Source organism: Dasypus novemcinctus, chromosome 18 (genome assembly GCF_030445035.2).
Source record: "Dasypus novemcinctus isolate mDasNov1 chromosome 18, mDasNov1.1.hap2, whole genome shotgun sequence".
In the NCBI taxonomy this organism is placed as follows: domain Eukaryota; kingdom Metazoa; phylum Chordata; class Mammalia; order Cingulata; family Dasypodidae; genus Dasypus; species Dasypus novemcinctus.
This window is the reverse complement of record NC_080690.1, coordinates 15,809,216-15,935,928: the sequence shown is the minus strand read 5'-3', so window position 1 is coordinate 15,935,928 and position 126,713 is coordinate 15,809,216. Positions and strand designations below refer to the sequence as shown.

Genomic DNA, 126,713 nt, shown 5'->3' with positions numbered 1-126,713 from the left:
ATCAGAGGCAGAAGAGAGCCACATGACAGAGAACCAACTCCCTTCTTACCTGCTCGCGTAGGAGAATGTGGTCATCTAGGACTCTGCTGGTGACATTTGGGAGGACAGTCCTCTAGGGCTTGGCTGGCGGCGTTATTGGGCTCCAGGGCCCAGAGCAGCTGCTTTGGGGCTGGGGCAGTGGACGCCAGGTGGGAGAAACTGTGGCTTCCCCTGGCCCACGATCTAGGCTTCCCGTCTAATGGGAAGGGCGGGGAAAGCAGGCGACTGCAGCTCCGCTTCAGGAACTGGAGCCAGCAAGGGCGGGGAGGGCCACGTGGCCTGCCTGGGAGTGCGGGAGTTGGAGTCCAAGCATGCGACAAAGCCAGAGAATCAGCCTGAGGAAGTGCTCTGACAGAAGGCGTCCAGGAAGTTAATGGCAGGAGTCCACAGAATCCAAGTCCTGGCTCCCAGGAAGGCTGAATTTTTTCAGACACTCCCCAGCTCCTCTCCAAAACACATTTATCCTGACAAAAATTTCATCTTACAAAACTTAGTAAAACTGGGTGATGGGGGGTAGGGCCGGAGTGGCGTGCACCGAGGGGGAAGAGATCAGATTGCCTTTCTGCAAGGAGACAGTATCACTATATGACACAGATTAATTGGCCATCTACATGAGCTAGGTAGCCAATTTGCACAGCTGCTAATTGAGCTCTGAAACCCAAGGTTTACCATCAGACTCTACCCATTTCCACATATTGACAATCAACCTAATTAAGACAGGTTCAACATGTATTCAGCAGTCAGCTCCCCATTCTCAACCCACATTCTGTCTCTGATTAATTTACACTCTCTAGTCTAACTCCGTAAGTTTAGTTATTGTATTTAGTTCATGCCAGGTGAGACCATGCAACATTTGTCCTTTTGTGTCTGGCTTATTTCAGTCAACGTAAAATGTGATGGTAGGTAACATATTATAACTAACACTGCTGATTTATAAATGTGATTGTGGCTGAAAGGGGTCTCTAGGAAGGTAATGTTAAATGAAAGAGGCTAATCTGAGGACCGTAAAATGTTGTGAATTTGGTGGTGGGTGAGGAACTGTGGTTAATACAAGAAGGGTCCTCTATTATAAGGTGTACAATTTATGGTGATTCATGGGAAAAAATATCAACAGTAATATTGTATTTTTGTAGCAAAGGCAAAGAAGCTACTCTATCAATGCTAAAGGGTCAAAAAATAAAAGAATATGGGATTTAGTTTTGAAATGTGAATATGATAAAGGTTTTTTTTTTTTCCTTCCTTAACAGAGACCTTCGTCATGCCATTAAACTAATCTGTGCCTATTTTTCTTTTTAAAGATTTATTTTTCCCCCTTTCCCTCCTCCCACCCTGCTCTTTTTACTGTCCTATGTTGTCTCCTCATTTTCTCTCCTCTAGGATTCACTGGGATTTGGGATTCAATCCTGGAGACCCTGACGTGGAGAGAGGTTCCCTGTCAATTGTGCCTCCTCAGTTCCTGGTCTCTGCTGTGCTTCACCTTGACTCTCCCCTTGTCTTTTTTTTTTTTTTTTTTTTTTTAAAGATTTATTTATTTATTTAATTTCCCCCCCTCCCCTGGTTGTCTGTTCTTGGTGTCTATTTGCTGCGTCTTGTTTCTTTGTCCGCTTCTGTTGTCGTCAGCGGCACGGGAAGTGTGGGCGGCGCCATTCCTGGGCAGGCTGCTCTTTCATTTCACGCTGGGCGGCTTTTTTTTCCTCTGGGGCGCACTCCTTGCGCGTGGGGCTCCCCCACGCGGGGGACACCCTTGCGTGGCACTGCACTCCTTGCGTGCATCAGCACTGCACATGGCCAGTTCCACACGGGTCAAGGAGGCCCGGGGTTTGAACCACGGACCTCCCATATGGTAGACGGACGCCCTAACCACTGGGCCAAAGTCCGTTTCCCTCCCCTTGTCTTTTGTTGCGTCATCTTCTTGCTGCTTGACTCACTTGCGCAGGTACTGGCTCACAGTTCAGGCACTCGCTTTCCCTACTTTTCCACCATAAGGTACAACAGAAGCTCTATCACTTGAGCCATATCCACTTCCCATAATCTGTGCCTATTTATTCATCTTTCAGAACACAAGAGAAACAATTGAGTTTGATTTTTAGGATTAAGTAAGATAAATGTGCCTGGACAGGCTTTTTTAAAGTAATGCCTCCATAATTTGTTAAACTGCCTTTTATCTGTTATTTTTTAAATTGAAATCATTTATGACAATTAAAAAACAAAGCACCGAAAAGTCTGGGTTTTTCCCACTTGAATGAGAGGCTGGACTTGGTGTGATGGGTGACCTCAGGCATGGCATTTGTGGGAGTTCCTGGGGAAAGCTGGAGACCATTTGTCTTCAACCCTTTCTCCAAAGACAAGGGCAGGGGGGTGGCGGGTATATGAGGACCTCATATTTTTTGACAAAATATAAAGACAGGAAAAAAAAAAAAAAAAAAGACAAGGGCACCCTGGTTTTGCTAGGTCAGGGCTTTGTGGGCACTTGCAGGGACGCCACTATAATCTCTACCAAGAAGGAAGTTGACTTTTTATAGCAAACTCTGCTTTACTTAAATTATATTTCTATTTGCAATAACTGGGGTAGGATCCTTCAGGTCCTCCACAGGGACATTACAAGGTGGGGAGGCAAGAGAAGGGTTTTTTTAAAGCACTGCAATATCCAAAAGGACAGTTGGCAATTCCCTTAAATATAAGCAGAGTTCTTTATGAAGGGGTCTCTTATTAGCATTTAGGATTCCACAGCATCTAGATTGGGAAATACTGGCCTAGTGATACCATGTTTTTATTCTGAATTTCAATGCCTGGCACAAGTAGTTATTCAAGAAATGCTCTTGAACAAATGAATTGACAAACTGGATTCCTGGTTCGGCCCTAAACATCCAAACAGGACAATGATGCCCACGCTGGAATGCTCCCTGCTAACTCCCCCACCCCGTGACCCAAGGCAGTGGCTACGCAGGCCATGCCCTCTGCAAGGCCCTGCTGCAGAGCTTTGCCAAAGAGTTGATTCTCAACAGTCACCCAGCTGGTGGGAAGACAGAGGATGAGGGACTTGGGGGTGGACGCGATGGGAGGGCAGTTTCAGGATCTCCCTGGGGCCTCACAGAAGTCTGAACAAAACCCTGTTTTTTCAGCTTGGAACCAACACCCCTTCTTTCAGCGCATGGCGTACAGGGCAGCAGTTCAGGATGGAGGTACTTCCACATCTCCCAGAGTTCCTGGACCAGAGACCCAGCTCAGTGGCCACACCTCTTCAGATCCCTAAGCCACCAGGTATACTCTATACAGTCAACCATGACCCCAGGAGGTCTCCCCATTTTATACCAGAAAACCAAGACTGCTCAGAGGTTGATGAAGTCAGGTTATGACTCAAGGTCCGATGTTCTTTTCCTGGACCTCACTGATGTTACTTGGTACTTGGCAAACAGCATATTGTTTCTGATGGCTTTATGTGGCTAGCTACAGCATGTCCCTTAAAGGCAAAACAGCCTCTAGCGGCCCTTCCTAACTTACCTACAGTATTAATACTTCTCTTGAATATCACAGGCCACTCACTTTCATACCACATGTACTAATGACCTAAAATAGTGACTTGGGAAAACTCTCCCAAAAGACCATATCAAAAATAACTCTCAAGGAGTGGATGTGGCTCAAGCAGTTAAGAGCGTGCTTTCCCACATGGGAGGTCCCGGTGCCCCCTAAAAGCAAAAACAAAAAAACCCCCAAGCAAATAAGAAACAAAACAAACTACCAATCCCCAAGGGAGCTGAGCACAGTGGTTGACAGCCAGCTTCCCACATTTGGGGCCCCCAGTACTTAAAAAAAAAGAAAAAGAGTAACTTTCTGCATTCCCTAAGATTTTGTTTGCAGTCAGAGAGATCAGGTTCTGCTATGGGGCCTGTGGACCAGGGTTCTGGGAGAAAGAGAAAGACAGCTGCTGGGATTACAAAAAACCTCAATGTGGTATCCAGAGCTGCTAAATTTGGGGGGTGGTGATGAACAGGGATCTTCAGCTACTTCTACAATTGAGCTACTCAGCTGTTCTCTCAGCCTCTTGATCAAAAACCATTATTTCCAAACTTGGTATCTTTCATGAAAATTTTAATTTTGAACAAGTAGCAATATTCTTGAATGATTCTCATTCCCCACATCTAGTGATTTCCAGGCTGATCATTATTACCAGATTGTGAAATATGCAGATGTCCAGACACCACCTGATTTCTGCCCCAGATTAAGACCAGGAACCTATACTTTAACAAACCCAGGCAATCCTTGATGTCCAGCCAGGTTATAAGAATTTACACAGCGGCAGATTTCTTACCGTTTCCTGACCTAAACCCCCTGGCTGACCAGCCAGCCTCTATACTTGCTCATTTTTCAGACTTGGGACCTTCTGATTTTTCTTAAAAGTTCCCAAGGCTAGGCCTGTTTCCTCTGAGGAAACCATAAACATAGGCTTCAGGCTCTTCTGAAACTGGTTGCCAGGTTCTCTGGCAGCCTCACCTCACAGCAAGCCTCAGAGGAACAGAAACTGCTAAGTTATTAAAAACTGTCCTCCAACTTCTGGATGTACAGCAGAGCTGGGAAAAGGTGGCACATACTAGGTGCTCAATAAATACTTGTGGACTAAATGAACTCAGCAATCTCTTCGTGTGGGTTAGGTACGTCTCCTGATGTTGGCTTTATAAAACTTCTAGAGAACAGCTCTTGGCTGCACCGATACAGACTGCTCTGTAGTCTGTTATCTGCCGATTTAGCGTTCACCCAAGCTTCATAGGAGCCCTGCAGGTTGGGCCATCAGATCCACAAATGTAAACCAACCACTGACCAAATAGGTGTTTAAGGAGCCTCTACCATATTTTCCAGAGTGAGCCATCTGTCCCCACCACTGTTATTTTTTTTGGACAAGGTTTGATTTCAGCAGCATATTGATTCTTCTCAGCTCTAGATAGAGCCCCTGGAAATTTTAAGGTGCAATAAACTTAAAATATTCACATACAATATTCCATATATACATGACCAAGTAGATGAATCATGCAAACACATAGCATTTCTAATTTTAAATAGAAACAGAACTTAAAAATCATAAAAATTTGAAAGCCAGGTTGATCCCATCTAAAGAATGTCTTCCAACATTTTCCCCTTCCCTCAACATGAGCTCAAGAAAGACTGCGAAGTCATGGGGGGCAGCAAGCATTCTGAAGAACAGCTTTCTCCCTGAAAGATGAGTCAACTCCTACTCCTAAGAGCCTTCCCAGCTCTGGCAGCTGTCTTGCTAGCAATACCTTTATATAAACCAAGAAAAGCAACATTCCATCCAGTCCATTTAGGACCACCCCCCACCCCCACCCCAAGAATGCTTTTCTTGGCAAGAAAATCTTCCAAAGGAAACAACATCTGCAGAACCTCTACCCATGAGGTCAGGGAAAAGCTGAGGCAGCTGAAAACTTTTCAGTACTTTCTTAAGAACCAAATTGCAGGGACTTACCAGGAAGATGGGAACAAATCTAATAGCTGAGGGCAAATGCCTCACAGCGACTTGACATTATCCCTTCCTCTGATTTTGCAAGGTTGGAAAAAGCTCCCTATATACCTGGTTGCTCAACCAAACCAATGAAATTGATGAGGTTCCTTAACACTTACAATGATGGGATTATTTGTAAACTATCTCCATTCAATCACTATTTTTTTAAAAGATTTTTAAAAATTTATTTCTCTCCCCTTCCCCTCCCCCCCCTTGTCTGCTCTGTGTCTGTTTGCTGTTGCAATCTTCTGTGATCACTTCTATCCTTATCAGTGGCACCGGGAATCTGTGTTTCTTTTGTTGCGTCATCTTGTGTCAGCTCTCCGTGTGTGCAATGCCATTCTTGGGCAGGCTGCACTTTCTTTCGTGCTGGGCAGCTCTCCTTACAGGGCACACCCCCTTGTGCGTGGGGCTCCCCTATGCAGGGGACACCCCTGCGTGGCACGGCACTCCTTGTGCACATTAGCGCTGTGCGTGGGCCAGCTCCACATGGGTCAAGGAGGCCCAGGGTTTTAACCGCGGACCTCCCATGTGGTAGGCGGACGCCCTATCCATTGGGCCTAGTCCACTTCCCCACTAAGTATTTATTGAGACCTGGGTCAACAGCTATGAACAAGACAAAATTCCTGTTTCCAAAAAATTCAAGCCTAATTCCTTTTACCTGGACTCTGGAAATACCATTTTCCAGAGCTTTTCCTCCTGCAGAGAACAAGCAAACATGCAGAGGAAATTCAGTGGTGGTATTTCCCTGACTCCATACAGAGATAAAGTTTTTCTTTCCTACTTAACCCCCCACAACTGTAAGAAGAAGGAGATTAATATTTTAAGTCAAGAAAGAGACTAAGAACAAGGAGCCACTGAACAATACCTTATGTCAAGTGTCTCAGGCTACTGCTTATCAAAATCATACAATCTCACAGATTAAACCGAATGGGTTTAGGCCCATAGCACAAATGGGCCCTGGAATTAGGCATTTCAAATGCAATGTAGCAGTACTATCTACCATGAGAAGCCACAAGCTAAATGAGGAAAAGCACTACTGAGAAATCCTTCTTGATAAAACCTGGGTCTCTCTATTCAATGATGTAAAGTCCAAGTCATGATTCAAGAAATATACTTAGTCTCAGGAGTAACAACGGGTCCTCTCTCTACTGGGCCGTGAAGTCTTCAGGATGAAAGATTCGATCTAATCATCTCCATCCCAAATTCTAACGCTGTGCCAGCCACACAGAATCTGCTCCAAACAAAGTGTCTGAGCACATAGGAATAGAACTTTTCACTTTACGAAGTACTGAAAAGAACAGCAAGGTCAGGTTTTCTCCAGGTTTACCAAATCAAAGGACTGCCTCCTTACACTGGAGTTCTTTTAGGGCTTCCCACACAAGTTGGCAGGAAGGAAGCCACATTTTCAAATGTAGGCAGGCACATTTCTGAGACCAGGCAACTTGCAGCTGATTGGTTCCTGGTGCACCCTCCTAATTCATACCCCAAAGGCCCTTGTGAACCCTGCCCAAGATGTCTGCTACATAGAAGTTAGGGTCCCCTTTAAATAAGACTCACATAGGGCAAAAAGTCTCTGTGTTTTTCTGTACTTACTGACCCTTCCTAGTAGACAGATGGCAAAAAAGTCATTTCAGGATCTGAAGAAAAGAGAGCATCTATTGAAATAGAGACCACCAAGGTAGATATTCATGCCAACCCCTAATTCCAAGATCTAAAAGTAGATGAGAACTAAAATGGGAAGAAATATTAGCCAGTCTTTGATATCCAAAGGAAAGTAGTATGTGTCACCACATGGTTATTATTATGCCCAATTTCAGCTACATGACACAAAAGCCCAAGCAGGGATTATATTCAGTTCTTCCTGATCTGACTCAGATTTAAATCTCTCAAACTAAACTCTCATTCCCAAAAAGACACGTGGACACCAGCCACTTTAAAAACTAGGTTTGTATTTCTGTTTAGGTTCCAGAGTGGCAGAACTCAGGAGTTACACTAATTCAACCTAGTCCCCACTTCAGGTTGCCCCCTTCCCTCCCACAAAGGTAACACTGTACAAATCTATATTTACAGGAAAACCAGTTAAAAATTAAGGGTGCATACAAAAGTAGACAAAAGCAAAGAATTACCAATGCAGAGAAAAGCCTAGGGAAAAAGGGGCAGCCTATTCCATATTAGAACCCAGGGCAATGTATTGTGTACCAGGCAGGAAGAAGTGTAAATGTACCAACTTTAGGGGGAACCAGTCATTCCAAAGGAAGAGTTGATGGGAATATTGCAAAGTCTTAATTATCCCGCCACCCTTCTGCCGTATGGGTCCAGAGCCAGGTGGTGGTAGTGGGGGAAATAAAACACAGAGTCTCGGGCAAGGCCCACAGGTAAATGAAGAGGTCAGAAGGCATAACGGGTCCGGATATCCTCAAGCTTCTTGGACACCTCAGGTGGAGTCCGGTCTAGTTCTTCAGAGACATTCTTTTGTTTGTTTGGCTCCATGGAGTTGAACTGCTCACAGAGGTCTCCATCAATCACATTCTAAGACATGGAAAAGTGACAAAGGAAGAAAAAGGTTAGATACTCAAAGAAAATGGCACATGTCAAAGTAGCAGTTGCAGCTAAAGCCTTCTTTTCTCTCTCAGATACCTAAACTCCATTTGTAGAGCCAGGAACACTATTCTAAGTTGACTTTTGATAGCCTTGAGTTTAGATTAGCAGACTCGGGTGAAATCTCTTCTCTGGATGTGGGAGAGAGGACTCTTGAGTATCACTAAACATTACCCTCCCCCCATCACTGTCTCCATTAATCCATTGCCTTGCTGTTCCTTTCAGAATTGTTCAGATTTTTAATACAGCAAGCCCCCCACCCCCAAAAAAACTGATTGAATGGGCCAAGGATAATATTACTCAACCCAGATTTCTCAAAGGAAAACCTACCTTAACAGGGAAGTAATAGGAACGGAAACTGAGATGGTCCCGCCCACAAAGAGGGGGATGCTCGGACCGTAGATGCATTTCCACATGTTGAAAGAAGTCATGGTCCTGGAGGAATAAACAGAGAATGTCACTAAGTCAAACAGTAATTTCAACTACTTCTCTATGATTTCCAGAAGCACAGCAAACAGACAAGCCATCGATTTTTTTTTTCCCCCACTGGACAAGAAATGGTAAATAATTAACCACTCCTCTAATGACTGCAGGTTTTCCTACTAAGATAGGATAGCTAAAAACCAAATGGGACCTCACTGCAATTATAGTACAAGAGAGAATACCATTAGAAACGAGTGGTGTGTGAGGTCAGACTCCTGATCCCAGCTTCTGGGGTGGAATAACACAAAGCAACCTTAGCCAAACCTAGAGTTGACTCTATGAAGCAATCAGTGTCCGGTAAACACCATCCCATTATTTCTAGTCTGTGGGGTTTGGTTCTGGGGCTCTGGTCTTACACTAACCCTGTAACCATATCAGGAATGAACCAAACCCTTGTATAGTAAAACACTGGTTTCCCTAAGGACAAAAATCAGGATTCCCACCTGCCCAGGCACTTCTGACTGTTGTCTTACAAAATTTTCAGAACAATATTAGCTACAGACGGGGACAAATTTGCCCTTTTATGCAGATTCAGCAGTAAGAAACAACTTTGGGAAGGTAAAGGCCAGAGTGGTACGGAACTCTCACCTCATGGGAAGTGAAAGGGACAAGGATACCAATCCCTCCTGACAAGGTAGTATAGACGAGTGATTCAGAGCCACCAGGTATCAGCGTGGTCTTCTGTAATGACAGCACTGTCTCCCCCACGTGGTAGTTCATGATCACCTCTGCCTGCAAGTTAAAAACAGACTAGTAACTGAATGTACCCCCAGGAGCCTCTTCTGAAGTCCCAGGCATAGAGCCACCAAAAGGCAGATTTCACCATCTTTTAATATTCAAACAACATTATAAGAATTTTTAAATTTTTAAAAATGTTTTTATTTACTTAAAAGCTTAGTAGCTCACAAACATATTGAGAAGTTGGATAATTTCTGATATGCAATTATCTAAAAACTGCTTTGTTAAATTACAAAGTTTACAATAAAGAAACCTGGAAACTATAGAGATTATAAAAACAGCAATTACTAAACTTAAACTTTAAAATGGATCTATTATTTTATATAATCCAGAGAGAGTCTATTAAAGAAATGTTAAAGAAATTAATGTCTTTAGGAGAAGCATAAACCTAAGACAAACCTTAGAAAAGAACTAGTTAACTACTAGAAATGAACTGTACAATCACTACTCTCCAGAGACTATGCTGGTTGCTAAGATGTCTCCAACATGTTTCCACTTTACATATGAAAAATGAGGGATAAAAATGTGATAGTGATAGTCTCCTATGTTAAACCCAACATCCATCATCCATTGCGGGCTGTATATTACCTGCTCAGGAATTTCCAAGATGGAAGGACCATGAAAGGGAGAGCACTGAGTATAATCAGCACACTGTGCCTAATTCACCACAAAATGTTTCCTTTGATAGGGATAATGGGGAACATACTATGCAAGCTAGTAGCTCTCCTTTGGGTTCCCCTTCTGGAATCTTACCTTCTGTGAGGCACCATTGAGCAAGCCCCGGTCCCAGAGGGCTTTGTTTCCTGTGGGATCCTCATCCACTTCGTCGTTGGTATTAGGTGGGAGCCTCACCTACAAGGAAATGGCACAACTCACATGGTTTGCTCTGGGAACTTGCAAGCAAGCCTAGAGCACCAAGTCTCCTGCACCTGTCCTGGTGGGCAGGAGCTGTATCTGAGGAGCAAGAAACCCAAGAGAGAATGAACCTGTGAACATGGTTCTAGCATAGATAAGGGCAAAAACAAAGTTCACCCAATATAAACAAGAGGGGTCAGGCTAGGCTTTTAAAAAGACAGGTCAAAATTTGAGGAAGAGTAAAAATAAACACTTGTCTTTAGCTGAAACTGAACCTATCATTATTAAATCACTTTCCACAGGGGCAAGGGTGAACTGGGGAGTGGGGAGAGCCCAAAGGCTGGTAGGAAGGCTTGAAGAACACTCAAAGATTTCTTTGTAGTTAGCCATTTTACTTTACATTTATATCAAGGATGATACTCCTAGGCCTTTGGCTTTACTCGTAACAAACTGAGCCAGCTTTTCCTACACACCACTGTAACTCAAGTAAACAACATCAACTCACCACACAAATGTTGCCAAACTTGTCTGCCCCAGCCACAGTGTCATAGTCGAGGAGGCTAGCTGTAGTAACCCATCGGGGGTAGGTATCATCGGCAAAGATGATGAGTTGGTTCTCGTTACGCTTGTAGCGGACCCAGATGAAACTTTCTTGGACATCAGACACAATTACCCTGTGCCCAATAGTCTGGATCCCAGAAATGTAATTGGCAATGTGCTGCGAAACAACAAAGACAGCAATGGGTATAACCCTAGAGTTGAGAACCCACAAAAAGCCCAATTTTCCTTGACTGCAAAATTTATCTGTAAGAATAGCAAACATTGAACAGATTTCTAGAAAGAAGAGAATAGTGCAAAGTAGTTTTTTAACACAGTAGAAATATAAGCCTAACTCAGATTGAAATTCCTTCTAAAAGCAAACAGGTTAGAAATTTAGTTCTTGGTTTGAAGAAGGCTGTCCTACTCCTGCCCTTCTGAACTCTCCAGAGCTAATTCTGAGCCTGGAATTAGGGGAATACAACACAGTTTTAACAAAGTCCCATGATTCTTAACAGTTAATGTCAATGTCTCTAGTCTCATTAGCTAGATCCTAGCCCTTCTACCAGCATATTTACCTTATTTTCACACTTTCGGAGTAACTTCTTCTTCCCCAGGTCATAGACTCGCAGAAGTTTCCCCACACCAATCAACACCCTCCCCTGGAATGGGGCAATGGCAGCAGGGACCTCTTCCACTGGAGTCTATGAGAGAAAAACAGGTTAATACAACTATTAGAAGGACATACAGGCATTAGCCCTAGCCCTGTCCCAGAAATGAATCCATTCCAGACATCTGGCAGTAAGACAGCTAAAGATAATCTTTCTCATCAGAGAAATAAACCATGCATACAGCACACGATGAAACAGGGTGTTTGGGCAAGAGGTCCTACACACTGCATTTTGCCCAGCAAGTGGATCAGTGTCACAAGTGAAAAGAAGTCCTGAAGCCTAGGGAATGCTGCCTCAGAGCCCATGCTTGGTTTAACTGGCTCCATTAAACAGAAGTAGAACCTTGATATCTAAGACGTCACTGCTGTTTATGGAGGGATGGGAAATGAATGCTACTGAAAAGTGACTAAGGGGTTATAGAGTTCAAAACGATGAGACATTAATTTCCTATATCTTCTGTAGCTCAGAAATCAGCCCTTTCCACCTGCTAACATATTAAATCACTTGAAATTTATATTTAAAAGGAAATACTGCCTAATCCTTACATCTGTAGGCATAATATAGATCTATCTTAGTTTTAAGAGTGAGACAATTTTAACACAAAAAAGGGCCTGTGACTTAAAATTTCCTAGGATGCTCCATTTAAGATAGGGCTGAAGGAATCATATTTATGTATTGTCAGTGTGGAACAGAATATTAATTCTTTACAACTGCTGAATTTGCCACAAACTGCTGCCTGCTTAGTAAGCCTAGTAAACAAGGGGCCAATTCAGTATGTATCTTTGTGGTGAGTGGACAGCACATATGTTTCTTGTGGGACTTATGGACAGGCATCAGGGTATCACTAGAGCCTTCAGCCCCACTATTTTCTGAATGCTCCCAGGATATGGACAGAATCAGTAAGTTGACTCCCAAAGTAATCAACAGAAGACGTGATCCACAAATGAAGCAAAAATTCAGAGTTCAGTGGGACCAAAGATCTAGAAAAACCACAGGCTGGTTCCTACCTTGTGCAAAAACTCCAGTTTCTCCCCATTGTTTACAAGCTTGTAGGTATAGACAAACCCCCCTGCCACAGATCGGGGGTTCAGTATCAGGTCCTTGGCCACACCCACCAGCACATACCAATCCTCACCAGTGTTGGAAAACCTGCATACGGCCACACTGTATAAAGAGAAAGAACCACTCAGTCAGGTGTTAGTCACAATCCAGAAAATCCCTGTTCCAGTTCATAAAACCCTGAAGGCCCTGGGCTTCTTACCTAAAAGCTGCCTCATTCTGCTCCAGCTGGACAAGGTCCAGTGTGTTCCCTTGAATAGGATTCATCACCCGGATGACAGAGGCCCACTGCCCATTGCCAGCCTTGGGAGCTCCGAAAATGGACTCAGGGAGGTTTTCATTAAGGAATGCTGCTGCCATCTCTGCAGCCAGCTCCCGCTCATCCTCCCCTGCTGCTTCCACCATTTCCTAAGTCCAGAAAGCAAGGAGTCGTCAGTGTATTTAAAAATGGGTTATGCATAAGAAATGGGTTAAGTAGGAAGACGATCTCTGGGGGAGAGCTCATAATATATTTTTCTACCTAACTAGTCTAACTTCCCTTGGCATAGTATCTTGTCTCCTCTCTTCTAGGCAGGGCATGGTTCTACAAGGTTGTGACTCGTGGTTTTTTTTTTTTTTTTTAGATTTCTGGGAAGTGTTGGTGGTGTGGGGAAAAAGAAAGCTGTCTTCTTTGGGCCCAAATCCAGGAAACATATAACAGAGCCTGTTCTGGAAGTTCAAGGGCTGAAAGAACTCTGTCCCAGAAAGGGAGCTGAATAATGAACAAACCCAAGTCAGCATAATAGTCCTCGGTCACGAGAAAACCTCTAAGACCAAGCATTCAGCAAAGAACCCCAAAGGACCTGAAAAGAGCCTAGATCTTTAACAAAGAATAAAATCAACAGTTTCAGGGGTTTAAACTTTAAACTTTTCAACATAATTTCATGCAAACATCTTTTAATTTAACTCTTGAAAGTCTCATCACCTCTGCCATCTGCTGCTTCCTCTGAGCTTTTGTGGCTTCAGTGTAGGCATTGTGATCAGTCTCAATGATGATAAGATTGTTACTCTCAGGATGGATGACAAATTTCCTGGGTGTGTACTGCAGTGGAAAGGCTACTTGATTGAAGACTGCACCTAGCTTCTCCAATGCCAAAATCCTAGTTCACAAGGCAAGGCAGTTAGTTATTGGGTTACTCAGGACTTAAAAACTGCTATTAAAAATGATACAGCCACATAACAGAACACTCATGGTTATGAAACAGACCGTGAAGGCCATGCAGTAATGATACTGAATAATTCCCATGACATACTGTTAAGGGAGAAAAATATTCTGTGAAAACAGTGTACATCATATGTTCTCTCTGTAAAAAGGAAAATGAATATATGCATATATTTACTATCAATAATGGTTACATAGGGAAACGGACTTTGGCCCAGTGGTTAGGGCGTCCGTCTACCATATGGGAGGTCCGCGGTTCAAGCCCCGGGCCTCCTTGACCCGTGTGGAGCTGGCCGTGCGCAGTGCTGATGCGCGCAAGGAGTGCCGTGCCGCGCAGGGGTGTCCCCCGCGTGGGGGAGCCCCACGCACAAGGAGTGCGCCCGTGAGGAAAAGCCGCCCAGCGTGAAAAGAAAGAGCAGCCTGCCCAGGAATGGCGCCGCCCACACTTCCCGTGCCGCTGACGACAACAGAAGCGGACAAAGAAACAAGACGCAGCAAATAGACACCAAGAACAGACAACCAGGGGAGGGGGGGGAATTAAATAAATAAATAAATCTTAAAAAAAAAAAAAAATAATGGTTACATAAAGCACATCAATAAAGACAAAAGAAACTAACACAGACTGCCTGAATGGGGGGAAAGTGAGTAGCTGAAGGACATGCTTGGAAAGAAGACATCCACTTAAAAACTTAAGCCAAGTGATCATATCATTCTATAATTTGTCAATGGCTCTCTTACATTAAAGAAAAGAGGACATTCAGGTTTACCTAAAAATTCACCTTGAATCTCTTTTCCTTTCCATTTCCCAATTACATCCCTCCATGAGGACTAAATAAATATAGTGGCATTACTATTCGTTTGTTTAAGATAGTCCAAGAAGGAAAAAAAATAGTCCAACAAAGTAGAATTGCTAAGCCAAAGGGCTTTTGATAGGACTGAGAATACATACTTTAAAAAAAAAAAGATTTTCTTTGTTCTCTCCCCCCACCCCCCACCGTTGTCTGCTCTCTTGTGTTCATTCACTATGTGTTCTTCTGTGTCTGCTTCTTGGCAGCACCGGGAATCTGTTATTTCTTTTTGTTGTATCATCTTGCTGTGTCAGCTCTCCCTGTGTGTGGCACCACACCTGGGCAGGCTGCGCTTTTTTTTTTAATTGCACAGGGTGGCTCTCCTTGTGTGCGTAGGGCTCCCCTATGTGCGGACATCCCTGCGTAGCACAGCACTTCTTGCGTGCGGCAGCACTGTGCATGGGCCAGCTCACCACAAGGGCCAGAAGGTCCTGGGTTTGAACCCTGGACCTCCCATGTGGTAGGCGGACGCCCTATCCATTGGGCCGAGTCTGCTTCCCTATATACTCTTTACAACTGAAATTTCTGAAACTCGACTATCTGTTCGACTAAAACACGGATCCTCCCCAGTCTCCTCCCTCCTCTAAATATACAATGACACTTATTCTGAGCTAGGCCTTGGATGCTCTGGTGAGACTTGCCCCCAAAACTCACATCCTTGTGATTCAAAAGTAATTGCTCCAGGGAGGTGTGGGGAGTGGGGTATATTTTTTAATGTAACATTTTATGTAATCTAAGTATTATTAAAAAAAAAAAAGTAGGGAAGCGGTTGTGGCTCAACTTATAGAGCACCCATCTACCATATGGAAGGTCCAGGGTTCTACACCCAGGGCCTCCTGACCCATGTGGTGAGCTGGCCCACGCGCAGTGCTGCCAAGCGCAAGGAGTGCCGTGCCACGTAGAGGCGTCCCCCGCGTAGGAGAGCCCCACACACAAGAAGGGCACCCCACAAGGAGAGTCACCCCGCGCAAAAAAGCGCAGCCTGCCCAGGTGTGGTGCCGCACACCCAGAGAGCTGATGCAGCAAGATGACATAACAAAAAAGCAGCAGTTTCCTGGTCCCACATGACAAGAATACAAGTGGACACAGAAGAACACACACAGCAAATAGACACAAAAAGGAGACAACGGGGGGGGGGGGGGGGGGGGGGGAGAAATAAATAAAATCTTAAAAAAAAAGAAAGAAAAAATAACATGGAAAAAAAAAAAGGTAATTTTGCTCCATATCTCTTAAAATCAAATGGCATTTGGTTCTTCAATAAATCATTAAGAGGGAAAAGAACCAGTTTAAGTGCAACATGGAATCAAGTAAACTGGTCATGTATCTGAATATATAGCAGAAGAGATAAAATATGAAAGGAAAAAAGAAGATTAAAGGCATGGAAAGCCAGAATGAGAAGATTTAACATGCATCTAGTCAGAATCCTAAAAAAAGTGAGAATAGTCAAAGGTTTTATTGAAATAAGGAACAAAGAAAAATGAACCAACAGATAAAGGAGCACAATATATATCAAGCAAGATAGAGAAATCCTTATTTTCACAGATCTGTAGAAACACAAAAAAGAAAAGGAAAAAAAAAAATTACCTATAGGGCGGTAGACTTGGCCCAGTGGTTAGGGCGTCTGCCTACCACATGGGAGGTCCACGGTTCAAACCCTGGGCCTCCTTGACCCGTGTGGAGCTGGCCCATGCGCAGTGCTGATGCACGCAAGGAGTGCCCTGCCAAGCAGGGGTGTCCACCCCATAGGGGAGCCCCACGTGCAAGGAGTGCGCCCCGTAAGGAGAGCCGCCCAGCGCGGAAGAAAGTGCAGCCTGCCCAGGAATGGGGACACATGCATGGAGTGCTGACACAACAAGATGACGCAACAAAAAGACACAGAGAACAGACAACCGGAGTGGGGAGGGGAAGGGGAGAAAAATAAATAAATCTTTTTTAAAAAATTACCTATAAACAATCTGACAGAAGACCAATAAAAGAGCAAAAATATGAGACTGTGAACCACCACTTTCAAAGTGCTGAAAGAAAACAGCCAACCCAGAATATTTTTTTAAGAGTACAAAATAAAAAACATTTTCTGATACTATGATGGATGACATTCATATTCCCATATCTAATTTCTCTGAAGAAAGATTAAGCCTATTCTTTATTTGGAGAGAGACATTAATTCAAGTATAAGCATACAACTAATTACCCATTTAAGTATCAAAAATTATCTATAATTTAAAAAAAACACAAAACCACCAAATACGGCTTAAAGAAAAAAAGTAAATCACTCCCAATCACTGATCCTATGGTTCTGATTTCTCCAGTTCAATCTTCACACTAACCTCTTTTCTAAAGGCACACTACCATGCCCATAAGGCACAGACTCTAGGCAGAGAGAGCAGCTGACCTGATGCAGAGTCAAAATGAGAACACAGGAGCTGCCACATTGCATTCTTCCTTAAGAATATGAGATTATACAATATTTTCCTAAGTGGGGGCAAATGCCACTGGTGATGTTCAAGAAGACTTCAGGTGGTTCCAAATAGACTAAAAAATACTATTATTAAAAAAAAAACAAAACACAAAACCAGCCTTTCAAAACATTGTTAAGTTTTATAGCATTTTATATGTGCAATTCTATTCTACATGTTACATCGGATAAAAATCCAAATTCCTTTCCATGGCATTCAATGTCTGTCACAATCTAATATTAGCCAACCTCTCTAGCTTTTTACCTTGCCACCCTGCCAGTGACCCCATCCCCATCCAATTACTATGCTAAACCACTCTTTAACAGTTCTTTTCATGTCAAAGGGCTCTACATAATACTGCCCTCTGAACAGCATGCCCTGCCTCCATGTTCCATCTGCTTAATACCTATTTGACTTCCAGGACTCACAACAAATATCTCTTCAGGAAAGCTTTTATTCACTGCCCAGAATGAGTTAGGAATCTTTCTTTTGTACTTATTTATCAACTATATACATACCTCCATAATGGGACTTCTCATAGCATATTTAAAAATAAAAACAGAGTGGATGTGGCTCAACTCATAGAGCATCTGCCTATCAAACAGGAGGTCCAGGGTTCAAACCCAGGGCCTCCTGGCCCATGTGGTGAGCTGGCCCACACGTAGTGCTGCCATGCCACGCAGGGGTGTCCCCTGCGCAAGGAGTGCACCCCGCTAGGAGAGCTGCCCCATGCAAAAAGCACAGCCTGCCCAGGAATGGCACCACACACACAGGGAGCTGATTCAGCAAGATGATGCAACAAAAAGAGACACAGATTCCCATGCCACCTGGCAAGGATGTAAGCAGACACAGAAGAACACACAGCAAATGGACACAAGAGAGCAGACAATGGGGGTGAGAGGGGGGAAGGAGAGAGAAATAAATAAAAAATAAATCTTAAAAAAAAAAAAAATTAATAAAAACACTGCCTTTGGGAAGTGGATGTGGCTCAAGAGACTGAGCCCCCGCCTAGCTTATGGGAGGTCCTAGGTTCAGTTCCTGCTGCCTCCTAAAGAAGACAAGCAAGACAGTGAGCTGGTGTGATAGGCTGGTGCAGTGAGCTGATGCAACAGGGAGACATAAGAAGGAAAACACAATGAGATACAGCAAAGCAGGGAGCAGAGTGGCTCAAGAGATTAGGTGCCTCCCTCCCACATAGGAGGTCCGGGTGCCTCCAAAAAGAAGGTGAGCACACAACAGACACAGCAATGCAAGCAATTGGGGGGGGGTAAGGGGGGAAGGATAATTTTTTTTTAAGTTGGGTTGTCTTTTTGATTGTTGACTTGTAAGAATTTCTCTTCGTATAGATTTAAAAAAAGTTTTTAAAGATACATAGATCATACCAAATGTTACATTAAAAAATATAAGAAGATTCCATAAAGGCCCCCCTTCAACATTACCAAATTCTTTCACCAGTGTGGCACATTCATTGCATTTGATGAATACATTTTGGAGCACTGCTACACACAGTAAAAAAAAATCACTAAAAACCAAAACAAAACGAAAACATCATGGCCTTTTGTGCTAAAGACCATCCACAAATGGGAAAAAATATTTACAATTCATATCTGACAAGGAACTTACATCTAAAAAATAAAAAGAACTATTCCAACTCAATAAAGATAACTCAATTAAAAAATGGGCAATAGATTTGAATCAACATTTCTCCAAAAATATGCAAATGGCCAACAAGCACATGAAAACATGCAACACCATCAGTCTTCAAGGAAATCAAATCAAAACCACAATAATATACCACTTCACATCCATTAGGATGCTGCAATCAAAAAGGCAGATAACAGTGTTGTGGAGAATATGGAAAAATCTAAATTTCCATACATGTAACATAAAATGTTGAGCCACTTTGGAAAACAGTTTGATAGTTCCCCAAATAATTAAACATAAGAATTATGTTTATTACCTATCCAGTCATGACTTTACATAGCTCATTCCCATCCAAAGAAAATTATTTCTATTTTTTTTTTTAGAGAAGTTATGGGCTGACAAAACAATCACGCATAAAATACAGGATTCCCATGCACCACCATAACACAGTAAGTGTGGTACACAATACAATGATGAAAGGACATTACTATAATTGTACTATTAACTATATCTACATTCCATGGTTTAACTTAGGGTTTACTGTATTGTGCAGTTCCATGGATTTAAAAAAAATATATTTTTATACTAGTTAACATACAACCTAAAATTTCCCCTTTAAATAATAACATGTAATTCCGTGCTGTTAATTAATTATATATACAATGTTGTGCTATCGTCATCACCAACACCAAAATTTCTCTATTGTCTCAAATAGAAACCTTGTATACCTTTTATGCCTTCAACTCCCTTATTTCCTACTCCCATCCTGTCCCTGGATCCTATAATTCTAGATTCTCACACTATGAGTTTGATTACCTTAATTATTTCATATCAAAATTCTACACTTGGGAAGCGGATCTGGCTCAACGGATAGTGTTCACCTACCACATGGGAGGTGCAGGGTTCAAACCCAGGGCCTCCTGACCTGTGCAATAAGCTGGCCCATGCACAGTGCCGTGCGACACAGGGGAGCCCCATGTGCAAGGAGTGTGCCCCGTAAGGAGAGCCACCCAGTGCGAAAAAAATGCAGCTTGCCCAGGAATGGCGCTGGGCACAGAGAACTGACGCAGCAAGATGACACAACAAAAATAGATTCCTGGTGCCGTTGACAAGAATACAAGTGGACAGAGAAGAACACACAGCAAATGGACACAGAGAGAGGACAGGGAAGGGAAGGGAGGAGAAATAAATAAAAAATAAATCTTAAACAAAAAAAAAATTCTACACTTAACTGAGGAAACAGCAAACTGTTTCCCACAGCAGGTGCACCATTTTACATTCCCAACAAGAATGAGTTCTTATTTCACCACATTCTCTCCAGCACTTACAATTTTCCTTTTTTAATAGTAGCTATTCTAAGTGCATGTGAAATAGTAGCTCACTGTGGTTTTGATTTGTATTTCCTAATGGTTAATGATGTTACACACCCTTTCATGTGGTTTTTGGTCACATGTATACCTTCTTTGGAGAAATGCCTATTCAAGAAACTTGCCCATTAGTTAATTGGGCTATTTGTCTTTTTGTTGAGTTGAAGGATTTTTTTATGTATTTAGGATATTAAGCTCTTATCAGAAATGTGGCTTCCAAATATTTTCTTCCATTGTGTAGGTTGCCATTTAGCACTCAAGAGAAAGTCCTATGATGCCCAAAGGTTTTTAATTTTCATGAGGTCCACTTTATCTACTTTGTGTTTTGTTGTTTATTCTTTGGGTGTAAAGTATAATAAACTATTGCCTAACTCAAGGGCAAATTCTAAGAGTTTGACAGTTCTGACTTACATTTAGGTCTTTGATAAATTTTTTATTTTTGTATATGGTAAGAGGTAGGTGTCCACTTTCATTTTTTTTTGCAAACGGAGACCCAGTTTTCTCAACACTAATCATGGAAGAGACTATTCTTTCCCACTGAGTGGTCTTTCCCTTTGTCAAAAATTAGTTCACTATAAAAGAGAGGATTGATTTCTGAACACATCACGTTACATTTCTCTTGCAGCTTTCAGAGCTCTCCTTATTCTTTGCATTAGACAGTTTGATCAGTATGTGATACAGCATATTTTTCTTCAAGTTGTTCTGTTTGGTGTTCTCTGATCTTCCTGGATGTGCATATTCACCTATTTGCTAGGTTCGGTAAATTTTCTGTCATTATTTCTTTGAATATTCCCTCTGGCCCCTTTTCTTCTTCTGGGACTCCCATTATGCATATATTAGTACACTTGATAGTGTCCCGAGGTCTCTCAGAATATTTTCAATTTTCATAATTCTTTTCTCTTCTCAGCCGGACCCATTTCAATTGTCTTGCCTTTAGTTTTCAGATACCTTCTTCTGTCAGCTTCAATCTTTGGAAATTTTTCATTTCAGTTGTTGTGATCTTCAACTCCAGTAGTTCTGCTTGGTTCCTTTTTAAAATATCTCTTTATTGAAATTCTCGTATTGTTCATTCACTGTTTTTCTTATGCCCTTTAGTCCTTTCTCTGTATTTTCCTCCATCTCCTTGAGTATACTGAAGATCATTTTTTAAAAAAGTCTTTGTTCATTATGTTCAGAGTCTGGTCTTCTTTCTTTGTTCATGTTTTCAGGGTAAAAGTCTCTTCCTCTGAATGGACAATCATTTCTTTTTTCTCTATCTTGTAATCTTTTGTTGCACACTGTACATTTTAATATTTTAAATTGTTAACTCTGGGATTTATTCCCTGAGATGACTGTTTCTTGAGTTTGTAGCCGGCTGATGATATGCCAGATTTTGAGTGTCAGGAACTAACAAAACCAAGCAAATCAAAACAAAAAACCAAAAAACCAACAAAAACACACCTTTTACCATCTTTGCAAAGTGATTCTGCATTGGCTGATGCTTTCCTATCAGACAGGTCGAAGGCAAACGCAAAACACAGGGCACACGGTCCTCTCTCTCATTTCTGGGCTTGTGCTTACTAGTGGCCATAGGAGTTCCCATGTTTACAGGAGTCTGAATGCCCCCTTACCTCCCAGGAAACAGATCTCCCTGTCCAGGGTCTTCCACTGCAGTACTTAAAGCGGGTAAGCCTTTGCCAAAGGCTGCCTACAACTGTTTCTTATACTACTTGAGTTGTATCAAGCTGCTTTTGCCTGTAGAACAAATTCTGGAAGGGAGAACACTTCAGAGAAGTGTTTCCCTAGTCAGTCTCTCCCAGTTGGAACAAGGTCAGGGACCCAGAAAGGGAGGCCCACTGGCTCCGTATTGCCCTGTGATGTTTCCTTCCTCCTGAATAACCTTTAAGTATAACAACCACGTGTACTAGAGAGCAAATTTAAGACTAAAACACAAACACAAATCCATTATTTAGACCCTCACAAATCTAATCCCACAACTTCCATCAATTTTCTTAAATTCCACGTGATATTAGAGATAACTTGTCCAAGTCTCATGGTGATCATTTTTATGCCATAGAAAGGGCTAAGATAGAAATTATTCTGCCCCTCATAAAATTTTAGAACTACTAGACAAACTATTCTATATGTTGACTGAAAATGACCATAAAAGATACTTTATAAAATTTTATGATTAGTTTAAATACCACTATTTTTGATATTTAAACTATGCCCCAAAGAGCTGTGCTTTTATCTTTTTCGTGCAGTGCCCTCCCTGAAAGATTTTGTTTTATGGAGAAAAAAAGTTCTGCTGCTAGAAAACAGTCTAAATCTATAAAAATTTAGAGGAGTTTAAGAGCCAAATTATATAAACAATGAGAGAGTCCATGGAAGAAGCTACACTGAGACTAGGCCTCGAAAGACAGGTAGGACCTTGACAGGTACAACTGTATATGGGGAAGCATTCCAGGTGAAGAAATAGAGATAAAAGCAACAGTAACTAATTCATCAAGAGGCCATAAACCAGTATGAGGAGCCAATAGTTATAACCAGGACATGAACACCTCTAAACAATTTATATTGAGATTGAACTTTTAAAGATGTAATACTGGAAATGACAAGATTAAGTGAGAAAAGTGTACTACTGATTCAGTGTCTGCTCTAAAACTACTCCAACGGCATTGTTTTTCCACTGGAAAACACCTTAGATCTCAAGAAGACTGCACTGCTAAGTATTACAACTCAGCCCTGGACATCTAAACAGAAGCTATGACTCCAAACACCAAAACCTGGCTACCAGGTTCTTGAATCCCTGAACAGGAGCCAAAAGAAGGTTTCAATTTCAACACACTAGTTCCATAGTGAAGAGCTGGCTCTCTGCTCTCTCTTCACAGCCTCCTTCAATACTCAGACAGAAGCACAGTAGAAGCCCTTGTGAGAAAGGCTTCCTGCTGGCTTCAGCCCTGGGACTTACCTCAGGGTGTTGGTGGAGATGGCCACAATGCCCTCAGGACATTGTTCAGAGGCAAAACCAGATGCAAATTCCAGGGTCTCATAAGACAGTGGGGTGAGATGGAAGCGAGACTGGTAAGAATAGCTCAACCATGAGCGACTTGACATGGCCAATACCTGAGTAAAAAAAAAACATCTTCAATGAGCTTAGGAAAAAATCAGAAACATGGTATACCAACAAAAAACCCTATCCTCAAATTTCAGTCAGCATTTCCAAAAGAATTTTAGAAAATTAAAAGGCAATCTTAAGGAAAAAAAGATAGAAAAGAGGCCGTATGACTGGGCCTAATATTTGCTGAAAACACCTGACCTAGGCTAATCACTTAATCTCTTCGAGTCTCAGTTTCCACACGTATAAAATGGGAGTACTACCACAAAGCTACCACTAGGTCAGAGTATTGCATCACTAATACTCTTTGCTACAAAAGACATAATGTTTCCCAGCCATTCACATCACAGAGTAAACCATGATATTAATCCAACAGACTCAGGTAAACTGACAAGATTGCTCATGGCCAATGGTGACCTCGACTGGAGGTTTCTAGGCACCTGCAGCCCATCTGCCTATCATTTTTTTTTTTTTAAAGATTTATTTATTTTATTTAATTCCCCCCCCTCCCCCGGTTGTCTGTTCTCTGTGTCTACTTGTTGCGTCTTGTTTCTTTGTCCGCTTCTGTTGTCGCCAGCGGCATGGGAAGTGTGGGCGGCGCCATTCCTGGGCAGGCTGCACTTTTCTTTCGCGCTGGGCAGCTCTCCTTATGGGTGCACTCCTTGTGCGTGGGGCTCCTCTATGCAGGGGACACCCCTGCGTGGCGCGGCACTCCTTGCGCACATCAGCACTGCGCATGGGCCAGCTCCACACGGGTCAAGGAAGCCCTGGGTTTGAACTGCAGACCTCCTGTGTGGTAGATGGACGCCCTAACCACTGGGCCAAGTCCGTTTCCCCCATCTGCCTATCTTGACATCTGAAGGTCTAGCAATATCCCAGCTAATCTATAACTAAAGAGTGCTATGGAACCACAGTTAGGAAACTCTGCATTAAGGGACACAAGAGATCCTACAACAAAAGAAAAAAAAGAGATCCTACAGGATGGAAACTAATGGAGATGGAGCTAATGTAAAACCAACTGTATACTGATGGATTAATAAGGGTTAATAAGGAGATTTTTCTCAGCTAGCACTAACATAAGAACAGGCTGCCGGCCCTTTTACTTACTGCCTCTTGCCCTTGCATCCGGACACGGAAGAGTTTCACAGGACGGGACCCCAGGTACCTAGTGCGGGTGTCAGAGAGATCACCAGTAACAGGGTCCAGGACAGTTCTCAGCAGCACACCATTCTGATGAAAAGAAGAGAGATGCATAAAGCCTAAACATGGAAGCTCATCACTAAAGTGAGGGAACCTCCCCCTGGAAAACATGCATAAGTTCAGAGCAGATGGAAGGAAATGGCTTAGGGATTTGAGGAAGATCCTAATAATCAGACAGCCATTCATTTATTCTATCACTAAATCACTCACTCATTCATTCATATAGTTACTGGTTACTGAGCATCTAAGTAAAATAAAATTTAACATATATTTTTAAATTAAGGCTATATACATACACTTTTTTTTTACCCATCTACGTTAAACTCTGCCTAAAACTTTAAAAATTTTTAAAAAATATCTGTAGTTAAAAATAACTGGGCCTCTTCAGATTAAAATGTATCTAAAGCAAACTACAGACTGTAGTGAATAGTAATGTATTAATATTTTTTCCATCAATTGTGGAAAAAGAGAGTATTATTTTGACAGAAACCAGACACAGAGTACTGCATATTGTTTAACTCCATTTATATAAAATGCAAATATAAATAAAGTTATAGAGATGGAATTAGATTAGTGGTTATGTATGGCAGGAGATGGATAGCAGAATTGAAAGTTAATTGGCTAAGGGAGGGGCTGTTCTCTTTCGGAGTAATAAAAATGTTCTAATACTGGCTGTGGTGATGAATACACAACTCTGCAACTATACCAAAACTTACTGAATGTACACTTCAGAAGGATTGTATGATACTGAATGTATCTCAATAAAATTGCTAAAAACAAAATAAAACAAAACAAAACTGGTTCTCCTAACTGTGGTCTCTAAACACTATTATCACTGTAAGGAAGAAGTCCTCTAACAGAAATGGTTAACACAGACCTGGGGAAGGAATGTTTCAGATAAGCATGGGATAACCTTGTGCCAGAAGGCAAGGAAGCCAAAGATACTGGGGTCATGTGAAAAGGACAAAGTATGATGGTAGCATAACACTGAAGGTATGATTAATACCACTGAATTAAATACTTAAAAATGATTAATAAGGCAATTGTTATATGTTACCACATTAAAAAAAAAGAAAAGAACATGGGAAGTAGATGTAGCTCAACTTGTTGAGCCATTTGCTTCCCACCTACAAGGTCCTGGGTTTGATCCCCAGTATCTCCTGAAAACAAAACAAACGAATGAAAAACAAAAACAAAAACAAAAACAACCAACTCTCACTGGAGAGTGGATGTAGCTCAACCAGAGTGGCTGGTTCCCATGCCCGAATTCTTGGGTTCAATCCCTGGCACCTCCTAAAAAAAGGACAAAGGAGACAATTTAAAAGAGGAGCTCCTACTCGTCTAATAAGATGAGGCATTTGGGCATCCTTAAAAAAGAGGCTGTGAAAGTCTGAAGCGCAAATATATGAAAATCCACAAGTTAACAGTACTAAAAAAAAAAAACAAAAAAAAACTTTACCAGTCACCACTGGAGATTGTCATGGCACCAAGTCCTTACTTTGAAAACAGGGAAACAAAGGAAAAAAAGTAACCTTTTTTCAGGGTAAGCAAAGAGGGGGTGAAATAAATTTTGTCTTTAGAGAATTCCAGCTATCAAGGAGACCAAATTATCATTTTTCCAACCCCTAGTGAAATAACTAATCTAGGCACTGTTATCAATGGCTGCATTAGGTAAAAGGTTGATAGGGAGCCATAAAACAGATGAATTTAAATAGACGTAAATATTCAGACATCACTAAAAATAATACAAACAGGCATTTTATACCCCTGATGTGATACAATAGGAAGAAAATAGCAACACCTATAAAATATTGTTGCTTCAACTCACACACGTAAAAATTAAATCTGAATCTAATCAACCTCTAGCATCTGAATGTCTGATACCAACCAGTACATATGGCTAGTCAGAATTGAGAGTACAGTGTAAGATATAAATTGCATTTCAAAGACAAAAACAAGTGTATCACTATTTTTATATAATGGGTAAGATAAAACTTATTAAAATTAACCACACCTGTATCTTTTTGTGGCTATTAGAAAATTTTACACATGTGCCTCATATTATATTTCTACTAGGCAGCACTGGTCTAGATCTATTATTTTATAGGAAATACAGGGGTAGAGGAATATTGACCACACCATAAGCAATGAATCTGACAAATCTAGAAAGTGGAAAATTTGCCTCAGAACAAATAATCTGGTTTCTTAGAATCAGTTAATTTTAAAAGTAAATTAAAATAAAATTTAAAAAAAAGGTGAATGCAGTCATGAGACATAAAAGATAAATAAAGCAAATGCAAAGTATGGATGGCTTTGTTAGGATCTCAGGTAGAAGGAACTATAAAGACATTCTGAACACAATGAAACAGGCAAAACTGAAAACTACAAAGTATCCAGATGATATTAAGGAATTACTATTAAATTTTGTTGGGTGAGTAATGGTATTAAGGTCTAAAAACAACCACAAAATAAAAAAATAAAAAAACTACATCAATAAAAGCGACATTCTCAAAAACTTTTGGATGAAATGATATGACATCTAGAATTTGCTTTAAAGTACTCTGATCTAAAATAGACCGGGGGGGGAGGGGGGGGGGGACAGGACGACGACGACACAGCCAGGGGAATAAATCAATCTTAAAATTATATGAATAAATAAAGATAAATACATTTTAGTTGTTTGTCAGTAATTTTGGAGGCAAACTTGAATTCTTTAAGCTGGAATCTGTTATATTTCAATTCTTTCTAAAATTAATGTATCCACCCAATGTCGACAACTGCTTTAAAAAAATTCTTTAAAAAAAGGAGCAGGAATGCTAGGACAAGTGGCACCCAGAGCAAAGCAGCACTGCTTACTTTTCATAAAGTGGTTATTTGAAACCCTGGGCTCAGAAAACACCTGGATTTGAACAAAGGAATGCATGAAACCTAAAGAAGGTCATACAATACCACCAATGTCAATCTCTGGATCCCTTACCTGTAGCCCAATGTTCAGGTAAAGGAAGCCAATTGAGCCCCTCTCACCCAGCTCATCCTGCTTCTCAGTCCCACCCATTTCCACAATACACAATGATTCAGGCTGGGCTGGGAGAGCCTGCATGCTCAGAGGTTGCAAACAGTCCTAAGGGGAAAAGAAAGAAAATGGTAAAAACATGGAAATGACTAATTTTGGAAAAAACAAATCCAGAGAAATCTACAAGTGAAGAACTTTCTTGTGGATATGGAAAACCTGAGGAATGAGTTCTAAGAAAGTTGTGGGATAAACTGAATCTAATTAAACTATCTCAGATAAGGTAAGAATAGGATCATGCTTTACAATTTTGTCAAAATGGAAAACTGTTAAAAGTAAATTAATGGTGGGAAGTGGACTTGGCCCAATGGATAGGGTGTCTGCCTACCACATAGGAGGTCCACAGTTCAAACCCCGGGCCCTCCTTGACCTGTGTGGAGTTGACCCATGTGCAAGTACTGATGAGCGCAAGGAGTGCCCTGCCACACAGGGGTGTCCCCCGCGTAGGGGAGCCCCACATGCAATGAATGCGCCCCATAAGGAGAGCCGCCCAGCATGAAAGAGAGTACAGCCTGCCCAAGAATGGTGCCGCACACACAGAGAGCTGACACAGCAAGATGATGCAACAAAAAGAAACACAGATTCCCGGTGCCGCTGATAAGGATAGAAGTGGTCACAGAAGAACACACAGCGAATGGACAGAGAGCAGACAACTGGGGGATAGGGAAGAAGGGGAGAGAAATACATTTTTAAAAATCTTAAAAAAAAAAAGTAAATTAACGAGGGAAGCGATTGTGGGTCAAATGACAGAGCGTTTGCCTACCATATGGAGGGTCCAGGGTTCTATATCCAGGGCATCATGACCCATGTGGTGAGCTGGCCCACACGCAGTGCTGCTGCACGCAAGGAGCGCTGTGCCATGCAGTAGTGTCCCGTGTAGGGGTTCTCCATGCGAAAGGAGTGTACCCCACAAGGAGAGCTGCCCCGTGCAATAGAAGTGCAGCCCGCCCAGGAATGGCACCGCACAGGGGGCTGAGGCAGGAAGATGACGCAAAAAAAAAAGCGCAGTTTCCCAGTGCCGCATGACAAGACTGCAAGCAGACACAGAACACACAGCGAATGGACACAGAGAGCAGACAATAGGGGGAAGGGGAGAGAAATAAATAAAATAAATCTTAAAAAAAAAAAAAAAGTAAATTAACGGGAGCAAATATAGCTCAAGCAGTGGTTTGCCTGCTTCCTACATGTGAGGTCATGGGTTAGGTTCCTGGTGCCTCTTAAATACAAAAAAAACCACAAACAACAAGCAAACAAACCAAAAAACCAACTCAGGGGAGCTGACGTAGCTCAGTGGTTGAGTGCTGGCTTCCCACTTGTGAGGTCCTAGGTTCAATATCTGTCCCCAGTTCCCCACCAACCTTCTCCCACACCCCCCAAAGAGTAAATTAACAAAGGATACCACCCCTAAAAGTCACCTAAGGACCTGGAGTGAGCTCAATTGCTTTCAAGCCAACTTTTTTTTTAACCATAAAAGGGAAGTTAAGGCTTAGCCAAAATAGCAGTTAGTGCCCTCAGACAGTGTTCTTAAACTACTGTAGGAAGACTCATGAGGTGTGCTGCTATAATACATCAGGGGAGGCAACAGGTGCGGATAGATTTCAGGGTCCAGTCCAGCTGATCTCAGACGGAGACGTAAGAAGTGGGCCAGGTGCTCAGGTTCCAAATGAAAGACCCCTGAAGTTGAGGGTGACACTCACTGAAGGGTCCAGAGAGATGATTCTGACAGTGTTGTCTACCAGTCCCACAGCCAGGAAGCGAGACCGCTGCTCTCCAGGGGGCACATTGGCCAGGCTCATGCACACTACATCTGCTGACATCTCTTTCCGTTCTGTGTACTCATTCAGCTGTCCTGACTACAGAAGTGAGGACAGAAAGAGATCACCAATCACATGGGGATAGGTGAAGACACTCAAATTTACCTCCAAACTCTGACACCAGGGAAGGGTTTTTAGATTCTTTTCTCCTTTTCTCTCTCTCCTCTTACTAGAGTCACCAACCAAAAATTTTCTCTATTTGCGGTCCCAAGGCTGAATTTAGGCTAATGGTATGCAAAACAGGTCTCATACTAATGAGAATGAGAATCAAGAGATCTTTGACAAGTTCATTGCTCCATCAGTTTTTTAGGTTGTATACGTCATTAGAATTAACTTAAAAACAAAAACAAAAAACCCACAAACAAATCTCAACCAAAGTTACACTTAGACTATTAGGCATTCTAGTTGTTCTACAAGTTAGGCACATCCAGAGAATACACAGAGCAAGATAATTAACTGTACCCAGTTATCTTTTCATATAGAAAGACAAAAAACATTTTTCACAAATGTATTCAAATTGCAGAAATTAAATTTTGCACCAAGTATTTGGTAGAAGATTAGAATGTGAAGGGAAGGAGGAACAAGTGTTTCACTGCTAAGGTGGGATTTCATAACTACAGTCAGAATTAGACATCAATTTCACTTTTCTCTCCCCTGTAATGATTAGCTTGTGGACACTTTCACTCCCCAATTCTCTCTCTGAGTGAGTACAATCTAGATGCCTGGACTACAACTCTCATCCTTATTTCTGGACTCTATATAAACCCCACACTGAGAGTTAAAATAACATACAGGATCCATCTCGAAATAGACCAGCTCTCCTCCTGTCAGGGCAATCACCACCTGCCTCTGGTTCACTGCACACTTCACTATTGTTTTCTTTCCTGGGGTCTTCCATTCATTAACTCTCTTGTCAGCTCGTATGTGCCGGATGCCATCTGGATATACCTAAAGTCACAAACATAAAAAAACTCGACTGTAGCCAACTGATTGATCACTCAGAATGATCCTCATCTCCATCACATCTGTTACCATATCCCTATCAGATCAGGAATTACTGTATTTAAGGCACCAGATGGGTCAATGACAAAAAGTAGGGTTAAAAGATCCTAGGAAAAGCACCTTAAAAAAGTTCATGTTTCACAGTGTCCAAAGAAGTTCAGAGCTCATTAAAAAAATAACTATGGATACCTTTAATATGGAGATGAAAGCAGTAGTGATATGTCTCTGTTAACAAACGAGGAAATGGCAACACTGACAGGTATGTTATGTGCCAAAATTCTCCAAGTGAACAGCAAAGTTATTCAAAATCTGAAAGACCTATTTTTCAATGCAATTCTTTAGACTGACAACACAATATGTTCCCAACCTAAGGCTTTCTGGCAGGTATATGGGTGGGAAAACCATGAACACAGTAGTCCATACCACAATGAGTACAAAAAGAGGATAAAGCAAGTTGAGTATTAGATAAGTATAGATAATCCTCACCTGCACTAAGGCATCATCTCCTAACAAGGAACAGGACAAGGTTGGGGTGGTACCCAGGAACCCAGAGTCAGTCACTTCTTCCACAGTCTCTCCAATGGACAACACAAGGGTGGCGTTCACAAAAGACACAATGATGTAGGCATCAAACTCATCTGAAAAAGGAAAGACGAGTTGGTTAGCTAAGAACTCATTAGTTACAAAGCCAAATGAGACACACAAAGTTTTCTCTCAGAAACCTTCCAAGTCACTTCTTCCATGCGTAGTGATCATACACACAGTCATATGGCCAAGAGGACAAAATGATCCAAAAGATAATCAAGGGTCATAACAGCCTACAGATATATTTTGCCTCTTTAAATACCCATATACACAGAGTACTTTATGTCCACCTCTAAAACCTCGCGTTTTCTTGAGACATTAACTAGAGAAATGAGAAGACAAAGCAAGGAAATCAGAGACATAAGGAAATTTAAAAGAAAGTTTACATATATTGAAACTAGAATTCTTTTATTTGTGCCAGTTGCCAATCACAACTCATTCTTAAGAAGAGATACTCCTTATAACCAGGAAAAGATCCCTAGCTTCTGCCAAAGCAGTTTATGTGGGAATACAGGCTCTAATGAATAAATAGAGATACACCAGCCTCCATGAAACGAAGTCATTCTAGGGTTGGAAACAGAATCCTAGCATGTCCCAAGAGAAATGATATAAGAACATTAGACAACCAAGAAGTGGGGGCAGGAGGGAGAAGGGAACAAGTTGTTTATATTGTTAGCCCTTGACCTCTATGGTTTTTCATTACTTAAAAATACAACTACCCAGTAATCATGAGCAATACCGTTTGGATTTGCTTTTCATTTCACAAAATGTATTTGGATAAACAAACGCTAATGAGTATCTCAAGGAGGTCAGAGGACCTGAGGCATAAAGGCAACGCTAAAAATTTCTTAAAAATCCCAGTTAAAAGCCAAACTACTTCCCATATAACCCACTCTACAACATCAAACAGTCCCTGTGTGCCTCGTGTCCTCTGCCCCCAGTACAATGTCTGGCCATAAAGCTTGGTAAAAATTGAATAAAGCCACATTTAATTTTTAAAGAAGAGATGAGATTTTCCTACTTCATGTGAATTTTCGGCAGCAATTCCACCCATACCCTAAAATTAGGTAAAGGGATAGACTCACTCCCAGCAGGAGCTATAGAGCCCTGTATTTGCACGAGCCTTTGTCACAGCTCAATGCCACAGGGTTGGTTCCATGTCACCAACATCAAGAACAAAGTTTTAGTTTCAAAAAATGTGGTTCAGCTGAAATAAGGTTACTAGATCAGTTCAAAATAATCATCATTCTTTACCAGAAAGAAGGGCTAAGTGAAGATACATCATTTGTGGAGACTATAGTAGCGTTCTAACCTATTAGAAGGATATAAAATCAATGTGATAGGTAGCAATCAGAATTCTTAAATATAAATATATGGAAATAAATAGAATACAGGAGACTGCTTCTTAAATAGCAACGGTAAGTTGTGAAACTTTTATTTCAGTTAATACACATTATACTGGGTAGCTGACAGGCAAGGCTTTCCCAATGGGTGTGCTCTAATACAGCTGGATCATGAATCCAGAGTAAGGGTTCAATTTCCAAATCATAAGGAGTAACACCAGACAACATAAGAGTTGGTTTATTATGACTGCATCATTATAAAATATGACTAAGAACATGGTTGTCCCTAGAATGAGTGTCTGAATAGCTTAAAACATAACCAAAATTGGTCTCCATGTGACACCAAACCTGGAGCCTTACTCCAGCCGTTTTTTGTTTTGTTTTAAATTTTTATTTCTTCTGGCTGTTTCTGAATTGGAAATTTCTGGTGTGCAAAATGATGGAATTGCTTAATTTTACCATTATACAAATATTGTTCCTTTCCTACATTCCCATTACTGGAACCTTATACCTGAAAAGCTGGGCCAGAAAAAAAAATCAGAGGCAAACAAAACGCTCTAACTAGTCAGAATTTCTAGTCTCTTCCCTCAGTCAAGGGGAAAAAAATGGTCTCCAGAAAGAGACCACAGACCTTTGACTTATATCCAAGAGAATGGGAGGAGGGAAGATTGCCCAAGCCCTTACCTTCCTTTTATTAACTGAGGCCCCAGACTTCTGAGATATAAAGGAAAAAGAGATATTCAGTGGACTTAAATAAGTATCATGCTTTTGCTAGTAAATTCAACAATGGTATCTGAAAACTTCTATCACAGATTTCTTCAACATATCCCTATGAATTCTTAGCATACTATAACTTCCACCTGCCCCATTCTATAAGTAAGAGGACCTACAGATTAGTTGCTCTTAATGTCCTAATGATACAGGTTAAAAATTGGGAGTTCCAAATAATTTCAGTGAAGGTAAATGACAAAGGAATTATAAATATCCACGTTGCCTTTTTCTAGGGGTTGCATATCTCATAAAAACTTTAGTCCATATCTCAGTGAAGAACCTACTGGGGCATGAGAAGGAATTTTTAGGTCTTGATTAATTAGGATTTCTATCCATCTGGTCACTGCTGAAGCACTCCCTAGAGGAGGGAATGCTTTACTCTTCTTCCCATCTTAATATTTAAGGCTCAATAAGCAGCTCATGCCAAATGGTAAAGTGAGCAACAACCCAGATGATTTAAGCCTCCTATACCTCATTCTTACTTTATATTCAGACTACCTGGTGCTTGCCTTGCCTGAGCACAATTCTTGAATACACTCAAAAGCTTTCTCCAGAGCTTGATCTTTTAATCAGTACATCTGGAACATACGAAGTCTAAGAAAGAATATGAAGCTAACATTTTCTAGTTACAGGCTCTTTCAGCTTAGTGAAAGAAAAATTAATCATATGTTCTGTAGGGGAAAAGAAAGAGAACCTGATTCCTACCACAAACCATTTAATATACAGGCAGAAGGACGTGCATCATTATAATGCACATGGGATGTCCAACTGCAAAGTTACCCTCTGAAAGATGCTGTCAGGGCAGCCTCAACATTTTGTGCAGGACCCTCTCCCTGGGTAAACTACAAGACCCCATGGTATACCCTAGCAGTAGGTACACACCTGTGGTGATCAGCACCTTCACCAGCCACCTGTGGAAGAGAAAAAAAGGCTTGGTATTGGTAGTATGCATCACCAAGTACCAGCCAAGGTTAGTATTTGCCTGGAAGACTGCAGCATGTGTGGACAGAAGAATGTTCACGCAAAAGTAACTTGGGGTATCTGGAAAAAGAATGAACAGAGAACCTGACCTGATTTTGTGGGTGATCACCAATATTAGAATTTCTAAAAGAATATAATTTATCAAGATGTAATCGTCTCCTAGACTTTGATATTTATCAAGTCTGCCTTTCCACAAAGCCTTCTGGGATTCTCAAACATGCACATTCCCTCTCCTCAGACCATTCCAAGCAACATGCTTGTGCCTCTCATTACATCAGACACAAGATATTATTGTATATTTTTCTTTAGATGGTAAGTGCTGTGAGGGCAGAGATCCTACATAACCACTCTGAGTACGTGGTGGGCACGCAACTGATTCCAAGTTACAGTTATAGAAGGTATCTTGAAAAAAATGAGCAAGACTCAGACTCCAGACACAGTTTAGTCAAAATGAGCACTGGACTTGGATTCAAAAGACAGGGTTTTCAGTCCCTATTACTTACAGGTAATACCTTGGGAAAGTCAATTAACTCCTGCAAGTCTTTACTTCTTTTAAGTTACCTCAAAAGATCTACCTAACTCAGTCTAGGCAATGTTTTCAAGAGCTGCAACATCTATAAAGCCACCAAGCTAACAATTCGTAAATCTTTCAAAACCAATTATCTGATAATTACCTTTTTTTATGTACCCTAGTCTCACATCTAAAACGAGCCTTACTTCCTATTCACATTTTTTTTAAGATTTATTTTTATTTCTCTCCCCTTCCCCTCCCCCAGTTGTCTGCTCTCTGTATCCTTTTGCTATGTGTTCTTGTGTGTCCGCTTGTATTCTTGTCAGTGGCACCCGGAATCTGTGTCTCACTTTGTTGCATCATCTTGCTGCATCAGCTCTCCGTGTGTGCGGCGCCACTCCTGGGTAGGCTGCACTTTTTTCATGCTGGGCGGTTCTCCTTATGGGGCACACTCCTTGCACGTGGGGCTCCCCTATGCGGGGGACACCCCTATGTGACACAGCACTCCTTGCATGCATCAGCACTGCGTGGGTCAGCTCATCACACAGGTCAGGAGGCCTGGGATTTGAATCTTGGACCTCCCATGTGGTAGGCAGACACCCTATCTATTGGGTCAAATCCACTCCCCCCTATTCACTTCTGCTTTTCTCTTTCTACTCGATTCAGATTTGAATCCAATCTACATGAAAACAAATCCCATCAATATGTATATCCTGATAGAAAGTGGTTTCCTTCCTACACATTTCCCAACTCCCTTAAATTTGTTCTGTACAACTATAACATCTAAATATCAAGAAAAATTGCAGATAATTTCTTGATAATGCTTTGTATACTGGGCCAGGGTGATCTTACTCGCCAGTCCCACATTCCTGAGGGATTAAGAGGGAAATGAGCTCTAGGGAAAAGAGAAAATGAGAACTGGGTTTTATTCCTATGGGACTGAAACTTAATTTTCAAGAGACTGCTATACTGTTGCACTACAGTGCCTTTTCATACGACTGCCAGTTTTAGTATGAGGTGAACATTTTTATTCAGGAAATCAGACTCCCTCCTCTTCCCCTACCCCTCATTTTAAAATTCTCCTGATTTTATTCAGTTAAGCATAACTTTACTCATGGAGCAGGACTGACTATAATTAATAAGTTTAACAAGTCTCTTAACACCTAGAACACTATCTTGAATTTCACTGCGTACTTCGGTTTCAGTACAATACGAAAAACTTAGTTGAAGAAAAATGAATAATCAGCAACAACTTTCCCTCAAACCACACCTCTTAAAAGGAGATGGTAACAGTGCCTTGAAGATGATATAAAGTCAAAGAACATCACACATGACATTCCATGATAGAGAACCTTAACAGCCACACACTATGTACACTCACCCACTTGAATATGAACAAAAGTAATAGGTGAAGACACCCTGATTGGGAGAGTCTCAAAAGCAACAAGGTGTTGGGTCAGAAGTCTCTAGTATATAGGGCTAGATGAAGTGACATAGGATATTACGAATAGAGCCTCTTAATGGTACCCAGACCCTCATTTTGACTGTTGGGAAAAGGATTGCTTACCTTCAATGTGACGGCGCACTGTCCAGACAGCATTTGGATTACCGGGCAGTTCAGACACGGCCATTTCAGACACCTAAAATGGCAATTCACAGGACCCGTAAGCATGAAACACAGATGCTTATTACAACTACACTACATAATAAGGTCCCAAAGGAAGTAGTTGGACTATACCTGGATTAAGAGAATAGAACCATTTAGTCAAAAAAGAACTTAGGAAACCAAAAAAACAACAACAAAAAAACTAGATAGCAGCAATTCCTGTAACAGACTAGCAAGAAATCATGCTTGGTCTGGAATGGTACCATTACTGCAGCCAAAACCACATACTTCCCCTGGGTATAACACACCTGCATCCTCCCCAGAAAGGGAATAAACACTTGGGAATGAAATGGGCCATCTAAATTAGCATCACATTTCTTTAACAAGATGCCATAAAGCCAAATCCCACCTCTCTTTATGACCAATTCAAAATAAGGAAAAATAATCCCTTATTCCCTTGGCTGACAATCATCTTTCCTTCCTATAAGCTCTCAAAGAAATCAATCATTTGATTTCCACAAAAGCTACTGGAGAAACTATTCTCTACTAGATTTTTATGCTCCTTAAGTCAGATTCTGTAATACCTTAAATATCCTATAGGCCCTCAAAATTCAAAGTGAATGAACTATCTATGATTAACTCAAAATGATTAAAAGGAAGAAACTGGGTACAGGTTACACATGAATTCTCTGTTCTCACACCTTTTCCATTAAGTCTACAACCATTCTAAATAAAACATTTATTAAACATTTTAAAAGATATGATCTAAAGACAGTAGATATCAGACAGCTGAATATACTGTGCTATGTAACTCCCTTTTTTAAGAAGTATATTATTCATGAAAGGCATTAACCTTTTCTTAGTTTATGGATATAGTAACAGGAGGAAGAAGCCTGAGCATAACTACAGAAGAATCCTCGAACACTTCAAGTCAGTTACACTATGCCCTATACCAAATGTAGTAAGTGACTGACCCTGCTCAACTGAGAACAAAATATAGCCATAGGAGAGCAGATGCAGCTCAAGTAATTGAGCACCTTCTTCCCAAGTATGAGGTCCCATAGTCAATCTCTGGTACCTCCTAAAAACAAAACAAACTCAACCACTAAGTTACACAGGTTCCCCACATTGGAGGTCCTGAGTTCAATCCCCGGCCCTGGTACCTAAAAAGAAAAAAAACACACACACACATATGCGAGAGTGAGTCATTGATAAGAAGATACAATAGGGACATGGGAACACAATATTCAACAACTTTTAAATCTTTTTATATATCACAGATTTGTTTGCAGAGCTAGGAAAAAGTGTGGGGAAAAAACAAATTAAAAAATTTAAAAAAAAAGTGTGTGGGGAGCAGAGAACTAAAAAATGAGGATTCTTAATTGAATCATCTCTTAATTACACTGTACACAAAATTCTCTCTTAAATGCATATATGCCTTCTTTGTATTAGTCCTAGCTTTCATCAGGTGCTCAACGGAATCCACAGAGCAATAACTAAATAAACCACTAATCAAAATCAAGTTCATGATAACACCTTACCGTAATGTCTTATTTTTTTATTTTTAAAGATTTATTTATCTTTCCCCCTTCCTTTCCTCCCATCCTGCTGTTTTTTCTGTCTGTGTTTTCTTCTCATTTTCTCTCCTCTAGGATTTACTGGGATTTGATCCTGGAGACCCCTGATGGGGAGAGAGGTTCCTTATCAATTGCACCACCTCAGTTCCTGGTTTCTGATGCACTTCACACCTTGACTCTCCTTTTGACTCTTTTGATGTGTCATCATCTTGCTGCGTGACTGACTTGCACAGGAACCAGCTCACCACGCAGGCATTTGCGCGGGCACTGGCTCACCACACAGGCATGCTTTCTCTTTTTCTTTTTCACCAGGAAACCCCAGGGATAGAACCTGGGTCCTCCCATATGGTAGGCGGAAGCTCTATCACTTGAGTGACATCGGCTTCCCTTCATGTCTTATTTAAATGCCCCACAATTTCTTATTCTGAGAAGTGGAAAAATTGCTAACAGACCTAACTGATAAACTGGGTTCAGATCATTGTAAATTTTGTACACTCATGAATATTTTAAGAGTCAACATTTTTTTAAACTTCACAAGATAACGTTATTAACTAACATTTACTGAGTGCTTATATATGCCAGACCTTGAGCTAAGTGCTTCATATGCATCATCATATATATTAATTCTGACAATATTCCTTCCCCTTAAGGCAGGTATCATTAAGTCCATTTTACAGAAAAGTCAACAAAGGTTAATAACAGCTATTAAGAGAGAGAGCCAGAATTCAAAAACCAAGGTCATCTTGGCTGTGTTTCAATTAAAACTTATAAAATAAAGACAGCATGTCAGATTTTGCCTGTAGGCTATATAGTATGCCAATCCCGAGCTCTGAAAGCAAATTGTCACCGTAAGCTTTATTTTACTAATAAAATTAAGTCCAAGGCCTTGCTAAAAGGTATCAACACTAAGACCAAGATAAGAAGAGGATGTGGAATCTGAAAGGATAATTTTGAGAGTTCATTTCACCTAAAAGAACCGACGATAAAGGATTCATTAAATAAATTCTGATTCATCCACTTAGGTGGAATATTGTACAAACATTAAAAATGATGTCACTTAGCATGATAAGGAATAAATTTGATAAGATACAAATATACATATATACAGTTTACCATAAATAACTACCCAAACATTTTGAATAAAGATCAAGACCAGAAGAGAATAGAACAAAATGTTTTATATGCATTTCCTTAGTGTAATGCCTAGTAAGCTTGGAGTTAATTACAGGTATGTTTTCCCTTTTTATTCCCATTTGCCTACTTTTTAAAAAGTATGCATATCACACTAACATGTTAGGGAACCAGAAATCTAAACTCTAAACTTTAGGGAAAAAGGGAGAAAGAAAAATAAATTTCCTTCCACATAAACATTGAATTTATCTTTGATCTCATCAGAGTATAGCCATAGATTGCTTTGTCCATGCTTCCCTTCAAGCCTGGCAGGTGATCTAGAAATTCCAATCTTACCTCAAGTCCATGCCTTAAGACTCTAAGAGATGACCGAGGTCCCCTACCACAGGCCACATACAGCTGTGGAGTGTCTTCATTGGCCAAATCAGCTATCTGCATAAAGAAATAAGAAAAAAATGTCTACTTGTGCTGTGTTTTCACATTCAACCCTGACTCTCAAGACAAACTATTTTTAGTAGTTTGCAAAACTTATCTACTGACTCTAGAGGCACAACGGGGGAAAAAAAACCTCAACATTCCAAAAAGCAATCAGTTTGAAGTAGCAAGTTTTTCCAACAATAAAGGGCTTAAATCAGTTAGGTAAGCAAGGCACCTTTTACAATCAACAAAATGAAATGTTATATGATAACCTCCAACTGAAATTTAGTATTTCCTTCAATTAAAAAATAGATAACAGGGAAGCAGATGTGGCTCAACTGATAGGCATCTGTCTGCCACATGCATGGGAGGTCCAGGGTTCAAACCCAGGGCCTCCAGCTCATGTGGTAAGCTGGCCCACACAGGGCAGTGCAGTGAGCAAGGACTGCCCAGCCACACAGGGGTGTCCCCCGCGTAGCAGAGCCCCCTTGCGCAAGGAGTGCGCCCTGCATTGAGCCACCCCATGCAAAAAAAGCGCAGCCCACCCAGAAGTGGTACCACACACACAGAGAGCTGATGCAGCAAGATGGAACAACAGAGAGACAGATTCCTGGTGCTGCTGAGAATGAAAGTGGACACAAAAGAACACACAGCAAATGGACAGAGCAGAAAACAGGCAGGCGGGGAAGGGGAGAGAAATAAATAAATCTTAAAAAAAAAAAAAAAAGGTAACAAACTGCAGTATCAGTATCCGTGACTGTTACCAATAGAAATCATATTCATTCATATCCATATTAAAATTTATATCATTTACCCTCATCACTACTTCAAGATTATATTTAGGGAAAGAGATGAGGCTCAAGTGATTGGGCTCCCATCTACCATGTGGGAAGCCCTAGGCTTAATGCCCAAGGCCTCCTGGTAAAGGCAAGCTGGCACATGCGCAGAGAGCTGACGGCCAGCACCACAGAGCGCTAAGCTACGGTCCATGCCATGAACAGCTGGCACAGCAAGATGACGCATGAAAGAGAGATGAATAGACAGACAGACAGCGAGCACAGAAACAACAAGAAGGGAGGTGGGAAGAATAAATGTGAAAAAAAAAGATTGTATCTATTAGACCTGCTGCCTGACTGCACATGACAACTGTCCTACCTACATATCTACAGATGCTTCTTATAATACAGCTGAAGGACAGTTGTGTAACTTTGTACCTAGCTGCTGTTCAGCCACCAAACAGGGAAGCCATGTGTTCTCATACTGATAGTGCACATTTAGCTATTTCCAGTCCAATTATTAATCAGTAAGTCAAAAGAGGGAAGTTATTTGTATTGCAGATATTGTATTTAATATTAAAATGAGATACATAAATACCAAAAAAAGTTTTGACTCTCAGAAAGGTAGTGTAGGGAAGCGGATGTGGCTCAATTGATAGAACGTCTGCCTACCATATAGGAGGTCCAGGGTTCGGTACCCAGGGCCTCCTGGCCCATGTGGTAAGCTGGCCCAAGAACAGTGCTGCCGTGCACAAGGAGTTCCATGTCATGCTGGGGTTCCCCCCGCATAGGAGTGCCCCACGTGCAAGGAGTGCACCCCACAAGGAGAGCCACCCTGTGTAAAAAAAGCACAGTCTACCCAGGAGTGGCACCGCACACACACAGAGCTGACACAGCAAGATGACTCAACCAAGAGAGACAGATTCCCGGAGCTGCCTGACAAGAATGCAAGTGGACACAGAACAACACACAGCAAATGGAAGAGAGAGCAGACAACAGGGGGAGCAGGGGGAAGGGGAGAGAAATAAATCTTTAAAAAAAAGTACTGCAGCCTAGAGTAACACTGATGAGCATTTGGGCAGTGAGTGCATACAGCCTTCACTGGTGTCTTCTAAAAAAATTGGGTGCACTCACTTTAAATGCCCTATCTTGTTATCTTTAAAGTTAAATTTTTAAAATCACATATTTATCACAACTTAAAAATGTGTTACATTTACATATATATTATTACTACATGCACTTAAAAACATTCAGAAAAGATGTCTCATCATACTAGTAAAGAAATTCATGGCATAAAAAAAAGAAATGTTTAAGAAGTCCTATAGATACTTCCTGTCAAGTTCATTCTTTTTTTTTTTTTTCTGTGTCTTTTTGCTGCGTCTTGTTTCTTTGTCCGCTTCTGTTGTCGTCAGCAGCACGGGAAGTGTGGGCGGCGCCATTCCTCGGCAAGCTGCTCCCTCCTTCGCGCTGGGCGGCTCTCCTTATGGGTGCACTCCTTGCGCGTGGGGCTCCCCTACGCTGGGGACACCCCTGTGTAGCAGGGCACTCCTTGCGCACATCAGCACTGCAAATGGGCCAGCTCCACACAGGTCAAGGAGGCCCGGGGCTTGAACCGCGGACCTCCCATGTGGTAGACGGATGCCCTAACCACTGGGCCAAAGTCCGTTTCCCCAAGTTCATTCTTGATCTATAAATTACTTCCCTCAAATTCCAATGAAGGGAGGTAAATTGGAATAATCAAATTAGGAATTACTCATACTTATTTTTTCTTACCCTCAAAGTACGCCTTTCTCAAAAAGGGAGGAGCACAGAAGCAGTTCACTTCAGCCTCATTAATCATAACCAGGAGAGTGCCTGAACGCTGAATTGTGTAACCGAGCACACAGTACCCAAGCATCTAGAAGTTTGATCAAATAACAGGGTGATCTCAAAAGATCACCAGAGGGAAGCGGACTTGGCCCAGTGCTTAGGACGTCCGTCTACCACATGGGAGGTCTGCGGTTCAAACCCCAGGCCTCCTTGACCCGTGTGGAGCTGGCCCATGTGCAGTGCTGATGCGTGCAAGGAGTGCCATGCCACACAGGGGTGTCCCCGCATAGGGGAGCCCCACGTGCAAGGAGTGCGCCCCATAAGGAGAGCCGCCCAGCAGGAAAGAAAGTTCAGCCTGTCCAGGAATGGCATCGCACACATGGAGAGCTGACACAGCATGACGACGCAACAAAAAGAAAGACTCCCGTGCCGCTGACAACAGAAGCGGACAAAGAAGAACACGCGGCAAATGGACACAGAGAGCAGGGGGGTTGGGGGAAGGGGAGAGAAATAAAAATAAATAAATAAATCTTAAAAAAAAAAATCACTAGAATCTCAGCAATCCAAGACACAATGCCATGGTAACACTCCTAGCTGCTACAATTGAGCACCAATAGTGGGGGTAACAATCCCCATTCTGAGTCACCTCAGCTGCTATTAGTGACAATGTCTCAGCAATGTTGAAAAGAGAAATTGAATATCAAAATGAGATACATAAAATACAGCTACACAGATTTAAGTATTTAAAAAATCAATCTTAGAGTATTATATAGTGTATGAGCCCATTTACATTAAAAAGAAAAAAGTTATAACATACACATCATTGCAGATGCAGAGAAAATACCTGGAAGCAATCACAAGAAGTTAACTGCAACTGCCTCAATACAGCGGAAGGCTGAGAAGACAGTCCTCTTTTTCACCTTTTATATAGTTTGCATTTTTTACAATAAACATGAGTTTTATATAATAAATAGATAGGCGGTAGATAGATAAAAAATTTATATAAACACATATATATTAATAAAAGTCCAAGGATTTACATAATGGTTTCATTCCTAAACTCTCACCTCTAGCTGCTTAACCATTACACTTTGGTGATTCCAAAGAGATGCTAACAAACCTGTCTCATAGGTCAGCCCCTACTTTAACTGGAGGAAAATTTGAACCTCATTAAATTTGATTTGAATACAGTTAGCTGGCTCTGCTCATTATGGAGGTGAATGCGAAGGCCCACACCTGGCAAAACAGAATGGGAGAGAGGCTATCCAACTCATCAACCAGCACAAGGTTTTTCAGTGGTCTTGGCTGAAAGAAGAATGTGTCTCCTTCTTCCAGAGGCATAGCAGATGAAAATTCAGGTTCTTCATCATCATCTCCAAGATGTGCGATTTGATATAAGTAACTGGGGGAAAATAAGGAAGAGAGTTTAGTTAAAACATTTTCAGTATGTTAAGATAATGTCTGACGCCAGCATAATGCTCATAAAGCACTCTTACAAATGTATTAATAATATGCATTACTAAGTCAGCATCTATAGTTTGAAATCACTGCTTTTCTGAGTTGGGTTTTCTTCCTTTTCCTTAAGACTAGAACAGGAACAAAGAAAATAGATTAGTGAATTCATCAACTGGTACAATGAAAGGATCTTAGTATCAGAGTAGTTAAAAGCAGTCACTAGAGCTAGACTGCCTAGGTTTGAATCCCAGTTCTGTCCTTTAACTAGCCATATAACCTTAGCTCATTACTTAAGCTTCCTGTGTCTAACTTGTTTTTGCCTTGCTGATGAAATGGAAATAATAGTACTTCCCCATAGCATTAAATGAGTTAGTATTTGTTAGGAACTTGGAACACAGTACATGGCACCTAGAAGCACAGTGTATATAAAATAAAAGTCCAAAGAAAATTTATAACCATTTTCTACTTTCACCAGTAAGTAGGCCAAACCTACCAAAATACAAGCAATGGTAAAGATCATGCAAAAGAACACTGATTTGGGAAGCAGATGTGGCTTAACTGATGGAGCGTCCACCTATCATATAGGAGGTCCAGTGTTCAAACCCAAGGCCTCCTGACCTGAGTAGTGAGCTGGCCCACACATAGTGCTGCTGAGTGTAAGGAATGCCATGCCACGCAGGGGTGTCCCCCACGTAAGGGAGACTCACACACCAGGAGTGCACCCTGCAAAGAGAAACACCCCGCACACACACACACAAAAAGCGCAGCGTGGGAGTGGCACCGCACACACAGAGAGCTGAAGCAGCAAGATGATGATGCAACAAGAAGAGACACAGATTTCCGGTGCCACAGATAAGAATGCAGACAGAGAAGAGCACGCAGCAAATGGACACAGAGAGCACAACACAAGGGGGGGCAGGGAAAGAAATAAAAATAAATCTTTAAAAAAAAGAACACTAATTTCATTACTTCCCTAACAAACCAAAGATCTAGCGATAACAAGCCACAAAATAATCTTGCCCTCCTCCATCCTTTGGCTAATGCTTTGTGAATCAATTCAAACACAAATCACTCCAAGGTATATACTACTCAAGAATGTCAAAAGCCAAAGATAAAGACTAAATCGGGAAAGCAGGAAGAGAGAAGCAAACCATCACATACAAGGGACACCCAAAAAGACTTAGTATGGATTTATCCTCAGAAACAATGGAAGTGAGAAGACAGTGGTATGATATAATTAGGATACTAAAAGGGCAAAATAGCCAGCTGGGAATTCTTTATCCAGCAAAAGTGTCCTTCAAATACGAAGGTGAGTTTAAAATAATCACAAATAAACAGAAACTAAGAGAATTTGTAAAAAAAAAAAAAAAGAATCTCGCTCTCCAGGAAATAAAGGGAGCCCTAAAGCTGCAAAGGAAAAGACAGGAGAGAGAGGCTTGGAGGAGACTATAAAAGGGAAGACTTAATAGTAAGGATAACCAAAAAGATAAAATCACAGACAAAAATAAGATATATGAAAGATAAAAGGTACTACATATCATTTGACTCCATCTATACAAAATATAAGTACAAATAAATTAGAAAGACAGAAACAGAATAGGAGCTATGTATGACAGGGGAATGATAAAAGAGACTAAGAGATTATTAAGAGGTAGAGTTTTTTAGTTTGTCCATTTTTTTGTTTTATCATTATTATTTTTGGAGTAATGAAAATGCTTTAACATTGATGGAAGTCATGAATGCACAACTCTGATTAAACTAAATACCAGTGATTATATATTTTGGATAGACTGTATGTTTTATGAATATGTATCAATAAAATTGATTTTAAAAAAAGATTCTTGCTAATCCTAAAAAAAAAAAAAGGCTAATCACAAAAAATAGCAATTTGAAATACTCTGTATATGATGGTGTAACTATTTGAAGGTCGTCCAGGCCAGCGGGACACTAACGGGGGCTCGAGTACCGGTCAGGGAGGAATGTTATGGGACAAGAGACACGAAGGACGACAGCCAGACAGAGTTCAGATCAAGCTGCCGCAAAATTTTATTAAAGGGGCTGAGCATATATACTCTGGGGGGGGGGGGTGGCGGGTAAGGATAGGTGGCCGTCTGGGATTGGCAGCTGCTGTTGCTGGGGGAAGTGGCAGAGGTAAGGTGATTGGTTCTGGCTGTTACTGAGGGAAATAGCAGAAGTAAGGTTAGGAGGCAATTACTGATTGGTGGTCGCACTGACTGCCTGAGGCGTTGGCTGGGCTAGAAAGGGCCCGCTTCTTCCGTGAAGAAGGCTGAGTATACTGTAGACCGTTACTGTATCAGCTCTGGCAGCCATTATGTGCTCCTTGGTATTGCTGAAGGCAAGCGCTGTCCTGAATGTCCCCAACATAACTACACCATCATTAAGTATACACTTGGCTTTTTTTTGTTAATTCAGCGGTTTTGAGATATATTCACATACCATATGATTACACTTGGCTTTTGAGAAGCTGCCAATTAATATCAAACACCAGCACGATGAAAAAGCTTTGGCAATGGATAGTTTTGATGGTAGCACAACACTGCAAATCTAATTAATGCCTATAAACTGTATATGTAGAAGTGGTTAAAATTGCAAATTTTGTTTTATATGTTACAACAATTAAAAAAGAAATCAAACGCCAGCCTATTAATCATGCTTAGGTATAAGCAATACAGCAGACCTTCAATATCAAGCATTTTGAATAACTCTGAGTGCAGCTTTTTAGCAGGACAAAATGATTATTAAACTAGTGACTGAAACACAAAGTACTCGATAAATGAAGTCAAACAAACCACAATGTTTAAACTTTTGGGAAACATACCATAATCTATACTAAATTATGAAGGGGGAAAAACAGCTTATTATCCTTAAAAGATTTACAATAGAACTGAGAAGACACAGCACACATATAAAAAGTTAATACAAGCTTCATACTCAGGCAAGACATCTATATAGTTAAGCCCAGCCTTAAATTAAGCCAAATCCAATATACCTTCAGTATTCTAGTAACAGCCAAATAACCAAAAGGATGCTGGGTTCATGACCTCCATCACAGGAAAGTTTACTCTGGCTCAATCTTAATAAACCAGCACTAGAGTGCCATACTTAAGGGACTATGGAGCCAGAGTTAGAGCTAGCTGTGTGATTTTAGTGAAGTTTCTTAAATGCTTTCTGGACCAATTCCCCAAACTAATACAAGAAAATAATTTAGAACAGTGCCAGACACAGACGAGTCCTAAATAAATGTTCCCAAGGAATCCTTAAATTATTCCTAATTAAAGAAAAGTAAAAGGGAAAACAGTTCAAAATGGGTGGGATACAAGACAACAGATGGTGACAAAGCAGAAGTGGCACAGGATCATAGAATTCTAGCCAATATTCATTTTAATTATGAGAAAACTGAGCATTAGGTTAGTTGAGTGGTTTGCATACATTCTTAATGCAGTGGCAAACTTGGGGGAAATGATTTCATCAGTTGTGTCTTCTCTGCTTAGTTTTGCAGGAAACACAATGTAGTTTAATAAGGAGACTACTAGTTCAGGCTAAAGCAGGGGAAAAAAAAAAAAAAGGAAACAGAGATAACGAGGTTTCACACGAGTTGCTTGAACTAGCCCAAGAGTCAAGGACAGTAGGACCTCATTTTCCGTGACCAATGTGTTCCAAGACCCTTCGTGTAAGTTGAAAATCACGCCTAACAGCAAACTCTATAATTTATGAAGTATTTCTTATACGAACACATTTATCACTTTAGTAAATAAGGAAAATAAACACTCTAGTAACAAGTGAACAATATTAATCACAGAATTTTAAAAAATTTTAACTTCTCTCTCTCTGCCTGTGCTTTTCTCAATTGCCAACTGCATGTACCACAATTCACATGTGTGGAGTTCATGTAAAACAAAGTCCTAACTCAATATTTATTCATGAAATATCCAGCAAATAGCTCAGGAGAGACATCACTTGTAAAGATATATTTGTGTAGCCACCTACAGTGGGATGGCTTTAAGCTAATGAAGATGAAGATAACCAAGACAAAGGATGTAAAACTTTTGTTTTTAAAGGACTGAAAATATTCTTGTTAAAAACCCTTAGACTTAAAGTCACACCTCCATCATACCCATTTTTATAACAATTGTGGTGAATTTCAATAATAAAAGAATTACTCACTGGTTTCCAAATTCTGATGCTACAAAAAGGAAGCCTGTTTTAAGCACACACATGGCGGCAGCAACAGGCACAGTATCAAAATACTTGAGGCGGATCTCAGTAACCTGGAGTGGGGAGGAAAAAAAGATTCTGATGTGTAGGCAAGTGAAGTCAGGCCACAGCGGGAGCCCAGTATTATTGTAAAATAAACAGAATAAGCAGAGTAGCAAATAAAATACTGTATTTAATTTTATATCTAAATTAGAGGCCAGCAAATTACAGCTCTCTAACCAGCCATACCTATTCATTTGTATATTCGTTATGGCTGCTTTTAGTGCTACAATAGCAAAGTTAAGAGAGACCATCTGGCCAATAAAAACGCAAAGTATTTACACTTTATGGTCTTAACAAAAGTCTGTTGACCCTTATCTGAACAGATGTTATCTAAGATATTCCCCAATCATTTAGGGAGCTCATCAGTAGGATGAAAGAAATAAAGGTTTGTGTTTATTACCAGTTTACAGGAGACACAAAGAGCTTTCTATTGTTAATCAAACCAATTTCTACCACTTGAAAATAATCACTAGAAAGTGGCATGGCCAAGTCTTACATTATTATAGATGAGATTATCAGATCAGAACTCTGTTAACCAAGAGAGAAAACCTGCATTCATATATACCAGTCCAGAGTTTTAAAAGCTTAAACACCTTAGGCAACTACTTCGTTTTCCCCTCCAATCCATGGTCTGCTTACCATATCTTCATCTGTCTCCAAAGTGATCTTGAAAATATCTCCCTGCTCAGTTTGCGCCAAAAAGAAGAACATTGATTTGGTCTTATGGGTAGCAGAGCAGACAAAAATCATTCCTCTTTCAGGGTCATCCAGGTCATTCTAGAAAAAGTCAAGCACACAACCATCTTAAAAATGTGTACTACTTGGATTTTGGCTGTTAACAACAAGGATCATACAGGCCACAGAAGATTCAGAGGCACCTGAAACCTCTCTATACAAACTTTGACCTGGAGCAGCCCACCAGCAGGGCAGTAAAATAGTGTAGTTAAAAATCCTTGTCTGCTGGAAATATATGAAAGCTTGCATACCAAAGAGCCACAATTCCATTGTATAGTCTGATCAGATCAGTAAGGTCAAAACTATCTCCAGAAAAAAATGTCAGAGAAGAGACATGAAATTTAAAGAATCATCATTTCAGACTGTGAATAATACACTCACATACAACCACAATGCTACCATCCAAACTGTCATTGGTCCTATTCTATATCAACTTCCTTGATTCCCAAAAGGTGCCTGTTGGCTATGATTTTGGGATTTAATTCCCTTTCTCAAAGAACTTGTTTTGCTTTTACTAAAATATTTTACCAGCTTTGTTGAAAATTAAAAATTTACGAAGAAACTAAAACTGTTAACATTGTAATTACAAAAAATTAGTTCATTTCACAAATACAAATATTTTTTCTCTTAAAGCAAAAAAAGGCCTTACCCTTCTTCTGGGAATTGGGCAGCGAATATCTGGTTGGTCACCAAAGTTCTTATAGGTGATATAGTTTTCAGAGCAGATCAGCACTCCACTTGGACCATCTGACCCGCCTGGGACTGTCAGAGAAAATAAAACTTAGCAGTGACTTGATGTAACTATGAACTACAATTTAGCTTTCAATTCCTTCTCTCCTCGATACAACCTGATGAAGATACGGTGTAAGCTGAGAAATATTCCATGTGTTTCTTTTCCCTGACAGCTAAGCTAGATAAGGATGGAGCAGTCTGTGTTTATATATAAGGTTTGGGCAATCTCATCCAGCACCTGTCCAGATATTTGATAACATGTCTAAATTTTTATCTCTAGCCCAGACAGTTCTCAGCCTCAGACCTATAATCCAACTGCCTACTGGATACTTCCACACAGATGTTCCTCAGTGTGCGGTTCCATACTGCATACTCAAAAATGCAGTATGTTCATAAACAAAGTCAAGTTCCTTCCCAAATCTTTTCTACTTTCTGGATCCTCTATCTCAAGAGAATACCACCATCCACCACTAAGTCAAACTAGAAACCTGGGTGTCAACCTTCACTTGCCTCCTTCCTACAATCCTCCCTCCTTCAGCCCTGATTCCACCTCCTTAGCAGCTCTCAAATCTAATCCATTTCTCTCACGCTGCTACCATCCCTTGACAGTGAAATAGTTTTCTAACCAGTCTCACAGCTTAAAGTCTTAACTATCCTCCACTCCATTAACCAAAATGTAAGCAAGTAATCTTTCTAAAATGTCAATCTTATGAAATTATTCCCTGCCTAATAGCCTTCAATAGCTACCATCCCCACAGCTACTCCTACCCAATAAGAGCCAATAAGATGAGTTTTCATCCTTTGACTGGATCATGCTCTTTCTTGCATTTGAGCTGCTGTACATGCTATTTCTTTTGACTGTAACAGAAACTACCACCATCATTCCCCTATACTTAGCTAACTCGAAATTAGTCCTTAGGTTTCAACTTGAGAATACTTCTCCAGAAAGCTTTCTCTAACATACTTCCTTCCTCTCCTAGGGTTAGGAACTCCTACTCTACACTGTCATGGCACTTGACACGCTGTATGGCAATGTTTTGGTTACTTGTCTGTATTCCCCACTTGACTCAAACCTCCATGAAGGGAGGCACTACATTTAATTTTTCTCAACTGCAGCCTCAAGTTGACATAGCACATACTGATAGGAGACAACAAATATTATTGGTGGATTGAGCAAGGACCTCATATATGAAAGGTATGATAACATATTGCAGCAAGTAATGAAACGTAAAGTGCATTTTCCAAAGTTCACCTGCTTAATGTACAAAGTCTCTTCCTAAGATTTAATAGCCAAAGACAAGGGCTTTCTTGTATATTCTTAAAAATCCTCCCCAATAAAATAAATCTTGTCTTAAATTAGTCACAAAGTGTAAACTTTAAAAAAAAAAAGATTTATTTATTTGTCCCCCCCCACCCCCCCAACCCAGTTGTCTGTTCTGTGTCTATTTGCTACGTCTTGTTTCTTTGTCCGCTTCTGTTGTTGTCAGCTGCACAGGAATCTGTGTTTCTTTTTTGTTGCGTCATCTTGTTGTGTCAGCTCTCCGTGTGGGCGGCGCCATTCTTAGGCAAGCTGCACCATTCTTAGGCAGGCTGCATTTTGTTTCGCGCTGGGCAGCTCTCCTTATGGGGCGCACTCCTTGCGCGTGGGGCTCCCCTACGCAGGGGACACCCCTGCGTGGCACGGCACTCCTTGCACAAATCAGCACTGCACATGGGCCAGCTCCACACAGGTCAAAGGAGGTCCGGGGTTTGAAACGCGGACCTCCCATGTGGTAGACGGACGTCCTAACCACTGGGCCAAGTCCGTTTCCCGTAAGTATAAACTTAAGTGTAAATGATTCAAAGGACTGAATCACTGTCATCACCAAGGATGCTGAAATTTAGATGACCACAAGTAGTTGTCCTATTTAGTCTTAATGAATTAAACGGATTCTTTCTATTGCTGAACCATCTTTGAGATCCTATAAAAATCTTACTCAGTTGAGATGAGCTATAGTCTATTTAAAACAGTTAACTTGATTTGCTAAAATGTTAAGATTTTTATAACTACAATCATAAGTGAAACTAGCCTAAAAACTTTATCATTCTTCTCCAGTTTTGATACTGAAGTTTATTTGGCACATATAGCAGTTCAGTGGCTTTTCTTCTTTCTATCTCTGGAGAAACTTTTTAGGCAGTATATCCATTACGGTATGATAATGGTTTCCCTGAAAATTCTGGATCTTAAGTCTTTTTTGGGGGAGGTTTTTGACTATTGTTTCAAATTCTTAAAAGGATACTGGCCTACTCAGGTATATAATTTCTTCTTGGATCAACTTTGTTAACAGTTTTTAAAAACATTTCCATTTAAATTAGGTCTTCAAATTCACGGGCTTATAGTTTTATCTTGTTAGGTCTGCCTGTCATTTGTCTTGCCAAAGAACTGGGTTTTGATTTTCTTATTAAGAGGTAAAGAGTGCAGCCAAAATGTCACAGATGTTAATAGTAATCAAAAACATATTACAAAGCTACAGTGATCCAAACAGCCTCTCAAAGGCCCTACAAAGTGACTCTACAACCAATTACGGGGTCCACTGCCCAGTTTTGTTTTGTTTTTTTTTTTAAGATTTATTTATTTTATTTAACCCCCCCCCTTTCCCTGGTTGTCTGTTCTCTGTGTCTATTTGTTGTGTCTTGTTTCTTTGTCCGCTTCTGTTGTCGTCAGCGGCATGGGAAGTGTGGGCGGTGCCATTCCTGGGCAGGCTGCACTTTGTTTCGCGCTGGGCGGCTCTCCTCACGGGGCACACTCCTTGCACTTGGGGCTCCCCTACACGGGGAACACCCATGCATGGCACGGCACTCCTTGCACGCATCAGCACTGCACATGGGCCAGCTCCACACGGGTCAAGGAGGCCCGGGGTTTGAACCGCGGACCTCCCATGTGGTAGACGGATGCCCCAACCACTGGGCCAAGTCCGTTTCCCCACTGCCCAGTTTTGAGTAACCAATCCGAACAATCCAGGTTGAGCCAAGAATCAAAGAGTAGTGATTAACACACAGCCTCCTGCCACTAAATCCCTACAAAAGAAAAACTGAGCATCTGAATAAATTACATTCTAATCAGATGCCTAGATATCAGCAAAAAATCGTAAGCCACACTAAGAAAATAGAAGACATGGCCCAAGAAAAGGAATGTATCAAAGCACAGGAGAGATGCAGAATTTCAAAAAACTAATCAGCGAGATGCACACAAATTTCCAAAATCAAATTAATGACATGAAAGACAATAAAGTCAAAGAGATAAACGACATCAAGACATTGAGGGAAGTGGATATGGCTCAAGTGACAGCTTTCCGCCTACCATATGCGGAGACCTGGGTTTGATCCCTGGGGCCTCCTGATGAAAAAGAAGAGAAAGCATGCCCGCGTGGCAAGCCAGTGCCTGCACAAGTGCCCGCGTGGTGAGCCAGTACATCACCCGAGTAAGTCACGCAGGAAGATGATGACACATCAAAAGAGAGAAAAGGGGAGAGGTCAAGGTGAAGCACAGCAGAAACCAGGAACTGAGGGGGTACAATTGACAGGGAACCTCTCACTTTATATGAGGTCTCCAGGATTCAATCCTGATGAATCCTAGAGGAGAGAAAATAAAGAAGAATTTGAAATCCTGAAGAGAAAAGTAACAGAGCTCATAGCAATGAAAGACACAACAGGTGAGACCAAAAACACATATGAGGCATACAAGAGCAGACTCAAAATGACAGAAGAAATAAGTGATACCAAACACAGAACAACTAAAACTGAAGAAAGAAAAGAACTGAGAGAAAAGAATGGAAAAAATTGAGCAGGGGCTCAGAGATTTGAATGACAACACAAAATGCAAAAACAGAGATGTCATGGGAGCTCCGGAAGTAGACGAGAAAGGAAAGGGAGCAGAAAGAGTATTTAAGGAAATAACAGATGAAGATTTCCCAACTCTCACTAAAAAAGTGAACTATATCCCAATCAGAAAAAATCCAAATAGACCTACTCCAAGACATATACTACTTAGAATGTCAAATGTCAAAGATAAAGAGAAAATTATCAAAGCAGCAAGGAAGAAGCAAATCATCATGTAGAAGGGCAGAGATTTCTCTTCAGAAATCATGGAGGCAAGAAGACCGTGGTATGATACAAATAGGATACTGAAAGAGAAAAAATGCCAGCTGAGAATTCTTTATCAAGCAAAATTGTCCTTCAAATATGAAGGTGAGTATAAATTATTCACAAACAAATAGAAAGTAAGAGAGTTTGCAGAAAAGAATCCACCTTTGCAGGAAATACTAAAGGAAGTCTTAGACCCTAAAAGAAAAAGACAAGAAAGACAGGCTTGGAGGTGAGTATAAAGGGAAGAATAGCAGAAAGGATAGCCAAAAGAGTAAAAAAACTTGACAAAAGTAAGATATGACATGCGAAAACCAAAGAATAAAATGGAGGAAGTAAATAGTGCATTTACAGTAACATCATTGAATGTGAATAGATTAAACTCCCAAATCAAAAGACACAGGCTGACAGAATGGATAAAAAAACATGAGCAACCCATATATTGCTTACAAGAAACTTACCTTAGACCCAGGGATACAAACCGGGTAAAAGTGTAGGGATGGAAAAAGATACTCCATGCAAATAGTAATAAAAAAAAGAGTAGGAGTGGCTATACCAATATTGGATAAAACAGACTTTAAATGCAAAAAATGTTTTAAGAGATACAGAAGGCCATTGAACATTAATAAAAGGGACAATCCACCAGGAAGATCTAAGTCGTAAATACCTATCCACCTAACCAGGGTGCCCCAAAATACATGAGACAAAATGGCAAAACGGAAAGGAGAAATAGACATCTGTACAATGGTTGGAGACTTCAAGACCCCACTCACACATCATTAGATAGAACAACTAGACAGAAGATCAACAAGGAAACAGAGAACTTGAACAATATGATAAATGAGTTAGACCTAAGACATACACAGAACACTGCATCCAAACTCAGTGGGTAAACATTTTTCTCAAGTACCCACGGATCTTTGTCCAGGATAGACCACATGTTAGGGCACAATGCAGGGCTCAACAAATACACAAAGTACCGTCTCAGTTCATAATGGAATGAAACTGGAAATCAATAGTAGACAGGAAAAAAGTAAATCTGCAAAGGTATGGAAGCTGAACAACACACTCCTAAACAGTCAATAGGTCAAAGAAGAAATTGCAAGTGAAATCAGTAAATATAATGAGAGAAATGAAAATAAGAACACAACTTATTAATACTTATGGAATACAGCGAAGGCAGACTTGAGAGGGAAATTTATAGCCCTAAATGCCTACATTAAAAAAACAGCTAAACTCAAAGATTTAACTGAACTAAAGAAACTAGAAAAAGAACAGCAAACCAATCCCAAAGCAAGCAAGAAGGAAAGAAATAATAAAGATTAGAGCAGAAATAAATGAAATTGAGAACAAAAAAATAAGAGAAAATCAACAAAACCAAAAGCTGGTTCTTTGAGAAGATCAATAAAATTGATAAACCCCTAGCTAGACTAACAAAAAAAGAGAGAAGATGCAAATAAATACAATCAGAAATGAAAGGGTTCACCAGATGCAATGGATGTGTCATGATGATGGGGGAGTGCGCTACTGTGGAGGGAATGGTGGGGTGGGGGCAGTGGGGGTGAATGGGGACCTCATATTTTTTTAATGTAATATTTTTTAAAAAATGAATAAAATAAAATTTAAAAAGAAAAAAAAAAAAAAATGAAAGGGGGGAAGTTACAGCTGACCCCAAAGAAATAAAAAGAAATATTATGAGAACCTGTATGCCAACAAACTAGACAACCTAGATGAAATGGACAAATTTCCAGAAATGCACAACCAACATACACTGACACTACGAGAAATACATGAACTTAACAAACCAATCACATTTAAGGAGATTGAATCCATCATCAAACATCTCCCAGCAAAGAAAAGTCCAGGACCAGACGGCTTCACAGGTGAATTCTATCAAGCATTTCGAAAAGAATGAACACAAATCCTGTTTAAACTCTTCCAAAAAACTGAAGAGGAGGGAAAATTACCCAACACATTTTATGAAGCCAACATCACCCTAATACAAAAGCCAGATAACGATACAAGAAAAGAAAATTACAGGCTAATCTCTCTAATGAATATAGATGGAAAAATTCTCAACAAAATACTTGCAAATCAAATCCAGCAGCTTATCAAGAGACTTTTATATATCCCACCATTCTGTTTCCAGAAGGAAAAAAAAAAAGACATATCATGACCAAGTGGGATTTATTTCTGGTACACAAGGCTGGTTCAACATAAGAAAATCAATCAACGTAATACACCACATTAACAAATTGAAGGAAAACAGTCTCATGATTAGGGAAGCAGATTTGGCTCAAGTGATAAAGCATCCGCCTACCATATGGGAGGTCCAGGGTTCAAACCCAGGGCCTCCTTACCTGTGTGGTGAGCTGGCCCATGCACAGTGCTGATGCACGAAAGGAGTGCCGTACCACACAGGGGTGTCCCCCACGTAGGAGAGCCCCACGCACAAGGAGTGCGCCCCAGAGCAAGGAGAGCCGCCCTGAGCGGAAAAAGCGCAGCCTGCCCAGGAGCAGGGCCACACACGGAGAGCTGATGAAGCAAGGTAAGGCAACAAAAAAAGACACAGATGCCCGGTGCCACTGACAAGAATGCAAGCAGACACAGAAGAACACACAGTGAATGGACACAGAGAGCTGACAACGGGGGGAAATAAAATAAATAACAAATCTAAAAAAAAAACACCTCATAATCTTCTCAGTTAATGCACAAAAGGCATTTGACAAAATCCAGTATCCTTTTTGATAAGAACACTTCAAAGATACTTCATATCTTCAATATTATGAAAAGCATATATGAAAAACCCAAAGCCAACATCGTACTCAATGAGGAAAGGTTGAAAGCTTTCCCTCTAAGATCAGGGACAAGACAAGGATGCCCACTGACATCACTGTTATTCAGTATTGTACCAGAAGTTCTCGCTAGCGCAATTAGACAAGAAAAAAAAAAGTAAAGGCATCCAAATTGGAAAAGAGGAAGGAAAACTCTCACTGTTTGCAGATGACATGATCCTGTACTTAGAAAATCCTGAAGTATCCACGACAAAGCTACCTGAGTTAATAAATGAGTTCAGCAAAGTAGCTGGATACAAAATCAACACAGAAAAATCAGTCATGTTTTTGTATGCTAGTACTGAACAATCTGAGGAAATCAGAGGGAAAATTCCATTTTCAATAGCAACAAAAATATTCAAATATCTAGGAATTAATTTAACCAAAGTAGTATAGGGCCTATATGCAGAAATTTTAAAAGACCTAAACAAATGGAAAGACATTCCGTGTTTGTGGACTGCAAGAATAAATATAGTTAGGATGTCAATATTATCCAAACTGATTTACAGATTCAATGCAGTACCAATCAAAAACCCAAAAGCTTACTTAACAGAATTAGAAACGGCAACTGCCATATTCATTTGGAAGAGAAAGTGCATCTGAACAGCCAAAAGCATAAAAATAAAAATAAAAATAAAAATAAAAATAAAAAAACCGAGGAATTTCACTGCCTGATCTTGAAATATATTAAAAAAGCCACAGTGGTCAAAACAGCATGGTACTGGCATGCAGCCAGACACATCCATCAGGGGAAGAGAATTGAGAACGCAGAAATAAACCCTCACCTATACAGTCAACTGGTTTTTGACAAACCTACCAAATCAATGTTCATGGAACAAAACCATCTTTTCAATAAATGGTTCTGGGACAACTGGACATCTACAACCAAAAGAATGAAAGAAGACCCCTATCTCACTCCCTATATAAGAATCAACTCAAAATGGATTAAAGACCTAAATATAAAAGCCAGGACCATAAAACTACTAGAAGACAATGTAGGGAAACATCCTCAAGAACTTGTAGTAGGTGGTGGTTTCTTGGACCTTACTCCCAAAGCACGCACAACAAAGAAAAAATAGATAAATGGGACCGCCTCAAAATTAAAACACTTTTGCACCTTACAGGACTTTGTCAAAAGGGTGAAAAGGCAGCCCACTCAATGGGAGAGAATATTTGGAAATCACATGTCAGGTAAGTGTTTAATATCTAGGATATATAAAGAGATGTTACAACTCAACAATAAAAAGACAAACAACCCAACTAAAAAATAGGCGAAATACCTGGATAGACATTTGTCAAAGGAAGAAATACAAATAGCAAAATAACACATGAAGAAATCATCAACATTACTAATGATTAGGGAAATGCAAATTGAAACTACAATGAGGTATCATTTCATACCTATCAGAATTCTGGCCACTATTAAAAAGACAGAGAACTACAAGTGTTACACATCACTGCTTATTCACTGCTGATGGGAATGCAGAATGATACAGCCACTGTGGAGGACTGTTTGGCAGTTCCTAAAAAAGTTGAATATAGACTTGCCAGGCGACCCTGCAATATCACTACTGGTTATATACCCAGAAGAACTGAGAGCTGATACACGAACATACATCTGCACACTGATTTTCAAAACAGCATTATTCAAGATTGCCAAAAGTTGGCAACAGCCCAGGTGTCCGTCAACCAACGAAGAGATAAGCTGGTGTATTCACATGATGGAATATTATGCAGGTGAAAGAAAAATTGAAGTCTTAAAGCTTATGACAACATGTATGAACCTGGAAGAAATTATGATGAGTGAAGCAAGCCAGACAGAAAAGGACAAATACTGTATGACTGTGTTACTATGAACCAAACATATAATACAACATATTGTATGATTCAAAAAATTATACGTATCCAGTATATTTGAGAAATAGATATTTTTTAAAAAGTGATCAATATTGCAAGCCGAGTGCTCTCCTAGTCTGTTCCTCCCTGCCACCACTAGAATATGAGAAACTAAGAAACTGATTCTCTTTATCCACACAATACTGCATACCACCTGAATTTTTTTTTTTTTTGAGGTCCTGGAGCTAAGGATTGAATCCTGGACCTCTTATGTGGGAAGTCAGGACTCAACCACTGAGCCACAGCGCTTCCCTGAATTGGTTTTTTCTTTTATTTTGCTTGTTGTGTTGTTGTTGTTTTTTAAATATTTATTTCCCCTCCTGCTCCTCCCGCCCTGCTATTTTTGCTGTGTTCTCTTCTCATTTTCTCTCCTCTAGGATTCACTGGGATTTGATCCTGGAGATCTCTGATGGGGAGAGAGGTTCCGTGTCAATTGTACCACCTCAGTTACTGGTTTCTGCTGCGCTTCACCTTGACGCTCCCCTTTTCTCTCTTTTGATGTGTAATCATCTTTCTGTTTGACTCACTTGCACGGGGCACTCACTCATCACACAGATACTCACATAGGTACACTCATGCAGGCACTGGTTCACAGCATGGCACTCGCGCGGGCACTGGCTTGCCGCACAGGCATGCTTTTTGTGCTTATTGTGTTTTTGTTCTTTCAGGAGGCACCAGGAATGAACACTGATACCTCCCATGTGGGAGGCAGGTGCTCAACCACTTGAGCCAGACCTACTCCCCTACATGAACTTCTAACCTAGCCAAAACACAAAACAAGGCACTCAGGTTTACTACAAATATATGAATTTTCACACTCTATTAAGTAAACTCTCCTAAGTTTGGGCATAAAATGAGCCAAACAAGAGTGTACGGTGCAGTTCTGAGAGAAAAATACCTGTAATAAGGAAGTTGCCATGTTCCTCCAAAGGTTCACTGTATTTCCGGACCACGTGGTTTAAACCAAGGTCTAACTCATAGAATGTGAGCGTCTGCTGAGTATTAGCTGCTGCTTCTCCTGTTGGATCATTGTCTGCTTCCTATAAAGTATAGTGACACAAAGACTAATCAGTAGGATAAAATAAAAAAAAATTTTTTATAACTGGAAAAGACATTCCAGATGCCTGCCTCCATTTTACAAAAGAGTAAAGAGGTCCACAGACGCCAAATGGTTTGCCAAGGTTCACACTACTACGTAATAGAAGAGCTGAAGCAAGAACCCCAGGCCTCCTAATTCTGAATCCAGGGCTCCCTCTACTAAAGGACACTGCCTTCAATTCAAAGCATGGTATGTTCTGGCTTTTACTACATCTCTGTGAAAAAAACACTCCAAATATAGCTCCCACCTCCTTTCTCATAAACCTTTTCCCAATAAATGTCTTGTTTCCATAGAAAGATTATTCATATCAGAACAAAGTGATATTATAGTCAATTAAGCTCTAAACATTCCAAAGAATTTCAGTAAAGTATCTGGAATACAGAAGATCTGCTAACAGGACAGATACAAGATAAGAATACCAAAGAAAACAATCCCAGGAGAATACTGAGGTGACTGGAAGAAAGAAACATGATCCTGCTTACCTCATAATCCATTTCCAAACAGGCAAACATTGGATTTTCAAATCCTACGTCTACTCCAACCACATGATATACCAAAGTATTTGCTTTGTGGGCCTCCAAAGGAGATGAAATGGTCAGGCGGGCTGCAGCATCTCTGTTTAAAATATAGACCAATTTCTGTTTCTCAATGGCACCTGAAGTCGACGGAAACAAAACATAAAAGATGTTCAGGTAATAAGAGGAGCTTACAGAATATCAAATCATGATCATACACATACACACACGCACACATACAATTACTATTCTTAGTAACAGCCAGCACTAACTCTAAGTGTATTTACACAAGATTCTGCTCTATGTCATCAGACTAGACCAACAGCATTATTTTGCCTCCTACTGCCTAACAGGGTTCTTAAACTTTTAATATGCTACACGCTTAAGAATACTGGGAAACTGAACTATATATAATTCATAAAATTGTTATATTATTTGAATGAGATCTAGTGATTTTAGGAATTGCTAAGAGAGGGTCTCCTTCCAGAGGCCTGATCAGATACACAGAACTGTCTTCAAGAGATTTATCAGAGAAGAGACATGAATGTGAATCATCACTTCAGGCTGATGAAAGCAACCATATTCACTGTCTAGAAATACAAGATAATTCACCGCAGTTTTGGGGGAGTAAACTAAGAAATTAATTATTTTGGTTTGACTTGAAAAATACCTATTTCCAAAAAGAAGGGAAACTGAAAAGTCACTCACTAATCATAACAGCACGCCCTTTGGGATCCACAGCCAAAAACTGGCCAGGAACGATGCGGCGGCATCCACTCTTGCCAAAAGTTTCTTGGTGAATTTTCTCAAACATGTTCTTAGATGGCTGGTACTCTAGGATTACAATCCGACCTGAGTCACTGCCAACCACAATGTAGTCTTTGGTGCCACCTGTCAGTCTAAAGGCCATGAGAGACCTGATAACACCAAACACTTCCACAGTTAGAAGGGTGTGTACTTTGCCAGTGTTGGGGTCAGGGCGAAGCAGCTCCAAGATCTTCCCACGGGAAACAACAATTTCCTGTTGTTTGGTTCCTAGATCGCCAAAGGATAACGGAAGATTGTAAGTAACCAGAACTAGTCTAAAAAGTAACCTGGATGGATAAAAAATACCAAAAATAGCAAACATAATTAAAGGCACTATATAAACATTAAGGGTCAATAATAGGGGAGTATGGGATTTTTTCTTGTGGACTAAGGAAAATGTCCGAAGGTTTACTGTGGTGACTGATGACTGCACAACTCTGTGATGGAAGTGAGAGACACCTAGTGTACACTTTGGATTTTTTTTCTCTCCCCTTCCCTAACCACACCCCCCAGCTGCCTGCTCTCTGTGTCCATTCGCTCTGTGTTCTTCTGTGTCCGCTTGTATTCTTGTCAGCAGCACCCAGAATCTGTGTCTCATTTTGTTGCGTCATCTTGCTGCGTCAGCTCTCCGTGTGTGCGGCGCCACTCCTGGGCAGGCTGCATCTTTTTTGTGTGGAGCGGCTCTCCTTACAGGGCACACTCCTTGCGCGTGGAGCTCCCCTATGCGGGGGACATCACTGCGTGTCATGGCACTCCTTGCACACATCAGCACTGCACGTGGGCCAGCTCATCACACAGGTCAGGAGGCCCTGGGTTTGAACTTTAGACCTCCCATGTGGTAGGCGGATGCCATATCCATGGGGCCAAATCTGCTTCCCTGAGTGTACGCTTTGGATAGAATGTATAAGGCATGGGACTATATAACACAGTGAACCATGTGGTAGAAAATGGATTGTGGTTAACAGTACAAATATGAGAGTGTTCTCTCATAAACTATAACAAACATTCACCACTAATAAATAGTGTTAATATTAGGGGGTGTAGGGAAAAAATATAACAAGTTTTAGCTATGGATCATAGTGGTTTAACAGCCTGATCACATTCTTTCATAACTGTAACAAATATTGCACAACAAAAAAAGTGTTGGTAGAGGAGTGATAATGGGAATTCTGCACATTATGCATGATTGTTTTGTAAGCCCACAACTTCTCTAACAAAATAAATAAATGCCAAAAAAAAAAAAAGTAGACAATTAAAACTAAGGGGCTCAGTATTTTACGTTAACGTATTTGAAAAGGTATTCCTACTAGAATTGAAATGATTTTACAAAAGCACTATCAAAAAAGTAAAAGAAACAAAAAAAATACACAAAAAACAATATCAAAGACAGCTTTTTCAAAATAGTCACACAAGGTACTTCCTGAGATTTGTCATCAATCTGTAGAATCAGGACTTGTCTGCAAAGGAAATTACCATGTAATATTTCGTTTTTTAAGACTTAAGTTTTCCAAAAGCTTTTTCTTTCTTATGCATCTTTAAGGCTGTTTTTCTAAGAAATTATCATAGAAACTTTCTGCAATTTAAAGTGGTGTCTCAAAGACCTTTTAAGGCTGTCATCTAATATATTTCTATTTCTAAATTTATGGGAAGTGGAGTTGGTCCAATGGATAGGGAGGGCCTACCACATGGGAGATCCAAGGTTCAAACCCAGGGCCTCCTGACCTGTGTGATGAGCTGGCCCATGCAGAGTGCTGATGCACACAGAGTGCCATGACCAGCAGTGGGTAGGGGAGCCCCACGCACAAGGAGTGCGCCCTGTAAGGAGAGCAACCCAGTGTGAAAAAAGTGCAGCCTGCCCAGGAGTGGCACCACACACACGGAGAGGTGATGCAGCAAAATGATGCAACAAAACGAGACACAGATTCTGGGTGCCACTGACAAGAATACAAGCAGACACAGAAGAACACACAGCCAATGGACACAGAGAGTAGACAACTGGGGGGCAGGGAGCAGGGAAGGGGAGAGAAATTTTTAAAAAATTTATTTCTAAATTCACTCCTAAAAAGTTCGTTTGCTTTCATAACTGCAGTCAACACCACCAAGTGCATAACAGCTAACTTTCAACTTTGTCCTCATCTCTCCATCTGATACGTAATTCTACCCAGGTAAGTTATCATTAACTTTAAACTAAATATTTAAAATAAATAAGTTCTTCTTCCTCAAACTTCCTCTACAATCTCAATTAACCTATTGTCAATGTTACCATTATTTTCTTTCACCCATGCTGGAAATTCATACCCCCCCATTTTCTTTCATTCACACTGCCCTAGTTCAAGCCTTTTTTTTTTTTTTTAAAGATTTATCCACATTCTCCTCCACCGCCCCCGGCCCGATCATTATTTGCACTCCCTGTCAGTGTGCTCTCTGTGTCTGCTTATCTTTTTAGGAGGCACCAGGAACCGAACCTGAGACCTCTAATATGAGAGGGAGGAGCCCTATCACTTGAGCCACCTCCATTTCCGGCTTATTGTGACTCTCATTGTGTTTCCTCATTGTATCATCTTGCTGTGTCAGCTCGCTGTGTAAGTTCCTGCTATCTTTTTTCCAAAGATTCTTTGGGGATCAGATAAGATCAAGTACCCCAAAATGTAAAACATTATATAAATTACAATGTTCTTTAACAAATAGAAATCTCCCTTTCTATAATTTTAGAAAAAAAAATATGTTTAGTTTTCAAATATAAAGTTAGGAATATTAAAATTGGTTTTGCAAAAATTCCCCTATTCCAACCCAGCTAAGAACCACTGCATTATGTACTACTAAATACCCACATTCATGTATGCCAAAACTATACACAGCAAGGGATAACTAAATTATTCAAATGAAAACATCTCTTAATAAGAGTCATAATAATCACAGAATATAATGCCAACTTGAATTGTGAATTCCGTTTGGTCAGTCAGCTAGGCTCCTACTCAGTCAGCACCCAGTAGGTTGGTAGATTTGAACCTCATCAAAATGACCTAATACTCCAGACAATAATGGACTTTCTGCATTACGTGGGATTAACATAACCCACAAATGTCAAATCTGCAAAGAGTAAATAAGAACTCTATTTTTATATATATTAGTAACCCTTTTCTAAAGTTCTCTATTGCCTATTATTTCTTTTCTTAAACTGACCATCAAATTTTTTCACTACCTGGCCTTAATTCATTTTTCCAAACATATACCCCACCATTCTGGCTTACTAGGCATGGCACAAGTAGGAGGTCAATATTAGTGAAAGATCTCATGCTAAATGATCTCCACTTAAGCACTGCCCTCTACCTAAACTGAACTTTCTCTTCTCTTTCCTTGTACAACCCCCACTTCCTTCAAACACCAAACCAAGGTTCACCCTCCCTTTCCTTAAACTATTCTCCTTTGTTAACGGGACACTGTTAGACATTCTTTGCATCCAATCTGATGTTAAATTCAAAATCAAAGAACATATCTTATACATCACTTTATTCCTCACAGCAACAAGCACAAAACCTGGCAAAAAGGTAACCAGGAAATATGCATTCATGCTAAAAACTATTATACTATGCCAGCTAGGAAAGCACATAAAATTGGTAGATAATGCACCTCAATTTCACAACAAATCTCATAGATTACAAAACAGATTTGGTTCACCCACAATTACCAACTGCTGTTTTCAGTTAGTCTTGTAAATGGAAAACATTTCCTTCCAAAAATATAAGCAAAACATATATGACTTCACCTCAATTCACAAAAATATAGCAACTAGAAAACTTACCAGAAAAGTTGCCATGAATGGCAAAGCTAATGCCAGTGGCTCGCTGCAAGGTCAAGTTGTATAGGAACATGGTAGCAGTAAAACTGAGCCACCCAGAAGAACTCCACAATTCAAGTCTTGAGAGTACACCAGCAGTACTGAGTCAAAGCAAGCTATAGGCATATGAAAAAAGAAAAATATTAGCTGGGAAATTGTTTTTACAGATATTTCTGCAGGGAAACTTCTGGCAAAAGCAAGCAAGGTGTATCGAGGAAAACAAACACTAAAATGCCTTCAATATGCTAGGTACTATGTTACATGCTTTATCTCTAACCTCACAAGAATTCTATACAGTACATGGCATTATACCCATTTTATAGATAAAGAAATAGAGGCTCAAATTATATGACTTGTCTAAGGTCATATAACAAGCAATGGATGGTGGACACGTTAGGAGCAGGGATTTACATCATTATGCAATTTGCGCCTTTGCTTTTTTGTCATAGCTACTAAATACGATTATGTCTATTTGTACTTGAATAAACTATACATTCACACAGTTCAGAATTCAAAGTACAGTGAAAGGCTCTCTCCAACCCATTCCCTAGACACCTACTTCGCCTCCCTGGGAGAACAATTTTAGCAGGTTATATGGTATTCTTCCGGAAGCCTTATGCATATATATATATATTTATATATATATGCAACTATACTTTGCTTCGCCCGCTTTTAACCAAAGGTTAATCGCTCACAACATACATTTTAGGTGTTATTATTTTATCTTGGAAGTAACAATAAACAAAGAGCTTTCTCATTTTTATTTTACAGCTGTAGAGTGTTCCACTAAGTGAACATAACTCATTTAACCAATATCCTAGATGAACATTTAGATTTTCCCAATCGCTTGTAATTAGCTGCAAAGCAAAACCCTCGCATTTAGGAACTGTGTATGTACATTTACCGCCAAAACTTAAGCTTTGCGACTTCCCCATGTGTTTTATCTACTGTCTGGTGATCAGAAAAAGAGCCTTTGTGCCTGCCCCTTCTCCATGTGACAAAGGAGCATCTTCTTGTTTAAACTGCAAAAGTCTTCAGGATTTTATAAACGCTTTACGGAGGAAGCAAGTTGCCCGAGACTGATGAGTGCCAACGCTGAAATTCAAGCCAGGGCATGAGCTCCTATAACTATTTCCACTACATACGCTTTTAACGAGCAGTATCTCCCCACCTTCCCGAGTTTGTCGTTTCGTCTCCCTTATTCCTCACACATCCCCCGCCTCAGAAGTCCCAAGGTCTAAAGAGCGAGACATTCCTAAACTTACTTGGGGCCACGACTCTTTCCTCCCTGTGGACGGCAGCTTGAAACGGTTCGAGGAAGCCATTTTCGCACCCCACGCTCACATCGCCTCATCGTCCCCTGGCCCTACCTCTAGGGCCTAGCCTACCTGAGATACCCTCACCAAAGTCTCTACCTACCCTTCTACCTGCTCGCTCCTTGTCTCTCCGAGCCCAGGGAAGTCCCAAGGCCGCTTCTTTACCCTGCAGCAGGAACGATGGCGTAGATATCCGAAGGATGCTGAGTTTCTTGAAGGCCTAAGCCATTAGCAGCAACGACCAGCCGGTGATCGCCATTAGCTCTCAAAACAAAGCCCTTCCGATGGCGCGCGGCAGAAAAAGTCCCCTACTCGCGCCTGAAGAATATATATACGTAATTTTTTACGCTCCCGTCTTGATTCCAAACCGCATTGAAAATTATTTAAAAATACTTTCTGATCGTCACTTTTTCTAGAAGAGCAAAAAAGCAATACACCTTTTAAAAGTAGACTTTAAAAACACAAAACTTGAGTTCGTCGGGCATTCAATCGGGCAGCCCCAAGGACCTGGCACGCCCACGGAGGCGGGGACCTCGCGGAGCCGGAAGCACTGAATGGGACCCAAAATGGCGGACCTCGAGTCTCCTGAGAGGCTGTCAGGGGCGCCCCCATTGCCTGAGGGAATGGGAAGAGGCCCCTACTCGGAAATCTCCACCGAGTTCATTCGCTCCCTGACAGAGCTGCAAGAATTGGAGGCTGTGTACGAACGGCTCTGCGGCGAGGAGGTGGGGGGCCGAGCCTCCTCTTCCGGGAGGATCCAGGGGCCGTGGGCGTAGGAGCCGTCAGTCCTGGGAAATGCGGCCTGTGGGAAAGCTTTCTTCTTGCCAGGGGAAACAAAAAGGCACCTACCGGAGAAGCGGAAGTATAATTGAGTATTTCGGGAGGGGAAAGGCGCTGTCATCTCTCTTTACTCGGTCAGAGGCCCCCAAGAGTGTTTTCCCTGATAACTAAGTTATCTTGAGCCCCACCCTCAGTGATCAAGATCCTTGGCTCGGGATCACTAGATTTCTCCGCGAGAGTAAAATTAGGTAGAGTGTTTGCCAACTCGATTGGTTCCAAGAATAAAGGCCCTCTTTGCATTGGTTTAGGAGCTTTAAAATGATGAAACGTTTTCACCACGTTACCTCATGCAAATAAACTTAAGCATTTTTAAGTCTTCCTCTTGTGGGGAATGATTTGGAGGAGTAATTTTAGCATCTCGGTTAAATACACAGCTTTGTAGAAGATTGAATTTTTAAGATCCAGGCACAACTGTCTAATCTTGGACAAGTTACTTTATCTGTTAGACACTCTCTCAATCCCCCTGACGTTGTGTCAAATGAGGGGCTTGGATTTTCTCTAAAATTCCCTTCAGCACGCATTCTGTCTCCTTTCTGCCTTTTCAGTAGCAACCTCATGCTGTCAATTCACCAGTTCACTTTGGAATATCAACAGTCTGGTTCATTTCCAATCACAAGAAAGATATAGATTGATATAGACTGATCTAAAACTTTAACAACTTTTCTTCAACCCAAACTTTCAAGTAAGGTTGAGCTCAAAGGGCTGTTTCAGCGTGGGGGGAGGAGGGATCACTGATATTTTGCCACAACTCTGGAAGTTGCCAGTATGTTTTTCAGCAAGTTGCACTTTTTAAAAATATATTTATTTTATTTCTTCCTCCCTCCCCATTGTTTGTGCCTGTGCTCTCTGTTCATTGTGTGCTGGTCTTCTCTTTAGGAGGCACCAAAAACTGAAACTGGGACCTCCCATGTGGGAGTGAAGTACTTGATCACTTGAGCCACCTCTACTCCCTACTTGTTGTGTCTCATTGTATTTCCTTGTTGTGTCCCCTTGATGCATGATCTTGTTTCATCAGCTTCCTGTCTTGCTTGTCCTCTTTAGGAGGCACTAGGAACTGAAACCAGAACCTCCCATGTGGTAGGAAGGCACCCAACTGCTTAAGCCACATCTGCTTCCCACAAGTTGCACATTTTGAAGTTGAGAATTCTTGGCCTGACACTCCTAAGCTCACACTCATTGAGTCAATCAACACTTCAGGGGAGAAATTTAATGAGATCTTCACAAACAGAGCAATATTAGCATCGTCTTTGATATCTGTCTGGGGGAAGTTTCCCTCTGGATTCTAGAGGGCTATTTTAATAAAATAGCTTTTCTTGAGGTCCTGCCATACGTCACATATTATGTTAAGTGTTTTATGCCTGTTTCGTTGTTTGACTCACATAGTCATCCTGGAGGTAGATACTAGCATGTATAGATAAGCAACTGAAGGAAGTTACATAAATAACTTGGCTTCTCAGTCACTATCTCTACTAACTATACCAAGAAGAGATTTTTTTTTCTAACTGCCACTTTTAGAAGTTTTATTTCTTTAGCCGATGTATTTTAGATATCTTTTTGTGATAGGCACTATGCTAATTATATTGTTCATTTTCTGCCTTTAGTGCTAGTCTCCTAGATGGAATAAGATAAAAAAACATAAAGTACCAATAATTATGTAATGCGATAGGCCCCAAAATGAAGTATTGTTTGTTAAAGTCCCAGGTGAGCATTATGGAAAGCAGAAATCTGAAATGGGATTCACACCTTACTTAGCTAAGTGGTTGAGTTTGATAACACTTAATGCTCCTTCTGAGGATAAGATGTTCTGTGTTTCAGAAAGTGGTGGAGAGAGAGTTGGATGCTCTTTTGGAACAGCAAAACACCATTGAAAGTAAGATGGTCACTCTCCACCGAATGGGGTGAGTCTGTGCATCTCAGGAAGAGCTATTGTAAATTCCACCAGGGTCTACTGAATAGCTTGTTATTTTTCCTAACTTTCTGTTATAAATTGCCAGTTGAGTTTGAAATTAGAGGGGCATTACTTCTAGGTAAACTTTATACTTAAGGATATGTATAGTCCAGTGGTTCTCAAAATCTGTGTTGTCCTTGGACCCCCATCACTAAGAAACTTGTTAGAAATAAAATTGTACACCCCTCAGCCCCATGCCAAACCTGAATCAGAAACTCTGGGGCTGGAGCCCAAGAATCTGTTTTAATAAGCTCTCCTGATGCTTAACTCAAGATTGAGAAGCACTGTTTTTATAGACTTTATATATTTACCAGTTATAAAACTCTGTGGTCTCATCAAAAGAGAGATGGTTAGTATATTGTTTGCTCACTTAACAATTAGGAGAATCTCTTGTTTAATTCTTTGTACCTATTAAAGGTGTCTTTAGTTGTTACAGAAATTAATTTTCAGGAGCAGGTGCAGTTCTGTAGTTGAGCACCTGCCTCCCATGTACAAGTGCTGGGTTCAATATCTGGTACCTCCTTTAAAAAAATTTTAATTTTCTATTAAACATCTGAGTTTATAGTATAAGGCTCTATTTAAAAATGCACGTATGGAAAGAACTGAGGTAAAGGTGGGAAGGCACAAAGGAAGTAGAAGACATAGTCTCCATCTGCAAAAATGTTTTCCATCTCTCACACCCACTTTCTACCCCAGTGGATATATGTGTGCTAACAATTCTTGTTTCTAGACCTAACCTGCAGTTGATTGAAGGAGATGCAAAGCAGCTGGCTGGAATGATCACCTTTACTTGCAACCTAGCCGAGAATGTGTCCAGCAAAGTCCGTCAGCTTGACCTCGCCAAGGTAATTCCATTGAGCTCCCACCCCTGCCCCCCCCCAAGATGGCACCCTCATCTGTTTGCTCATTGTGTTTTGCTTATTGTCTGCTCATCGTATTTACTTTAGGGGACACTGGGAACCAAACCCAGGAGAGGCAGGTGCTGTGGGAGGCAGGTGCTGAACTCCTTGAGCCACATCCACTCCCTGCTCATTTGTTTTTGTTTGCTATCTGCTCATTGTTTTTGCTTGTTGTCTGCTCATTGTTTTGCTCAATGTCTGGTTATTGTTTGCTAGTTGTTTGTCTTCTAAGGCACCAGGAACTGAACCCAGGACCTCCCATGTGGGGGCAGGTGCTCAACTGCTCAGTCACATCCTCTCCCATCCATTGAGCTTTTGTTTTTGTTTTTGTTTTTTTTTGTTTTTTAAAGATTTATTTTATTTCTCTCCCCTTCCCCCCATGCCCACCAGTTGTCTGCTCTCTGTGTCCACTTGTATTCTTGTCAGCGGCGCTGGGAAACTGCATCTCTTTTTTGTTGCATCATCTTGCTACATAAGCTCTCTGTGTGTGCGGTGCCACTCCTGGGCAGGCTGCACTTTTTTTTTTCACGCAGGGTGGCTCTCCTTACAGGGCACACTCCTTGCATGTGGGGCTCCCCAATGCAGGGTACGCCCCTGCATGACACAGCACTCATTGCACACATCAGCACTGTGCATGGGCCAGCTCCACATGGGTCAGAAGGCCCTGGGTTTGAACCCTGGACCTCCCATGTGATAGGCGGATGCTCTATCAGGTGAGCCAAATCTTCTTCCCCATTGAGCTTTTGATGTTTGAGTTAGTAGAAGGCAGTAGAGAATCCACCATGTTAGAGAATAGTGTAGCAAAGTCCAATAAAAATCTAATACAAGATACCAAAACCAGACAACAACATCACAAGAAAATTCCAGATCAATAGCTCTTAGGAATATATACCCAAAAGTCCTCAACAAAAGTATTAGTAAACCAAATCCAGCAGTATATTAAAAAGATTATATACCCTGACCAAGTGACATATATCCCAGGAATGCAAGGTTGGTTTAACAACAATCAGTTATTGTCATATATCAATAGAATAAAGGACAAAAACTACTGATCATCTCAATAAATGCAAAAAAAAAAAAAGATTTGACATAATTCAGTACTCTTTCATGCTAAAAAAAAAATCAGCAAAGTAGGAATAAAAAGGGATCTTCAATCTGATAAAGAGTATCTACGAAAGTCCCACAAATAATATTACAGTTAATGGTGAAAGATCAATTTCTTTCCCATAAGATAAGGAAAAAGAAAAGGATGCCTGCTCTCTCCACTTCTTTTGGGCATTGTACTGGAGTTTCTAGCCAGGACAATTAGGCAAGAAAATGGAATAATCTAATATGATCCACATATGTAAATTTTAAATTTTCTAGTAGCCATTTTAAAAAGGAAAAAAAAAAAAAAAAGATGTGGGAAGCAGATGTGGTTCAAGCAGTTGCGTTCCCGTCTGCCACATGGGAGGTCCCCAGTTCAGTTTCCAGTGCCTCCTAAAGAAGATAAGCAAGACAGCAAGCTGGTGTGATGGGTAGGCGTGGCTAACTGATGCAACAAGATGACGATGCAAAGAGGAGGCACAAAGAAGAAAGACAATGAGAGACACAACAAAGCAGGGAGTTGAGGTGACTCAAGTGATTGAGCATCTCTCACATGGGAGGTCCAGGGTTTAGTTCCTGATGCCTCCTAAAGAGAAATGAGCAGAGAGAGAGAGCACACAGCAGATGGACACAGAGAGCAGAGAGCAAGTGCAGACAGTGAGGGAGGAGGGGGAATAAATAAAGAAAATAAATCTTTAAAAAAAAGAGAAACAGGTGAAATTTTAATGTTTTATTTAGTTCATATCTAAAATACCATTTCAGTGTGTAATTACTGTAAAACAATATTAATGCAATACTTTACCTTTATTTGTACTAAGTTTTGGAATCCAATGTGTATTTTATGCCTATAGTACATCTCAATTTGCACTGCCACATTTCAAGTGCTTAATAGCCACATGTGGTAGTTAGTTTCTACTATTTTGAAAAGCATAGCATCTGGGCTCTTGAACAAGTTATTCCCAGCCTCTGTTTTCCCCTGTGAAATAGCACACAACTCTTCCTGATTTATTTGTTCAGATTCTGCAAAAATAGTTTCACCACAAAGCTCCATGGCCACACTGCCACCAAACCACATATTAATGTGTTGGGGTGGGGTTTTTTAATATGCTTTTTAAAAAAATATATTATTTTTATTTATTTCTCCCCTCCTCGTTGTTTGCACTTGCTGTCTGCTCTCTCTGTCTGTTTGTTGGATGCTCTCTGTGTGTCTGCTCATCTTTTTTTAGGAGGCACCAGGAACTGAACTCAGGACCTCCCATGTGGGAAGGAGGTGCCCAATTGCTTGAGCCACCTCCACTTCCTGCTTGTCATGTCTCTCATTGTATTTCCGTGTTGTGTCTCCTCGTTGTGTCATCTTGTTTCATTAGCTTGTCACACCAGCCCATTGTGTCAACTCTGCTGTCTTGCTTGTCTTTAGGAAGCACCAGGAACCGAATCTGGGACCTTCCATATGGTAGGCAGGCACCACCTTGAGCCACATCCATTTCCCGTGTTGGGTTTTTTTTTTAACATGGTTGCTTTTGCTAAACAAAAAATAACTTCACATTTCATTTACTTTAATACTAGACTTTACAATATCATGTTCCCACAGCATCAAATACACTCTAATTCTATTATAAACTTAATATTTGGTATATTTGGCTACTCAGTGGGGAAAGAATATTCACTTCAAGAAATGGTGCTGGGAAAACTGAGTATCCATGTACAGAAGAATGAAGGTGGACCCCTTCCTTACACCATGTACCAAATCAACTCAAATATAAATATAGATCATCCAAATATAAATATCGATCATCCTTGTTCCTGTTTCTAATAAAAATTGAATCATCAACCACATAAGTAGAATTGTGTGATACCTGTCAGTGATCTTGAGCATCATCAATAACAGTTTTGTGAGTGGTAGTGGTGGTGTTTCTGAGCTCACCAGTGAATGCTGAAAAGGACCTATGGTTAACTGGATTCACCTCCTGAATTATCCTACCTCCTGGACAGGGATGTTTGAAAGAATAGGGCATTGGTCCTAAGCACCAAGTCTTTTTGCAGAATCGCCTCTATCAAGCTATCCAGAGAGCTGATGATATCTTGGACTTGAAGTTCTGCATGGATGGAGTTCAGACTGCTTTGAGGAATGAGGATTATGAACAGGCTGCAGCCCACATTCATCGCTACTTATGCCTGGATAAGTCAGTCATCGAGCTCAGCCGACAGGGCAAAGAAGGTTGGCATTCTCAACTATTGATTTCTAGTTCGGTTACAAGAATCTGTAATCTGAACTAAGTAGACTCAACCAGGAAAAAGGCTTCTGTAGTTAGGATGCTTTTATGTCTGGTTGTAGGCCCTATCTAAATCCTATACCTCCCAGGGTAGGTGTTATTATTCTCATTTTATGGAAAAGGAGATTCCAGGTCTGATTCTCTAGCCAGCAGGTTCATTCCACTTGACCATATTTCCTATTAATAAAATGAAATTCTTAGCCTGATATTCTAGGCTCTCCACGATTTTGACACACTGTCTTTCTAGCCTAATTTCACACTGTTCATTCATGCATTCATACATCATGTAAATAGTACTCTTTTCTTTTTTTCCCCTCTCCGTTTCCCCTCCCTCTCCCATTTCCCCTCCCCCACCTTGCTGTTTTTGCTGTCCGTGTCCGTTCACCATGTGATCTTCTGTATCTATTTCTCTTTTTTGTCTTCTCATCTTTCTCCTCTAGGATTCACCGGGATTCGATCCTGGGGACCTCTGATATGGAGGTTCCCTGTTCATTATACCACCTCAGTTCCTAGTTTCTGCTGTGCTTCACCTTGACTCTTCCCTTCGCCTCTCTTTTGTTGCTTCATCATCTTGCTGTGTGACTCACTGGCGTGGGCACTGGCTCACAGCGCAGGCACTTGGCTTACCATGCAGGCCTTCGCATAGGCAGTTGGCTCACCATGCAGGCACTTGGCGTCGTGGACACTTAGCTCACAGCGTGGACACTTAGCTCACGGCATGGGCACTTGGCTCACTGCATGGGCACTCGTCTCACTGCACTCACTGTGCGGGCTCTTGGCTCACCATGGAGGCCCTTGGCTCGTCATACAGGCACTGACTCGCCATACAGGCAACTCTTTCTCTTCCCAGGGATCAAAGCTGGGTCTTCTCATATGATAGGTGGAAGCCCTATCAATGAGCCACATCCACTTTCCCAAATAGTACTTTTAAAATACTCTTTGACCTTTCTGTTTCTATTTCTTCGCTCCATTCATCCCCTTTGCCTGGAGCACGTGTCCTTCTATTCAGTATGATAATCCTGCTCATCTTTGAGAGATGATATGTCGCCTTCTTTAGGAGGCATTTTCTGATTACATTCACCAGAAATGTGACTTTTTGGTGCCTTTCTTATGACTCTTACCATATACTGCATTTTTTAATAGTTATTTGAACACAAACTTATCTCTTTTACTTGATTATGGCTTTGGTATCAGTAGGATCATAACTGATTCCTCTTTCAATCTATATTGCTAGTACAGTGTCTTGCACATGGTAGATAATATATATTTGTTGAATGAATAGTAACGCACAGACTAAGTTGCATGGATCTGATATAGTATGTATCATTCTTCATATTAATTCTTATTTTATTCCCCTTGAGCAGGCAGCATGATTGATGCCAACCTAAAATTGCTGCAGGAAGCTGAGCAGTGTCTCAAAGCCATTGTAACAGAGAAGTTTGCCTTGGCCACCAAAGATGGGGATCTGCCCCAAGTGGAGCGCTTCTTCAAGATCTTCCCGTTGCTGGGCTTACATGAGGAGGGATTAAGCAAGTTCTCAGAATATCTTTGCAAGCAGGTATGGCTTCTAATTGCTTGGCAGGGTAATGGTATGAATCTCTGCCTACATATTGAGGCAAAGGATGAATCTATTTTCTGTGGACACTTTCCTCTGAATATGATTCCCCTTTTTTCCCTTGCCATAGCCAAGCAAAACCAAATGCATGCATTCATTCAGCACTTACTTATTGTCAGTCTATTGTGGGCCAGCAACTCTCTGGACAACTGCTGATGCACATTAATTTCCAACAGATCAAGTGAAAGTAACAGAAAAATTAAAATACAGATTCACTGAGAAGTGGAATCTCATTTTTTAAGCCATCAGTCAGGAATAAGCTTCTTTTAAGAGCAATCAGAGTTCTTGATCAATGGTTTTAAGACTTTATACATAGGCCTAAGTATCAAAATAAACCACGTTGAGATAGAGCAAATGAGGTCTCTTCAGGTTAAATCTTGGCGGCGGACTTGGCCCAGTGGTTAGGCCGTCTGTCTACCACATGGGAGGTCCATGGTTCAAACCCCGGACCTCCTTGACCCGTGTGCAGCTGGCCCATGCACAGTGCTGATGTGCGCAAGGAGTGCCGCGCCATGCAGGGGTGTCCCTCACGTAGGGGAGCCCCACGCTCAAGGAGTGCGCCCCATAAGGAGAGCCGCCCAGAGTGAAACAAAGTGCAGCCTGCCCAGGAATGGCACCGCACACACAAAGAGCTGATGCAACAAGATGACACAACAAAAGGAAACATAGATTCCTGTGCCTCTGACAACAACAGAAGCGGACAAAGAAGACACAGCAAAATAGACACAGAGAACAGACAACCGGGGTGGGGGGGAAGGGGAAAGAAATAAATCTTTTTCTTTTTTTTTAAGTTTAAATCTTTTTTTTTTTTTATTAGAGAAGTTGTGAGTTTATTGAATGATCATACATAAAATACAGGATTCTTGTATACCACCCTATTATTAACACCTTGCATTGGTGTGGTACTTCTGTTCCAATGAATGAAAGCACATTTTTATTATTGTACTCTTAACTATAGTCCGTGGTTTAACTCAGAGTTCACTGTGTTGTGCAGTCCATGAGTTTTTAAAAAAATAATCTAGCAACATTTATAAGACCTAAAATTTCCCTTTTTAACCACATTCAAATATATAATTGAATCCTGTTAATTAAGTTTATAATGTTGTGCTACCATCACTAAAGGTTTAATCTTGAAAAAGAAACATTAGCAGTGGTCTAACCAGACCCCTGCATTCGTCTGTTTGAAGGGTTTTGGCGTTGCACTGCAATACAGATGGATGTGGAGAACTGTGAGCCCAGCCCTGAGTTGCTTTTCAGGGATTGATGTCTTTTAGGAGTCAGATCTGATGACTTGGCCCGGCTTCCGGTCTCCTGCAGGCCCAACAGGGAGTCCCCAGCCCTACCGGGCAGGCTCTGGGGAGAGGAGACCTTGGCAGAAGTGAAGCTCCCTACCTTTCAGGCTGGTGTGGGAGGGGGTGGGGAGCATGTCTTAGCCTCTTGTTGGCTCAGAGCTCCCAGGAGCAGGCTAACTAGCACTCCAGACACTTTCAGCTTGCCATTAAGGTTGCTGATCAGACCTCAGGTGTGCACTGAGCTGACCTGACTCCATGGTCTGGACTCAGGCCATCCAGAGATGGACCCAGGCACCCAGACCTCCTCTGCCTGTGCTCCCAACCATGAATATGCCTCTTGCCCAAAGCAGAAGCAGAAAAATACCATATAAAGTATCTACAAATTGTAATGTAAAAAATAAACAAATAAAAAACAGATTTTAAAGTCTTAGGGAAAAAATTTTTTAAAAAAAAGACTTGGATGAGTGCCCATTACTTTTAGATGGAGAGAAGTAAGCAGCAGGCATGTGTGCAGAGTGTTGTTTTATTTTTAAACTAGATGTTAAAGTATACCTTGTCCCTCTGCCTGTAGTGGAATATTATTGAGCCTTTTAAAAAAATGAGACAGTTCTGTATATGCTGATGTATTTCACTCTCCATCATATGTTGCTTGTTAAGTTTAACAAAGTACAAAATAGTATGCTACCATTTCTGTTTAAAATAAGGGGAGGAAAATAAATAAGGGGAGTAGCAATAAAGATATGTACTTATGTAAACATAACTATATTTTCAGATGGGTTAACAGTAATCCCTCTGCAGAGGGGAGTTAGAAGATCAAAAAACATAGATAAATGGAAGAACCATTTTTCACCAAATATGTCTTTATTCCTTTGGAATGTGTATGTGCTTATGCATCTGACAGTCCTGGAGCAGTTAATGTCTGCTGCTAAGGTTTCCAGTACAGATACAAGAAAAAAAAGGTCCTCAGGCTTTCTGTCTGGTTGTGGCAGCCAAGATTGAATGGGGGAATACTAAAAACATGGCGGGGGGGTGGGGAATAATCTGCAACTCAGAAATAAACTTAAAAACAGCAAATAGCCTTTTTACTCCAAAAAGAAAAGTTTATGTGCTTTACCCAGTCTAAAAAATTAGCTAAAAATAAAATACAACTGATTTATGGTACATTTTTATCAGTAATCTGCCACCTGGGACCTAGAAACAGCTTATATTTTTAATCCATTGTAAGTCCCTTCCACAGTACCCAGATTCCTTGTCATGTTCAACCAAGCACCATTAATAATAAGAGGTTACATTTTGGTTATTGAAACTGGGTACTAAAAATACAATTATTTGTATGATCTATGTATCTTTTAAAAATAAATATATATATTTTTTAAAAATACAACTAATGTAACCTATGGACTATAGTTAATAGCAATACTGTAATAGTCTTGCATCAATGCTAAAGATGTACTGTGTTAGTAATAGAGGAGTATGAAAAAAATATGCCAAATGTATGCTATGGACCATAGTTAGTGGCAATAGCCTGATATTATCTCATAATCTGTAACAAATGTTCTACAATGGTGTGGTGCATTGGTGAAGGGTTGTTGTGTGGGAATTCTACACACATGCATGATTGTTTTGTAGTTCACAACTTATGTAATAAAAATATGTTTTTTAAAAACTGAGTACTTTCTCCCTTGCTTAATGGCAGTACATATTTTCAAAGAGAAGTGAAGTGTTATTTATACTTCTGAATGGAATAAGATCATGCTCCAGTTCCTTGTCTTGCCTAAGGCTCACACAACCCAGAGCCACTCAAAAGAGGGTCCTCAGGGAGTGGGTGTAGCTCAGTGGTTGAATGCTTGCTTCGCATGTATTTGGTCCCAGGTACAATTCCTTGTACCTCCTAAAAAAAAAAAAAAGGGAGAGAGAGAGGGTTCTCTGTGCTGCCTTCGTTTCCCATCAAGGAAAAATATGGATTAAAAAAAGTCAGTGGGAGTCCTTTTTGGGAAACTGAGACATACCTCCTATGACACTGGCCTTCAGTATGAGAAATATTGTGGATTTTCTACCTTTTTTTAGGTGGCCAGTAAAGCTGAGGAAAATCTGCTCTTGGTGCTGGGGACGGACATGAGTGATCGAAGAGCTGCAGTCATTTTCGCAGATACACTCACTCTCCTGTTTGAAGGCAAGCCCCTTCATCCATCTAGGAAGACTGGAAATTTTCCTTTCTGACTAAAAGCTATTGCATCCTAGCCTTTTTTCTTTCTCCTCTACCTGATTCCTTTAATTTAGTCCTATAGTTTACTTGTATTGATTTATTAGAGAATAACTTCCTCTTCAGCATCTGATTAGCAAAGATTAGGGTCTGTCAGGTGTTTTGATCTTCTAGTCTTTAAGACCCAAACTCTAAGAGTAAATTTAACCCTAAAATAACTGACTGGGAAGATGGTTATTCTCATTTCCAAAGATTCTCCTGTAGAAAACAGTATCGTAAAATTTCTCAAATGCTTGCTGGTATACCAAGCTCTATGCATATTTAACAAACAACTTGGCTTAGCAACTCCCAGCATTGACTAGAACTATTTGTATTCATTTTAGGAGGTGAAGCAGCCTCTGGGTTAGAGTTGGGTAAAAGAGTTGATTTTGTGGGAAGAATATTTAGAATCCAACCATTATTGTCTTCTAGGGATTGCCCGCATTGTGGAGACCCACCAACCAATAGTGGAGACCTACTATGGACCAGGGAGACTTTATACCTTAATAAAATATCTGCAGGTGGAATGTGACAGACAGGTAGAGAAGGTGGTAGACAAGTTCATCAAGCAGAGGGACTACCACCAGCAGGTGAGCAAGGGGTTTGGAAACAGCTTTAGCCGGGAATATTGTATAGAATAAACTGAAGGGGAAAAAAAGGGTGCAGATGGGAGAAATAAGTGCAGAATGCAGACTGGCCTGCATTTTGCCCATCTCCAGCTTACTTTGGACTTGAGGTATTAAGAGATGATCATAGCCTCAGTACAAGATTGAGAAGGAAATAGAAGGGGCTTCCTGAAAGGAACTTAACATAAATCACAGGATGTCCAACAGTGCCCTCTAGTGATATCATGAGAATTTTATTTCATAAGGTCCTCTAAGTGTAATTTATTTCAATTTTCCCCTTTAAAGTGCTAAAGAAAAACTTTATTTCTCCATTGGTTTGAACTCAGAAAGTATAGTAGGACATAGAAATAGGAGTGACTCTGTACAATTTTATTTCTAAACTTTCAGACGTGGATACTCTAGACAGTAGTCTATTAGAACACCACGAGCATCACTTTTAAATACAATAAGGAAGGTGAGCATTAGCATCTAAACCAAAAGTAAATTGTTGGTCAATTATCCTGAAAGCCTACCTTTGGCTTGAAGGAAAAGTTAGCCAGGTAAACTACTAACTAAACTAGTAAACTAAACCTCTATGTTCCTGTATGCCAAAGTTTGGAGTGAGCAGCAGGAGGCAGACAGATTGGGGGGTGGGGTGGCATTGGGGTTGGGGGCAGCATTCTCATTTCTTTAGTACGTTGCAGTTCCGGAATGTCAAGAACAACTTGATGAGAAATTCTACAACAGAAAAAATCGAACCAAGGTAATAGTCCTTCCCTTTTCTTCTGCTCATAGGCGTTTGAATTAGTAATCATGTATGATTCAGAGCCTAGTGTATTATACTGTGGTCTAGAGTTTTAAAATATTTTATCAATTACTTTTATTTTTATGTACTATGTCATATATACAAAAGAGTGTATATAATAAATGTGTGCTTTGTAAAGAAGAAGAAGAATAAAACAATCACTTGTGTATACTAACCAGCTGTTTAAGAACTAGATCATTATAAATACATTTGAAGCCTCAGAGTGACTCGACTCTCCTCCCTACCCTAGAGGTAACTACTATCCTAAAATTACAAACTTTTACTTTTTTATAATAAAGGTAACATATGCTTGTTAAAAGAAAATCTAAACATGATAAAAATGTATTCATTCAAAGATTTCTTACTTCCCAAAAAAAAGCAATAGAGAAAAGATTAATCGCATAATTTTGAAGCACAGGAACACATGGTCATAGAAAGGTAGACAAGTCACTTTAAGCATATGAAAAAAATGATCAAACTTACCTCAATAAAAAAAATGTAAATCCAAAGCTATAAGAAACCTTTTTCAACTTTTCCAGTTGTTAAATCCAAAATGTTTCATATTATGTGGGTGTTGATATGAATAAAAATATGTACTCTGCTGAAAAAAAAGTATTCATTCAATCAACCAATTTTTACTGAGTACATTTTGAGTACCAGATAGTGGCCCTTGGTACTGGGGATATGGCAGCAAGTAGAGTGAGCAAAACAGACATAATTCTTTCTTTGTGACACCTATGGTACATAATAGCTAACACATTTATATAGTGCTTATTCTATGCCAGACATAGTTCTAACCACTTAACAAACATTAAATCATTTAATCTAGGGTTTCTCAGCCTCTATACTATTGACTATTAAGGGAGTTCAATCTGTGCACTGTAGGATGTTTAGTAACATCCCTGGCCACTACCAACTAGATGTTCCTTGCCCCCTCCAGTTGTGACAGCCAAAATGTCTCCAGACATTGCTAGATCCCCCTGGGAAGGAGGCAAAATTACCCTCAGTTGAGAATCACTGCTGTTGTAATCCATAAACATTTTACAGGTGAGGAAACTGAAACCCAAAGCTTGTTGCATTTGTCTCCCATGTCGCCCTCCCTAAAATAAGAATGTTGGGTCTGCAAGCTCCTATTTAGTTAAACTGGAAATTCTGAACCCTAGAACCTTGCTGCTAATAGTGGAGTCAGTGATAAGCAGTATTGGCATCAGCTGGACTTGTTAGAACTGTAGCCTCTGAGGCTGCACCCCTGACTGATTGAATCAGAATCTGTATTTTAACAGGATGCTAAGGTGATCTGTGTGCAAATTAAATACTGAGAAGTTAAGAAGCAGGTATAGCTCAGTGGTTGAGCACCTGCTTCGCATGAACAAGATCCTGGATTCAACCTCTGGTACCTCCTAAAAAAACAAAAGCAAAACAAAACAAAATTTGAGAAGCAGTATACCCAGTACCCAGAATCATGGCATCTGGATGTCAGTGCCCCAGTTGATTGTACTATGCAAGCCCAGTCAGAGAACCACTGGATTACATGATTTTAAGATGCCATTGCCTGTTCTTTAAGGTCTGATGTTTCCCTTATTCAGTGTAAATTAGAGATCTAAATGAAACAAAGCCAAGACTTTTTAAGATGACAGGACTTCCAACTGTTATTTTGTTTCCAAATTTAGCTTTTATGGTGTGGTTTGAATCAAAATTATCTTGTTTAACTCTGGTGAGGTTTTACTAGGTTAATGATTCAGGTGAAACATGGAAATGGAAAATGTGGTGGACAGCTGTCTCTGATTATAACAGGACCAGCAGAGCCAGGATGACCATCTGGCAGAGTTGCCCCTTCCAGGCCCAGAGGAGAAGTGGAGTCTCAGCTTATAAAGACTTGTAGATCTTGTATCTGAGGGAATACAGTGCGCTTCCTGCTTATTCATTCAGCCCTCTGTGATTCAGGGAACTGGACCCCATCCTGACTGAGGTCACCCTAATGAATGCCCGCAGTGAGCTGTACCTACGCTTTCTCAGGAAAAGGATTAGCTCCGATTTTGAAGTGGGGGACTCCATGGCCTCTGAAGACGTAAAGCAAGGTAAAGCATGCTTCCCATATTCTCTGGGAGGGCTGGCATATATACTTGGCACTGTTTAATAATAGTTAAGCTGCAGATCTCTTACTAAAGAAGAGATCTTTAGTAAAATCTACCAGGAGGAACTCCAGACTTACTATGTTTTAGAATTGGAATGAACCTTTGAGGCTAATCATTTTACAGATGAGGAGAACTGAGGCCCAGAATGTTTCAGTGATTTCCCTTGGCAATCCCCACGCTGTGCTTTCTTACCAGCTCTGGCTTAGAGTTTGAATGTTTGATTTAGGTTGGTGATAGTTGCACATGAGAGAGAGAGAGAGATTAAAAAGTTTAAATAGTAAAAAAATGCATGCATAACTACAGCCAGGCATGGAGGAAGTTTTGAGACTGATGAAAATAATGTAAAATTAGATTGTGGCAATTGTTGCACAGCTCTATAAAGTTACTAAAAATGGTTAAGTTGTATGCATATAGTGGGTGAATTTCGTGGTATATCATTTATATCTTAAATCTTTTTTTAAAAAAAAGTATATAGTGAAAAGAAAATCTTCCACCTCTTCTTCAGTGTCCCAGTTCCCCCAGCCAAAATTTTTTAAAGCAATTTTATTGAGATATATTCACATACCATGTGATCCATCCACAGTGTACAATCAACAGCTTTTAGTTTAATCACAGTGTTTTGCATTCATCACAAAAATTTTTAGAACAATTTCATTACTCCAAAAAAGAAAACTCCACACCCCTTAGCATCACCTCTCAATCCCTCTATCCTTCCCCAGCCCTACATAACCACTAATTTATTCCAGCCACAAATTTTGAAGAGATAAATGATATTGGGGAAAAAAGGTATACCACAGTCCAATTTCCTTTGCAAATTGACTCTCTAGTTTTTTAAGAGGAGCACTTAATTCCTGCTGGGCAAATATATGCAGGATTCCCTAACCTGGAAATTCAAGAGTGTCTGTGGCATCCTGCATTGCTTATGCCAGTAATACATGGCAGGGGAGTTCTGCATATGACCCAGCTCGCATTGTTTGAATTGGTGTTTAAAGTAGGATACATGCTTATTTGGAGTTTGGTATTTATTGCTGTCAATAATGACCACCATTCTTCAGAGCTGTGGTGTCCACTACAGTAGCCATCAATCACATGTGACTATTTAAATTTAAATTAAATAAAAAATTCAGTTTCTCAGTCACATTAGCCACCCCCCTTTTCATATGCTCAACAGCCATGAAATAGTGTGTGCTACCATACACTAGCCATGGTATCTGTGAACAGCACAGATGTAGACTATTTCCATCATGACAAGAAGTTCTGGGTAAGCGGATGTGGCTCAACTGATAGAGCATCCACCTACCATATGGAGTGGTCCAGGGTTCAATACCCAGGGCCTCCTGACCCGTGTGGTAAGCTGACCCATGGGCAGTGCTGCTGTGCACAAGGCGTGCCGTGCCACGTAGGAGCGTCCCTGTGTAGGGGTGCTCCACGTGCAAGGAGTGCGCCCCTCAAGGAGAGCTGCTCTGCGTGAAAAAAGCACAGCCCGCCCAGGAGTGGCGCCACACACTCGGAGAGCTGACGCAGCAAGATGACGCAACACAAAGGAGACACAGTTTCCCGGTGCTGCCTGATAATGAGAAAGGACGCAGAAGAACACACAGCAAATGGACACAGAGAGCGGACAATGGGGGGTAGGCGGAGAGAAATAAATTAAATAAATCTTAAAAAAAAAATTCTGTTGGATAGGGCTGATTTAGAGAACGAAATGTTCCATATCCAACATATTATAGTCTCTGCCATGGAAATTTATTATCTTTTGACTCCTATTACTTAATCCTAAGGAAATAGTAGAGAAAAAGTAAAAAGCTATTTATACAAAAATATTTTCTGTAATCTCCAATTACTATGATCTGCAATTATCTTCAGTAATGGCAAAACATTTGGAAATAACCCAGGTGTCTAAAAAATAGCAAAGTGGAAATAACCCAGGTGTCTAAAAAATAGCAAAGTGGTTTAAAAAATGTGGATTTATCCATCTGATAAATTATCACAGCCATTAAAAATAAGTAAGCTGAAAAGAAAAAAGTAAGTTATAAAGAAACATGGAAAAAATCATGGTATAAAATTTTAAAGCAGAATACAAAGTCCTATTTGTATTGTAATTAGAACTATGTAAAATGTATACCATTTTGAACAAAGACGAGAAAGGAATCTAAAAAATTGAAAAAAAAATTTTTCCCTTGGGGAAGAAAGGTGATTATTCCTTTCTTGGCTGTCCCTTAGAGCACCAGAAGTGTCTGGACAAACTCCTCAATAACTGTCTATTGAGCTGCACCATGCAGGAACTAATTGGCTTATATATTACCATGGAGGAATACTTCATGAGGGAGACTGTCAATAAGGTAGGATATAGGATACAATCTCTTGGAAATGGGGCTTCCCGTCGAAGAAGCCAGGCTGAAGGAAATGGCTGAGGCATGTCCTATTTCTTGGTCCTGCTTTGAGAATACCTTTACATGTAGACTGCATGACACTGCTTTTTATGGTTAGAGTGCATCTTTGGAGTTGTCACACTCTTCATATACCCAGCTGGGACTTCTTTCCCAAGGGTTACAAAAGAACAGCTTAGCTCCTCAGAGTGTCTGTGTGTTCCCCTCTTCCCTGGAGCTATCTGCTTGAGGAGCCTTAGGAAAGAATGGCCTCTACTGATGTCTTATGGCCCCGGTAATGGAGGCCCCCAAGTCAAAGGTCCTAAATATTCAGATTCCTAGCACAGTGATCAATAGGGAAGTGATCTGTTTTGGCAAGGCAGATCCAGGCTAAGTTATGACCAGAATAAGGGATATTGGGGATAAAAACATGGATAAAGCATAGAAAAGGGAGCAGAGCCAGGGCCAGTATAACCAGAAATATCACAGAACAATGACATGTGGAAGTGGGGCCCTCACCAAGTGTTTTGCCTTTGGGTAGGCTGTGACTCTGGACACCTACGAGAAGGGCCAGTTGACATCCAGCATGGTGGATGATGTCTTCTACATTGTTAAGAAGTGCATTGGGCGGGCTCTGTCAAGCTCCAGCATTGACTGTCTCTGTGCCATGATCAACCTCGCCACCACAGAGCTTGAGTCTGACTTCAGGTATGGTTGACTTCCTTTTTCCCTTTCTAGGAGGCTGAAAGGCCCTAATCATGATTGATTCCTGAGGTGCACTTGTTTCTACCTTTTTTTCCTCATGATTCTTGTTCAATTCTATAAGGCATAAACTCAGACAGGATGACATCCTTGGCTCCAGGCAGTTGTCTTAGCAGTCAGATGTCCTATGGGCCAAATCTATGGTCTTTGTGCTGGATCAAAGAGAATTTTGGCCCTCAGATATAGGAAAGAGAATAGGCAGTTCAGATAAAGACAGGAGTTGTAATAACAGTCATGGCTACCATTACTACAGGCGAGGCAGTGTGCTATTCTCCTGCTCCTATTTACTCCTAATGGCAATCTTATGAGGTAGGGACTATTAGCTCTCTTTTATAGATGAGAAAACTGGGACTTAGATTCAATTACTTGTTAAAGGTCACAGGCTTCATAAGTGTTAGAATAAGGAGTAGAGTCCAAAAGTGACTGACTTAAAACCTACTTTCTCAACTCCGACTAATCCTGCTCTTGAATTTGTTCAAACTCGGTGGTGTTAACTGAAAGCCTCGTAAGGAGTAAAGAATCAACCCAATCTCCTCTGTGTATTTTTGTCACATCTGTGCCCTTGAGAAGGTATTGGTCACTCTCATATTCTGGCTCCTTAAAGTCTCCTATAGTGGTCTCCAGGATTATTTCTCCTAAAGAGGATCTCCTACTACTGGTAGTAGATACTCCAGTCCTTCTGTCCTGAAGGCCAGGTTGAACTCTCTCAGGCCTGATCCCCATATGCCATTCTGCCCCCCAGGGATGTTCTGTGTAACAAACTGCGGATGGGCTTCCCAGCCACCACCTTTCAGGACATCCAGCGTGGGGTGACGAGTGCCGTGAACATCATGCACAGCAGCCTCCAGCAGGGCAAATTTGACACAAAAGGCATTGAGAGCACTGATGAGGCCAAGCTGTCCTTCCTGGTAGGTAGTCCCACAGGTGAGAGCGGGGTCAGTTTATTTTGAGAAGTTAAACTATGACCTCTAAGCCACCATATAATCAACCTTGAGCTGGCGACTTTCTCCAGTGTCAATGTAGAAGGAAAGCCTTCTGCATTAGTCAGCCAAAGGGGTGTTTTTTATAAATGGTATTTATTTGGGGTAGAAGCTTACAGATACCAGGCCATAAAGTTACTTCTGTTACCAAGGTCTATTTCCACATGTTGGAGCAAGATGGCTGCCAATGTCTGTGAGGGTTCAGGCTTCCTGGGTTCCTCCCTTCCAGGGTCTTGCTTCTCTCGGGGTTCAGGGTTCCTTGCTTCCCAGGGCTCCAATTTCAGCATCAGACTCCCACATTAAGAACCCTTAACACTGTCCTTTGCTATGCCTTTTATCTGTGAGCCCCCACCCACCAAAGGGTGGAACTCAATGCCCACTGGTACAATAGGTTTACATAATTACTTAACCAAGTAAACCTCTGAATCAGTATAATCGAATATGCCCAGAGGAGATCAGTGTACAAACATAATCCAATATTTCTTTTTGAAATTCATCAATAATACCAAACTGCTACACCCTCCTTTATGGGAAGCTCCACCTAGAAAGTTCTCAACCATATCTTACCCAGAAACCCATTTTTTTTTTATTTCCACACCTCCTTGTTGTTTGCACTCACTGTCTGCTCTATGTCCATTCGCTGTGTGCTTCCTATGTCTGCTCATCTCCTTCTCTTTAGGAGGCCTCAGGAACTGAATGAACTTTGGACCTCCCATGTGGGAGAGAGGCACTCTATGGCTTGAGCCATCCCAGCTCCCTGCTTTGTTGTGTCTCTCATTGTCTTTCCTCTTGGTGTTTTCTTGTTGCATCATCTTGTTGAGTCAGCTTGCCAAGCCTGCCCATCACGCCAGCTTGCTGTCTTGCTTGTCTTCTCCAGGAGGCACCAGAACTGAACCTGGGACCTTCCATGTGGTATGTGGGAGCTCAATTGCTTGAGCCACATCCACTTCCCAGGAACCCTTTTTTGAGCAGCCTGAGCCGACATGTGCTGTTCCCTGACTACCATACTGGGCTCCTCAGCTCTCTCCCAGTGTTCTTTCCCAGGCACACTGCCCAGCTATTCAGAAGCAGCACTGAGTTCCAAGCTGGGTTTGCATCTGCCACAGAACTTACTGTAACATCTGTGCCAAGCCTCTTCTCTGACAGGAGTCCCCACACATCATGGTGGGTGCCAATCCTTTACACCTACCAGGACTGTTTTTCTAGCACATTTAGATTTTCAGCTTCCCCTGGAAAGGTGACCTTATTAAAATCCCTTACCTACCCAGAATGACCGATGAGATGAGGCAGTGAGTCTTATCAATTGTATGACAGCTGGGGAAGGAAAAGCATGGAAGGAAGAAAGGGTTTATATAAGGCTTGAGATGAACCAAAAGAACATCTTGAGTCCTAAGCTCATGCTGCCCCACACAATAATGGGACGAGGAATATCGGGTCCACTCTCCTCCCGTCTCCCACAGTGGCCAGGCTCTGAGTCTCCTGGCTTCTGAAGTTCAGGGCCTGAAGGCAACATCTATTATCAGAGCTCTCAGCCAACAGTCTAGCAATGGGGGTCTCTGAACACCTGGGATTGGATGCAGAAATCTGTACATGCATTTTTTCTGACTACAGAGTCCTTAGCTTTTGTCAGATTCTTAAAGGGGTCTGTGACTCCAAAAGAATTAAGAACTGCCAGTATCTACCCCAGCTCTGCACAGGGTACCTGGTTGTCAAACTGATTGAGTATGGAAGGTACTTAGTAGCCTCACTCTCTTCATGTCATTGAAAATATTTTCCCTGAGCATGCATTCTGTCGATCTGAGATATCATGGTTGTTGAAAAAAAGAGGATCACCTTCAAGAAAACTGTTGCCACAAATATGTTATCTTTGGAAAACTTTGGCACAGTATCCAGCAATGAACCTCATATGGTCGTGTACTGACTTAAATTTGTAATATTGCTTGTGTTCTCTTTCATTTCTTTATAAAATTTACTGTCATTCATTTCTGGGCTCAGAAATATTCATTGGCTTCTTGCTAACTACCATATCAAAGCTAGACTGCTTTACCTGGTCCTTTATTTAAGGTCTCCAGATTCTGACCCATCCTGCTAATACGGTCTTATTTTCCACCACTTTACTACTCAGATCTTAGTTTCCATTAGGCTGGCCTACATGCATTTCACTCATTTGCTGCTCCCATTCAGACAGTTTCATTGTTTATGGGCCCAGAAGATAAGGCCAACAAGGAAGGTGATGCTAATTTTGACCCCGGGTACTTAAAATGTCATCACTCCCACCGCAGAGCCTATTTTTTATGTCACCTTGGCTGTCAAGATGGATTTCCCAGTTGTACCAACATATTATTCATTGTGAGCAGGGGGATAAGCCCAGTGAGTACATGTTTACAAGGACTGTCTATATAAGAGAAATCTTGAAATCAATACCATTTGAACTCAAATTCATTTTCTTTTCATGACAGATTATTCTTTATGCCCTTAAATGCCTTGGGAGCACAGTTGGGTTTTTTATGACCTTCATACTTCAGCTGTCTTGACAGTGCAGTTTGTCCTCTGGCAGCCTATGTGTCAGCAGCCTTGAGTTTGGTGTGCCCTGGGCTTGGAACCATAGAAAGCCTTTAGCCTTATCCATCCACAACCACAGCAGCACTGTCACCAGCATTACTTTGCAGTTTTGGCTGCAGGACACCAACAAGAGAGACGAGGGACTTCCTAATCTCAGTCTCTGGAGTTCTGAGGTTCTCCTTTTACCTGGAAGCCCCCAAAGACTGGCTTCTCCCTACCTTACCCATGCCTTCCCGGTCATGCCTTCAGCACACCAATTCAGGGGCAGTGTGATTCTATACTTCTGTGAATTCACCCCGCTCATTCCCAATTACCTTTTGGGGTTTTCTGCCATACTGCATTTGTTCAGGTTATCCCTTCTCCAGAATATATCATTTACTCATTTTCATTCAAAAGATACTTACTGAGAAACTTCTTTTATAATATCAGGTACTTTAAGCCACAAGGGTTCAAGCCCCAGTACCTCCAAAAAAAAAAAGCATGAAAAAAGAAAAAAATTTAAAAAGCCAGTTCCTCAGTCACTAGCACATTTGAAGTGCTCAACAGCTACATATGGCTTACTGTATTGGACAGTGCAGATACAGAACACTTTCATTGTTAAGAAAGTTCTATTAGACAGGTTGTAATAAAGATACAATGGCAAGGACAGAATAGATCCTGCCCTCATACTGCTCTCATTCTAGGAAGGAAGGCAGAAAAGAAACAAATGAACCAGACAATATCAGGTAATCCTAAGTACTGTTAAGGAACTTCCAAACAGGACAGTGAGCTAGAGAGAGGCTGGTAGGGGCGAAGGAATGCACACACCCTCACCTTCTGTCAGAATTAGGATGCAGCCTTTGAAGTTCAGCTGTTACCAACTCTGCCACGAATTTTCCTTTTGAATGCATGGGACCAAAATGTGTTTTTCCTTCCTCTAAAACAGGGGTTCTTAACTTTTTTTGTTCCACATACTCCTTTGCCAGTCAGGTAAAATTAATACTACTGTAATTTATTTGTTGCATGCATTCATAAGTGAAGGAAATGCTAGATTTCAGTTAGAAGTCAGAGAAAATAAAGATGATAAGCTGATTTTTTTCAGTTCAAGCTTACAGACCCTCTGAATCTTTGGGTCCATGGACCCAAAGCATTTACACTCCTGCCCTAAGTGGCCGTAGCAGTTTGTGCCTTAATTATCCTTTTGTAACAAGCTGCTCCTCCCCCATCCATGGCTCCCTCATCTGGTTGCTTGTGAGGTTTTTTTGCTTGTTGTTCTTGCTCATTGTCTGCTTGTTGTTTTTTGCTCTATGTCTGCTCCTTATCTGTTTGTTTTTTCTTTAGGAGACACTGGAACCCGAACCCAGGACCTCCCATGTAGGAGGCAGGTGCTCAACTGCTTGAGCCACATCCACTCCCTGCTTGTTTTTTTTGCTTGTCTGCTCATTTTGTTTTGTTTTGTTTTCTTTAAGATTTTTTTTCTTTCCCCGCCCCCCCCCCCCAGTTGTCTGCTCTCTGCATCCATTTGTTGTGTGTTCTTCTGTGGCCACTTCTATCCTTATCAGCGGCACTGGGAATCTGTGTTTCTTTTTGTTGTGTCATCTTGTTGTGTCAGCTCTCTGTGTGTGCAGTGCCATTCTTGAGCAGGCTGTACTTTCTTTCACACTGGGCAGCTCTCCTTACGGGGCATACTCCTTGCACGTGGGGTTCCCCTACACGGGGGACACTTCGTGGCACGGCACTCCTTGCATGCATTAGCGCTATGCATGGGCCAGCTCCACGGGTCAAGGAGGCCCGGGGTTTGAACCACAGACCTCCCATGTGGTAGGCAGACACCCTATCCATTGGGCCAAGTCCGCTTCCCTGTCTGCTCATTGTTTTTGCTAGGTGTCTGCTAGTTGTCTGCTTACTGTTTGTTTGTTTGTCTTCTATAGGAGGCACTGGAAACTGAATCTGGGACTTCCCAAGTTGGAGGCAGGCATTCAACTGCTTGAGCCACATATACTCTGCAAGCTACTTTTTCTTATTATTTTTATGTTTACAAGCTGCTTTTTATGATTGGTATTTTTGTATCTAGGCTGTAAGGCAGTTGAGTTATGATAGAAGGAGCCCAAGACTGAGTGGGGAGACCTGAATTCTTATCCTGTCTCTAGTTTTATGGCCTTGTCACTCCATATTTCTGTCCCCTTGCCCTGCTTTATTTTCCTTCATGTCATTTAACACCTTCTGACATACAATGCAAATATTTTTCTGACGTCCCTTCTGGAATGTAAACACTATGAGTGTAAACACTATGAAGGAGTGGATTTTCCTTGTTTTGTTAACTGCTTTGTCTCCAATCCCTAGTGCAGTGCCTAATACATAGCAGGCACTCAGTAAATATTTGCTGAATCAATTGTTGATTGACCTTGGTAGGTCATTTCATCTTCCAAGGAGTCTCATTGGACTTTATAATACTTGTTTTATGAAGATATTAGAAGAGTCAGTGGGATAATATATGAGAAAATGTTTCAGAGGTGGCTAGCCCTCAGGAAGCATTTCTTGAATGAATATCAGCCTTTGCATCATTGACTTGGGCTGGAGGTTTGGAGCCCCAGGACTTAATCACAGGTTACCTGTATGTCTGAGTCACTTCTGTTCTATAATAGCATGGAGCTAAAAGACCTGAAACCTAGGGATACCTGCTCAGAGTGGCTTTGCTGCCTTGGTTTCAGAGCAGAAAGGGCACACCTGACTCGCCATTCTTCCCAATCCTAGGTCTGAGTATCCAGCCTGTGGCAGTGTTATGTACTTTCCTTAACTTGAATCCAAACTCCAGCTCGCCCTTCTCTGAGCTGCATGAAGTGCAGTCGCCAGTCAATCTGGCCTTGGAGTGGGCAGCATGTACCCTTGGGCAGGAAATCATGTTTTTCTATCTTCATTTTCCAGATGACCCTGAACAACGTGGAAGTCTGCAGTGAAAACATCTCTACTCTAAAGAAGACATTAGAGGTACATGGGAATTTTAACTATCAGCTTTTAGCTACAGCATCCCCATTGCCTTATTTTGAGAGAGTCCTGTACATTCATCGTGGAGAGGGCTGTGGCATTTCCTGGTGTTTCAGTTTCCCAGCTGCTAAAACAAATACCATACAATGGATTGGCTTAACAACAGGAATTTATTTGTTCATGGTTTCAGAGGCCAGAAGGCTGCTTCCTCTTGGGATCAGTATCTTTTGCTGGCTGACAATCTTTGGGATTCCTTGGCTTTTCCATTACATAGCAATACACAAGACAATGTCTTCTCCTTTCATTTCTGGACTTCCGACTTCTTGCTGCAACCTGTGGCCTCTCTCCTGTATCTACTTTCCTTTGCTTATATAGACCATATTGAATTAAGGTCCACCCTCATTCAGTTTGCACACACCTTAAAAAATACCATCTTCAAAGGTCTGATTTACTTGTGGGTTCAGATCCACAGGACCAGGGGTTGAGACCTAAGCATACCTTTTGTGAGGGAAACAATTCAATCCCCTCACCTTTCCTTCAGAGTACTTGAGAGTACTTGGCCATGAAAGCAAGGAGTCTCTGGACCAGTGGGAAGATCTGGATTCAAAGTAGGTCTTTGAGTACATAATTGGCATGTTACCTTGGACAAGTCCCTTAATCTGAGCCTCAGTTCTCTTAGCTATAAAATGAGGTACAGATCTCTTATCCTGCCCACATTGGGTTTGTTTGTTGGCTTAACAAAAAATAGTTGAAAGCACTTTATAAAAAATTATAAAGCCCTCTATAAATTTAAGAAATTAAAGTGAAAATAGAGTTCACCAAAGCCTATATAAAGCTGGTAAATGTTATTTCTTAAAAGAAGGCAGCATAGGGAAGTGGCTATGGCTCAATCAGTTGGGCTCCCGTCTACCACATTGGAGGCCCTGGGTTTGCATCCTAGGGCCTCCTTGTGAAGGCAAGCTCACACACACACTGCAGAGAGCCGACTCCACAAGGTGACGCAACATAAAAGGGAGATAAAAAAAAACACAGAAGAGCACATAGGGAATGAACAGAGAGCAGACAGTAAGCAAGCCGCAAGGGGGGAGGAGAAATTAAATAAATACAGACACAGAAGGATGCACAGCGAATGGACCAGAGAGCAGTCAGCATGCAAAAAGCCACAAGGGGGGGGGGGTTAAAAAAAAAAAGGCATAGTATAGTGGAAATTGCTTGGGCAGGGAAATGACATATCCCTGGGTTCAAATCTCCACTGACCACTGACCAACTATGTGACCATAGGCAAATTCTGTTACCTCCCAGAATCTCAGTTTCCTCATTTGTGAAAGAGTTGTGAGATTTGAATGAGGTAATATAAAGCACCAGATACAAGAGAGGCAGGCACAGTAGTTAATTGTGTTAATCATTTAAAATAGCATGTAGCAGTCACTTTGTTAAGTATTTAAAAAAGGAAGAGCTAGCTCAAATCTTCCCCAACCCCAAATTCTCCCTTGGAGAAAGGAGGGAAGCCGTGGGTCCTGCATCCCTAGGGGGTACTAGCATAGAGAAGGATGCTTTACTGCAGTGGCAAAGGACTCAGTGCCCAAGTGTTGGTGTTAAGTGTTGGTTTTATGGCTGGGCGAACTAAGGAGAAGGCAGGAACCAGGACACAAGGGAGAAAGGGGCTGGTAGCTAACAAGGCGGTCCTGAAAGAGGCTGGCAGAAGCAGTCAGGTGGGAGTTTACAGAAGTAGAGACCCCAAATGGCACCTTGGAAGAGGTTAGACATATACCCCACAAAGGCCTTACCATGGAATGAGAGGGATATCCACAAAGTATTTATAGCATGGTGTCTGCCATGTTGTATGTGTTCAATAAGCTTCATCTTTATTTTTTGTTTTGTTTTTCATCTTTTTTTTTTTTTTAATTTTTAAAAAATATTTATTTCTACTCCCTCCTTCCATTGTCTGTTCTCTGTGTCCATTCACTGTGTATTGTTCTGTGTCTGCTTTTATTCTCATTAGGCAGTTCTGGGAACCAATCCTGGGACCTTCAGCTCCCTGGACTGCTGCACCTCCTATTATCTCTTCTCTGTGTCTCTTTTTGTTGTGTCATCTTGCTGCGCCAGCTCTCCGCGTGGGCCAGCATTCCTGCGCGGGCCAGCACTCTGTGTGGGCCAGCTTGCCTTCACCATGAGGCCATGAGTATTGAACTCTGGACCTCCTATATGGTAGACAGGAGCCCAATTGTGTGAGCCACATCCACTTCCCTCATCATTGTTCTTAAGTTATGGTACCTAAGTGTATTCCTGACTTCATCCTATCATTCCTTACTCCTCTTTTACTATTTGATTTCTTCTTTTTTTTTTTTTAATGGTTCCAGGGTCGGGGAACAAGCGTGGGATCTCGTATGTAGGGAGCCAGCACTCAACCACTGAGCCACAGTGGCTCCCCTGAGTTGGCCCCTTCGTTTGTTTGCTTGTTGTTTATTTGCCCTTAGGAGACACCAGGGACCAAACCCAGGACCTCCCATGTGTGTAGCAGGCACTCAACTGCTTGAGCTACATCCACTCCCGTTTACAGTTGGATTTCAAAGTAGAGTTTTGGGAAATGTTAGAGAATGAGAATTGAGAGGTAGAATTAGCCAAATGAAAGAAAAGGGGCTATCAAAGAACTGAGTAAACAATTCCCAGAAATCCCATCTCTCTTACATTTGCATTTCACATATCTTCTTTTTCAACCACATCCATAACCCTGTGAGGTAGGAAGCTCACGTGGTATGATGTCCATTTTACAGAAGAGGTTAAAAGGCCAGCTAAAGTTAGTAAGTATTGGAGCTGCCATTAGAACTGAAGTCTTCTGCCTGCTAGCTCAGTGCCTTTCCAGGTGGAAACAGTCAACACTGCTGCTCCTGCTGCAGCCAAAACAGCTCAAACTTTCTATGGAAGCTATAAAAAAGGTGGGTAGCTCCTGGTAACCCACAACATTGTGAGCTTCAAGCATTTTCCCTCTGTGGAATTCTCTAGACCTAAGGTGATAGTGCAGTGATTAGGAACAGGCACTGTAGAGCAAAAATTTCTGGATTTGAATTCATGACTTAATGCTCTGTGGCTCTGGGTAAGTTATTAACTTCTCCGTGCTTCAGTTTCCTTTTCTTTACAATAAGGATACTAGTAATACCTACTTCATAGGATAAGTACTTTAATAAATGTAAAATGCTTAGACCAGAGCCTGGCACATACTTAGTGCTTAAATTATAGCTATGGTCATGATGAACTCCCTTTTTCGGCCAGACAAAAAATTTTTTTATTTTAAGATTTATATATTTATCTCCGCCCATTGTCTGCTCTCTGTGTCCATTTGCTGTGTGTTCTGTGTCTGCTTCTATTCTTGTCAGTGGCCCGGGAATCTGTGTCTCTCTTTGTTGCATCATCTTGCTGCGTCAGCTCTGTGTGTGTGCGGCGCCACTCCTGGGCAGGCTGGACTTTCTTTCAGGCTGGGTGGCTCTCCTTATGGGGTGCACTCCTTGCACATGGGGCTCCCCTACACAGGGGACACCCTTGCGTGGCATGGCACTCCTTGTGCACCTCAGCACTGTGCGTGGGCCAGCTTCACACAGGTCAAGGAGGTCCTGGGTTTGAACCGCGAACCTCCCATGTGGTAGGCGGATGCTCTATTTGTTGAGCTAAGTCCACTTCCCCAGACAAAAATATTTAACAAGCAGAAACTCTAACTGTAAATGTGTCTCCTTAGTGTCTACTGTGTGCCAGGCTCTGGGCTAAGCACTTTGTGCATTATCTCATACAACTCTCACAACCACCATGGGAGGAGGAATTTGTGTTCTTACTTTGTAGATAAGGAAGTTGAAGCTCAGAAACTTTAAAAATCAGTAGTCCAAGGTCTCGCAGTTAATACATGGCTGAGCCAATACTATCTGATTCTAAAATAGGGAAATTTTCTGGTGTTCGTGTTTCTTATTCGTATCTGCCAACACTGGTACCCCTATAATATAAAAGGACACAGAAGCCAAGTAGCTAGGGTAGAATCCAGATTTTCTGAAATCCATGCGAGGCTCTTGCCTATGATAGGTCATGAACTGCTCCAGAGAAGTCTGGACTAAGAGAAATGGCTAGTCGCATATTGGCCTCCTCTCTGCTCCTCTTCACACTCCCATGTCCCAGACACACTCAGTCTTCTCAAAGCTGGGTATTCTCCCCTAGAGTGACTGCACCAAGCTTTTCAGCCAGGGCATTGGAGGGGAGCAGGCCCAAGCCAAGTTTGACAGCTGCCTTTCCGACTTGGCTGCCGTATCCAACAAATTCCGAGATCTCTTACAGGTAAGCCCCAGGTTCTACAGTTAACCGAACCCTGTGTTGCTCTAAAAAAAAAAATTGTTATTGGCTTCTCCTGAGCTCCATTGTGTACAAGGAAATGGAGAGGAGGGGTGAGGAGTAGCATGAAAGCAACTAAAGTTGTGCAAGTCCCTTGACATTAGAGGCACCTTTGGTTTTTCAGCCATTCTCGCCCTCTGGCACATTGACAAGCCAGTGTTCAGGTCGTCTGATACTTCCATTTGGCCCTACAATGCTAAGAGCCCCCAGAAAGATGCTAAGAGGAAATGGAACCACATGTGGCTTTAGTTACAGGTGCTGCCTGCCAGCACTCAGAAATCTCTTCTTTTGATAGTTTACCAGACCACTTTCAGGACCTCAACTCCCTCTTGGACCTGAATCTGCACAGATCTGGAAAGAGAGGTTGTTCCTGGCCTCTTGTTTTAGTATTCTCTGTTTTGCTTCAGACCTATGCCCCAAAGCAGAAAAGCTCTGGAGCTGGAAGAATGCCCTAGCAGTCAAGGGATAAATGGAGGAGGAAGGGCTGGGGCTTGGGCCTTCTGTGTCTGATGTCTCTGCCTTATCGTTATGCAGGAAGGGCTGGCAGAGCTAAACAGCACAGCAGTCAAGCCGCAGGTGCAGCCTTGGATCAACACCTTTCTCTCTGTCTCCCACAACATTGAGGAGGTCAGTGTGACCAGAGGCAGCTATCAAGCCCAGTATTACTCCTCACCCCCCTAGGCCCAGCTAGAGGACACTGGAACCATCTAAACAGTCTAGACCTTACCATGCTTCCCAGACTCACTTCCCTCAGCCTTGGAAGACAGTGTTTTTCCCCGGGAAAGTTTGTTCCTGCAGTTGGAAAGGCTCAGAAAGAGGCATCTAGAAGAGCAGGTATAGCTCAGTGGTTGAGTGCCTGCTTCCCACAGACGGGGTCCCAGGTTCAATCCCCAGTACCCCTCCTTAAAAAAAAAAAGGCATCTAAAGGGAGTTTACCTTGACCTGACTAATCCCTTTTTATTGAGGTCTGTTTGCCCACTTGTCATATACTTAAGACTTGGGAGGTTTTTTGTTGTTTTTCCCTACGCCTAGTGATTTCATTTCTAGGACATGAGCTGCAAGAGGGAATAAAATGCTAGGAGCCTCACCATATTATGTGAGACACTGGTACAGCCCAAGGCTGTGGTTGCTGGTTGGAAATATGATGCAGAAGCAGCAGCAGTTTCTGCCAGCCTGGGTGTTCCAGCTGGTTTTAAACAGAAGCTACAGGAGAGAAAAGACGTCTTAGATTGTTTTCTTAGAGGGCGGGGTGAATGGTGCTTCCTGGAGAGAGGCCCTGGGTGACCCTCCTTGCTCCCTGACCATAGGAAGACTTCAATGACTATGAGGCCAATGACCCTTGGGTACAACAGTTCATCCTTAACCTGGAGCAGCAAATGGCAGAGTTCAAGGTGAGCAGGGCTCTAGGGACCAGCTTATGGAATCACCCACCTCTGCCCAAACCAGCAGCCTGCAGCGTCTTACCACACTCTGGCTGCAAACTCTGAAAGTCCTTCCAAGCCCCGTCTGCAGAAACAATCCCCTGTGGCCTCATGTAACTGTCCCACCCCCTGAAGACTTCACTGTGGAGGCAGAAGAATGACACAGGACTCCCACTGATGTCTAGCCTCTGTGTGCAGGCTGGCCTGTCCCCAGTCATCTATGACAGCTTGACCAGCCTCATGACCAGCCTTGTTGCAGTCGAATTGGAGAAAGTGGTGCTGAAATCTACCTTCAACCGGGTGAGGTCAAGGGAATACAGGTCCGCAGCTCTGTTTTTCCTTCTCTGCCACCTCAGGACTTGCCTCCCCTCTATCTGTTCACCCCATGCCCTGCCTAGCTAGGCCCAGTTCTGCCCTGGCTTCTGAGACATTGAAGCAAACTGGAGCCACTGGCCACCACCTGAGGCCTAGCTCTGAGAGAGATTGGGAGGAAAGGGGCACAGTTCTGCTTGGCCAGAGGGCCAGGCCTTGACAAGCCTCATGGGCACATGTTCTTTTGCAGCTGGGCGGTCTTCAGTTTGACAAGGAGCTGAGGTCACTCATTGCCTACCTTACCACCGTGACCACCTGGACCATCCGAGACAAGTTTGCCCGGCTCTCCCAGATGGCCACAATCCTCAATCTAGAACGGGTAGGTGGGGACAGGCTTCATGGGGCAGCCTTGCCCTAGCAAGGAAAGTGTGATTAGGAAGAGAGGCAGAGACAAAGCCTTCTCCTTCCTGAGTATCCCTGCTCTGCCTGTCCTCAGGACAGTACTTCCTTGCTTGTGTTCCTCTCCACAGGTGACCGAGATCCTGGACTACTGGGGTGCCAACTCTGGCCCTTTGACATGGCGCCTCACCCCTGCCGAAGTGCGCCAGGTGCTGGCTTTACGCATCGACTTCCGCAGTGAAGACATCAAGCGGCTGCGTCTGTAGCTGCAGGGTGAGCCCAAATGGGCCAGCACACGTCAGGGTGTCTTATGTAGGTGCCCACTGCCAAGGGGCTGAGCGAGGCTGGCTGCCTGGGGGAGCTCAGACCACTCCATGGTTGGCAACAGGACAACAAGGCCTGGACTCACACCATTCTTCTGCCCTCCGACCTAGCCGGCTGGTGCTTTAGAGCAGCCTCTCCCCCACCAGGGGATGTGGGTGCCCCTGGGCTACTAATTAGGTGGGACACCTAAGGCAGGCAGCATGAGGACCAGGCTAGCTTTCTGAATGGATGAATATTCTCCTACCCTCAGACCCTGCAGCAAACAAGGTGCTGTCCTGCTGGCCATTCTAACGGACTTGGGTGCATCTGGAGATTAGGAAATTAGGTTTGACTTTGAGAAGAGGCTATGATACTTTTGGTCACCCTAAATAAAGACACTACTTTGAGTGATGCTAATGTGCTGTTTCCAGAGAGCTGGATGTACAGGGCAAGACAGGTCTATCAGTTGTACTAAAGTGGAAAGGCAAAGCCTACAACCTTAGCCGCCTCCTACCTCAGAGCAATGTAGCTTCCTCCTGGGAATCCACACAATAGCAGGAGCCCACATCCCATCCAGGTCTCCCCCTCTCTTGAGCCCAAAGCACCAAAAGCATGATTTTCCCAGGAACAGTTTCTCACAGTCTTAAGGGAAAGTGGGAATTGCTCCCAGCAAGAACAGAGAAGAGCTTTATAAGGACAACCTGAAAGGGCATAGTGAATTGATTCCAAGATGTCTCAGTCCTGAGAACCCATTGCCCACAGTGCTGGGTCACTGGCATAGTCCACAGTGTCACTGGTGAAGGCCTGGGGTGGCAGTGACTTGCTGCAGGACTGCACTGGCTCATTGTCACAGACATGAGGATGGGTCCATACCCTCTCCCATCAGAAGTGAAAACTGAAGCCTCAACAGCTGCTACGCCCTACCCAACCCCTCGGCTAGGAGCAGAGAATAAGAGAAAGCAGTTACATGGAACTATTGGGTGGAAAGGAAGGAGGTAAGGCCCAGAGTTAGAATAAGAAGCATCTGGAATTAGATGCTGGAGCAGAGCAAGAGTAGCTGAGGACAGATCATTGAGGCTTTAGGCAAAGGCATGCCAGGTCCTGGGCCTTCTCCATGACTGGGTGCCTGTTACTGCTATAGACTTTGAAAAGAGCTGGGTCTGCAAAGTATTGGCAAAGCCCTTAGGCAGCTCCCCAGTCTCTGTCAGTGGCCACCAATACTCCCTCCCTCCAACGTTCTCTCTTCAGAAAAGCCAAAGAATTCTGTGGCTATGTTGAGACCTAGGGAGCCATAACCAAGGAGTTAGGATCCTGAACTCTAAGGAAAGCCACAAGAAATGCTTACCAAGGCCCCCCAGCCATCTACTCAGGGCTCAAGTAGAGAGTAAGAAGGCCAAGGCCCAAGCTGAACCATGGTATTTGCAAAGGCCACATGACACACTGAGCTTAGAATCTTCCTATGTCCAGAAGGGATAGAGGCCAAGCCCAGGCCACCATCAGCTAGGAGTCACAGTCCTGTTTCCAAGCACTGTCTCTGCTTCACCAGGCTCCAGAAAGGGCTGGGACCCAGTTGACATTTGCTTCCTTTGGGAACACCAAGAGGCGGGTGGGGAGTAGCAGGCTGAGAGCTCCTACGGGGAGAGGGCGGGAGGGATGCTACAGCTCCAGGTTTCCTCTTGCAGGCAATGATGAGCCTCATGGGAGGGGGCATCAGGTTGAGACCTCTCTCCCCAGCAGCTGCAGACTCAGGCCCTGAGTGTCCACTTCTACCAGATGGACGCTGTAGTTCCCAAGACCCTGGGAGCCAAGGACAAGAGGTGTTTAGAGAACTCTGGAAAAATCTCAGATTTTCTGGAAGTTGAAACAAGGCTGCAGAAGTCACCCCTGGTTAGCTATCTCCATACCCATGCTCCAACACCACCACATACCTCAGTCTTGGCCAGTACAGCCTCCAGGGCCACCTTTTGCTGTGGCTCCTTAGTCAGCAGATAGAGAAAGCCCCCACCGCCTGCCCCTGCCAGGCTCTGACCATGCACGTGAGGGGCCAGCACATCCATCATACGCCGCACAGCCAGGGGCTCACATCCTGGAGCCATGCGCTTCTTCTGCTCCCAGTACAAGGTCAGGCACTGGCCCAGCAGAGGCAGGCTTCCTACGAGGGGGCAGAAGGGGTGGAGATGTGCCTGGCCCAGGACATTCACTCAGCCCCACCTATAGACTGAATGAAGTACCAAGAAGCACTGCTTAACCAGTGTCACAGTTAAGAAACAGCTCCAGGGCTAGAAAACAGAAGTGATAAAGCCTGCCTCACAGGGTTGTATTGAAGATGAATGTGCAGAAAGTATCTGGCATGGTGCCCAGCACAGAGCATTCAGTGAACTGTGTAGCCACACCCTTGGAACCCTGCTCAGCTCTGACTTCCCTGGAACTCGAGGGCTATGCCTCATCCCCATGTGCCTCCTAGTGGGCAGAACTGGAGGGCCTTTCCCATGATGCAAGTTTTGGCTTAAGATATGGCTCCCACCTAGATCTCAGACCCTGGAGAGGAGAGATAGGGCTTCTGTTCCTAGGCCTAGTCAGGAGTTCCTGTCCAATGGCCTGATATCTGGGGCCTGTGCCAAGCCTGCAAAGGCCCCTGTCCACCCAGACCCACAAGCAACCACACACTCCTACTGCCCTGGATTCCAGGAAGCACCTCACCTTGGCGGAAGGCTTCGGCACACTCTTCAGTTTGTCGCACCAGGCTGTGAGCATTTTGCACCACGGCAGGCAGCCGGGCATACCAGCTCCGCAGCACATCCTGCAGACAGTGGGGCAGGAGAGGTGGAATGAGGATCTGGGCCCCCTGAGCCGTCTGCCTCCCTCCCTCATTCTGGGGCTGTGGCTCACCTGCAGCAGATTCCGTGCCAGGCGGGTCTTGCCCGTGTACACCAGGAGCAAGTGGTCATTGAGCCTCTGGACAAAGCCCTCAGGCACAGTGATCTTTTCCACCTCCACCTTCAGGGGCAGCTGAGCCCGGGAGCGTCCCACCTTGATGCCAGGCATTAGGCCACCCACTTGGTCCTGCCAGCCACCTCCTGCAAGCCCCAAGGCCCTGTCACTGTTGCGTTCTAATGGGCCCTACTTCACTCTCACAGCCCAGGTTTCTAGCCCTGCACCCATGGCTGGGACCAGCAGAGCAAGGCAGCTTCTCCCAACTCCAGATGGGGCAGGTGAGCTGTGCAGCTCCTCTCCCCAGCCGTAGGAGCAGGACAATCCCAGGGTTTTCACTCTGAAGATAAACTTGGAATTCATAAGGCCTGAGTTTTGTTGCTGATCTAATATGTAATTGGATTGGGGTAAACCACATAAAGGATAAAGATTTCACACTAACCTCTCCCCTTCCTAGAGGAGGTGTATAGTACTTCCCTGCAGCCTAACAGTCTCCATGCACCCCATATTTTTATGATAGTGACTGTGTCAGATATATGCTTTCTAGTATTTCTTACCTAACTTGACAGAGCTTGTTTATATCTTACTTCACTAATGAAAGATATGGATCACTTTCCTTTGCAGCTTTCTAAAATTTACAAAACCTGAGATGGTTCTGGGATAGGCCTTCAACATCTGGGGAAGGGCCTGCAAGATTTAAAGTATAAAATGTAAAGGGCAGGAGGCATCTGGAACTTCTCAGCTAAAAAATGGCAGTGGAATAGGACCTGAAATGTTAACTCCTTACATGTGCCCCTCGTCTTCAGAGCACTTGACATACTCATTTGTGTGGTTATTGATTACCTCCAATAGACCATAGGACTTTTGAGGAAAAGGACCCTGTTTTGGCTAATTTTATCCCCAGTGCCCCATACAGAATGTATAATAAATCCAAATGAAGGATTTGAATGGTATACCTGAAAACTGACAACATCTCCCTATCTGCCTCTTTTGCTGATGACTCTGTATTATGGGATGTGAGTCATCTCAGTGAGAGGAGGAGCCTGGGTTGCAAAGTGAATGCAGAAGATATAATCAGGCATCTCTTTGTCTCTGGAGAAGTTTCCTGCTCAGTCAGGCTGGAGGCAAGGCCTGTAGTAAACAGAACTCCCCAGGATCTGGACCCAGGGAGACTCTGGCTGCTCTACATGGAACATCCATTCCAAGGGGCCACAGTGGCAAGGAGAGAGAAGCTTGGTGCCAGTAACATTTTGGTATGATCACAGCCATGTGCTGGCCCTCACTGCCCCGCCAAGAGGCTGGGGAGGTGGTGGGGTGGGGTGGGGCAGGGGTGGTTGTCACACATGATCACAGCCCAGGGAAGGGGCATCTGGCCAGAAAAGCAGGTTGATGGTCCTGTCCCCTTCTCCAAGCCCAGCTCTGCCCAGCCCCACCCCAGGAGGCGGTCCTGAAAGGACGCTGAGCCATGAAGAAAAGCACCTGGTGCAAACTGGGGCCTGATAAACATCAGAATCGAGCACTAAGTAGGTGGTCATAAAGCACCAGCTCCTTTGAAGCAGAAACATTTCAAGTTGACCACCACCAGAGCGGATCAGAATCAGTGCTCAGTGATAAGAGAGCCATGATCATTTTAAGGGCAGCTATGTGGCTACTTGTAGATCGATCATTCACAAATCCAGGGGAGCCCCGGAGGCCCCTGGCCAAATGCCAATGACCTCCCTCGCGGTCTGGGGCAGACATACCTGTGGTGAGCACCTGCTCCAGGTGCAGCACTGCATGGATCAGGGCCTCGGTGCCCACCACCCGGCCTGCGGCCCGCTGCAAGGCGGCCAGGGCAGCGCCCGCCAGGATGCTGCTGGTGCCTGCAGGGCACAGAGGAGAGCGCTGGGCATGAAATGGCACTGCCCAGTCCAGGCCTGCCCTACTCCCTCTCCACTGCACAGAGGCTGGTGAGGGGACCACAGGTGAGGCTGGAGGCAGGGATGGAGCTGCTGGGCAGTAGGGCAGCGGTGGGAAGGGCCTGCTCACCGAGACCAGAGCCGTGGGGCAGTTCAGACCAGGTGTGCAACTCAAAGCCACCCCCGAAGGTGCGTAGCAGCTGCTCACTCAGCGGGAGCTCGGAGCGGACGTGCACGATCCCCGCACAGATGAAGGCTGCCTTCAGCAGGGCCCCTGCACCAGCAATGGGGTTTGGTGTCTGCAGGCAGAGCAGACATCCCCTACCCTGGCTATTCCCCAGCCCAGTGCGGGGCTCTGGTGTTTTGTCTGGTGGGACAAAAGCCCAGCAGCCACGCAGGGCCCATCCCCAGTCCACAAAAGGGCCTCTGGGCTCCAGGGCACAGGGAGTTTCCCAAAATGGGCAGAGGTGCTGTCTCTACCTTCCTGTGCCTGCACTTGCTGAGGCAGGGTGACTCCCGCCCCTTCTCTTTACTTCAGGGCCCCTTGACCAGACTAGATACCCCAGGACCAGGCCACAGTAGCCTGCCGTCCTCTGTGGATAGGCTCGAGGCTCTGTCCCCATCCTCCAGCTGGCTGCCCTTGCCATCCCTACCTGCAAGTGCCAGTGTGCCCTTACCGGGGGCATGGGGCTGGCAGTAATCCCGCAGGTCATTGAGGCACCGGCACACTATCTTCACAGCCATCTCATCCTGCTGAGACCCCACCGCCAGCCACAGCTCGGGCTCGGGGATACGGCGTGCCCTGGCTCCAATGGGCCGGCGGCCATCGACCCGCACGGCCAGGCCCAGCACCGCCCCACCGAGCTCATAGGCGAGGGGTGGCGTGTCACTCCAGCCACCTGTGGCAGGTCAGCAAGACTAAACTGATTACGGGAGCTGCTAGGGTGGCTCTGGGGTGGCTCCCTTATCCCCACCTCCCGCTCACCGGAGAAATCCACACGGGCTGGACACTCAGCCACCACCCACTGCCCAGGTGCCGGCAGCTCTACCCGCTCCGTGGAGACAAAGTGCTGCGCTGACATCACAGCCTGGCGGATCAGGATCTGCCCAGCTCCCTCATAGTGGCGGGCAGCACGCACCAGCAAGGCTGGCCTGCCAAGAGGTGGGGAGAGATGGCGGAATGGAACCCCAACCTGGGGTGGATTGCCCTGGATTTGGGTGACCTGAGGGAGTTCCCACCTCTCTAGGGACTGCGACCTACAAGGATGGCCCAGGGCTTCTCACCCACCTGCTCAGCCACTTGTCCCGCTCCCGGGCAAGCGCCTCCACGCCTCTCGGCAGGTCCCCAGCCTCCAGGTATGAGAAGGGCCGCATCCACTCGGGGTTGGCAGCTGGCCCGCTCCGTAGGCCCCCGCAGCCCTCGGCCATGCAGCCCAGCACATCCGCCACACAGGACAGTGCCCGTGCCGCCACGCCAGGGTCTTCCGCGCCAGCTGCAACTGAAGGCCCAGGAGTGAGGGGTGAGAGTGGCCCTCGGCCCCCGAGAAGGCAGCTACTGAAAAGCGTCCCCCAACTCCTTGCTGTGGCCTGCGGTGCTTTCTTGCCTGTGAAGACACTCCCCGCTCCAGTTGGCAAAATCCCCCACCTGCCAGCCCCAGCCCAAATGTGCCCCTTCACCCCCTACCCAGTTTGCTCACAGAGCTTAGGTGCTCAGGCTCAGGGGTCAAACCAGCTCCTGTGGCTCCCGAGCACCCTCAGAGGGGCAGCCCAGAGGGCAGCCAGGGCAGGTGGCCCTGGGTCTGGCCGCCAGCACGAATGCCCGGCACTCACCGTGGTCCAGCATGGCCAGCAGGGGCCCCGCGCAGCCCTCGTGGACGGCAGCCAGGATCAGTGGGCGCAGGCTGAGGTCCTGCCGGGCCTCCAGCACGTGCTGCGCCTTACGCAGGGCCTGGCGGAAGAACAGGTCCCGGCGGGCGGCCAGCGTGGCAGCCCGGTCCACGCACAGCTGCAGCTGCTCCCAGGACAGACGCCAAGCGGCTCGCCAGGCGCGCAGGGCCTCGCCCCCATCCTCCTGGGGGTCCAGCATCCACAGGAGGTCTCGGAGCCCCGGGGCCCTCGAGGGGTGGAGCACGGGAAAGAGGCGGGCGCTGGGAAGGCTGCGCTCTGCCACGGGCACGTCTGGGTCCCACAGGTCCCAGTCTCTGATGTGAGGAGAGGTGGGTGAGGGGGTGGGGGACAAAGGCTCCTGCCGCCTCAGTGCTCCCTGACCTGTCGGAGGGAGCCTTTGTCTGGGGCCACGGACAGGACACCCCCCCCACCCCCACAGGTGGCACAAGTGGGGCAATTCAGGTAGGACAGGCCGAGCTGCCTTGACTCCTTTTCCAGGCAACAACAAAAACCCCAAGGCCTCAGCAGAGCCAGAGATGTGGCGTGGCCCAGGAGGAGGGTGCTGGGTAAGTCCAGGTCACCCCGAAACCACCCAGGCCTAGTGAGTCCGTAAGGGGGCAGGTGCTGCTCTGGGTCAGGGAGGGGATAAGCCTGGACGAAGCAGCCACTGCGGTCTAGGCCTGCAGAGGCCTTCGGAGCTCACCGAACGCCTGTCTTCTGGAAGAACTCACACCAGGGCATGTTGAGATACGTGCCCGTCCCCTGTCTCTGGGGGAAGAGGAAGAAGCAGTCAGGGCTGCAGGGGTCTTAAGGACTTAGGGATACTAAGGCCAGGGGGCCAGGAGCTGCTCGAGTGAGCGCCAGGGGAGAGACTCGAACTAGCACGCAAGCAATTTCTAAAGCATGACCCCAAGCCCTCGGGCCTTTACACTTCTGCCCGCAAGCCTGGGACTTGGGAACAGACTCCTGTGTTCCAGACCCGATCTACCAGAAACTGGCTGTGTGGCCCAAGGCAGGTCACCTCCCCTCTCTGAACCTCAATCTCCAAGACGTAAAATGGGGAGATAAGTCCCCACTGGGCCACCCTGGAGAGCAAGAGAAGGGAGGGAGCGGCCTGCCGAGACTCTAGTTCATGCCCCCTCGCAGCTCATCCCTCCGGCTGGCGCTCAGGGAGCGCTGGAGTGTCCTCTAACCCCCGGCAATGGAGTGCAAGCTGGACAAGGCCCCCCAGGGCCCCTGAAAGCTGAAGCTGGGGATGGCGGATGTAGAGCAGGCGCCTACTTCCCAGCTGTCCAGACGTCCAAAGAGGGTGAAGGCCCGGCCCGGGGAGCCGCGCAGCCACACATGGTGCTCCCGCAGGACCAGGTCACGCAGCTCCAAGCCGTGCAGCGCCTCGGCCTGGGTCGTGTCCAGGCCGCTCAGGAAGCAGCCGGCACCGATGTGAACGGGGCCCTGGCGGGGAGAGGGCAGGCGTCTGGGTGGGTGGCGCAGCCCCAGGTATCCCCCCCCACCCCGACCCCTGCCCTCCCCCCATCCGCACTCAGGCCTCACCCGCAGGTGGCAGTGCTGCAGGACGCTCCCAGGACCCAGCTGGACGGGGCCCTCCAGCAGGCAGCTGACCACGGAGCTCGCGGCCCCCAGGAGCCGTGGCTCCTGCACAGCCAGGGAAGAAGGCGTGAGCACCCTAACTCCTCCCACCCCGGGCGCCTGGGCCCTGCTGCGCCCAGGCCTCTGTCCCACCCCCAGCCTCGTCCATGCCGCCACACTGTCCTCCAGAGCAAGCCTGACCTCAGGGGATGGAGGCTGACAGCTCCAGTAACCTGCCCCGCCTGTCCAGCGACCTCCTTCCCCTGCCAAGGCCACCTCAGAGCTCTCCCTGCCCAGCGGCTCCAGGACACAGACCGGCCACCTGCACCCATCACTTCAACTGTGCCTGTCTCCCCAAGGAGACCCCAGGGAAAGGGTGGGACCAGGTCTCTGTTAGTGTCTCCAGGAAGCAGATTTGCATTTAGAATCCTGAGTTGGCCACTTACAGGCTCTGTGGCTTTAGGCAGGTTACGTGACCTCTCTGAGCCTCTAGTACCTCGTCTGTAAAATGGGGATAATTACGATACCTACACTCACATAATCTCTTCTGAGCACGGGCAATTCCCTCCCTTTCTTGAAGCGCCCCCTCCCCACCTCAGGTACCCAGGAGGCACCTCTGAGGGTGAGGCAGGGCTCACCTCCACCTGGGAGTGCACAATCTGGGACGTGGGGGCCTCAGGGAGCGTGAGGCTGCGCAGGAACTGGCTGGCCGAGGAGGTCATGTAGGTGTAGCTGCCATCGGGGACAAAGGCTGCAAAGACAGAGCACTAATCCAACGCCTCGCAAGCACCGAGCCCACCCCCTGCCTGCGGGGGCTCTGGTGTCAGGCCAGGGCAGAGCAGACGTGCTATAAGGAGAAGCTGAGACCCAGAGAGGTTCAGCAACTTGCCCAAAGTCACACAGCTAGGAAGTGGAAAGACTGGGACTGGAGCCAGGAACAAGACCAAAGGAACAGGCACGAGAGCTCCCTCTTGGGGAGTGTTCTGGGCTGCGCCAGGGTAATTGTCCAGGCTGTGGCTACACAACCTGATGCAGGAGCCCAGGGGCCAGGAGGGGGCAGCCTCTTTTTGGGGGTCCTCGCTCCCACAGGCCCCCACCCCAGAAGCCGAGGGGCAGTACCCACCCAAGGTGAGGGGCTGGTCTCGGAGCTCCCTCCACAGCTCGGCCCGGGCGCCCTGCAGCTGACCCACCTCGCCTGTATCGCCTCGCCCCATCTCCGGGGGCCGCCCTGCCAGGAAGTCCTCCCGGCTCACATTCCGAGCCATGCAGAGCACGATGTCAAAAAACAGAGATAGCTGGGGCACGGGAAGGAAGCACAGACACGGGGGGGAGGGGGTGGAGCTGGGGGGGGGCAGTCCCATCCCCAGAGGCACCGACCCAGGGGAAGCCTGAGGCCCCGCAGCCAGGTGGCAGGTGGCAGGGCAAGGGCGGGGGGGCGCTGTCCCCCAGGCCGGGGCTCCCCAGCCCCACCGCAGTCACCTGGACAGGCCGAGCTCCCGAGTCCAAGCCCATGTAGGTGCAGGCGTCCAGGGGCGGGCTCACGTGGGTGGCCAGGAGGCGCTCGGCCGTCTCCACAGAGAAGAACACGATCCCGGAGACCTGGAGGGGCCCCCCCCAGAGTCAGGTCAGGGGAACCAGGGGCCAGGCCTGGCCACGAGCCAGGGAGGGTAGCTGTAGATGGGCCAAGTGAGGCCACGCGCCACACCAGGCAGGGAGGGACTCGCCTTCTGAGCCACTCCAACACCCAGACCCCACACGACTGGGGGCCGCGCCCACCAGGGGACACCCCTCCGTTTTCAGACATGCCCCCAAGCCCACTTCTCCACCTTCCCATGGCCCAGTCCCACACACCTCCCGCCATTCCTATCCTTTCCTTTGTTCTGGAGCATTTCCTGGAGCCTGGTTCTAGAATTCTCTCAACGGCATTCCCTAATCTTGCTCAGATTCTGACGCTAAGCTTTCTGGTTCAGAACAACCCCCTGAATCCTAAGTCCAGCTCCCAGATTCTGGCTCCAGCTGGCCTCGAATGCCAGTTCTACACCTTCCTCAGGTTCTGGTTCTAACCTGCCCCAGAATTCTTTTGCAAGGAGAGGGGCTCTGCCCTGGGCAAGACAACCCCTCCCTCTCCCCCACTAAGGTCCCCAAAGATCCCTGACCCCAGGCTGGGCAGCCGTACCAGGGGCACCCGCCCATCTGGCCTGGCACACCGTTGAATCTCTGCCTCAGTGCCCCGGTAGTAAATGTCCAGAACGAAACCCTGTGTTGGGGGAGAAAACAGTTAGGGAAGGGAGCAAGAGAGAGTCACGAAGGCAGACCCGGCCACAGGAGTCAGCAGGCGTTCTCCAAGTGAGAACTTAGGGCACCCGTCCGACAGGTACCAGCGTATTCCCCCAGGGTGCTCGCGCCCCCAGGGTGCCACTCCACGAGGGTGGGGGCAGCCTCTAAATTCCTCCACAGCCCCTGAGCCTGAGCACAGTCCCGCAGGCAAGTGCAGTCAGCCTTTGCCAAGAGCTGTGGCCAGTGTGAAGACCGTTCCAGAAAACCAGGGTGGGAGGCTGTGGCCCCACCTCTGCCCCGGGGGTACTACCTGGGGGTCGCTGAGGTAGACTCCGTGACGCCGAGCGTAGGCCATGCTCCCCGGAAGGCCAATCACTCTGGCTCCCCGGAACCCTTGCCAGCTGATCCCTGTGAGGTGGAGCGGTCAAGAGGCTCCCTGCGGGAAGCAGACTTGGCCCAGTGGTTAGGGTGTCTGTCTACCACATGGGAGGTCCGCGGTTCAAACCCCGGGCCTCCTTGACCTGTGTGGAGCTGATGCGCGCAAGGAGTGCCTCCCTACATAGGGGTGTCCCCCCGCATAGGGGAGCCCCACGCGCAAGGAGTGCTCCCCGTAAGGAGAGGCGCCCAGCGCGAAAGAAAGTGCAGCCTGCCCAGGAATGGCGCCGCACACACGGAGAGCTGACACAACAAGATGACACACCAAAACACAGATTCCGGTGCCGTTGACAACAACAGAAGGGGACAAAGAACATGCAACAAACAGACACAGAGAACAGACAACTGGGGCGGGGGGGAGAAGGGGAAATAAATAAATAAATAAATCATTAAAAAAAGAATTAAAAAAAAAAAAAGAGGCTCCCTGGGGCCCCCATCCAAGGTAGGGGCTCCCAGGAAAGAGGCAAGAGCTCAGGGCTGGGGCATCCGGCACCTCTAAAAGGGAAATCCGCGGGCCTCCCTCTGGGAGGACAACCCCTCCCCTGCCCAACGTTCTGCCCATGGGGCAGAAGCTACGGGGCAGACTGAGGCCAGCAGGGGAAGCCCTCCCTCCTGCTCCCGCCTTCTCCCCTGCCGCCGAGGAGCCGGCCTAGAGACAGGCAGGGGAGGAAAGCGGAGCGAGGGGCGGCGGGCCCAGGCTCACCTGGGTTTGGAGGAACAGAGAGCAGCATGTCGGTGCTGCAGACCCACACGCCTGGCGGGGAGCCCGGGCCCAGCTGAGGAGAGAGAAGGCCGTGGAGGCCTGGCCCGGCCCGGCCCGGCCCGTCCTCCGCTCCCTCACAGCCCAGTTCTGCGTGGCCCAGCAGCCGTCTTGTCCAGGGGACTCCGTCGCCCCCCAAGACCCGGGGTGCCAGTGCCCTCCCACCCACCCGGGACCGCCCCCCGCTCCAGCGTGGCCAAGCTGAACGCACCCTGGGCACCAACCACAGCCGTTCTCCCCGGGGCCCTGCCTGAGCAGCACAGCCCACAGCTGCAGGCGCAGCGGGAGAGACGACGAGGCCCCTGGGCCGCCCAGGCTCACCCGGCGCGTCATGGCGTCCAGCAGGCAGTCCAGGTTACAGACCACGGCCTCCGCGGGGGCCTGGGGGCGCTCCACGGGGAGGCAGGTGAAGGCCCGGCCGCAGTCATCGAAGGGGAAGTCCCGGCCCTGGGGTGGGAGCAGGGGCTGGTGAGGAGGGCCCCGGGACCCCGCCGCGGCCGTGCCAGGGCGGAAAGCCACTGAGCCGGGGGACTTGCTTCCTGCAGGGCTGTTTGGTGCTCTCTCCTATCATCTGTCAAATTGTGTAAGCATTGAAAAAGCCAGAAAAGCAAGCTGCGCAGAAAGAAGACCCCGCGGAGGCGATGACCACCACTCTCTTTTGAGGTTTATCCTGTCGGACTTTTAGTCATCTATTCTTTTTTTTTTTTTAAGATTTATTTATTTATTTACTTCCCCCTTCCCCTCCTCCCACCCTGCTGTTTTTGCTGTCTGTGTTGTCTTCTCATTTTACAGAGGCTTCTCTCCATATTATTTCTTTCACCTGCAGGTGGATCCATAAAATGTCCATTAAAATAACTGAGAATTCTATACAAACATCTACAGCTGGCGTTTTTCACTTAATTCAAACTGCATTCACTGAGCCCTTAGAATGAACAGGGTCTGTGGAAAGCACTTACGTGGATCATGTCAGCACATCCATGTGAAGGAGGAACTACTGCCACCCCCATTTTACAGATGAGGAAACTGAGGTCTAAAAAGGGCCAAGTGACTTGCCCAAGGTCAATGCATCAGGCTAAACGGACTTTTTTGTGGCTTATCTTCAATTATTTTTGGACATTTAGATCAATTCTTCTTTGGACTCTCCTGGCTTTGCACGCACACAGCTAGAACACCCTCCAGTCCTCTGCAGCCCTGGGAAGTGACAGTTCTGGCTTCCTGCATGGCCCCCGCCCCCAACTCTGCTTACCATGTGCAGGATGAGGATCCGGGCTGAGTGCAAGACATCAGATGTCACCACCTGTCAGGGGCAGGGGAGCCTGGTCAACAGGGCTCGGGCGGAGGACCCACCCCCAGAGGATGGCACCCTTGTGCAGGGAGGCGGGGCCAGCAGCGCTGGGCTACATCCCTGCTCTGCGGCTTGAGGGGAGGCTGCAGGCAGGAACAGGGGGCTGGCCAGGTGACTGGGTGATACAGTGGTCCCCTCCCCTGCTGCTGCCACCGCGCCACAGATTGTGTCCACGCCTGAGACCACTTTCACTCCCTGTGCCATGCGGGCAAGGTGACAAGGGAAGCATGGGCCATGGGCCATAGCAACGCTGACTCACGTGCCCAAAGGGGCAGCCGCTGCTCGCTTCCAGCAAATGGTCCCCATGGGGAAATGACAGCCAGGGTAGAAGCTCTTTAACCTTTTCAAGAAGAGCCAAAAAGCCTGACTCTGAGACCCCGACTCAGACTTTCTAAAAACACTACAGGAGCTGGCCCTGCCTTCCGACCTCATCGGGATGACGAGGAAGAGACGAATCTGCCCTCTTTGCAGAGAGGAAAATGGCAGCGGCCCAGGGCAATGCAGCAGGGGGCTCAGGGGACCTCAGGAGCCCTCTGCTCTAACCCCTGGTCCCTGCGCTGACGGGACAGGCGTGGGCCCGAGGGGCGTGCCTCACCAGCACTCACCGTGAAGCCTGCCCGGGCGCTCAGGTGCTCGGCGGCCACCAGCAGGGCGTTGAGAGTGGCCCCTCCGCTGCCCACGTGGGCCTCCGGGTCCTCCACGGTCAGCAGCAGTGTCCCGGCAGGGATCTGCTCCCGCTTCTGCCGCACCTCCAGTTCTGTGGCCAGAACACGGGCTGGGACCTGCCTCCAGCACCCCCACCTGGCCCGAAGCGCCGGGAGCGAGTGCACCAAGAGTCGCTGCTGTACTTTCTTTGACTCATCACCTTTTCAGGTAGTGGCTCGTTACACCTTAACCAACTCCGTGAGGTAAGTACGACTATCCCCATTTCACAGATGAGAAAACTGAGGCTCAGTGAAGTGCCATGACCTGTGTGAGGCCACACGGCAAGGAGGCAGTGGCATCTGGGTTTGAACCCAGGTCCACCTGGCGCCTGGAGCTGTAAGTGTATAGCAGAGGAGGGGCTAGGGTTCTGTCTTAGGGGCGAGGGGGAAGGCGGAGTCACCTACCCTTCTGGAAGACCTGGACACAGTCCTTGTACTGACACGTCAGGATGATGACCGTCCAGTCAACCCCCTTGGGCTGCTCCATTCTGGCCAGAGGTGAGCGGCTGAGAAGAGATGTGAGTACATCTGAGTTTACCGTACAGTAAAATGGACTCGTCTTTGGTGTACAGTTGTATGAATGTTCACACACGTGTCGCCTCTTGGCCACCACTACTCTCCACCAAAGGGGCCATTCCCTCCCAGGGGCTCCAGGCCAGAGTGGGCCCCCGCCTGTCAGCCAGCTTCCTCCAGGGCACCCTGAGCAAGGGAGGGAAAGTGAGGCCAAAGCTATTGCCGCACCCCCACACCCCCAACAGGGTGGCCCCAGTCCCACCAGATGGGAAATCAATCTGACTCCAGAGCCCCTGGCCTCCTCAGGAGGGCCCCAGCTCCTGGCCCGGGAAGCAGACCATTCCCCGTCTCTTCTTTCCAGCCCCCGAAGCTCAGTACAGGGAGGGACCATGCACGCAAGCTTCGCGCCGTCAGAGCTGTGCCCTGAGCACACATCCAGCAGTCAGCCCACGCCAGGCAAAAGCCAGCAGGAAATCGGAACCTCAGGAATAGTTCCTTCGTAAGCCAGACTCTGGTGCCAGCAGGCCTATGGTTAAGGCTGACGTGACACCACCAATTAGCAACGCTCACACGCCCACCAGCTTTCAGGAAAGGCCTCTGTCAGAAACAGATTTCCCTCTTCCCTACTCAGACCAGAAGGGAAATCCAGAGGGGAAATCTGAGCTAGCGTCTCCTGGCCCTACTTGGACACAAGCATGGCCTTCCTCGTCCAGCTGGCCTTCCTTGTGAAGGGGGAGGGGAAGGAGCCCAGCTCAGCCAGCAACTCACTTGACCCTAGGCGCCAGAACCTTCTCAGGGCTCCTGCTGCAGGGAGTGTGATTGACAGGCGGCCCCAGCTGCTCCGCTGGCTCAGACCCACCACCTTGTCCACGCTGCAGCCACCTCCCCGGAGCTGCTCCCAGCAGGTGACGGAGCACAGCAGGGAGGCTGAGGCAGAGCCAGTCCCTGAGATTCAGGACTCCTCTGACAAGCGACTCGGGCTGTCTGAGGAGTGTGCAGCCGGAGATGCCCTGCCCATCCCTCCTCCCCCTCCTCCTCCCTTCCTTCACCGGGGTTGGACCTGCAGCCCTTGCACGGCTCACCCTGCCGCCTCCAGTTTCTTCCCCTTTCTGTTCCCCACATAAATGTCTTGCCCATCCAATCCCATCATGGTGCCTGCTTCTCTGAGGACCCAAACTAATGCAGGGAGTATAACACCACCTGCTGTCCGGACCTCCAAAGGGAGAGTCACCATAATAACCTCTAACCTAAGGTCGGGGAAGCACTGTCTTTATCCTTAAAGAACAACTTATATATGAAATTCCTAGAACAAGCAAATTCCTAGAGACAGAAAGTAGATTACAGGCTACCACGGTTTGGGGTGGGGTGGGGAGAATTGGGAGTTATTGTTTAAAGGGTATAGAGTTTCTGAGAGTGGTAAAAAAATTTTGGTAATGGATGGTGGTGATGGTAGCACAATATTGTGAGTGTAATTAATGTCAGTAAATTGTACACATGAAAGTGGTTAAAAATAGGAAATACTGTGTGGTATATTAAAAAAAAGATTGGGGAGCAGATACAGTTGAGCTCCTGCTTCCCATGTTTGAGGTCCCAGGTTCGATCTCTGGAACCACCTAAAAACAAGCAAAAAAACCCACAAAACTACCTCTCACTGGGGAGCAGATGCAGCGCAGTGGTTGAGCACCTGCTTTCCATCCATGTACGAGGTACTGGGTTTGATCCCCCGGAACCTCCTTAAAAAACAGGAGGCACAGAATAATTAAGTAAGTTGCTCAGGCTCACACAGGTAGCAAAGGGAGACCCAAATTTGAACCTGAACATGTTCTTTCCCCCGAGTCCACGCTCCTAACCACAACCTGAGCTTATTTCATAGGATTGACATAAGGATAAAAAGGGGAAATAGACGTAAGTGCTCAGTACACAGTCACTACTATGATAAAGCCTGAAGAAATACAGGGTGACAAGAAGATGGAGATGCTATTAATGATAACAGCCACCAGAACTGAGCTCACCCTCTAAGGGCTATTAGTTGTGATGCTCTATTTTTCATTCTTACAACCTCTCTTCATAAATATTATTCTACTTTACAGAGGTAGAAACCAAGGCTCAGGGCAGTTATATAATTTGCCCAAGACCAATCAGTCAGTAGATGCTGCAGTCACAGCTGGGACCTGGGGCATTCAGATTCTTATCCAGGGGAGGATGGGCAGTGATGACATCCAGTTCCACCCAAAGGAGCTGAAAGAGCACCAGGAGAGAAGCCACAAGGAGAGCTGAATGGCCCAGAAGGTCTAAACCCAGTCTCAGCCTCAGCATCATTACTGAGAGACATGGGCAGGTGATAGGCTATGACGGGAAAGCAAATGGCAGTCCTACCTGAACAGCACCCTACTAGAGGCAGAAGCGTGACCAGTTCAGGGCTGGGAATCAGCTCCCAGGGCTCTGGCTCTGACCCTGACTCTTCCTGTGTGATCTTAGGCAGGCTGCTTAACCTCTCAGAGTCTCGGTTTCCTGATCCGAAAATCAGGGCCAAAGATACTAACCTCCAAGGACTTTATTGGCATTAAATACTATTTTAAATATGTGGCACACAGCAGAGGCTCATATATGGTAGTTCTCTCCAGCAGAGAAAGGAGCAGGAAAGTTTAACCTGGCCCAGAAGCAGCTGGGAGCAAAGGCTCTGAAATATTCTGAGTCAAAGATGCCCCTGAAGAAGGAAAAATCAGGGAAGGAGTAGAACCAAGAATGGCTGAGGGATATCCTGGCCAGAAGAGCAAAGAAGTACTCAATTATAACACGGAAGGTGGAACGATACTCTTAACTAACACTTAGGGAGTGCTTTTTTCAGGGGCCATGCCAAAGGCATTGCACATCTATCAGTTCATATAACCCTACCGACAGCCGTAGAAGTTGCGTTTTATTACAGCTAAGGAAACTGTCACTTAGAGAGATGAAACAGCCTGCCCAAGGTCATAAACAAGCAGGCCAGGAGTGTCTAAGTCCAAGCTCCTGCTCTTAATCATACAGCAGAAACAAGACATCTGCCCTGTGATACCTGCCCTTTCTACAAATATCTTGGAAAAGAGCACAGGCTTCTAATTTGTCCAATATTCTGCTCACTTTCAAAAGAAGTCCCATCCGCGGAGGGCCAGTTGAAATCTTTTTAAATGTCCTCAGCCACATGCTGTGCAAATGCGGGATGGGGTGCGGGGAGCCAAGGACAGCATAAAGTTAACACGGCTTCATCACATAGGCTTTTTAAAGAGGTGGGGCAGGGATTTTGCACATTTTAGAGTTTAGAGGGAAAAACAGGTTAATGGAGAGGCTTGAAAAACAAGCAGGAAGGAGATGATTGGGATTAAAATAATGTAGATTACACAAGCAGCATGTTACTGAGATGTATAGATAATGTTGAGCCCCGATAGGGCAAACCACGGCGGGAAACGCAGCCTCGAAGCAAGACTGGGGCAGAGGCGGGACCCAGAGCCCCAAGGACTTCAGGTAAGGCGCCGGGACTGTACCCCTCCCCCCTGTCCCGAGCGTCCCAGGGTCCAGCTCAAAGGGATGCGGGACCGGCAGTCGCCTCCTGGCAGCAGGTAGGTGCCCGGGACGTCACAGAGTTCCCGGGAGGGAACATGAGCCGAGGAGCCGAGGGGATGTGGGGTGCGGGGACCCGCCCGGCGCGCCATACCTGACTGCACCGTGCTCGGCGGGCGGGCTCTTAAACGCGCGGCGTGCGTGCCTTCGCGGCGCACCCTGGGAAATGTAGTTTCGTCCCTAGCCAGCCCCGGCTCACCGGCTCGGGACAGAAGACCGGATCCAAGCTGTCCCGTGCAAGGGATGTGGTCAGGACAACGCTTTCCTAAAAGGCGATGAGTCTTCAGATTGGGAAGGGAGCGGCTGGGCGAGGGCCGTGCCGCTGACCACCAAAACTACAACTCCCAGAGGCCCCAACGCATCTTAGAGACCTTCGTTTTTCTGAGCGTCGAGGATACGGTGTTTTATTTTGAAGTCTTTTGTTTACCCCACCTCTGGCGGGAGTCCGCTGCCTCAACTTCTCCCAAGAGAAAATCCATTTCCGGGGGGTAAAAAAAAAATTTTTTTTCACAGATCTTGCCCGATCACGAGCGGCTACCATCGCCAAAGTTGACAGTGCTTGTCGCTGGTTTCATCACGTGGGTCTTTCCGCAAGAAACTTTCCAACTCTCAAGTGGGAAGATTTGCGGCGCTTTTGGAAAGTTTGTGAATGGCAGCGTTGTTTGTAATAATGGACAATTGGAAACACCCTGAATGTCTCTCTCTCTGGGAGATTGGAAAAATGAACTAGGCACATCCATGTAGTGGAACACTATGCAGAAGTTAGAAATGAACGAGGTAGACCTATATGTGCAACAGGGAATGACAGTCAAGACATTTTGTTAAGGGGAAAGAAGCAAGCTGTAGGACAGCATGAACAGGAAGCCACTGATATTAAAAAAAAATTTTTTTTAAGTATATGTATGTATAGTGTGCACATGCACAAGAAAAAAGACTGGAAGGGAGAGCTTCTGAGGCAGAGGCTGCTAGGGATGCAGATGGGCCAGGAGAACATGAGTTTTACGTATCTGGATTTTTCTTGCAAGAAAGTACTCCCCAAATTTAGTGTCAATTAGGAGCCTGGGAGGCCCTAATTGGTCAGTCTTTTTTTTTTTTTTTAAGATTTATTTATTTTATTTTATCCCCTTCCCCCTCCCCCCACTTGTCTGTTCTCTGTGTCTATTTGCTGCGTGTTCTTCTTTGTCCACTTCTGTTGTCAGGGGCATGGGAATCTGTGTCTCTTTTTGTTGCATCATCTTGCTGCATCAGCTCTCCATGTGTGTGGCACCACTCCTGGGCAGGCTGAACTTTCTTTCCCACTGGGTAACTCTCCTTACGGGGTGCACTCCTTGTGCGTGGGGCTCCCCTATGCAGGGGACACCCCTTGTGGCATGGCACTCCTTGTGCACATCAGCACTGTGCATGGGCCAGCTCCACACGGGTCAAGGAGGCCTGGGGTTTGAACCACAGACCTCCCATGTGGTAGACGGATGCCCTAACCACTAGGCCAAGTCCACTTCCTGGTCAGTCTCCTTTATCTCTGAAACCTGAGCCATTCTGTTTCCCTGGCTATTCTGTTTCCCTGACTCCATCAAATACCTGCGATTGTTGTGAGAATTAGACTCCTCCTTGGGCTCCGTATTAAATGCCCCCCCCAATATTAACCATTATTATGATTGTTCTTGTTGCTCTAATCCCAGAATGTAAGCTCCATGAAAGCAGGATCTTTGGTTTATATGTTATATCCTGTGTCTAGCATGCTGTAGGTGGTTAAAAACAATTTGCTGAATGAATCAAGTGCAGCCTCCTGATCAGCTCTCACGCTGCCTCCTCTCAACAATTTTTGTCCCTCAAGCTTCTCCAGAAAGAAGCACTCATTCTCCCTTCTTCATTTAGGGAGTCCCAGAATATGGAGTGTGCCTCAAGGAACTCAGAAGCAAAGTGCCCCCACCGTTGGACAGGTGAGGGGCGAGGGGTGGCATCAAGGTCCCAGCCTGAGAAGCAGACTACTCAAGGAAGGGTTGTAGTTTTTTCGTATTTGTTTGCTTTTTTTCTTTTTCTTCTTGTTTGTTTTTAAAGGAGGTACTGGAGACTGAACCCAAGACCTTGTACATGGGAAGCAGGCACTCAACCACTTGAGCCACATCTGCTCCCCTCAAGGAAGAGTTTTCTACCCCCTCTGAGATGGCTCCCTCGTCTGTTGTATTTTTTGCTATTGTTTTTGCTTGTTGTTTTTGCTTGTTGTCTGCTTGGGTTTTGTTTTAGGAGGCACCAGGGACCCAACCTGAGACCTCGCATGTGGGAGGCAGGCCCTCAACTGCTTGAGCCACATCTGCTCCCTCAAGGAAGGTTTGTTGTTGTTGTTGTTGTTGTTCACAATATAAATGGTTTATTTAACAGTCACAGATCATCTCCATGGGCCAGGTGCTCCACCCAGACATCCAGGACCCAGCAGACCCAGCGCAGCCTCTGAGCCTCTCATTCAGACTCCAAGAGAGTGAGCACGTCACCCTCACACTCCAGGCCTTTCACGTTGCAGATGACGGTGCAGCTTGGGTCGTCCACGAATTCCACAAAAACCTGCATGCACTGTCCCTGAGAGCCAGCCCTGCCTAGCACCTTGGTGACCCGGGCCAGCTTGGTAGGCTGCACGCGGCTGGTGTTCATGATGCAGTCAGGCGGAGAGCAAGGAAGGGTTTTAGTAGCATGAAGCCCCTTAGTGCAGGCTGTCAGCAGCAGACGCAAAATGCCTAGTTCTCTGCTCTGTACATGGTCCCACGGCCTGGGGTAGACAGAGCAATAAAAACTATTCAGATGGTATCATGTGGCGATTAGAGTCTAGTGGTTAAATCCAAAGGCTTTGAATTCAGGCATGTCCTCCCTCGCTCTCATCACTTACTTGCTGTGTGAGCAAGTGACTCAACCTCTTTGAACCTCAGTTTCTTCAACGGTAGGATAATAATAGCTGTGGGGTAAATTAAGGCAAAATGCCCTTTCCATGAACTGAAACTATGGACAAGTTGAACTGGCTAGCAGCCCGGTCCTTGAGGACAAGAGTGTGGTGAGAATGTTTTGAGACTAGCATGCACAAGTATACTCCTGAAGCACTTCTGTAGCTGTTTCAGGCACTGCCCCTTCTCCCCGCTGCTGTAGTAGCTTTATAAGCCTCTGCCCTCCCAGAAGTGGCGCAGAGTTCCCCCCCACCTGCCGCTGTCGGGTTTGTAAGTAATAAAGGCACTTCTACTCCCGCTGGGCTCCTGTGCGGTTTCTCAGGACTAACCAGTTATTCGGCCAGCCTTTTCAGGCTTGACCAACTGCATTACAATAGTACTTACCTTATCAGGCTGTTGTGAGAAGTCAGTGAGCTAATGATGTAAAGGGTTTGGCACAGTGCCTGGCAGAGTTGACATCCTATCTCATTATTACTGATGTTAAATTTTATCCAAGCCCTGTGTTTCTGGAAAACAACAAAGGTTAAGAAATCACCTCCACCACCCACATACACACCTTTTGTGTTCTTGCCAGAACACAAAGAACCTTACTGCAAAGAACCATTCTTGTCCTCACAGATGGCCCCTTGTTTACCTGTGACAAATTCCCATTCTTTGCCCTCATAAATGAACGGCTGAACTACTTGTTGCCAATGATTGATTGGGAACAAAACACTTGTTAACCACATCTTTGGTTAAGCTCTCTGCTTCCTCCAGGCCCCTGAACTTTAAGGGACCGCCCAGAAAATAAGCTTCTTCAGCATGAAACATTCTCTGATTTACTCTCTGACCACGCCACCCCCACTTCCTCACACCTCTGACCACGCCACCCCCACTTCCTCACACTGTTTTTTTTTTTTTCCATAAAAGAAAAACCCTTTTGGCCTAACCTCTGAGATGCTTGCAGACCTTATAGTCAGAGTGTTCTACCTCTTGCAGTAGTCCTCTTCCTCCTTTGCAATAGCTCTTTTACCCCATTGCAATAATCCTTTTGAACAAAATCTCTCCTTACCAAGTCCAGATTTTTTATTTGACCATAAGCAAATAAAAACAAACAAACAAACATGCTGCCAGAATGTGAGGGGCCAGGTCTGGGAAGGCTTTTAAAAAACATATAGGGCGGTGGACTTGGCCCAGTGGTTGGGGCGTCCGTCTACCACATGGGAGGTCCGCGGTTCAAACCCCGGGCCTCCTTGACCCTTGCACAGCTGGCCCACATGCAGTGCTGATGCCCGCAAAGAGTGCCCTGCCACGCAGGGGTGTCCCCGCGTAGGGTAGCCCCACGCGCAAGGAGTGCACCCCGTAAGGAGAGCCGCCCAGCGCGAAAGAAAGTGCAGCCTGCCCAGGAATGGTGCCACACACACAGAGAGCTGACACAGCAAGATGACGCAACGAAAAGAAACAGATTCCCGTGCCACTGACAACAACAGAAGTGGACAAAGAAGACGCAGCAAATAGACACAGAGAACAGACAACTGGAGTGGGGGGGAGGGGAGAAAAATAAATAAATAAATAAAATCTTTTTATTTGGCCCAACAGATCGGGTTTTGCCCAACAGATCGGGTGCCCACCTACCACATGGGAGGTCCAAGGTTCAAACCCAGGACCTCCTGATGCGTGTGGTGAGCTGGCCCACACAAGGAGTGCCCTGCCATGCAGGGGTGTCCCCCACGTAGGGGTATCCCCCACATAGGGGAGCCCCACACGCAAGGAGCGCGCCCCATAAGGAGAGCCGCCCAGTGTGAAAAAAATGCAGACTGCCCAGGAGTGGCGCCACACACATGGGGAGCTGACACAACAAGATGACGCAACAAAAAGAGACACAGATTCCGGGTGCTGCTGACACAAGTGGACACAGAACACACAGCGAATGGAGACAGAGAGCAGACAACTGGGGGGTGGGGGTGGGGTGGAAGGGGAGAGAAATAAATTTAAGAAATAATCTTTAAAAAAATTTTTAAAATATTTTTAAAAGATAGATTACATAAAATGTTACATTAAAAAATATAGGAGACTCAAAAAAATATATAGGGACTCCAGCACCTACAATCTGATTTATTGGACTTACCACACTCAGCTAAGATGGAGTTGAAGAAGGACAACCACCACACCATGGAGCCTAGAGTGATTACAACTGAAAATGGGAGGATTGCATCCAGCATCCAGGTGGAATCTGACCCTCCTCTTGACATAGAGGTGCAATGGACACAACCAATCCAATGTCCACATAGAAGAGGTGGCATTGGATTGGGAAAAGTGGACATAATGGACAAAGGGTATGGGGAAAGGCAGGAAGAGATGAGAGGTGGAGGCGTCTTAGGGACATGGAGCTGCCCTGGATGGTGCTTCAGAGGTAATCACCGGACATTGTAAATCCTCACAGGGCCCACTTGATGGAATAGAGGAGAGTATGGGCCATGATGTGAACCAATGTATATGAGGTACAGAGGTGCCCAAAGATGTACTTACCAAATCCAATGGATGTGTCATGATGATGGGAACAAGTGTTGTTGGGGGGGGGGAGAGGGGGGGTGGGGGGGTGGGGTTGAATGGGACCTCACATATATATTTTTAATGTAATATTATTACAAAGTCAATAAAAAATAAAAAAATTAAAAAAAATATATATATATATATAGGAGGTACCCATATGCCCCACTTCCCTCACCCCACACTTCTCCCACATCAACAACTTCTTTCATTAGTGTGGTACGGGAAGGCTTTTTGAAGATGAAATCTGCAGGGCCCAGCATCCCATTCAGAAAGTAGAAAGGAGCTCTGCTGAGGGGGTTGGAAGGGGAGCTTATGTAGGACAAATGTGAGAGCAGGTGAGGAAATGTTCTGACTGGCCGATGGTTTCTATTTTCTATAGTCTTTCAGAGTGGGGACCAGGTTAGTACGGTAGACTTTTCCATTCTGACAAACTAGTTTTATGGGAACTGAAACTGGTTTATCAAAAGGTTTTGCTTATTTGCAGTTCTGTAGGGTGTGCTCCCTTATCTAGGGAACTCTACAACTCTAGAAGTAGGGTTAACTGTGGAGGTGTTTTTTGTTTTTAAAGATTTTATTTATTTCTCCCCACCCCCATTGTTTTGCGCTGGCTGTGTCTGTTTGTCTTCTTTGTTTCTTTAGGAGGCACTCACGGGAGCCGAACCCAGGACCTCCAATGTGGGCTCCAATACTTGAGCCACTTCCACTCCCTGACGTCCACTATTTTTGTCTTCTGGAAGTCTTTTGGAAACAGGTCCTTCCTGTCAATGCCCAATGAAAGTGGCCATTTTATTAATGGTATATATCAATAAATAGTCAACCAACACCACCATTAGCACATGTAAGAGTATAACAATTACTGAATATCAAATAGTCATACAGTTCTTTTTTTTTTTTAATCAGAGAAGTTGTGGGTTTACAGAACAATCATGCATAAAATACAGGATTCCCATACATCACCCCACCACCAACACTTTGCATTGGTGTGGAAAATTTGTTAAAATTGATGATAGCACATTTTTATAATTGTACAATTAATTAAAGTCCATGGGGGACAACCAGCAAGATGGCAGCAGAGTAAGGCACTCCTAGCATCAGCTCCTGCTACAGGGCAGTTAGTAAACACCCAGAGCTTTCTGGAACTAGGTGAAGCACCTGTTGGGGGATCCAGAAGGCCAGAGGAACATCCTGCCACATCCTTGAAGGAATGGAAGAGGGAGACTGCCCATCTGCAGAGAAGACTCATAAGAAGAGGCTCCACGCCCCGGAGGCCCATGCCCATCCTCCACTGGAGGCACAAGCTGGCTCGGGAGCTGTTCTGTGGCTGGAATTGAAAGCTCCACTTCCCAAAAATGGGGGAGGAAGAGACGGTCGGGCACTGACTTCAGCCTACTGATAAGTAAATTCAGCGGGCTAAAGTATAATCCTTAGAACAGCTAAAGTTTGAAACTGTTCAAGTCAGAAAGAGGCCGGGAGCGGTTATCTTAACTCTGCCCCCAGCATGAGGGGAAGCCAGGCTGACTGAAAATCACAGTGATTGTAGAAACCGGCTTCTTTCACCCAAATCAGCCTGCAGCCCTAGCCTAGGCTTCAGTGCCACCCTCTAGAAGGAAGCTGGTGAACGCTGCAAACAAATCAAACAAATCTCCTTAATAAATTCAATGGGATGGCTAAAGAGATTAAGGATATTAAGAAGACAATGGATGAGCACAAAGAAGAATTTGAAAGCATACATAGAAAAACAGCAGATCTTACAGAAATGAAAGGTGCAATAAATGAAATTAAAAATACACTGGAATCATATAATAGCAGATTTGAGGAGGCAGAAGAAGGGATTGGTGAGCTTGAAGAAATGGCCTCCGAAAGCAAACATATAAAAGAACAGATGAAGAATAGACAATATTGAACAAGTTCTCAGGGACCTAATGACAGCAAGAGATGTGCGAATGTACATGTCATGGGTGTCCCAGAAGAATAGAAGGGAAAAGGAGCAGAAGGATATTTGAAGAAATAATGGTAGAAAATTTTCCAATCCTTTTGAAGGACATAGACATCCATGTCAAAAAGCATAATGTACTCTGAATAAATTCAAATAGACCAACTCCAAGACACATACTAATCAGAATGTCAAATGACAAAAACAAAGAGAGAATGCTGAGAGCAGCAAGAGAAAAGCAATGCATCAATGCATAACATATAAGGGATACCGAATAAGATTAAGTGCCGATTTATCATCAGAAACCATGGAGGCAAGAAGACAGTGGTATTACGCATTTAAGATACTGCAAGAGAAAAACTTCCAGCCAAGAATCTTATATCCAACAAGACTGTCTTTCAAAAATGAGGGTGAGGGAAGCAGCTGTGGCTCAATCAGTTGGGCTCCTGTCTACCATATGGGAGGCCCTGGGTTTGCGTCCCGGGGCCTCCTTGTGAAGGCAGGTTTGTCTGCACGCTGCAGAGAGCCGCCAGCCTGCAAGCGTTGTGGATTGCTGCCCCATCTGCAAGCACTGTGGAGTGCGGTGGAGAGCTGACTCAGCAAGGTGACACAACAAAAAGGGAGACGAGTAAAAACACAGAACGCACAGCAAATGGACAGAGAGAGCATACAGCAAGCAAGTCACAAGGGTGGAGGGGATAATAATAAAAATGAAGGTGAGTCTATAATATACACATATAAACAATCTGAGAGAGTTTGTAACCAAGAGATGAGCTTTGCAGGAAATACTAAAGGGTGTGCTGCAGTCTGAAAAGACAAAAGAGAGGCTTGGAAGAGAGTCCAGAAATGAGGATTAAATCAGTAAAAGTAAGTAAAAGTGTCAAAAGAGGAGAAAAAATAAAATATGACAGATAAAACCCAAATATTTTGGAATAAATTTAACTGATGATGTAAAAGCACTTGTATTAAGAAAACTACAACTCATTAATATATTTTTTTAAAGATTTATTTTATTTCTTTCCCCTCCCCCTCCCCATTGTCTGTTCTCTGTGTCCATTTGCTGCATCTTCTTTGTCCGTTTCTGTTGTCAGCGGCACGGGAATATGTGTCTCTTTTTGTTATGTCATCTTGCTGCATCGACTCTCCTTGTGTGCGGCACCATTCTTGAGCAGGCTGAAATTTCTTTCACACTGGGCGGCTCTCCTTATGGGGCGCACTCCTTGCGTGTGGGGCTCCACTATGCGGGGGACACCCCTGCATGGCATGGCACGCCTTGCGTGCATCAGCACTGCACGTGGGCCAGCTGCACATGGGTCAAGGAGGCCCGGGGTTTGAACCGTGGACCTCCCATGTGGTAGACAGACGCCCTAACCACTGGGCCAAGTCCACTTCCCTACAACTCATTGATAAAGGAAAAAAAAGACCTAAATAATTGGAAGAACATCCCATGCTCATGGATTGGAAGACCAAATATTGTTAAGAGGTCAATATTACTCAAATTGATATACAGATTCAATGCAATCCCAATAAAAATTCCACCAGCATTATTAAAATAAATGGAAAACATGATTACCAAATTTATTTGGGGTCCCAAATAGCCAGAAACATCATAAAAAGGAAAAACAAAGTTGGAGGACTCTCACTTTTGGACTTTAAATCATATTACATAGCTACAGTGGTAAAAACAGCATGGTACTGACATACAGACAGACACATAGACCAATGGAGCCAAACTGACGGTTAAGAAACAGACCCTCACATCTATGGTCAAGCAATTTTTCACAAGCCTGTCAAACTCACACAGCTCAGACTCAACAGTCCATTCCACAAATAGTGCTGAGAGAAATGGATATCCATAGCTAAAGGAAGGAAAAAAGGATCCCTATCTCACACCTTATACAAAAATTAACTCAAAATGGATCAAAAACCTAAATATAAAAGCAAGAACCATAAACCTTCTAGAAGAAAATGTAGGAAAATATCTTCAAGACCTGGTGATAGGTAGTGGATTCTTAAAGAAGAGGAGGACTGAGATGGACTACTGATGTTTAATGTATGTAGAAGTTTTAATTAACTTTACTGTTACAGTGCAGAAATGTATAGAGTTGATGGTAATACATTATAGTAACAGCTGGTTTATAAATGGGCATGTGACTGAAAAGGGTATTTTAGGGATGTAAATGCCAACTGAAAGAAAGCTAGAGAATCTAGGGACTAACACAGTAAACTCAGATGTGGATGAGAATTGTGGTTGATGGTACAGATTCAAGAGTGTCCTTCGTGAGCTAGAGCAGATGTACATCACTATTGCAGGGTGGTCGGAATGTGGTGAAGCATGGGAAAAATACAACTGGAGTGACCTATGGACTGTGGTTAACAGTAATAATGTAATATTCATGCATCTATGCCAAAGATGTACTGTGTTGATAATGGGGAAGTATGGAAAACGTGTGTCAAATGTATACTATGCCTGATAATACTCTAATGATATTATTTCATAATCTGCAACAAAATTCTACCATGATGTGTGTGAGAGGAAGGGCGCCCGGCTTGCCACAGTAGCAAACGGTGCGGCAAGAAGTGATACCGCCTCTGCCCACTGGGCCTAGATAAGGTGACCACGCCTGACTAGGCCTTTGCTGCTAACGGCTGGCCGGCGCTGCCCTCCCCCTTTTTATCTCCCGCCTAGCCCAACATCCGGCCAGCTCTCACTCCCCCTTTCCCCTCCCCTATTCCAAACCTCTCAGCCAGCCCTCTGCCTAGCAACCGCTTACAATCACCTATCAGGAAGCAGTACCCGCCCGCACCTATCAAATCCCTCCACGCAGTCCCTAACCCTATAAAGCTGTGTCCCCTTCCGCAATAAACCAGACTTGCGCACAGACCTGGTCTCCGCGGCTTTCTTCCTCCCCTTGCCGTGCGTCCTCCACACCTGAGAGCCCCTCTGAGGCTGTCTGCCACAGCCTCAGACACCGCTGCGGTCTAGCCTGACCCCTCCAGACCCCCCTGTCAGCGTCGGGGTTAAACAAACCCCAGCCGCAGATGTGATGTGTTGATAGAGGGGTATTGTATGGGAATTCTGCACGTGTGTGATTGTTTTGTAAGTTTACAACTTCTGTCATAAAAATATATGTTAGAAATAATAACAGTGTGGGTTGGGGGAAAAATACACCAAATGTAAGATAAGGACTATAGTTAGTAGTAAGATTTTGACAATATTCTTTCACAATTTGTAACAAATGTCTTACAACAATGCAAGGTGTTGTTGGTGGGTTGATGTTTGGGACCCCTGTATGATGTTATGCATGTTTGCTTTGTAAGTTCACAGCTTTTACTATACACTTATTGTTTATATGTTCACGTATGAATGATATAGTATTAATAATAATAATAGGTTGGGTTGGCAGAAAAATACACCAAATGTAAGACACTTTGGTTAGTAATATTTTGAGGATGCTCTTTAATCATTAGTTAAAAATGTTTAACAACGCAAGGTATTGGTGGTAGGGTGAGGTACAAGAGCCCTGTATGATATCATGTATGTTTGTTTTGTAAGTTCACAACTATTACTATACACTTATTGTTTAGGTATGTTTATGTATGCGTGATATACTTCAATAAATTAAAAATATATATATATATAAATAATAAAGTCCATGGTTTAATTTAGGGTTCATTGTATGTGTAGTGTAGTTCCACGTTTGTTTCGTGTTTTAAAATTTTTATTCTGTTACCATACATACAATGCCATTACAATAACAAGTATAAATAACTACAATCTCATGTAAAGGGGTAGAAAGTAAAGGAACTGTTACAAAAACAAGTATAATCAGCGGTTACAGTTTCACACTGAGTTTTGAAGATCATGCGCTGTTG

At 44.0% G+C, this 126,713-nt stretch overlaps 4 protein-coding genes and 3 non-coding genes across 19 annotated transcripts in view; 2 read left to right on the top strand and 5 right to left on the bottom strand.

The window, feature by feature from the left end:
- The window catches only part of IL34 (interleukin 34), a 71,008-nt gene extending 70,675 nt beyond the window's left edge, over window positions 1–333 (bottom strand). Inside the window, exon 1 of one of the 5 annotated variants that reach the window (XM_071209088.1) lies at window positions 50–333. The gene's annotated coding sequence lies outside the window, so the exon portion shown is untranslated. The remainder of the gene's footprint in view (window positions 1–49) is intronic. The other 4 variants (XM_058279752.2, XM_058279751.2, XM_058279754.2 and 1 more) reach the window with 4 other exon arrangements.
- A 7,150-nt stretch (window positions 334–7,483) lies between these two features.
- Window positions 7,484–66,032, bottom strand: SF3B3 (splicing factor 3b subunit 3). 8 transcript variants are annotated; one of them, XM_071209083.1, is made up of 26 exons: window positions 65,432–66,032; window positions 63,977–64,128; window positions 60,326–60,402; window positions 59,335–59,507; window positions 58,652–58,793; window positions 48,819–48,931; window positions 48,074–48,211; window positions 47,342–47,445; window positions 42,938–43,103; window positions 39,036–39,131; window positions 35,953–36,025; window positions 30,681–30,832; window positions 29,985–30,140; window positions 29,076–29,231; window positions 27,286–27,429; window positions 24,216–24,338; window positions 22,962–23,116; window positions 13,460–13,634; window positions 12,698–12,903; window positions 12,444–12,600; window positions 11,344–11,469; window positions 10,734–10,946; window positions 10,127–10,225; window positions 9,224–9,367; window positions 8,483–8,587; window positions 7,484–8,083 (listed from the first exon to the last, which is right to left on the bottom strand). In XM_071209083.1, the coding sequence occupies exons 4-26, from the start codon at window positions 59,362–59,364 to the stop codon at window positions 7,943–7,945; spliced, it is 3,114 nt and encodes a 1,037-aa protein (XP_071065184.1). In that variant the 5' UTR covers window positions 59,365–59,507; window positions 60,326–60,402; window positions 63,977–64,128; window positions 65,432–66,032; the 3' UTR covers window positions 7,484–7,942. The 8 variants fall into 8 exon arrangements, with proteins under 8 accessions (XP_071065184.1, XP_058135726.1, XP_058135724.1 ...); XM_058279743.1 differs by having other exon boundaries at window positions 60,076–60,402; window positions 65,432–65,971; XM_058279741.2 differs by having other exon boundaries at window positions 60,076–60,402; window positions 65,494–65,848.
- On the bottom strand, window positions 48,444–48,534 carry LOC111759517 (small nucleolar RNA SNORD111). The gene has a single exon (XR_002793478.1). It is a non-coding gene; the product is annotated as a small nucleolar RNA SNORD111 (small nucleolar RNA).
- Window positions 59,855–59,934, bottom strand: LOC111759518 (small nucleolar RNA SNORD111). Its single transcript, XR_002793479.1, has one exon. It is a non-coding gene; the product is annotated as a small nucleolar RNA SNORD111 (small nucleolar RNA).
- COG4 (component of oligomeric golgi complex 4) lies at window positions 65,848–97,925 on the top strand. The gene is made up of 19 exons (XM_058279747.2): window positions 65,848–66,053; window positions 67,984–68,066; window positions 68,847–68,961; window positions 72,145–72,319; window positions 73,739–73,932; window positions 77,349–77,454; window positions 77,956–78,113; window positions 78,833–78,891; window positions 80,878–81,011; window positions 83,292–83,410; window positions 83,979–84,145; window positions 84,942–85,107; window positions 90,646–90,708; window positions 94,903–95,019; window positions 95,608–95,700; window positions 96,381–96,464; window positions 96,693–96,794; window positions 97,057–97,185; window positions 97,337–97,925. The coding sequence occupies exons 1-19, from the start codon at window positions 65,883–65,885 to the stop codon at window positions 97,469–97,471; spliced, it is 2,370 nt and encodes a 789-aa protein (XP_058135730.1). The 5' UTR covers window positions 65,848–65,882; the 3' UTR covers window positions 97,472–97,925.
- Window positions 76,170–76,296, top strand: LOC111759516 (small nucleolar RNA SNORA31). The gene has a single exon (XR_002793477.2). It is a non-coding gene; the product is annotated as a small nucleolar RNA SNORA31 (small nucleolar RNA).
- On the bottom strand, window positions 93,035–115,773 carry FCSK (fucose kinase). Of its 2 annotated transcripts, XM_058279744.2 has the most exons (24): window positions 115,537–115,773; window positions 111,738–111,838; window positions 111,234–111,385; window positions 110,530–110,580; window positions 109,605–109,730; window positions 109,227–109,299; window positions 108,399–108,496; window positions 107,988–108,068; window positions 107,291–107,410; window positions 106,935–107,106; window positions 106,450–106,562; window positions 105,776–105,877; window positions 105,506–105,676; window positions 104,928–104,992; window positions 104,168–104,538; window positions 103,626–103,836; window positions 103,323–103,489; window positions 103,015–103,236; window positions 102,468–102,611; window positions 102,182–102,301; window positions 100,398–100,585; window positions 100,209–100,308; window positions 99,437–99,660; window positions 93,035–99,305 (listed from the first exon to the last, which is right to left on the bottom strand). In XM_058279744.2, the coding sequence occupies exons 2-24, from the start codon at window positions 111,817–111,819 to the stop codon at window positions 99,219–99,221; spliced, it is 3,240 nt and encodes a 1,079-aa protein (XP_058135727.1). In that variant the 5' UTR covers window positions 111,820–111,838; window positions 115,537–115,773; the 3' UTR covers window positions 93,035–99,218. The 2 variants fall into 2 exon arrangements, with proteins under 2 accessions (XP_058135727.1, XP_071065187.1); XM_071209086.1 differs by lacking the exons at window positions 109,227–109,299; window positions 115,537–115,773.
- Between the last annotated feature and the right edge of the window lie 10,940 nt (window positions 115,774–126,713).

Coding starts and splice junctions, on each gene's coding strand:
- SF3B3 (XM_058279743.1), bottom strand. CDS start 64,046: ATGTTCCTATACAACTTGACCTTGCAGCGAGCCACTGGCATTAGCTTT. Junction 48,932..58,651: donor TGGCAACTTCCTTATTACAG/GTATTTTTCTCT, acceptor TTTCTCTGACAG/TCCCAGGCGGGTCAGATGGT. Junction 12,601..12,697: donor CAGAATGAGGCAGCTTTTAG/GTAAGAAGCCCA, acceptor CTCTTTATACAG/TGTGGCCGTATGCAGGTTTT.
- COG4 (XM_058279747.2), top strand. CDS start 65,883: ATGGGACCCAAAATGGCGGACCTCGAGTCTCCTGAGAGGCTGTCAGGG. Junction 68,067..68,846: donor GTCACTCTCCACCGAATGGG/GTGAGTCTGTGC, acceptor TCTTGTTTCTAG/ACCTAACCTGCAGTTGATTG. Junction 78,114..78,832: donor AGAGGGACTACCACCAGCAG/GTGAGCAAGGGG, acceptor AGTACGTTGCAG/TTCCGGAATGTCAAGAACAA.
- FCSK (XM_058279744.2), bottom strand. CDS start 111,819: ATGGAGCAGCCCAAGGGGGTTGACTGGACGGTCATCATCCTGACGTGT. Junction 105,677..105,775: donor TGCAGCACTGCCACCTGCGG/GTGAGGCCTGAG, acceptor TCTCCCCGCCAG/GGCCCCGTTCACATCGGTGC. Junction 102,302..102,467: donor GCCCCACGGCTCTGGTCTCG/GTGAGCAGGCCC, acceptor TGTGCCCTGCAG/GCACCAGCAGCATCCTGGCG.